The sequence below is a fragment of the Ceratotherium simum genome, chromosome 1, assembly GCF_057802395.1.
Source record: "Ceratotherium simum simum isolate JZ-2026a chromosome 1, ASM5780239v1, whole genome shotgun sequence".
NCBI classification, from domain to species: Eukaryota; Metazoa; Chordata; class Mammalia; order Perissodactyla; family Rhinocerotidae; genus Ceratotherium; species Ceratotherium simum.
Genome location: NC_141900.1, coordinates 41,375,927 through 41,520,105, shown reverse-complemented (window position 1 = coordinate 41,520,105; position 144,179 = coordinate 41,375,927). Strand labels below are relative to the sequence as shown.

Genomic DNA, 144,179 nt, shown 5'->3' with positions numbered 1-144,179 from the left:
ACTCCCATTTCCCTCTCCCATTGATTATGGCTCCAATGTGGTTATACGTATTTTTGGAAATGTATGTATCTGTGAATAAATATATATACTATATATATCATTTTATACAGAGATATATAAAAATAGATGCGATAGATAGGAATAGATACATATCCCCATTTAGTGTGTGTAACTGAATCTTGCATAAATATAAAATAGAGATTATTCTTTTGTGCTATATAGATTGTTCTCTTTCTTGATCTATATGAATGCTTTGCACCATAGAGGTCATTTTTTCTTACTTATTTTTACTTAGTACTGTTTGTAATACTCATCCATGTGGCCGCACGGTGTACCTCTGGTTTATTACTTCTGACTGATGCAGGGCACTCCTCACTTGCATCGTCCAGAGCACACTAACCTGTTTCCCTGGTGATGGACAACTGCAATGCCTTTAACTCCCTGCTGTCATAGGCAGTGCTGTGATAAATATCCCTGTTCATGTCTCATATACCCAGGAGTGGGATCGGGGGAGGGGTTCAAAGTGTCAATGCGTATTCAATTTCACCAATCTCCAGAAATGCTGTGCCAGTTTAAGGTTCCATCAGCAATGCGTGAAGAGTCTTACTTCTCCACATCCTCACCAACACTCCATATTATCCAATTTTATAACTTTGGTCAATTTGTTGGATATCAAGTGTCACACACACACAGCCATGCACACACTTACAAACATCTCTTTTCTTAGGACAAATGTGAAATTAAAATATTATTAAGAACGACGAAAATACAGTACTTTGGACCTACAAAAGCTTCAAATAGATGGTGTGCCCTGAAAGGCCTTATTTTGACTGGATCAGGAAACTAAAGTCAATAAAGAGCTTTGAGTTGATTAAGCCAACTGAAGCAAGGTGGTGAGGGAATTTAACTATATTTTTGCTTGATTTGATGCAAAAAGTTAATAAATCATGTCAAAACTTTCTGCAGTTTAAAAACCTGCAATGTAATCTTTAATTTTAAGCCTGAAAGAATTATTGAAAGTTAGGGGACATTGTTTATTTTTTTTCTTTATTGCAGGGGAGTGGAATAGCTCATGAAATACATTCCTGTTAACCTTCACATAAGTTTTAAAAGACATCACCAATATATTTTTCCATTTCAGTTTCCCCTCCTACAAAAGACTTATTCATATGTATTGCCCATTTTTAATTAGATTTTCTCTTTTCTTCCCTTGATTTATTGGAGTTTCTTGTACATTCTGGAATAATGTTTATTTCTTGTCAGTTTTAGATGTTGCAAATATCTTCTCCCTCTCATTTCTTAATTATGTCTATGTGACCTCACATAACCGAAATCCAAGTTTCAGCCATATGGTTTGTGTTTTGAGGGCTGGTTTAAACAATCCTTTCTCAATCACATGTCACCAAGATACTCCCCTACATTTTCTTTCATAAGCTTTGTAATCTTACCTTTCATGTTTTAAAATACCTAGGTTTTACCTAGTATATTCTTTTCTATAAAACAATAAAACAATCTGGTGTTTCCAATGCAGTGGGATAATGAAAATCATTTCCTGATTAATATATGAGGCCACCTCTATCATAATATCAAGATTGCCCATGTATAAGGATTGTCTCTGGGCTATATATTCTATCCCCTTGATCTATTTTTCTAATCTCATGTTAACTCCAAACTCTTTTTATAACTTTTTTTTTGTTATGTTTTAAAATCTGAGAGGGCAAGTCCCTCACCTTTACTCTTCATTTTGAGAATTATCTTAATTATTGATAGAACCTGTGTTCTTCCATGCCATGCTTGTGGGGAAGCTATGTCTTTCTGCTTATAGCCAACCTTCTATACTCTCTTTGTGATGCTGGGGCTGGGATTCTACAAATTCCATTTCCACTTTTCTAAGTGGCTACCTGTTAGGCTCTGTCATTAGGGAACACTAAAGGTTCTGGAGGAGGGCTGGAGGAAGACAAGGGACTTGTTCCTACCGCTCTGCTTTTGGTTCTTGTCAGTGTTCCCCAGCCAAAATTCTTCACCCCAACAGCAGCAGTGGACTCTAGTTTGCAGTGTTTCCTATTGCAAAGGGTTCCTGGACCCAATTCCAATGTGTGTGTGTGCGCGTGCGTGCGTGTGTGTGTGTGTGTGTAGGCTTCCCCACACCAACAAGCAGTTCTCTGACACTAGCAAGGTGTCCAAGAATTCAACTCAATTCTCACACTGTCTGCCTGGAGACAGAATCAGATTCCACAGGTAAAGGGTTCAGTCTCACAAGACCGCCCTCCAATTCACATGACAGTCACAAGCTAGATTGGCTATAAATCAGAGGTTCCCAGGACCCACTCCTTGAGTTCGATTAATTTGCTAGAATGGCTCACAGAACTCCAGAAAACCTGTTCACTCACTGGATTACAGATTTATGACAAAGGATATTGAAGGATACAAATAAACAGCCAGATGAAAAGGTGCATAGGCTGAGGTCCTGAACAAAGGAGCTTCTGTCCTTGCGGAGCTTGGGGCCTCCACAGTGGCACATTCTGGTTCCCCAATGTGGAAGCTCTCAGGAAAAAAAAGCCGACTAGCTGTCATTTTGGGTTTTTATGGAGGCTTCATTACATAATCATGATTGACTAAGTCGTTGGCCATTGGAAATTGATTCAACCTCCAGCCCCTCACCCTTCCCATTACAGTAGGGGAAGAACTAGGATCAAGCAAAACTAAGATAGACATACCAGTTGGTTAAGATCATATTGTAATAATCCAAACAATATAATAAGAACCTGATCCAGAGAGGTGGCAATGGACATGTAAAGAAGATTAATTGAGATTCACAGCTGAGATGAACTTAACCTCAATTTCTACATTCTACATGTTAGCATGATATATTTACATCTATATCAAGTTTTCTTTTCTTATATGGAGATAGTAAATTAAACATGAATCAACTAGTGGAAAAATATCTGATAATAACTGAATTAAAATGTGGGAAGAAGGATTTGACCAAGGCATCTCTGGCTATTGGAATAACACTGTTACCACCAGAGTCCTAGGAAACTGTGAGTCATTGAAACAGAATTGTACTGGGGTGATATATAGCTTCGAAAAAGGAACTGAACAACACACAGCTTTATGGAAAGTGTAACAATTCAGCTCACAGTTGAACCCTGAGGAAAAACTTTTATGATTAATTCTGCCTAGTATTAGGTCTATTCTCCGTAAATAATTTCTCAGTGATTAATTCTTGCCTGGCTTAATTGCTGACGATGGATGACCAGCAGGTGGAATAAAAGTAAATCAAAATCACAAAAGCAAAAGAGATGAACAAAACACATAAAATAGCCTCTGTGAAACATGTGAACACATATGCTACAGTGGTAATCAGTGAGATAGACACAGTCCACCCCAGGAAAACAATGTAATTAAAATAAATTATATTTCTTTCCCGCATCGGAGTCACTATTTTGACCAACCTAGAGATAGTTTTGGAGAATATCTTAGGATGAATAGATATTAGCTAACAATTTTTAAGCCCATTACTCCATTATCACTACTAATCATTAGGAACCTTCCCTTCCTCCATAGAAGTCATACAGCATGATATTTAGAGTGTGGTTGGGGTTTTAACAAAAAGGAACTTAAGGAATTTGAGATTGAGTTCCCACAGTTCCATAACTTAAGGTCTCTGAAATCAGTATTTATTGAGATTCATTAATTCAACAAACATTTGTTGACTTTCTACTATGTACCAAGCATTATGTTAATTGAAGAAATACGAAGACAAGACTGGCTTCCTGCCCTCAAGATCTTTATGAGCTGAGTAGATGGAGATAGAAAAGTATATGTAAATTTTGCAAGGGAGTACATTGGGAGACCAAAAGAGAGAGTGGTGAACTTTAACCATGTATCTAGCCTTGATTCAGGTACAGTAGACGGATATTGGAACATAGACGTTGAAGCTCTTCTCTGTAAAATGGTTTTCCCTTTAGGAAAGGTCAGTACTTTGTTCTAAGTCACAAAGCTACTAGGAAGAGAAGTCAGGACTCAAACTGGACCTGTCCCCATGTCTTAGTCTGTCCAGGCTTCCATAACAAAAATATCATAGACTGGGTGGCTTAAACAACAAACATTTATTTCTCACAGTTCTGAGAACTGGGAAGGCCAAGATCAAGGCATCAAGGCCCTAGCAGATTCAGTGTCTGGTAAGAGCTCACCTACTGGTTCATAGATGGCTGCCTTGTTGTGATATTCTTACATGGCAGAAAGAGAAAAAGAGCTCTCTGGAGTCTGTTTTATAAGGGCACTAATCCCATTCGTGAGGACTCCACCCTCATGATCTAATCATCTCCCAAAGGCCTCACATCCTAATATCATTGCATTAGGAATTAGGATTTCAACACATGAATTTGGATGGGACACAAACATTCAGTCCATAACATCCTGTAAGTAAAGAAAGGGCAGTGTAGTTTGCCCCCAATCTCAAATCAGAGAATTCACACCTAGCTCTCTCCTGGGCTGCTCACCTTAAAACAAAGCTGCTGACTGACAACCCCCCTATGCACACACACACACAGCTTGTCAGACCTAGCTACCCAGTCTTGCTTTCTTAAATATTAATAACCTCAAATCACCAGACATAGAGGAAAAAACAGCTGCATGAGAGAAAAAAATCCAAACTATTTACCTTGCATGTAATAGATAATTATGGAAACAAAAGAGAACTTAAAGAAAAAAGCTCTTAAAAAGGTAGAGAAAATTGAGAAGGTATTTTATCCACAAAGCAAGAACAAGATACTAAGAAAAAGAACTAATTACAAAACAAGGAAGAACTATTAAAAATTAAAATAATTGCTCTAGTAAGGAAAAAAAAATCAATAAGGACTGGAAAATAAAGCTAAGAATATCTCCCAAACACAGATCAAGAGGATAAAGATATACAAAATACGAGATAAAAGAAAAGATACATAGAAGATATAATCAGAAGGTCTACCATTTGACTAATAGAGTGAATGGGGAAAATAGAGTGGAAGAAGTTAATATAAATATATTAATATAATACATAAAAATAATAGAAGAAACTTTACTGGCCAGAAAGGAGGCCCACAGAGTGCAAAATTCAGTAAATAATGATTTTTTAAAAACCTACATGCATCCTCATGAATGTCAGACTGCCAAAATAAAGAGAAGAAAGTAAAAAACTTTTTCAGAGAGAAGAAAGAAATCAACAAAAGAATGAGAATCATATTGTCATTGGTGTCTTAAAAAACAAGGCTTTGTACTATACCAAAAACTTGCCCATCTCTTTTTTTTTCCCCCTAAAGAAGATTGTCCCTGAGCTAACATCTGTGCCAGTCTTCCTCTATTTTGTATGTGGGTTGCTGCCACAGCATGGCCACTGAAGAGTATTGTAGGTCCACGTCCGGGAACCAAACCTGGGCCGCCAAAGGGAATCATGCTGAACCTAACCATTAGGCCACGGGCCAGCCCCTTGCCCATTTCTTTTTGATGAGCAAGAGACAGTGTTATTGTAAAATAAGTAACAATGTGGCCTATTTTATAAGGATAAGAGCAGAGGAGTCTGCTTCCTGATATACTCCCCATGGTTCCTTTGCCCTCCTCAGACTTGCCATTAGCAAACAAAGTATTAGCAGGAGGTCTCATAGGAGTGGGAGGTCAGCATATTTATAAGAACAGCCTCCTACTTTTATACCCAGATGTTCTTTATAGCTTTTGCTATTAATAAGTCCAACCAGACATAATGTAACAAGAAACAGTTATAAGTCTAGACACATCTAACCACAGACATGCTCATGGCATATCAACCAGCCAGCCCTCTGAATGGGAGCTTCTCAAAAATTAGTCTATGTGGCTAAATTCCCATGCCAACTCTCTGAAGCAACAGAGTAATACATTCTGAGGGGATAAAATGACTTTATAGCAATCAAGGATGAGAGTGAATAAAGGCATTTTCAGATAAGTAAGGACTTAGAAAATTTAGCCTTCTGCACTACTTACCTTCACACTATTTGTAGATATGATAATTAAACGTCTTAATTTCTTAAGCCACTGCTATTTGGATTCATACATAACACAGAGTGAATCTAGGGTGGAGAGGGATCGGGAGAGAGACTATTGCTTTTCATCTTTAGCAATCTGTATCATTTAACTTGATACCAAGTATACATTTTATTTTGATTTTTAAAAATTTAAATTAAGATAGAAATCATCATGTGCAACACATTATTTTTAATAGGATTGCTATATCATAGTATCCTATCTTCACAAAAGACTCACTCTGAAGTTCTCACTGTATTTTTCCAAGATTTGTTGTATTCATGCCTTACTAATTTTCTGATAAAAGGTATTTTACCTTTTTAAAGGAATTGCCATCAACTTCTGGGCAGAAAGTAGGCATTGATTAACCAAACCTTTCCCAGGAACTAATTTTTCATTTAGTTCTAGAACTAAAAGTTCAAGACTAAAACAGCCAGTACTGTTGTTTTCCCCCAGTACGTCCTAAATTTGGTCAATTTCAGCCACAAGTATGGTTTGGGGTTGTATCCATATGTTGATGTCTCCCAATCTAAATCTCCATCCCGGAATTCCTAATCATTGATTAGCATCTTCGTTGTGTGTCATACTGAGAATTCATATGCTGAGTTCATTATCAACCCTTTCAAAATTCTTACTATGTTTCCAATTTCACTAAAGGGCACCTTCATCTCCTCAGACCTGTGGGTTAGAGATCTCTAGAGGGTATTATGGTTTGACTTGCTCATCCTCCTTCTACCTTCCTTTTAGTGTGCTTTTTTTTTTTTTTTTTCATGTAACTGCAAAGATTGGAACACTAAAACATTTCTCAGATTCCTTCGCAGCCATGGCTCAGAATACCAATTAGGTTCTGCCAATTGGAGGCACACACCCAAGTTTGGGAGGGCTGCCTTTTTGGCTATATTATTCTTCTGATCAAGGGTATAGAGACATGAGGTTCTGCAGCCATACTTTCATGTCCATTCTCTAGCTTTTTGGATATTGACAAGGAATTGTGGTGGTTGCAGCAGCCAGGCTCTGGGTTCTGGTGCCCAGCCACAGTTGAGGCAGCACTGTTGGCAGGAACTAGTCTATATGGTGGGATGTCTTTCAGCTCAATAATTCTAGTGGTGACCTCTACAGTAGTAAGTCTCCTAGTACATCAGATGTGGGATCTGGGAATTATTTGTAGAGACCTAGTCTACATTCCACTTTTCTGGCTCACCTGTGATTTTCTAAGCACTGATTACACTATTGAATCTCTTTCTGCATAATAAACGAGCACTGTTTCTGCTGTGAACCCCAAAGTCTTGTTCAGTTCCTCCTCTTTCTTCACACTCCAAATCCAAGCAGTAAACAAATCCTGCCAATCCTACTGACAGAATTTCCCTTGTGTCCAGTCACTGTTTTTCCCTTCCATAGTCCAGGCTTATAGGATGTAAAGGAAAGAGCATCAACTTTGGATCCTGAAATCAATTGATGGCGCTACCACCCCCAAGCCATGTTTTGGTACATAAATAATTTAATCTCTCGGAATCTTAAATTCCTTATCTGTAAAAGGAGATCATTATTTAGTTTATAGGATTTTGTGAAAATTAGAGATACGATGTGGTGCTCTGTGAATTATCATCTACCTAGGACTTGGTATTTAGTCTCAATCACACTATTATCATTATTAAACTCCTACCTGGTCTTCCTGTCCTTGGATCTCTTTCAATCTAGTTGTAGATAGAGAAAAGCTTGGAATAACCAAGGAACTAGAAAAGTAGTCCTTGTCCTCGAGGAGCTTTTAGTTTGGAGAAAAAATTTGAAGGTTTCTGGAAAGCAAGATTTAGATTTGAAAATAGAAAAAGCAACTCTAGATTGGTTTGAGGGTTCTAGACTAAGGCAAGCAAACCTTGTAGGTGAAATCAATGAAAGGATTTTTAGTGCTGTCTTGAGTCCTTACTCAGATCATGTATCTCTCTGACCAACCAGTGACTGAATTATTTTTCTTCGGTGGCTGAGATTCAATGACTGACTTCAAAACTCAAGGCTTTTTCACTTCCAGGAAAATGAAGGTGATGTACTTGTCCCTGTTCCTCCCCATCAATACAACTAAAAACCCCGGAAACTATGTATAAAACAAACCTAAGAAGACTCTGAAAGGTAGAGAAAAGGGAGTAGACCACTAGAGAATATGGGACCCAAGAAATGAAATGGTGATGAGTTCCTTGGGTTTTCTTTTTGCCTCTTATATCCTAGACCTGGAGCTGAAGAAGCCAGCAACCCAGAAATGCCAATGGGAACAGACAAAAAATCCCCAACAAAAGTCTGCTCTCTCTAGCCAAAGAACCAACAAAGGAACAGCCATCAAGACAGAAAACTTTTATACAATAACCACCCTATTTCAGCTAAACTCCACAGAAAAAACTGTGGTCCCACCTCCATTCATACCTGCAAAGGCTGAGTGGGGAATAGCTAAAGGAAATTCTCTAAAATGAAAGCCAGAGGAATCTTATAACTTCAGGAAGGAAGAAAGAACATAGTAACATGTATCAATAAAATAGGTTTCCTTCTCCTCTTGAGGTTTCTAAATATGTTTGATGGTGAAAGCAACAAGTATAATACTATCAGATGTGGTTCTAAATGTGTGTAAAGGAAATACTTAGGACAATTACATTAAAATGGGGGAGGGGAAAAGAATTTAAAAGGAGGTAAGTTTTTTATATTTCACTTTAATTGGTGAAACGACGACACCAGTAGACTGTGTCTATATTATTTGTCTACTGACACCAGTATGCGTATAATACGTAAAGCAACCACTAAAAAAGCTATATGAAGAGATACACTCAAAAACAAAAGCAATTCAATGAAAGAGGGATAGCCTTTTCAATACATAGTGCTGGACATCCATAGCAAAAAAAAAAAAAAAGTGCCTTGACCTAAGTCTGACATCTTATACAAAAATTAACCCCAAAATGGATCATGGACTCAAATGTGAAATGTAAAGCTATAAAACTTTAGAAAAAAAACATAAGAGAAAATCTTTGGGATATAGGAATAGGCAAAAATTTCTTAGACTTGACACCAAAAGCACAATCCATAAGAGGAAAAATGTGTTAGACTTCATGTAAGTTAAAACTTTTGATTTGTGAAATACCCTGTGAAGCAATAACAAGGCAAGCTGCAGACTGAGAGAAAACAGTCACAAACCACATATCTGTCCAGGACTGTATAAAGAACTCTCAAACTCAACAGTAAAATAAAACAATCTAGTTAGATAATAAGCAAAAGATATGAACAGACATTTTACTGAAAAGGATATGCAGGTGACAGGTAAGCACATGAAAAGATGTTCACCATTATTAGCCATTAGGGAAATGCAAATTAAAGCCACAATGAGATATCACTACCTAACTATCAGAAAGGCTAAAATGAAGAATAGTGACAACCCCAAATGCTGGTGAAGATGCAGAGAAACTAGAGCATGTATATACTGCTGTTGGGAATGTAAAATGGCATAGGCAGTCTGGAAAACAGTTTGGTAATTTTTTAAAAATTGAACACGCCACTATCATATGATCCAGCAATTGCACTCCTGGGCATTAATCCAAGAGAGATGAAAACTTATGTGCACACAAAAATCTCTATGCAAATGTTTATAGCATCTTTATTTGTAAAAGCCCCAAACTGGAAACTACCCAGATGTTCTTTGGTGGGTGGCTAGTTACACAAACATGGTACATCCATACCATAGAATAATACCCAGCAGTAAAAAAAGGACAAACTATTGATACACCCAACAACCTGGACAAATCTACAGAAAGTTATGCTGAGTGAAAAAGCCAATCCTAACAGGTAATATTTGTATGATTCTATTATATACCATTGTTAAAATGGCAACAGATTAGTGTTTTCCAGGGGTTAACGAGCAAGTAAGCTGAAAGAAAAGTGGAGGAGACTCTATAAGGGCAACATGAGAGATCCTTGTGGTGGAATATGCTGTATCTTGACTGTATCAATGTCAATATTTGGTTGTAACACTGTTCCATAGTTTTGCAAAATGTCACAAGGAGGAAACAAGATGAAGGGTACAGGAGAGCTCTCTTTTATTTTTTGCAAGTACATGTGATTCTATGATTATCTCAAAATAAAAGGTTTAATTAAGGGGCCAGCCCAGTGGCATAGTGGTTAAGTTTGCATGCTCCACTTCAGCAGCCTGGGGTTTGTGGATTTGGATCCTGGGCGTGGACCTACACCACTCATAAAGCCATGCTGTGGCAGTGACCCACATACAAAGTAGAGCAAGATTGGCATAGATGTTAGCTCAGGGCTAATCTTCCTCACCAAAAAAAAAGAGAAAAAAATTTAATTAAAAAAACACAAAACTTGGGGCCAGCCCCATGACCTGGTGGTTAAGTCTGCATGCTCCGCTTTGGTGGCCCAGGTTCACGGGTTCGGATCCTGGGCTTGGTCCTACACCACTCATCAGCCATGCTGTGGTAGCGACCCACACACAAAGTAGAGGAAGATTGGCAGAGATGTTAGCTCAGGGCTAATCTTCCTCAGCAAAAAAAAAAACCTTAAGCCAAGAAAATCACTGACCAGAAATGAAAACTTCCACAGGAATCCTTGCCTTCTTGCAGTAGACCACTTTGTTATTTCAGTAAAATTTTCATGAAAGGATCTCGAAAGTATTCAAACTTCACGAAAGAGTTTGAGTATTTTGGGAACTCTTTCAGGAGATAGCACCACTGCCTTTTAAAGTAAAATAGTAGCCTTCCAGAAGAAGGCTTTCAGCTGTGATGCAAGGACTACAGCACTTCTGGTAAATGGGGTCTTATTGTTTTAAAGTATATATTGATGACACAAATGGTGTCCCTTCTTTCTCGAGGAAGTAGCCCTCATCCTCATCCATTACATTACTCAGACTTTTTTTTCCCTCACTAGTTATTACAGTAAAAAGACCCTCCCAAGGGGACGCCAACATGATGTAGCAATTGCTAATCCTAGATTACATCCAGGAGTCTTTAAATAGTTTATCAATCCCCATATTTATAAAGGTGGTGTCTTCCTCAATTATTCTTTTCCATGGGCTTCTCTCCTCGGGTTATCTTTCTTTTCCAGTCCCATTCACCTTCCAAAAGGCACTAGATTTACAGTGAGGCATTCCCATCTGGCATCCTTGTTGGCAGAAGGAGTAGGCCCTGGGTTATTCATGAGAAAAAGAGTGTAGCCCGGAAACAGTGACTCAGATTCTCTGTCTCGTGGCCCTCTTAGATTTGACATGCCCTCCCTCATGACTCCCTGCCAGGACCCCTTTACTTGCAGAGATGCTTCCATAGTCTCAGCCTCTGTACTTTAGCTCACTACATTTCTCTTGATGCTTTATTGCCTTTTCTCCCCTTGCCCTTTATTTGAACATCATCTCAACACTGCCCTGAAGCTACTCAGAAGCTATGGGTCTCTGTGTGGAAATACAGCTTTAAAGCCATTTGAAGTCTGGAAAAAGTTTCCATAAATTCAGACAGGAATGAAGTTCTTATGAGGTGCCCACTGTAGCATTTCAGATGATGATGAATGTTTCAACTGACTTTTCATTGACAACATGCATGCTAATGGTTCCAGCAGGAAATACCTTTGCCTTGCTCTGTGAATTTAACAAATAGGTGAACTACCAAGTATAAATACAGAAGCAAGGGGCTTAGTCTTGAAAATGAACTTAGCCTTGAAGTGAATAATAATTCTTTTTCTCAGATTGATTTCATTAGCGCTTAATTGGTATCAAAACTATATTTCGTAGGAAATAAACTTCTGAGTTCCCTGCCTACTAGCTGCTGATCCACACTTCTTCCTCCAATATCAAAGCCACCCAACTATTTATATTTTTCCTTTCAGAAGAATGCTGTGGCTATTGTGTTTTCTTTCTAATAATAAAAATATTATCCAGTCTTTGTAATAATTTGGCTGTATGAAGGTATATGACATAAAATTAAGTATACTCTTGACTTCAATTCCTTTCCCTATGTTAAATTAACAATTCCTTTCTCTGTTTATGTAAAAACATATGTGTTTGTGTGTATATATACACATGGGTTTTTATATTTCTATTTTTAATAAAAAATGAATTTAAACTATACACACTGTTCTACAAATTTCTTTTTCACATAATACATACACAGTTTTCCAAGTCAATCTTCACTTCTTTTGACCATATATATCACAGTACCAGATGTCTTGAGCATTCCTTACAAAAGCTGAGAGAAGAACCCTCACATTGCCAGAAGGAGGCAGAATAGGTCTCCAGAGAGTACGATTTGAGGATTAACACTTGCCTGCCAGAAACCCACAGGTTCATGATTCACCTTTTCAGTTATTTATAGTTCTCTGCCTTTGGTGGTGAAGACGAAATACAGAGCCCTGAAGCAGAGCTCTTACCTCCCTGAAAGTAGAGCTGAGGACAGTGAGAGAGGACTGGGCCCTAAAAAGGGGAATAGAACTTAAAACTTCTAAAGTATCATCATAAAAATAGTGGCCCCAGTGTATTAAGCATTTATTATCTCATAAGCACTGTAGTCAGCAATTCACATGACATTCTCACATCAACGCTATGAGAGGGCTACTGTTATTATCTCATTTTTAGGTGAAGGAGATGGAACTTTGAAAGTTAAGTAGTTTGCTCCAGGTTATCTGGCAAGTAATTGGTGACACAAATGTTGTCTACTAGTTAAAAAAAATGTAATAGTTACAGAATAACTTAGAGTACAAGAGAATAAACCCCTCCTCGTCCTACCCATCACAACCTCAGTTCTATACACCAGAGATAACTTCTTTTACTTATTTTTGTTTTTACTTCTTCTGATGGTTACTCCCACAGCAATAAATTGTATACTTAACCCATATTCTTTTGGTTTTACATTTTTTGGCATTGTCTATTGACTCCAAATATTAAAGATAAGAATTTGGGTCACATATTGTTCCCAAAACCTCTCAATGTCCCTCCCAACTTTTGATAGTTATATTATTATTTTCAATTCTTCTTCTAATTAATGATGTTGTTATTGTGTAATTTTTATGATGAAAATTGATTTTTGTCCCCCCTGAGAATACAAATAATCCATGTTTATGGTTTAAAAAAAGAGTTTAAAAAAACCATATTCAAAGTAAAAAAAAAGAGAGAAAAAAATAACCTTAAATCTCACCACCCTAGGACACCAACAATTACTTCAGTGGGGGTGACATCAGTATAAAGGCAGAATAGGAGGTTGCCCACCTGTATTCGCCCTCAGCAATAACTTGGCAGCCATCCACAGACAAAAGTGCTCATGTGGGAGCTTTGACATCCAGGTAGGAGTTTGCAAAACCCCAGTAGAGCCTGAGACAGAAGACGGCCATTTCAGAAGGCAGGCCTGCACCCAAGTGGCAGGCTCACTAATTGGCTACAGAACCAGAAACAGCCCTGTCCCCTTATGAACTTGGCTATAGCCGCATTTGGCCTTGCTCCTGCCACCAGCATCTTCTAAGGTCTCTGGGGGGATCTGTGCCTGCCCTTGCCTTGGGTGACAGGCCTGTCAACCTTGGTCCTGGCTGTGGACCCTGAAGCAAACCTGTGACTCAGTTCCAGCCCCTCAGCTGTGGTCTAAGGCCATTCTTGCCCACACAGGGACCCACCCAGTGACCCAGGGGCCCAGAAGGAACCACACCTGTCCATGCACCTCGTAACAGGTCTGCCATCTGCAAACCCAAGTGTGGATGCTTCATTGTCCCAGCACCAGCCCTACTGATCAAGGTCCCGGAGGCAGTCCCATCTGCCTAGGGACCAGGAAGACCAATGCCCACCTGAGCACCACCTGGTAATAGGCCTACCAACTGGGGATGGACCAAGCAGCAGTCAAGTGACCTGGTTCCAACCTCATTTGACTGTGATCCCAGAGGCAATCCCATCAGCCCGGTGACTCATCAGGAGAAGATTTTTTACCTGCCAAAACCAGTTTGAAAAGTCTTAGATGTTTGCTCCTTCAAATGCATAGACACCAATGCAAGTCTACATGGATCATGAAGAATCAGGCAAACATGATGTCACCAAAGGAAACTAATAAACTCCAGAAATTGACCCCAAAGAAATGGAGATCTATGAATTGGCTGACAAAGACTTCAAAATAATCATCTTAAAGAAGCTCAATGAGATGCAAGAGAACACAGATAGAAAACTAAACAAAATCAGGAAAACAATGCATGAGCACAATGAGCAGTTCAATAAGAAATAGAACCTATAAAAAAAGAACAAAACAGAAATCCTAGAGCTGCAGAATACAGTGATAGAATTGAAAAATTCAATAAAGAGCTTCAATGGCAGACTATATCACGCAGAAGAAAGAATCAGTAAACTCAAAAACAGGTTATTTAAAATTAGCCAGCTAGAGGAACAAAAAGAAAAAAAAAATGGAATGGAGTGAAGAAAGCATATGGAAACTATGGGAATATCAAAAGAACTAATATACACATTATGGGAGTCCCAACAGGAGAAAAGAGAGAGAAAGGGGCAGAAAACTTATTTAAAGAAACAACAGCTGAAAACTTCACAAATCATGGGAAGGATACAGACATCCATATTCATGAAGCTCAAACATCTCCAAGTGAGATAAACCCAAAGAAAATTACCCTAAGACACATTATAATCAAATTGTCAAAAGTCAAAGAATTTTGAAAGCAGAGAGAGAAAAATGACTCATTGGATACCAGGGAACCCCCTTAAGGCTATCAGCAGACTTCTCAGCAGAAACTTTGCAGACCAGGAGGGAGTGGGATGATATGTGCAAATTGCTGGGGGTGGGGGGAACCCACTAACCAAGAATACTATACCCAGTGAATCTGTCCTTCAGAAATGAAGGAGAGATAAAGACATTCCCAGGCAAACAAAAGTTGAGGGAGTTCATCACCACTAGATCTGTCTTATAAGAAATACTAAAGGGAGTTCTTCGAATTGAAATGAAAGGACACTAAGTAACAACATAAAAACATATGAAACTATAAAACTCAGTGGTAAAAATAAATATATAGTCAAATTCAGAGTACTCTAGTACTGTAATGGTGATGCATATTCATTTTTAAGTTTAGTACTAAAGTTAAAACTGTTAAAAACAACAATAGCTACAATAATTTGTTAGTGTATACACAATAGTAAAAGATGTAAGGTATGACATCAATAGCATTAAACGTTGGGGTAGGGGACTAAAAGTGTAAAGTTTTTGTATGCAAAATTAAGTTGTTATCAGCTTAAAATAGACTGTTATATACATTAGAAGTTATACGTGAGACTCAGGGTAACCACAAAGAAAAAACCTCTAGTAGATATACAAAAGATAAAGAGTAAGGATTCAAAGCATACTGCTACAAAATATCAACAAATCACAAAGGAAGACAGCAAGGGAGAAAGAAAGGAACAAAAGAACTAGAAAACAGTCAGAAAATATTTAACAAAATGGCAATAGTAAATCCTTATCTATCAGTAATTACTTTTAATGTATTAAATTCTCCAATCAGAAGACACGGTAGCTGAATATATTAAAAAACAAGACCCAGCTTGTTTAATGACACACATAAGCAGAAAGTGGAATAAAAGTGGGTAAAAGATATTCCATGCAAATGGTAACCAAAAGAGAACAGGGGTAGCTATACTTAGACAAAATAGACTTTCAGTCAAAATTAGTCACAAAAGACAAAGAAACTTACCACACAATAATAAAGAGGTCAATTCATCAAGAAGATATAATAATTGTGAATATATATGCACCCAACATTGGTACACCTAAGTATATAAAGCAAATATTAACAGAACTAAAAGGAGAAATAGACAATATAGTAATAGCAGGGGACTTCAGCACCCCACTTTCAGCAATGGATAGATCATCCAATCAGGAAATCAATAAGGAAACAGCAGACTTGAATAACAGTACAGACCAAATGAACCTAACAGACATACACAGAACATTCCATCCAATAGCAGCAGAATACATTTTCTTCACAAGTGTACAAAGAACATTCTCCAGTATAGATCGTATGTTCTGCCACAAAATAAGTCTTAACAAATTTAAGAAGATGGAAATCATACCAAGTATCTTTTCTGACCACAATGATATAAAACTGGAAATCAATAACAAGTAAAAATTCATAAATATGTGGAAATTAAACAACACATTCCTGAACAACTAATGGGTCAAAGAATAAAGTAAAAGGAAAATCAAAAAATATCTTGAGACAAACAAAAATAGAAACACAACATACCCAAAACTTAAGAGATGCAGCAAAAGCAGGTCTAAGAGGGAAGTTTATAGCAATAAATCTCTATATTAAGAAAAAAGAAGGATCTCAAATAAACAACCTAACTTTACACCTCAAGGACCTGGAAAAAGAAGAACAAACTAAGCCCAAGGTTAGCTAAAGGAAGAAATTCAGCAATAAATGAAATAGAAACTAGAAAGACAATAGAAAACATCAGTGACACTAAGAGTTGGTTTTTTGAAAAAAACAAAATTGACAAAACTTTAGCTACACTAACCAAGAAAAAAAGAATACTGAAACAAAATCAGAAATGAAAGAAAAGACATTACCAACACAGAATACAAAGACAATACCACAGAAATATGAAGGGTCATAAGAGACTACTATGAACAATTACATGTCAACATATTGGACAATCTAGAAGAAATGGATAAATTCCTGGAAACATACAACCTACTAACAGTAAATCTCGAAGAAATAGAAAATCCGAACCGACCAATAACGGGTAAGGAGATTGAATCAGTAATCAAAAACCTCCCAACAAAGAAAAGTCCAGGGCCAGATGGCTTCCTGGGTGAATTCTCTTAAAGCTTTAAAGAAGAATTAATACCAATTCCTCTTAAACTCTTCAAAAGCATTGAAGAGAAGGGAACACTTTTAAACTCACTGTAGAAGGCCAGCATTACTCTCATACCAAAGCTAGATAAGGACACTTCAAGAAAATTACAGGTTAATATCCCTGTAATTTGGTATGTTCTTTCATGAACATAGATGCAAAAATCCTCATCAAAATACTAGCAAACTGAATTCAACAGCACGTTAAAGGTACTGTACGTATACACAATGGAATACCACTCAGCCATAAGAAACTATGAAATCCAGCCATTTGTGACAACATAGATGGACATTGAGGGTATTATGCTAAGCGAAATAAGTCAGAGAGAGAAGGTCAAATACCGTATGATCTCACTCATAAGTAGAAGATGAAAACAACAAAGAAACACATAGAGACAGAGATTGGATTGGTGGTTACCAGAGGGGAAGGGGGGAGGGGGGAGGGCAGAAGGGATGATTAGGCACATGTGTGTGGTGATGGGTTGTAATTAGTATTTGGGTGGTGAACATGATGTAATTAATGATGTACACCTGAAATTTATACAATGTTATAAACCAATGTTACTGCAATAAAAAATAAATAAATATTTAAAAAAAGAAGAAAAAAGTGTTGTACAAAATGATCAAGTGGGATTTATCCCTGGGATGCAAAAATGGTTCAACATATGCAATCAATAAACATTATACACCACATTAACAAAGTGAAAGATAAAAATCATATGCTATCTCAATAGATGCAGAAAAAGCATTTGATGAAATAGCTGCTATTAATAATGAAATATTTTCCATTTCTAGCTCCGGCTGATGTTACCATAGAGAAGAGTTATGGATTTTTATACATTCACCTTATATTCAGTCACCTTAGTAAACATACTCTGAATTTTATAGTTCTTTGGTAGAATTTCTAGAATTTCACAGAGATATAATTTTATGATTAGCAAAAGAGATCATTTAGCTCTTCTTTTTCAAAAGTTATACCAGTAATTTCATCTTCTCATCTTATTGTATTCTCTATAACCTCTAGTGAAATGATAATTATAACGGTGATAATGTTTTCTTATTTTTGTGAGAATCTTGAGTCTTATTAAGTGATGTGTTTGGCATCTGCTGATATAATCGTATAATTTTCTTCTTTATTCATGTTGACAGATGTTCTGATTTTAGACCATAGTTGCATTGCTAGAATAAAATCCTACTTGGTAGTATTGATTATAATTTTGTTATAGTACTAGATTTAACTTGCTAATATTTTTATGAAGAATTTTTATACTTAGGAATAAGATTGGTCTACAATTTCATTGCTCTTCTGAACTATTTTCATCAGCTTTTGCTATTTTTTTTTTTTAATTTTTTGTTTATTGCAGTAACATTGGTTTATAACATTGTAAAAATTTCAGGTGTACATCATTGTACTTCTATTTCTGCACAGATTACATCATGTTCACCACCAAAATACTAATTACAACCCATCACCACACACATGTACCCAATTATCCCTTTCACCCTCCTCCCTCCCCCCTTCCCCTCTGGTAACCACCAATCCAATCTCTGTCCCTATGTGTTTGTTTATTGTTGTTATTATCTACTACTTAATGAAGGAAATCATACGGTATTTGACCTTCTCCCTCTGACTTATTTCACTTTGCATCATGCCCTCAATGTCCATCCATGTTGTCACAAATGGCTGGATTTCATCGTTTCTTATGGCTGAGTAGTATTCCATTGTGTATATATACCACAGCTTCTTTATCCATTCGTCCCTTGATGGGCACTTAGGTTGCTTCCAAGTCTTGGCTATCGTGAATAAGGCTGCAATGAACACAGGGGTGCATGTACCTTTGCAAATTGGTGTTTTCAAGTTCTTTGGATAAATACCCAACAGTGGAATAGCTGGATCATATGGTAGTTCTATCCTTGATTTTTTGAGGAATCTCCATACTGTTTTCCATAGTGGCTGCACCAGTTTGCACTCCCACCAGCAGTGTATGAGAGCTCCCTTCTCTCCACAACCTCTCCAACACATGTTGTTTCCTGTCTTGTTAATTATAGCCATTCTGACGGGCGTGAGGTGATATCTCATTGTAGTTTTGATTTGCATTTCCCTGATAGTTAGTGATTTTGAACATCTTTTCATGTGTCTGTTGGCCATCTGTATATCTTCTTTGGAGAAATGTCTGTTCAGGTCTTTTGCCCATTTTTTAATTGGGTTGGTAGTTTTCTTGTTGTTGAGATGCATGAGTTTTTTATATATTTTGGAGATTAAGCCCTTATCAGATGTATGGTTTGCAAATATCTTCTCCCAATTGTTAGGTTGTCTTTTCGTTTTGTTGATGGTTTCCTTTGCTGTGCAGAAGCTTTTTAGTTTGATGTAGTCCCATTTGTTTATTTTTTCTATTGTTTCTCTTGCCCGGTCAGATGTGGTGTTTGAAAAGATGTTGCTAAGACTGATGTCGAAGAGCGTACTGCCTATGTTTTCTTCTAGAACTTTCACAGTTTCAGGTCTTACATTCAAGTCTTTAATCCATTTGGAGTTAATTTTTGTGTATGGTGTAAGGTAAGAGTTTACTTTCATCTTTTTGCATATGGCTATCCAGTTTTCCCAACACCATTTGTTGAAGAGACTTTCTTTTCCCCATTGTATGTTCTTGGCTCCTTTGTCAAAGATTAGCTGTCCATAGATGTGTGGGTTTATTTCTGGGCTTTCAATTCTATTCCATTGATCTGTGTGTCTGTTTTTGTGCCAGTACCATGCTGTTTTGGTTACTATAGCTTTGTAGTATATTTTGAAATCAGGGAGTGTGATACCTCCAGCTTTGTTCTTTTTTCTCAGGATTCCTTTAGCTATTCAGGGTCTTTTGTTGTTCCATATAAATTTTAGGATTCTTTGTTCTATTTCTGTGAAAAATGTTGTTGGAACTTTGATAGGGATTGCATTGAATCTATAGATGGCTTTAGGAAGTATGGACATCTTAACTATGTTAATTCTTCCAATCCAAGAGCACGGAATATCTTTCCATTTCTTTGTGTCTTCTTCAATTTCTTTCAGAAATGTTTTATAGTTTTCGGTGTACAGATCTTTCACCTCTTTGGTTAAGTTTATTCCTAGGTATTTTATTCTTTTTGTTGCAATTGTAAATGGGATGGTATTCTTAATTTCTCTTTCTGCTACTTAGTTGTTAGTGTACAGAAATGCAACTGATTTCTGTATGTTGATTTTGTATCCTGCAACTTTACCATATTCGTTTATTACTTCTAAAAGTTTTCTGGTGGATTCTTTAGGGTTTTCTATATATAAAATCATGTCATCTGCAAATAGTGACAGTTTCACTTCTTCCTTTCCAATTTGGATCCCTTTTATTTCTTTCTCTTGCCTGATTGCTCTGGCTAGGACTTCCAATACTATGTTAAATAGGAGTGGTGACAGTGGGCATCCTTGTCTGGTTCCTGTTCTTAGAGGGATAGCTTTCAGTTTTTCACCATTGAGGATGATATTAGCTGTGGGTTTCTCATATATGGTCTTTATTATGTTGAGGTACTTTCCTTCTATACCCATTTTATTCAGAGTTTTTATCATAAATGGATGCTGGATCTTGTCAAATGCTTTCTCTGCATCTATTGAGATGATCATGTGATTTTTGTTCTTCATTTTATTAATGTGGTGTATTACGTTGATTGATTTGCGAATGTTAAACCATCCCTGCATACCTGGAATAAATCCCACTTGATCATGGTGTATAATCTTTTTAACGTATTGTTGTATGCGATTTGCTAGTATTTTGTTGAGGATTTTCGCATCGATGTTCATCAGTGATATTGGCCTGTAATTTTCTTTTTTGTGTTGTCCTTGTCTGGTTTTGGTGTCAGGGTAATGTCAGCTTCGTAGAATGAGTTAGGAGCTTCCCCCTCCTCAATTTTGGGAAGAGTTTGAGAAGGATAGGTATTAAGTCTTCTTTGAATGTTTGGTAGAATTCACCAGGGAAGCCGTCTGGTCCTGGACTTTTATTTTTGGGGAGGTTTTTGATTACTGATTCGATCTCCTTACTGGTGATTGGTCTATTCAAATTCTCTACTTCTTCTTGATCCAGTTTTGGAAGGTTGTATGATTCTAAGAATTTATCCATTTCTTCCAGATTGTCGAATTGGTTGGCATATAGTTTTTCATAGTATTCTCTTATAATCTTTTGTATTTCTGAGGTGTCTGTTGTAACCTCTCCTCTTTCATTTCTGATTTTACTTATTTGTGCCTTCTCTCTTTTTTTCTTGGTGAGTCTAGCTAAAGGTTTGTCTATTTTGTTGATCTTTTCAAAGAACCAGCTCTTGGTTTTATTAATTTTTTCTATTGTTTTTTTGGTCTCTATTTCATTTATTTCTGCTCTGATTTTTATTATTTCCCTTCTTCTACTGATTTTGGGCTTTGTTTGTTCTTCTTTTTCCAGTTCCTTTAGGTTCATTGTTAGATTGTTTATTTGAGATTTTTCTTGTTTGTTGAGATAGGCCTGTATTGCTATAAACTTCCCTCTTAGAACCGCTTTTGCTGTATCCCATAAATTCTGGCATGTCGTATTTTCATTTTCATGTGTCTCCAGGTATTTTTGATTTCTTCTTTGATTTCTTCATTAACCCAGTCGTTGTTCAGTAGCATTTTGTTTAATCTCCATGTATTTGTGGCTTTTCTGATTTTCTTCCTATAGTTGATTTCTAGTTTCATACCTTTGTGGTCAGAAAAGATGCTTGGTATTATTTCAATCTTCTTAAATTTATGGAGACTTGTTTTGTGGCCTAATATGTGATCAATCCTGGAGAACGTTCCATGTGCATTTGAAAAGAACGTGTATTCTTCAGTTTTTGGATGGAATGCTCTGTATATATCTACTAGGTCCATCTGTTCTAGTGTGTCGTTTAAGGCCAATGTTTCCTTATTGATCTTCTGTTTGGATGATCTATCCGTTGGTGTAAGTGGAGTGTTAAAGTCCCCTACTATTATTGTGTTACTGTCTATTTCTGTTTTTATGTCTGTTAATAATTGCTTTATATATTTAGGTGCACCTACATTGGGTGCGTAGATATTTACAAGTGTTATATCTTCTTGTTGGATTGTTCCCTTGATCATTATGTAATGCCCTTCTTTGTCTCGTTTTACAGTTTTTGTTTTAAAGTCTATTTTGTCTGATATGAGTACTGCTACCCCAGCTTTCTTTTCATTGCCATTTGCGTGGAGTATCTTTTTCCATCCCTTCACTTTCAGTTTGTGAGTGTCTTTAGGTCTGAAGTGTGTCTCTTGTATGCAGCATATATATGGGTCTTGTTTTTTTATCCAGTCAGCCACCCTATGCCTTTTAATTGGAGCATTTAGTCCATTGATGTTTAAAGTAGCTATTGATAAGTATGTACTTACTGCCATTTTTTAACTTTTTTTTTTTCTCAGTGTTTTAGTAGTCCTTCTCTGTTCCTTACTTCTTCTATACAGAATTGATGGTCACTTTAGTTTGACCTCTGTCTGAAAGCTGTACTCTTTAACTACCCTCCTCCCTCCTTTTATGTTTTTGATATCATATCCAACCTCTTTTTTGTGCATTTGTATCCATTACGTTCTGATCGTGGAAATAGATAATTTTTCCTATTTGTGGTCTTCTCTTTTCCCCTTAAATCAGTCCCTTTAACATTTCTTGTAACACTGGTTTCTTGGTGACAAACTCCTTTAATTTTTGCTTATCTGGGAAAATTTTGATCTCTCCTTCCATTTTGAACGATAACCTTGCCGGGTAGAGTATTCTTGGCTGTAAGTTTTTTCCTTTTAGCACTTTAAATATATCATGCCATTCTCTTCTAGCCTGTAAGGTTTCTGCTGAGAAGTCAGCTGATAGCCTTATGGGGTTTCCTTTGTATGTAACTTGACATTCTCTTGTGGCTTTTAGGATTCTCTCTTTATCTTTAATTCTGGACATTTTGATTATGATGTGTCTTGGTGTGGGCCTCTTTGGGTTTATCTTGTTTGGGGCTCTCTGTGCCTCCTGTACCTGGATGTCTGTTTCCTTCCTTAGGTTAGGGAAGTTTTCATCTATTATTTCTTGAAATAGATTCTCTGCCCCCTTGTCTCACTCTTCTCCTTCCGGGACACCTATAACACGGATGTTAGCGCGCTTGATGTTGTCCCAGAGGTCCCTTAGACTGTCCTCAGTCTTTTTAATTCTTTTCTCTTTTACCTGTTCACTTTGGGTAATTTCTTCTAGTCTTTCTTCCAGCTCACATATCCGTTCTTCTGTATCCTCTACTCTGCTTCTGAGTCCCTCTAATGAGTTTTTCATTTCCAGTATTGTATTCTTCATTTCTGATTGGTTCTTTTTTATATCTTCCATTTCTTTGTTGACATTCTCACTGAGTCCATCTATTCTTCTCCCCAGATCAGTGAGCATCCTTAACACTCTTAGTTTGAACTCTCTGTCGGGTAGGTTGCTCATTTCTGTTTCACTAAGTTCCTTTTCTGGGGTTTTGTCCTGTTCCCTTACTTGGAATGTATTCTTTTGCCTCTTCATTTTGCCTCTTTCCCTGTGCTTGTGTCTACTTATTAGGTAGGTCAGCTACGTCTCCTGCTCTTGGATAGGTGACCTTATGTAAGTGATGGCTTAGGAGGCTTCCAGTGTGCTTCCCTCAGTTCTCAATGTTCCAGGGGTGACCCCTATGTGGGCTACGTGTATCCTTCTGCTGTGGCCTGTTTGCTCTCCCTGTAGGCGCCCAGGGAGGCTGAGTTATGCTCCTGGCCAGCTGTTGTAATGCTCAGCTGCTTGTAGTTGTTGTGGGCCCTTCAGTCTCTTTATCAGCTGTGGGGAGCCCCAGCACAGTTGGCTGCAAGTTCTAATACCACATTTGTGTTGCAGTATTTCTTTTAAGTGAGTAGCGCCCCGTGGCAGGTTGTTAGGCTCAGGGCCTTACAATTGCTGTAAACCTCTAGCCTATTAGGTCTCTTGTCAGCTCTCTGAGGATTGCAGCTGGGTGGGGCTGGCCTCAGGCACAGGAGCACCCAATTGTTTCAGGTTTTGGAAGGTGGAGCAAACCTCCTATGTGGGTCTTTGAGAAGTACAAGTCTTCTGTGGCTGAGAAGCCCTGCCGCCCACAGGTCCACACACACAGTCAACACAGTCCTGCCCCGTGTGAGCGGCTCTGACCTCCCCAAGTGGACCCAGTCTCTCCACGGCGGGAGCCCCACACACTCTGCCACCGCCCCACACTCTCCACCCGCTCCTTGTGCACACCCTGCCCCGCTCAAGTCAGCTCAGTTGCCAGGCTGCAGAGAATCCAGTCACCAATCTATGCAGACCCACACGTTGCCTGAGGGCTTGTTGTTGGGTGGGGCTAGTCTCTAGGGTGGGCTGCCTGCCCTGGCTGAGCTGGATTAAATCGGTGCTCTAGCGGGTGGGGCAGACCCTGGGCTAGCAGGTCTCAGGGAGAACTCCAATGGCGTCTGTGTCAGCACGCTCACACCAGGCCACAACAATGGCCCCCGCCAATGTCCCAGTCCCTGGAGAGGTCTCACCCCTCACCGAGATGCACTCAGGGCCTATTAGGTGAGTCTCTTGTCACCGAAGCACTGTGCACCTTTCTTTCTGGTGATTTTAGGATGCTTTCTGGAACGGGTGAGTTTGTGCACGGGCCCTTTAAGAGCCAGTTTTAGTTTCTTTGTGAACCGGGTTTTCTGGGGGTACTCCCCAATGCTTTAGTAGCAGGCAAAGTCAGATATTATGCTGCTGGTCTCAATTGTGCTGGGTCCACAAAATGCCCACAGCGGGGGCGCTCCCCGGCTCAGGGCCCCGCGCCTCCAGGGAGGCTGCGTACCTGTGAGCTGCTCCCGGCGGCCGTGAAGCTGGTGGCTTGTGAAGGCGGTGTTTTTCCTCTCCAGAAGGGAGTCTCTGCCTCTTCTACCCCAGTTAGGATTGTCCGTTGTTGCAGGAGTTCCTCTTATCCAGTTTTCAGTTCTGTCTCAGGGGTAATTTTTCCACGAGTAGTTGTAAATTGGCTGTGTCCACGGGAGGAGGTGAGTTCAGAGTCTGCCTACGCCGCCATCTTGACTCCGCCCCTCAGCTTTTGCTATTAAACTTAAATGCAGACCTCATGAAATAAATCGAGGAGATTTTCATGCTTTGTCTGGAATGGTTTAAATCATGTTGGAATTGGCTGTTCGTGAAATTGGTGGTTCTGGTACCTTTCACAATGAGAAAAATCTTTGCTCTCTTTTCAATTTCTTTTATTATGATCGATCCATTTAAATTTTTAACTTATTCTCAGAATAGTTATACTAATTTATGCTTTTTATAATTTATACTAATTTACTAGTAGTATATTTATACTAGTTATACTAATTTATACTTTTTAGTAAATCATCCTTTTCATCTACGTTTTCAAATTTGTTGCCAGAGAGTTTCAGGTAGTGCAATGTTATAATTATTTTAATCTGATTCATTTCTGTGCTTATTTCCTTATTTTCATATTCATAACTTTGTATAATTTTGTCTTTCTGTGTAATTTTTTTCCCTATCAGGCTCTTGAAAATATCTATTTTATTTTTTTAAAAAACAGTTTTTATGTTTATTTTCCATTCTACTTTTTGTTCTATTTTTTGAACTTCAGCTTTTATTTCTAGTTACCATCTTTTGACATTCTTAGAATTATTTTATTGTTATTTTTTATTTTATTAACATGGATACAAAATTCCCTTATTTTGATATTTTGGTAATTTACCTTTAATACTAAAGGCATTTAAAGCTACAAATTTTTCTCTGAACTGCATTAGTCGAGCCCCATTGGTTTGGGTATGAGGTGTTCTTTTTTCCCTCCCTTTATAAATATTTTGTAATTTCAGTTTCAATGTCCTCTTTGATTCAAGGATTGTTTAGAGGATTTTTCTTTAATTTTACACACTTAAGTTTTTGTTGTTCACCCTTTCTTAATTTCTAATTTCATCAGATAAAGATCAGAGTATATAACCTGCAGAAATCTCAATTGAATGAAAAAAATCGTTAAGGTTTTCTTTGTGGTCAAATGCAAAATTTATTGTTGTCTAGTAGATCTGTCTTATTCTGAAAAAAATACTTTAAAATCTCTCACTATTATTGTGCTTTCATCAACGCATCCTTGCATATCCAATAGTGGTTGCTTTATACACTTCATTGCTTTGTCATTTGGTGAATACGATTCATCATTGTTAAATCATTTTCATAAACTGTACTTGTTGCGGTGCCACAATGTCTCACTTTTTCTGATATTAATATAACTGCTTTTGTGTGGGGTCCCCATTGTTAAGTTTGAGGCCCCCAAATGCCATAGTGAAAAAGGCTGTCCTATGGCATATCAACAGACAAACTATAAGACTTTTCATCTTCCCAGATGATTCATTCAATTTCTTTACAGTAAGCCTATCAGATTTTTGGCCTGGGGATATATTTTGCTCTCATCTATACTTCAGGAGGTTGGGCATAGGGTTGTATAGGAAGATATCTTTATTGGTAAATTGCTCTCTTGTCAAACTCACTTTTCACTCCCAATTCTCTGCTATACCTGCTGAACCTGAACAAGAATCAAGCTGAGGTTCTGAAAGGCAGAGAGGAAGGGGGAGGAAGAGGAGGAAGATCAGTCTGAGGGCATTTATTTGCTTAGGAAAGTTCAAGATCTGTTGTACTTTAGTATTCTCGGAGGCACAAGATTGGCAGAAGACAAATGGTGGACAAGGGAAGATATGGCTGAAGAGCCAGGAAAATATACTTTCTCTCCATTGGTCCCTCATAAGAAGACTTCTCTGGAAATTACCAGTTGTCCTAACTCTTTTTCTGTTTCCTGACAACATAAGGTTCCTAGGGCAATATTTAGGCAATTAACAATGAGACATAAAGGTATATTGGTTTCTATCAGGTTGTAACCGTAGAAAGATAGGTTCTTCTTATGGTTCCATTATTGGCTATGGGTTCCTGATCAGAAATAGGATCTAGTAGCTAAAGGCATGAGTTTGGACATAGACTTCTTTAACTCAAATCCAGTTTCCATCATTTAGCAATTGTATAATTTTGGGCAAGTTATTTAACCTCTATAAACTCCAATCCTCAATTTACAGAGAAAGGCTATAATCATTCCTATCTCAGAGTTTTTGTGAGGAGTAAATGATATAATGTGTTTAATACAGCACCTGCCACCCAGGAACTTCTTAATAAGTATTAGCTGTTGTTGCTTCTGTTATTAATATTGCTACCTAACATCAACATGCTCCTGTTTTCTCATCTCAAAATGCAGCGGGTAGGAGTTAATTTAATTGCTATCTCCTTGGAAATGTGCACATGTAAATTTTCTCTGTCAGCCTTCCTGCCTTGGGTTTATTTAAATCTATTTTAATTGTTGAGAACGTAGAGTTCTTGTTGTCTGACCTGGTATTAGTTTCATCTACATTACCAGCACCCTGCAGTGCCCGATGCTTAGCACTTGCTAATTAACCCACCTAACACCGAGAACACCACTCCTGGAGTTCTGCTTTCGTGGCAGCAATCATCTGCTACACCTTTGAGTGAAGGGCTTAGATTAAGCTTCTGATTCCTGAGGCAGAGGGAGGTACTGGGGGAGCCAATCTTTTGTTTTCCCTAAAACAAAACGAGAATTAAAAATGAACTCTCAACTTATACACATCCCAAACAAGCACATTGGAAAGTTGACAGCCTTCCCTAAGGAGGTAGAAAATCAAATTTAATTATTGACAAGAGAGGAACATGAAATATTTTAAATACTAATAGTGAGCACTTAACTGAAGTTTGTGAAGGGAGAAAAGAACAAGATTCAAATAAGCATAAGAAAAGTTATAGCAAAACTTACAGGGGTAGGAACTTTGCAATATACTAATGCTATTTGTATTAACATGTCATCTACTTTTAAAAAAATGTTCATGTGCTTGTTGACAATACAAATTTGCAGACTGATCCAAAAAAGTGTGCACAACTAATCAGAATTTATTGGAGGGGGCAATAGTCATCAGTTTTGTCTATACTTTGCAGTGTCCAGGGTAAATGCTTCCATCACATAGTAAGATCAGCCGCTTGTAGGAGTCCATGTGATGAAATGGAAAGACGATAGGCTTTGATGTCAGGGCTGGTTCTGAAATATGACTCTATGACTTATTATCTTGGTGACTTTTTGCACATTTATACTTCTTTTCTATAAAATATCCCCAGTTATTTCATCTATAAAATATCATAGCCACTTTAAAATACTGGTGCAACAATTGGAAATAATGCTTGTAAATGACCTAGAATATATAAGATACTTAAGTGGTAGCTACGACAACCGAAGAGTAGCTTCATGTCAGTACTGCTATGAGGCACATTTAAACTTTTACTTAGATTTGTATGTTGTAAGGAATTTAACCTCGCCCAAAGAGGTCCGGAGAATGTCCTGCCTAATAAAAGTGTCTTTATTTACCTGGGGCTGCAGGCCACAAAGATAGTCTAACAATGTGATTTAGGGTGGGAGTTTTAGGTCACACAGCTCCTGAGGAGCTGGAGACTGAGGTCAGCCATGTGGACAGCCAACCAGGTCTACGTGACCAATGAAACCTCTGGACACCAAGGCTCGGGTGAGCTTCCCTGGTTGGCGATACTCTGTGTATGTTGTCACACATTGTTGCCAGGAAAGTTAACACCATCCAAAACTCCAGGAGAGGCAACCGGAAGCTCTATGTTTTGAACTTTCCAGGATTATGCTCCATGCGTCAATTCCCTTGGCTGATTTTAGTTTGTATTCTTTTGCTGTAATAAACTGTAGCTGAGTATATAACAGATTTCAGTGAGTTCTATGGGTCCTTCTAGCGAATTATCAAAACTGAAGGTGGTCTTGGGGACCTTCAAACTTGCAACTGGTGTAAGAAGTAAGGGTGATTTTGTGGAATGTTCCCTAACTTGACAAATTGCTTTGCAACTTCTCTGTAAATCTAAAATTATTCCAAATAAAAAGTTTACTTGAAAACAAAATAAAGCAGACAAAAAAAAAAACAAAAAACAGAATCCATGAGAATCTGCTCTGGCTAGATAAGGCAGAAAGGAGGGCTTTAATATAGGATATTAGGTGAAGGATTCTTAAGGCATGGGAACAAAGCCTCAAATCAGACCATCCAATTTCACTAACACCAGGAACTTGACTTCACTGCAACCACTGGTAGCTCTATCACTCGGGCTGCTTCTGCCTCAGAAACTCAACCTTGCAAACCCTAGAAAATCATCACCACTGCTGCTCCTGTCACCTATACCAGCAAAAAATGGAAGCCCCTTTTATAGCTTCCCAATCAAATATACCTTAGCTGCAAAGGAAGCTTGAAAATTGAGTTCTGACATCCCCTTTAGGACTTATTTTGTAGGAAAAGGGAAGATATAACCAAGTGGATGATAGAAAAAATATGCCAGAGAGAAAAAAGAGATTGCAGCTCTAACTTATTCATTCATGATTAGAAAGATACTATTAACACCATAGAGAGGCAGAATTGGCAAGTATAGCAATAAAAGCTATCATTAGTTTAGCATCTGTTATGTGCCAAGTGCTGTATATACACCATCTCGAACCATCCTAACAGCCCTGTATGGCAAGTATTGTTATCCTCATGGTATATGACAAAACTGGTGTCAGAGAAGTTAAACATGGCCAATATCACACAGCAGATCTGACTGACTCCTTATCCTCTCCACGCTGCTGCTTTCAGAATGCCACCAAACAGAGCACCTGAAATCAGGTAAACATTTCTCCATGAATAATATACTAAAATATAGTTAAACTACTTATATTCAGTTTGCCTTGAAGGATGGTTTTCATTCTGAAATCCCAGTCAATGCTGTGTGTTCCAGGCATTGCTGTGGTAGAAATGTCGAAGCCCAGGTAAACGCTAGTGAAGAAGAGGTCAAGAAAGGTGTCCACTCAGAGATGGTCACAGAGTGGGGAATGAAAGACAGTTGACTTTAGATGTGGAGAATCAAGAGGTTCTATCTGGCTTAGTGTTCTGTCGGGAACACTATGGAGGTTCATCTTCCTGAGGATGGGAAGATTGGATCAGGCTGTCAACCCGCTGTGTAGCTCCACATCTGGTGGGGCCTGCCAGAGGCCCTGATGATGACATGCAATAAAAAGAATGCTGCCCATTTTTTAAACTCCAACAAGTTTATTATTAGAACATTGTATACTCTTTACCCTGTGAATTGCCATTAGGTTTTGTCCCAAAGACTTAAAAGACGTACCTCTATGTTTTAGCTGAAATATTATTCTGGGAAGGTTATGAGTTCCCAATAGAAAATTCACATAAGGGAGAATATGAAGGTGGCAGGGTAATTCCTTTGTCTAGTTTGCTACATTTAAATTTCTCTTTCTAATCATTCTTGAAGATTTCAATGATGTGGACTTGTTTTTGCATAATACGTGTGGTATAAATGGCTTAATACCCGTGAACAATGCTTTCTTTAGTATCAAAATGAAAGCAGATGAGAGTGATATATTTAACATGCCAATTGGATCATGTGACTCGTCTGCTTAAATCCCTCCAATGGCTTTTCTTTGCTTTTAGAATAAAATCCAAACTCTTTACCACAATGGAAAAAAAAATATTTGCTTGCCTTTGTTATTTCTTTTGGCTTTGGCTTATAAGCTTGAATGAATTTACCTACCTACTCTGAGGCAATGTAGCTTACTACAAAGATCCAGAAACTACAGTTCAATTTAGTTAAAAAATATTCATTAAGTATCTATCAATGTGTCAAGTTAATGGTAGTTGATGGGGATATAAATTTATGTAAATCATGGACAATCATGCAGTCTGGTGGGGGAGACGTATATAAATCAATAGTTACAGAACAATGAGATACATGCAAAAAAAAGTACATTCAAGATGGAGTAGGGAATAACTGTTGGGAGGTAGACAGCCAGAGAAGACTGCACAGAAGATAAGATGACTGAATTGGGCTTTAAAGGGTGAAGTAAATAAAAAACAGTGTAGGAAGAAGCAGCAGCATGTTAAAAGGCCTGGGAGCATGAAACAACACTATAAGGATTTTGTCATGTTGGGTCATAAAGCACACAAGGGACAGGACATAGAGGGGGAAGACAAAGCTGGGGAAAGATCACGAGGGACTTGAACGTCATGCTAGGGGTTTGGTTGCTAGTCTTCAAGCCAATGATTTTTGATAACTTTTGATTCTACAATAGACATCTGAATGAAAACCAACATGGCAGCATATCAGGTGTAAAAAATATATGATGATAGGCAATATTGTATGTGTAAATATGTATATAAATGAATATTTATATTCTAATAATAATAATATGAAGTACTATAATTATTCAAAACCGTAATTATAAATTAATTTACGTTTTAAAGTGATGAGTCTTGAGCCTATATATAGCCAACTGGTTGGCCCCTATCCCCTCAGGCCATTCAGGAAGTCATCTCAGACAGTTCCCTCATACACCAACATCTGTTTTTGTCTCTCTAACTGAGGGCTTTTTCTGGTTGCAAAAGTATATTCTTCAGCCTGCGCAAGGGACAGACCAAAATGTGCCGCGGAGTGCCCAGAGGCGCCCCTCAAGCAATGAAAGAAGGGTGTTCATGAGAAAATACTCCTGCTTCCTCCACCCTCAGAGAGACAATTCTCAGATTTTTTCTATACTTTCTTCAGAAGTCCCCAGCAGTTGCCCATAGCTATAACCCCTCATCAATGCACCCCTTAGCAGCTGTTTCCTTCCCCATCTCACTTCAGCTCTTACCACGCTTCTTCCAATCACCTCCCAAATAAATTCTTGTCTCGGGGTCTAGGATGTTAATCTATTTTTTGTATTTTAGAAATATTAGGAGGGAAAAACTATAAGTCTCATGTTCAAGAGAAGTAAATATTTCCCTTTTTCAAACATTATAAGATTATAGAAGATTATGAGAGAAGAATCTTGTCTTATAAGAAGAATTTTAGAATCTTCTTCTATTATTAGAATAATCCCAATTTGCACAGATTTGGACAGAAAACCATAATATAGTTATCAGAGTTATCCATCTGCACGTGGGTGGCTCTTTGGGTGGAACTGTTTACTGTTCTCACTCCCAAGACAAGGGTCCTGCAGTTCCACAAAACATGTGATCTTTCTTTTGTCCTGGCTTGATGTCAGCGTCACAGCAAGCTCTACCCCTGTCTACACTGGATTACATGACTGTCTCGGCTCCACCTTCTCTCTGATCATCACATAGTCTCAATTGGAGCAAAACCAGATTTTACACATTGGTCAAAGCATTACACTTTGATCTATGAAGGACTGGTGGTCACAAGAGTACAATCACATACCAGCTATAAGCCACAGGGGAGTCCTTGAATGGTTTTAAGCAAGGGAATGACATCTGACTTTTATTTTACAAAGATCACTCTGGAAGCCAGAGTGGAACATGAAATGAAGGAGGGTGAGAATCAGGATAATAAGTGAGGAGGCCATTTGCTATGAACCAGGTTAGAAATGATTAAGCCCTGAATCCAGGGTATGAAGCTGGAGACCAGGTGATAGACTAGAGCAAAACCGTGGGACAGCATTCTCTGAGCAGCAGCAGCAAATACAAATGCCTCTGGGTACCACAGACATTTGGTTACATCAAGTTTTTGTTTTGTGTTTGAGACTGAGGTCTACAAAAGAAAATTAACTACGCTATACGATATACAGGATGTCCCTGGGGACTTCTCTTCCCTTTTCTCATTCTATCTTCTTCTTCCCTTCGCATCACTTTTCTCTCTTATCCTTGCACTGTTCACTTTTTCACTCCCTCAGACCTCCTGGTTGATCTTTGTTACTTGCTTTCTTTGTAGAATCAGGAACTTAAAGCCAGATAAGTCTGGAGGTAAAATAATGTCATGGTGAATGTCACCACTGCACAGTTATCTGGCTCTGCCTCACAGTGTTCTACCAAAATTCTAGAACGCCTGCCTCGTCTAATTCCTCCCAAATGGTTCTGGGACCTGAAGACGGCATCTCATGTGTGTTATGTCAAGGGCTCTTTGTACCCACTGGCACAGCCATTTTCTTCCTGTGCTGTCCCAGCTTAGCAGGGTGTTGTTTCCTACCATTTCTGGGACCCCCGTGGCAGAGTCTGCAAGATGTCCCCACCATTGCTCCTAGCCAGGGCAAAGCTGCCAATGACCGAATGTGAAAGGTGCTGATGTCTGCTCAGAGGATGTCATCTGCCATTGACACCGACCCCCACGCTGCTAACATCTTAGGCTTTCAACATCTCAACATCCTGTTCAATATATTACCACGCTGTCCTCAAGAATTAATTAACCTGCTTTTCTCTTGTTATTTAATAAAGTTATTAGGATGCAAGCTACCAACAGTTAGGTAAATTATCAAATTTTCGTTAACGTGAAATAAGAGTGAATATTTGTGATTCTAATATCTGGATCAGACCTGTGTAAAGAGTAAATGGTATTTCATTATATTGACAATTATAAAGACATCTGTTTAATTAATTTTAATTCATTAACAAACGTTAGAAAGAGAGCTCTAGGTGAGCGGTGCTTTTTTTTATTTCTTTTCTTTTCTTTTTTTTTTTTTTGGTGAGGAAGATCAGCCCTGAGCTAACATCCATGCCAATCCTCCTCTTTTTGCTGAGGAAGACTGGCCCTGAGCTAACATCTAGTGCCAATCCTCCTCCTTTTTTTCCCCTTTTTCTCCCCAAAGCCCCAGTAGATAGTTGTATGTCATAGTTGCACATCCTTCTAGTTGCTGTATGTGGGACGCCGCCTCAGTATAGCTGGACAAGTGGTGCGTCGATGTGTGCCCGGGATCCAAACCCAGGCCGCCAGTAGCAGTGTGCGCGCACTGTAACCGCTAAGCCATGGGGCCGGCCCTGAGTGGTGCTTTTATACCACTTGAAAGATTAACATGTTTCCTGCAATGGTTCTCTCACTTCATTTCTCTAATGTTCAATTTCCAGCTGCTATTTATTAAAGCTGCCTGTGGTCTTAATTCTAAATCAGAATTCTGTAAAAAGATGGCATGGAAGGCATGGACCAAGCCCTCTGTGTGATTTCCCATAAGATCCTTACTATCTATTATGGGTTGAATTGTGTCCCCCAAAAAGCTATGTTGAAGTCCTAACTCCTGGTATCTCAGAATGCGACCTTATTTAGGAACAGGGTTGTTGCAGATGTAATTAGTTAAGATGAGGTTATACTGGAGTAGGGTGGGCCTTCAATCCAATATGACTGGTGTCTTTTTTTTTTTTTTTTTTTTTTTGTGAGAAAGATCAGCCCTGAGCTAACATCCGTGCCAATCCTACTCTTTTTGCTGAGGAAGACCGGCCCTGAGCTAACATCTAGTGCCAATCCTCCTCCTTTTTTTTTTCCCCCTTTTTCTCCCCAAAGCCCCAGCAGGTAGTTGTATGTCATAGTTGCACATCCTTCTAGTTGCTGCATGTGGAACGCCACCTCAGCATGGCCGGACAAGCGGTGCATCGGTGTGTGCCCAGGATCTGAACCCGGGCCACCAGTAGTGGAGGGTGCACACTTAACTGCTAAGCCACGGGGCCGGCCCCTAACTGGTGTCTTTATAAGAATAGGGAAATTTGGATACAGACACAGAGGGAAGATGGCCATGTGACAACTGAAGCACAAATTGGAGTTTTGCTGTCACAACCTAAGGAACACCTGGGCGACCAGAAGGAAGAGGCAAGAATGGATTCTCTCTTTGAGGTTTTGGAAAGAGCGTGGCCCTACTGAAACCTTGATTTCAGACTTCCTAGCCTGCAGAACTGAGACAGAATAAATTTCTGTTCTTTTAAGCCACCCAGTTTGTGGCACTTCATTACAGCAGCCCTAGCAAACTAATACATCACCCAAGAAATAGCTCTACTACTAACTCACTTAGTCAACAGCCACTAGTTAGGTGTCCACTACTGTCTCTCTGTGCTGAGTGCTAGGAATACAGAGATGAATGGCATGATCCCCACTTTCCAGGAACTTGCAATCCCAGGGGAGCAGGGTTGGGGGAGGCAGACATATCAACAACCAACACTAACTAGAGGGATCCATGGTATAAGACAGAGCTAAGTACCGAACACAATGAGAGCAACACATGAACTGCACCTAAGGTAACTGAAGGAGGCTTCACAGAGAAGGTGGCTTTTAGGCTGAATCTAAGGAACAAGTAGGAATTCTGTAGAAATTGAAGGAACAAGAACTTCTGAGACAGAAGGAATAGTATTAATAAATGATCTGATCACAATATTTTACTGGCATGGCCAGTTGAATCATCATCCATGTTCAAATCCACAGGAGTGACCTCCTATCCATTAAAACAAACCGTATAGACTCTGACTTCTGATATTACAGTGAGTTACCCTAAGGTGTCCATTTGTTTGATTGCTCAGAATGAAGGAAGTAAAAATTGTATTAAAAATTAAAAAGTTACTACCTTAGAGACAGGCACCTCCACGCCCTAAGGATTCCTGGTATAGGGGGGAACGTTTATCGATCCTGACTGACTCTATTCATGAAAGACCCACCCTAAACTGTTCGGGGAAGAATTGAGAACAAGAGAGTGCTCCAGAGGGATAAGTTTGGGAGGGTCGGGGTGGAGGGGGTCCAGATGGGGACGCGTGTGTGTAACCTGATAATCGCTTCGCGCCATAGCAATTCGCGCCATAAAATGTAACTGTTTAAATGTTTTAAATTAGCCAATCATGTAAGACCGCGCCAACCTTTTCCCGCTTTGTGCTTCCAAACCCTATATAAGAATTTGCCCTTTAAGGTCCGGGGTCGACTCCTCTGTCTCCTGCGAGAGATACGTGTCGACCCGGAGCTCCGCTTAATAAACCTCTTGCGTTTGCATCAAGCTCGGTCTTCTGTGTCTGTGGGTCCGCGCCTTCCCGAGACTGGAGTTGGGGTTTCCTTTTTGGGATCCTACATTTGGGGGCTCGTCCGGGATCTGCGCGGTCACCCCAGACTCAAGACCCTTGGAGGTAAGCCTGAGTGACTGGGTGTGTGAGTGTGTGCGGCGCCGCGAAGCATTGTTTTGGTTTCCGTATCTGGGCAGCCGCCGCTTCGGGCCGTGAGGACCGAGCGGCTGCAGTGGCAGACGTGCTGGGAACTGCAGGCTGCAACCCTGGGGGACGCCCCAAGGGACAAGGGGAGTCAGGAAAGCCTGACCACCCCCCCTTCAGGTGGAAAAAGAAACGGCACTCTTTTTCCCAGGGAGGACACGAAAACCCCTCCCGTCTGAAGCCGCCTTCAGTTGGCTTGTAGAGACGCCAACCGGGCAAGGTTGTTTATGTTTTGGTGTGTATTTGGTGTTCGTTGTTCTGTTTTTGTTCATCACGTGGACCTCATTTGACGGGATGGGATCCTACAGCTGGAGGACCTGCCTTCTCCCTGGACTACTGCAGATGGTGAGATACGGGAACGCCTGACAAAAGCCGGCAAAAAGGTAAGACTTCTTACCACGTCAGCCTCCCGGAATCTCTATCTGCGGAGTCCAGCGGAAGGAAATGGTGAGAATTTTTTCTCTTTCTAAATTTAGATTGGCAGGAGAAAATATTTGGGAAACTAGTTTCTTGGGCTTTTAGTGACTCTTGGTTTAAATTTGGAAGAGTACTCTTGGTTTTTGATCTTGATCCCTTTTCCTCCCAAAGGTAGTCTCTGTTTTTCTCTTTTGTCTGTGTCTTTTGTCATAAAAGGGAAATACCATAGGGTAGGATTTGAGCATAGGCCCTATTAGCCTGTTGTCCGGGCCGGCCCCACAGACTGGTGAGTTTGCGGGTCTCACCAGACCGGTGTCTACAAACTTTGCTGTGGGTTATTATGCACATGAAGTGAAGGTCATTGCCGAGGGCATCTTGGAAGCCAAAAAGGCCGCAAATTTAAGTGGGCGCGGGTCGAGCAGTTAAGAGCCATTAGGGCGCTCGCCACTTTCAGAAGACTCCCGTGACAGGATAAGTTGGGTCACGGAACGGGGTAGATGACACAGGTCCCCCGCCAACTGCAAGAAAATGTCCGTGCAACGACGAGGTACTCTGTAAAGCACACAGTCCCCGACCCCGCGGCACCTCCCCCCCAGGTATTATTCTGGCTCCAAGAGACCTAAGGCGTGGCTAAAGCTGTCATTGTGCACAGAAAAAAAAAAAAAAAAAAACCGGATGAGGTTTTTCCTTCTGTCTTGTTCTGTGTCCTGAGAAAACTTGGCTTTGTGACCAGTGAGAATATTCTCCTTGGTCTCCACCATACGGAAGGTGCATTTACCGGGGTGCACCTTGGTGGCCAGTCGAGTACACTGGGGTTCCGAACTGTCTCTGTCTGGCTGTGCCAAGCTCTCAGGGGAGTCTGAATATCTTTGGGAGTGAATTCTGTGGATCATGGGGGCTACATCATCTGTGCCCTCACCAGGGACGCCTCTTGCGTCCATGGGAAAGATTTATTCTAAGCGTGGAAAGTTACCTCCGGGTCTTTCCTTAAAAAGGCTTATTGGTTTGAGTCACTATTGGAATAAATATACAAGTGAAGATCCTACTCGTCAATGGCCAGACGACGGATCCTTTAAATTGGAAAAACTGCTAAATTGAAAAAAAAAAAAAAAATGTTTTGAGAGCTCTCACATAATTGCTTAATTGGTACCTAAGAATTAAGGCTAAAAAAAGGAAGGAAAAAATTTGACTAGTCTTAAGACCTTGACTCAGGTTACAATTGAATTGAGAACATGTAAAAGTGTAAGTGTTGATAAGATTATAAAGGTTGGAATGTTTGAGCTAATTTTATATAAAGAGGTTACATCAACCTTGCCTGAGTATGTTTTAAAATGTCTGACTGGGAATGCTCCCCTGGTCCAAAATTATAAGACCAAGACCTATTGATAAAAATCTTAATGATAACTATGTTTAAAGGTATAAGAAGTGATGAAAACTGCATGAAATTTTGTAGGAAAAAATTGATGTTATTTCTATTACAGAACTGGTTAACAAAAATAGTAATTTAAATGATGGCTAATTTTATCTAAAGTCTTATGAAGTCTTGTAGGCAATCTAAATAATTATTGGGAATAAGTAACTAAATAGTTGTGAAAAAGATGAACGTTGGATGAACTTTACACAATAATTATGTGTTATGGTGGTTACAGCTTCCAAACTCTTTCTGGTAACTTAAAACTTTAGAGTTTTGCTAAATTTTATGATAAAAATTCTCTGAGTATCATCATTTCCAAATAAGATAAGATATTAGACATTGATTGCTAAATGTACATTTGTCTACTTTTGGCTTTTCATTACAGGAAAACTAAAAGGTGTTTTAGGTCTATTGGTAAACATGTGTTTTATTAAAAGATTGTACTATAAAGTAACATATTTCTAGACGTTATGAAGTGTTCATAAATTTTCCAATCCACAAAATGCTAATGTAAAAAAGTTTATAACTGCTTACTTAGTTTTTACTTAGAAGTCAAAGTCTATAAGGGTTAAAATTTCTAATTAATATATGTGATTGAAGCTACTAAAAAATTAAGAAAAATATGTCTGTGTACAAGGAAAGTAAGATGTATAAAGAAGGAACAAAGAATGGAAATGTTTTGTTTGGTCGATTAAGAAAGATAAATTTGTCCTCAAGTACTAGAAGGGAAAAGAAAGACATGGGACAAATTCTGAATGTAAAAAGAAAGTTATAAGTTTGTGAAAGAGGAATTCTGGAAAAAGAGTTTTTACATGGTCAAGTTGGCTAAGATTAAAATAAATTTAATTAAGTAAATGAGTTTTAATATCAAAAGTAAGCTGGTACAAAATTATAATTTGGTCTTATTTCTCTTAAAAGGATAATTTTCTTAAACTTGATAAAGAGGTTACAAAAGATTTTTCTTTACCTTTGAGTAAGTCTACCTAAAAGACAAAAAAATCTATGTTTTGTTAAAATAATTTCCTGTGTTCAAAAGACTGAGGTCTCTCTATTAAGGCTTTTTGGACTGTTAATGCTATGTTTGCTTTGACTGTTTATATTTTTGACAAGCTCCCCCAAAATTCATATCTTAAAGTCTTTTTTTACTTTTTTCTTTGAGAATTTTCAAAGGGCCCTGGAACTTCTCAAAGAAATTTGCTCTCTTCCTATAAGGGGAAAGATACTAAACTTATTAGGCTGATTCAGTATGTTAAATTACATGGAAAGGATTGTCAGACAAGTGATGATAAGTCTGCTTAGGTGCTATTATGTGGGTAAATGTTATTGATACAACATTACTGAAATGCTGATCTGTCCTGATTATCAGTCATAATTCTGGTTATTATTATTTTAAAGTGTTGTATGTCACAAAATTAACCAAATTTCTCTGTCAATTGCCATTTTGAGGTCTTGTTCTTTACAGACTTATTTCTTTGCTCTAATGCTTTTGCAAAATGTTTCAACTTCAGAAAAATTCATAGAAAGGACTCTGACATTTACACTGAAGTACAGGCTTCTGATAAACTTTCTGATCATAAAACTGAACTTGATAAGAAATTACAGAAATCTGTTGGAGAGACTGATAACTTCATGAAGCTGCTAACAAAAAGATTGGGATCAAGAATGGATTACACAGGACTGAATGAACTGATTATAATTTTTATGATTTTTCATTTGAAGTATTGCTGAATTTTTAATGTATTGTTTTTTCAGATTTAAGGAAAACTTTTTCTCTTTTCTCCTGAGCTAGCTATGACTTATAGCAATTTGGTAAATAATACTTTTGTAAGTAAAATTGAAATATTTATCTTTTTCTCTCTATCTGATCCCTCGAATTTGGAAACTCTTAGTGAGTATTGTTGTTTTCATGGCAATATAGTTATTTGCATAAGTTCAATAAGAATCTGTTCTCCTTGTAACAGGACACAATTGGAAACACTGGTTATATTACCAAGGTTATGACTGGAACATCATATTTGCGATATAACCATACAGCTTTTGAGGAATGAAGATTGGACTTTATGGAATAAAGCCACGTGGAAATATTGGCCTGGTACCTTGTGTTCCAAGCAGCACTTACCAGGATAAGTAAAGAATGTCACTTATCTGGCAGGTACAAGGAACCTTGAAATATTTTGGGGAAACCTCGGAATAGAGGAATTCACCCAAATTTATAGGTATTGCAGGCAAAGTCTGGTGACAAAATCCTTGGCTTGGCTTTCCTGGCCTCGAGAGGCCTTTAAAGTTCAATGTGAGATTCCTTATAAAAAGTTCCAGCAAAGCAGATTTAAAAGAGCCTATGTGATCAATTGCTATTCTTGCTGTACTTATGTTAATAATTGGGCCAACTCTATTAGAACTAGACTTATTTCGCAAACTAGTTAGTTTTAATTTTGCTATCTTAATAAAAATGAGGGTGATTTTAGAGAAAAAAAATTATATTTCAGTAAAAACTATAGTATACATTTGCAGATATTAGATCCTAGTTTTGTTAATTGTCTTTTGAGGTTTTTATTTTATATCTGTTGACTAGACTGGATCCTGATTTCTTCCAGTCTCCTGAAAAATCTGGCTACAGATCTCCAAACTAACGTTTTTGATTTTTTCCATCATTTTCATTTGAAATCACTGAGAACTGAACCTGCCCTTTTTCCTGAAGCCTTACAAACTGAAGCTGATGGACTTGATACCATAATATAGGCGTAACCTTGAGAGCCCACCTGCATCACCACCTTCCAAAAGGAACTCAATTGAACTGATCTATCATCAGGACTATGAAATGTGTTCAGTGAGATGAAACAATCTACCAACTCAGCTTCTGGACTATGAAACTTCTTTAAGTTTCAAAAGGACTGTGAAACTTTTAGTTTCAAAGGCGGGACTGTGGGAGATCAAGATTTGGCCACCCTGAAATATATCTCTTTACCTTGATTGTTTTCTCTGAAGGACATTTGACCTCCCGCAGTACCTACTGGGCAAAGATGGCACAGACTGTTTAACTTAGTACGGGGAGCTTACTACACCTTAAATGGCTCCAACCCTGAAATGACTGAAGCATGCTGGCTATGCCTAGCGGTCAGCCCCCCCTTATTATGAAGGAATTGCCACCATGGGGGTCTATAATAACACCACGGACCACACGACTTGTCTTTGGGGCAAAGAAGGGCGGATAACCCTAACGGATGTATCGGGGACCGGTTCAGGACTATGCTTAGGAAAAATTCCCCCGGGCTACCAGGCTCTATATAATAAGACTGAAGTCAGCCTTCCGACCACTCCTGGTTATTTTTTGATACCAGGGCCCAATAGGTGATGGGCTTGCTCCACAGGCCTGACCCCCTGCATCTCAACTGGCGTATTCAATTCGTCACAAGATTTTTGCGTGCTTGTGCAGTTGGTGCCTAGAATTTATTATCATACTGCCAATAGTTTCGAGGATGAATTTGACCAGAGATCCAGATTATGGAAAAGAGAACCAGTATCCCTCACCCTGGCTGTACTCCTGGGACTGGGAGTTGCCGGGCATAGGGCCTGGCACTCCGGCCTTAGTCACAGGAGAAAGGGGATTAACTGCCTTGAGCAATGCTATAGATGAAGACCTCAGGACTTTAGAACAGTCCATCTCTAAATTAGAGGAGTCCCTCACCTCCCTGTCTGAAGTAGTGCTCCAGAATAGAAGAGGATTAGACCTGCTGTTTTTAAGAGAGGGAGGACTTTGTGCGGACCTTAAAGAAGACTGCTGTTTCTATGCAGATCACACAGGGGTAATCCGAGATTCAATGCAAAGATTAAAGAAAAGATTAGACATGAGGCAGCAAAGCAGGGAGGCGCAACAAAGCTGGTTTGAATCCTGGTTCACTAAGTCCCCCTGGATGACGACCTTACTATCCTCCCTAGCAGGACCCTTGCTGATTCTTTGTCTACTTTTAGTTTTCGGACCGTGTGTTTTCAATAGAATTACTGCTTTCATAAGAAAAAGGGTCAATGCAGTGCATGCTATGATGCTCCAACGCCATTACCAAGCTCTCCCACGCAATGAGCCACTGATAGTAGACACCGAAAACTAAGTTCTAAGATTAGAACTAGGGACAAAAGAAGAAGTGGGGAATGAAGGAAGTAAAAATTGTATTAAAAATTAAAAAGTTACTACCTTAGAGACAGGCACCTCCACGCCCTAAGGATTCCTGGTATAGGGGGAAGGTTTATCGATCCTGACTGACTCTATTCATGAAAGACCCACCCTAAACTGTTCGGGGAAGAATTGAGAACAAGAGAGTGCTCCAGAGGGATAAGTTTGGGAGGGTCGGGGTGGAGGGGGTCCAGATGGGGACGCGTGTGTGTAACCTGATAATCGCTTCGCGCCATAGCAATTCGCGCCATAAAATGTAACTGTTTAAATGTTTTAAATTAGCCAATCATGTAAGACCGCGCCAACCTTTTCCCGCTTTGTGCTTCCAAACCCTATATAAGAATTTGCCCTTTAAGGTCCGGGGTCGACTCCTCTGTCTCCTGCGAGAGATACGTGTGGACCCGGAGCTCCGCTTAATAAACCTCTTGCGTTTGCATCAAGCTCGGTCTTCTGTGTCTGTGGGTCCGCGCCTTCCCGAGACTGGAGTTGGGGTTTCCTTTTTGGGATCCTACAAGAACAGATCACTCTGTTGTCAAATGCAGTAATCTGTAAAACACTTTTAAAAACACTTTTAAAATGTAGGTTTTACTATTATTCAGCTACAGTGAGGGCAACAGATCAGGAGATGATTGCCATTAAATACATGGTTTGTTACATTTCCCAAGAGGAGGAGACACACCACGCCACGGGGACCACATGGGGAAGCACCAGGGTTGGTCAGAAGGTAGAGGGAGCAGGAGGAAAACATGGACAAGGACCTTTAGTGTGGTTTCTGTGGGAAGGAAGAGATGAGGCAAGGCAAGCAGGCTTAGGATTGGCCAGTTTGAATAATTTTAGCAAGCACTGGGGTGTAGGGGCTGTCCCCAGTTGTCTGGTACCTGGCCCTGGGGTGACTCGAGCAGATGGACAGTGGTGTAGAGCGTGAGAGCCGGGTAGAGATAAGGGTGTGTGTGGGCTCTGAGTTGGTTGGTTTGCCTGTGAAAGGCGTGCTCCTGGGTTTGTTGAGTTTACTGTCTGTAGTAATTGGCTAGCCCTGGGAGGGGCAGTCTCTCCAGGGTCAGCAAGGCCTCAAGACGTTGAAGCATCAGAAATACAGAACATAAAAAGGCGTGTTTAACACAAGCACCTTTCTTATAATTAAGTCCAGTGTAGATTAGGTGCAATTCTACTCCTAAACTGTCCACTTCAAAGAAATTATTTTAGCATTAAATGTCTTCTAGAAATCATAGGATCCAAAACAGGCTCCAGTGCCACGTAACAGGTTCTAACACTGAGACACATTGGCACTTTTTGCTGCTAGTAGGACTGGAAGAGGACCCTTGTATTTCTTTCTGTGTAAGAGGAAAGTCAGATTGAGTAGCTGACTAACAAGGAATCATTTGGACTAAATGAGAGCTAAATGAGTTGCTTTCTGTGGTGTTGATCTGGAGTAGGTTGATTCTTTTGGTTTTTATACAGAGCTCCTAGACAACAATGCCAATTATTTCCACAAATAGAAGGGAACAATCCAGCTATCTGAAGAGTGACTTTAGCATGCTTAATCCCTTAAGGGAGAAGAGCTGTCTGCATTTTTCCTTTATGCCCCTCCCTCCTTCTTTCTTTCCTTCCTTTCTTAGAAAAAAAGTATCTTGGAAGTTAAAAAGGCAAAACTCTAACATAAATTCAAATTCTTCCTAGATGTTTGCTACCAGTGATGCTGTTAGATGTTGTTAGGTCAATCCTTAACCTTTATTGACTGCTTTTTATTTGCCCAGCACCGTGCTATATGCTTTATAAGTATGAGCTCATTCATCCCCCTAATAACCCTTGAGGTAGGTGTTCTCAATCCCCTTGTGTTGAAAATAAGAAAACTGAGGCTTAAAGATGTTAGGTAACTTGCCACGGGGGCAGAATTAAAAAAAGGAGTTTGACAGATAGGACTCAATAGCAAGTCCATCTCATATCATAACCCGTGTTTCTGACTCCTACACTAGTGCTTCTTCAACTCCACATGCATGGAAACCACCCCAGGGTCTTGTTACAACGCCAGTTCTTATTCAGGACGTTTCTGCTTCTGTAGGGACCTGTGAGTGTGCGTTTCTAACTAGCTTCAGGTGATGCTGGTCAGCCGCCCACCTTGTGAGTAGCAAGGCGAGGCTATTTCCTGGCCATGTGATCGATTCTTTCAGGAAGCAAGAATCCTACTTTTCTGAATGCTGCAAGTCAAAATAAATGGTGAAATTACCTTTACAATTTAAAATTTCCAGATAGTTTCTATTCTCACGTAAATTAAAAAAAAAAAAAAGCTTAGTGAATTTCAAAGCTTTTCTAGCAGCAAAACTCCTTTTTTAAAATCAATATACTTAACATTTTAGAACAGTTTTCAGTTTACAGAAACATTCCACAGAAAGTACAGAGAGTTCCCATATATACCCTCTCCCCACACACATAGTTTTCGCTATTATTAATATCTTGCATTAGTGTGGGACGTTGGTTACAATTGATGAGCCAATATTGACACCTTATTATTAACTGAAGTCCATAGTTTATATTAGAGTTCACTCTTTGTGTTGTGCTTTCTGTGGATTTTGACACTGCCCCCTTCAGACAGGACCCCATAGTCCTCACTACATCCTTCTGTCTCCCCAACATCTGTCATGTAGCATCATGTGTGCTCTGTTATTTTTCTTATGAAAGAAAGACATTTTTGGGTACTGGTGTTGTAAAAAAATGAGAAAATGAATGATAGACCAGAAAAAGCTTCGTGTTTCCAGAAAAGTGGATGAGCACAATGACTTAGCTTCACATGCATTTGTTGACTGCCCACTTCCAATTATTTTTTAAGTTTGAGATGCCTGATAAAGAACTTTCTCCTGCTGCTTAGTCCCTTACGCCTCCAGCCAGGTAGGATGGCCACCACACGGGACACTTCAGGATTGCAGGAAACCCAGCATTTTCCACGGGCACCCAATCCTGCCTCCTCCTCTTGCCCCCTTTCAGCTGCCGCTCCCTCCCTGCCAAAAATAGTAACAGAGTGTCAGCTTCCTCCCCACAGTCTACCCTGCTGCCAGTCTCCTAGGGACTATTTTGGGTTTCTTTAGTATAAAATACAGGATACTCAGTTAAATTTGAACTGAGTATGTTTATTGGGACTGATGAAAAACACTACATAGAAAGAGAATTTTTTTTGTTTGAAATTCAAATTTAACTGAGTGTCCTGTTTTTGTTTGTTGTTGTGTTATGCGTTTTGTTTGTTTTTTACTAGGTGTGGTAACCCTACCTCTGAGACATCTCCTCACCTGCTCAAATATCACCCCAGAGACTGAGTGTTTCATCTTTTACGGGGACCTGCTCCTTGTTCCTTCCCAAATGAACCCACTCTCTTGAGTTAATGTCTCTATTTTCACTCTAACTCTGTAGTTGACAAATGAAATGTCCTGTCACTTTTTTTCTAACATAATAGTAATAATAGACCTCTCTACTAATTTTCACCTCTTTCTGTCTTTCCCCTGTCACCAAGGCTAATATCAGGACAATCCTTAAACAGAGATAAACTGGCAAAGAAATGTTCTTCCTATGAATCCTTCCTCCACATCATCATCTTCCCAGGCACAACCTCACATTTTTAGGCTGCACTTTGAAGTCTTTCCCCAATTTTATTGATTTTGCCACTTTTATTTGCTGCTACTCATCCCAACCACTCTTTTTATTTGATCCAATCTTGAAACACCCCCTTGCAGTCCTTCCTTTAATTAGGGACAAGACACTATGCAATTATAAACTTGCCTTCTTTTACGTACTAGAATCTTTTTTGTGATAACAACAGTTTTAGAGCCAGAACCATAAAATATGAAATATTTGCTCAGCCCCAGACTTGATGAAGCCATCACAATTGGATCTCTGAGCACTCTCTGAGTGTAAAAGGAATAGATCGGTGGAGCTCAAGAAGGTTAGGCGATTTGTTTTTATGTCACAGAGGTTGACAAATGAAGCGACTCATCTTGTAATTATTTTCCCCAGAGGTTGCTAAGGTTTCAAACAGGTCTTCTGAGCCTCAGCTGCTCTGGCCTCCTCTCACTCTCTCGGTTCCCCAGCCAATAAAGGCTCTCAGACCTTTTCTGGTAAAAATGTGTGCTGGTCTCTTCCATCAGAGCATTGCTATAAAACTAAGAGGAAAAAGCCAGAAAACTGGAGGTCATCTTGAGAACTAAATCCAAGACCTATAACCTAGATTATTAGTTTCAAAGCTGAGAGGGTTGGGATTCAGGGTGGAACATGAAGAACTGTGAAAGCAAAACGTGGAACACAAAATTCTCAGTGCACAAGGTTTATTAATCGTGTGTCCGTCTCCTCAACAGAACTGGTTTTCAACTGCACAGGAAATCAGTCCACTTGTCATTAACATTTGTATAATAAGCGATATGTACTGTCAGATTAATTGTCCACTGTCTTTGCTACACTTGACTACTTTCCAAAATCAAACTCACTCTCAAAGGCAGAAGATGCACTGTCCTGAGAAATAGTCAAAAGATTTTGCCAAATTGTGTTTATGTTTTTAATCTCTTCTTAGTTATCGCTGTAATCTGCACTAAATGACACAAATAGGTTTTGATCCATTAAAGTTGTGAAAATATGCTTACCCAACTTGAGGTTTTTTGGTGACTATTGCAGTGAGGTGAATATCACTTGTCACTGAGAGGATTTTTATTTCTAAATGAATTTAATCACAGCATCTCTCTCAGTTCTGCTTCTGTAATCATTATGGCCTTTCAACGTCTGTCTGAAGTTTGTATCATTCAAAGAGGTAATGAAATGAATAGAGCTTTACCGTTCCTATGGCAGGGACTTCAGAAACAAATTTGTGAGGAAAGCTAAGCCGGATAGAAAGATCCCAAGGTAGTAAATAAATGGTTAGGTGGCGACATCATTGATGTTCAAGCATTGACTTTTTCTTTTGTTTTCGTTTGTGTACTGCAGTTCCTTTAGGGATTTTGACTTGGGAGGGAAGGATCTGACACGTCTCTTTACCAGGCCTTACGTCCTATTGAGGCAGTTTTGCCTTTTGCCTCAAAATTTGATGAATGCCACCTAATACAATATTGTTTTTATGTAGTGCTATTTTATTTATAAAAATTATTTTTTCAGAAATAAATGTATCCAAAAGAATTACAAATACTCTTAGAGATTTTAAGCTTGTAAAGTTGAATATTAGGAATGTGAATTAAAGTCAACTGACTTTCGTACAAGCTCCATTAGCATAAGAGCAGGAAAAATACTTCACAAATCTGAAAAGAGCAAAACAATCCATAAGAGCTGAGGTTCTGACATGGGATGGATTTTTAATTTAAAGGCATCAGTTATGCACAGCCTCTCTATTTATGTGTCCTCCGTGGTACGAAGCTCAGTGAATTTGGAATAGATTTGCCCCAATTTATGGCATTATATGATGCTACAGCTAGACTAATTACTAAAGCAATACAGTCCAGATCTCTCTGTGGCCGATGAGAAAGCTGAAAACCCAAGTGAGTATGTGATTTGTCCAAAGTCATAACTTAGGGCAGATGGTTTTAGAGGCCCATTGCCAGACTCCGAGGCTGGTGATTGTTAGCCTTTCAGCAGTTAGACAGTGTGGTAATACTGAGTTCTGGTCTACACAGCATCTGTTCCCACCTTCTTGTTTGGCTTCCTAGACCATAGATGCTGGAATGGCTAAAACTGCATTTCCCAGATACCCTTACAGCCCAGATTCTACACATGACCTGGTGACAGGAAACGATTAACTGTTGGACTGTAAATCTTACTCCAGCCTCAGAAATGCTTGAGCACAATTTAATCGTTAGCTAACTTTTTGAAATATCTATTGTGGTTAAATGAGGGATCCAAAACTGTTCCTGAGTAAGCGGTAACTACTTGTCATATAACCTGTAATTTATGGACCGTAGCTGCAATAAAGAGCTCGGCGCATGACCTTTGGGGAGTTAGGTGATTAGCAAACTGTTTAAGCTCAGGGATCCTAAATGCTGTGGCTTCCCTATGCTGACATGATCCACATTCACTTTTTATTTCTTGTGACCAAAACATGCCCTTTGCACATGATTGGTGACGTCAGCAGCTGCATCCAACTCCTCTGTGATGCTGTTGCTCTGGATGTTCTCTCTTCTAGATCCTTTCTTAAAGCTAAGTAAACATTGTTCTGGATAAGCCTATCGTGCCTTGAAAGTTTGAATGACAATCCAAGTCAGAAACCCTCTCTGATAACCTTGCACCGAAGTTCTGCCGAGCAGATCCACCTGCGTGTGACTTGGAAATAGAAGTGAGCACCAGGTGATGTGGCCCCATGCAAAGCCATCAAAGCTTCTAGTAGGCATAACGGCAGAAGTATCCAGTTTTTCTGGAGCAACTCCAATGTCTTTCTACTGTCCAGACACTAGCATCACAGGTGTGAGCAGCAAGCTATGGCAGCAGGGAGTCTTCCATTATAAATAACTCAACATATGGAATTGCGTGTGGTTCCCCTCACTATTAATAATCCACATTCAGAATTTTTGCATCCTCTCCTCACAACTTTGAGCTTTGCCAGTTTAGAAGGGAGAACTGTTTTCATCAGGGGACACAATGATGGTTCTATTGAATTAGCAACTGTGACTACAACCTGCCCATTTTGGGCTCCACATGCTACTGATCCAACAGGCAAAGATGAGCTTCATCTATTGGCTGAGATGATTGATCCTTATTACTAAAAGGAAGTTGATTTGCTGATATAATTGGGGCAGGGAGGACTATGTTTGAAATCCGTAGATTTCTCTGTGAAAAAAAGGCAGGTCCACTGAAGATTCAGACCCTTCAGGAATGTAGGTTTGGAATATCCCACCAGATAAAAAAATCTTGACCCGCTGAAATTATGGCTGAGAGCAAAAGAAATAAGGGATGGGTTGTGGAAGAAGGAAGCTGTAAATAAAAACTATGGCTCTGTGACTAGTTATAGAAACAATGACTAAGTGGCTATATATATCTTCGTCTTTGCTTGTTATATGAATGTATGTCTGTTTGTATATTTGTAAATACAAATTTATTTTTCTCTCACATCCTTCCCCTTATTACTTTATACAAGTTTTATTGGCAGTTAAGTTTACAATTTAATCTTTAGGTGACCAAATATTCAGATGGAACTATAACTGAATTTGGGGAGTAACTATTATAGCTCATACCTAAATAGTGTGACTGCTAATGAAGGTGGATACATTTATTGTCGGGACTTTGGGTTCCTCATTTTGAGAAAAGGATGAGAACATCTTTATTTGTACAAAGGATAGTTGCATTTCTGGGTGAAAACAGAGAATTGTTTTGTCGTTGTTTGGAAGACAAATAGGCATAGATGGGATGCATATGTGTGCTGAGTAGCCAAAGGGATGGATTTTCCCAGTTATTAAGTTATTGCCTCTTAGCTTCAAACACAGCCTTCTATACATTGTTTTGTGAGGCTGGGGCTGGGAATCTACAAATCACTCTGGAACAAAGCTTTGCCAGAAGGCTTTGTTAGGCTCTGCCAATAGGGGTGCTAGAGGGAAACTACCAGACAGGAGGGAGAAGAAGAGGCTTGCTCCTTCCTGTTACTATTTGCTTCTTATTTGTTCTCTATTCCTATCGGTGTCACCCCAGCCTCACTTCTTCACTCTTGTTCTCCAACAATTGCAAACTAGCCTTGTCATGCTCCTTCTCAGAGACACCAGTGCCAACTGTCCACTGCCCTCTCCTAGAGGTCTGAGCTTCAGCTGCTCAGTGCACCACCTCTAAGCTTTTAAAGTTTAATAATTTCAACATTTTCCCTTATTCCTCCAGCCCTAGAATTATAGCTGCTTCCTGCAATTTCTACTTCTGCAATATCTCAGCGTTCTCTTTTTGCTTTATCAGTTCTTCAGTAACTAGTTAACGATTCTTGATATTAAATTCTTCCAGTAAAAATGACTGGTGTGTTTCTGTCCCCCGACTGGCTCCTAACTGATGCAAAAGAAAAGCACAGGCTGGATCATAAAGCATCTTACGATACCGTTAAGTGGTTTGGACTTACCCTCAATGAGATGTCACTGAAAGGTTTTTAAAGCAAGAAAGTGACATAATCAGATTTGGATTTGAGAAAAATTACCCTGGCTGGACTCTGGAGCATAGGTTGGAGGGGTCGATACTAGAGGCAGTTAGGAAGGTATTGCAGATGGTATGGAGATGGTTGCTTGAACTGAAGAAGTGAAAGTGTTGATAGAAAAAACTGAATGAATGTAAGAAGTATTAAATAGTTAGAATCAACAGGACTGGGTGATGGATTGGATGAAGGTGGGGAAGGAGGGAAAGGAATTTATTTCACATGGAGGTGAGAAAGAAGGGTGATAGTCTCCGGTAATGACAGCTGCGTGATTCAATTCATGAAAAAAAAGCCCAAACACTGAAGGGTAATCAGGTTTAGGGCAATTGAATGAGCTCCATTTTGAACTGTGGTCTTTGGCTCTTAGAACATCTAGAGGTGGTTGGATTCAGAGATATGGAGCTCAAGAGAAAGAGATTTGACCTGGAGATAGAAATTTGGGAATCATCAAACGATTGTACAGAGAGCAAAAGACTTTGATGGAGTTCCCCGGGAGAGAATGGAGTGAGAAGAGTTCTAAGGCCAAAATCCTAAGAACAAAATGTGAGGGTGTTTGGTGTGGTTCTTACAGTAAAGGTGTATTTCTCGCTATTCCTGAATTTGAAAGGTATTATCAGTTGTGTTCAGATTTAGAGCCTATTTGTGTGACCTCAGGAAATTTGCTACACAGTCTCCTCCTTACGGGAGAGTTGCTATCATCTAGTGTTCCTGCCACGCCTGCAGTGTCACCCTGCATAGGGGCTCCAGTGGGCACTGCCCTATTTGTTGGCATGACTACTAGGTGACCAATATTGGGCGCTCATCTAGGAGGAGTTGAGGCAGAGGTGCCTGAAGGAATGTTGAGAAGCCTGTCAGCAACCTGAGACCCTCTGAGAGGGTAAGACCACTGGAAAGCAATGTCTAAAGAGCCACTTGATGAGGACATGACCAATAGGTGCTGACCCAACAGAGAACCAGTCTGTCACCTTTACCACTTCAATTACATTTTCCTTTAGGAAGAAGTATAATGGTGCAGTGGTTAAAGACACAGGAGCTGGGCACACTAAAACAGTGGATCCCAGCTCTTGCACTTATCAGCTATTTGACCTCTAGCAAGTTATTTCATTCCTCTGAGCTTCAGATTATTCATCTATAAAGTAGAGAAAGGAATAGCAACTCAAATCATAGGGAAGTTGAGGTTTAAATGAGAGAATCCATATCAATCCCAGTGCTTGGAATATAATAAGCATTCTATGTTAGCTATAATGTGCTAGATATCAGTTAATTTCCTCTCCTCTCCAAAGTCATCTTGCATTATCAGCTCTATGATGATGGAGATTTAAGGATTTCTCCTTTGCAGTGAGCACAGTATTAAGCTTTGTCAATGGAGGGTTATCGTAGGAGGAGGGATTTCTCTCCCTGATTCTAGTGTGCTGCCATTTTTGCTTCTTGCTCCTGCTACATGGCTGTCAGTGACACATGTGTTGGGATATCCAGTGGTAGTCTGCCCCAGCTGCACGCCCAGGATGTATAGTCTCTTGTCAAGCTTGTAGCCTGGCCTGGACTGGTGATCACTTCACATGGCCCTCCTGAAATGGACACTGAGCATCTCAGACCTCCTGGCACTCTGCCCACAAGTAGGCTTCCAATGCCCTGACTCACTCTGTGTGCCTTCCACCAGCCTCAGCCTGCCTGCACTCCCTAAATTGTTTCCCAAGGCCGTCCAGACATACACACTGCACAACCCAGGCTATGCACTGCCCTACCGATGAGCAGGATCCCAATACCCCAGCTTCCTCTGCAAGCCTGCCTGCCAGCCTCAGCATACCCATTGGAGAGTAGTTTCCTGCTTCCCCAGCAAAGATGGACTAGCTCTAGCCTGGGCAACACAGCAAACCTCTCTACTCCCGTGGGCTGCAACCACACCTTCTCCAGTGAGCTCTGAATTCCAGCCATGGGAAGGGCCCCTCATTCCAAGTTTATCCTTCCTTGGGGACTCTCCTTCAGCCCTAGCATATCCTTTAGAGTTTTCTATACATCTTTAGAGTTACTTTCCTATTATATTTAATACTTTTTATATTAAACTTTCCATATTCAAATTAATGGTGGTTTCTGTCTTCAGAATGGACCCTGGCTGATATACTATTTTTAGATAATATTATTTTATTCAACAAATATCTATTGAGTTTTTGCCATGTGGCTGAGTAGTGATAAAACATCAGTGGACAAGACAAAATTCCTGCCCTGATGGAATTTGCATTCTTTATGAGAAGACAGATTGAGGCAACAGAGTTAAATGATGTGAGCTGTCTCTTTGGCTTTAGAAGGCAGGAGGGGCCCCTTACATGTTTCATAAAGCTAAGCCTTGAGATAAAACTCACATCTCCCTACTTTAGAAAAGTTGGTTTAAAATATCAACTAATTCAAATCCAGTTCATTCAAATGTTTTTACCATAATCTTTTTATTTAATCATATTTTAAAACCAAATTGCTTTTGAGTGTGCTTGTCTTACAAGTTCATTATGATATACATTTTAAATTTAAACTTTTACTATTGTCGTCTCTCGGTGTTTGGTTCTCTTCTCAGTAATCTAATGTGAGTGGCAGTATTCACTAGCTATGTCGTTAGAATGCAGATAGTTATTCTTTTAAAGTTGCTTAGCAACAATTATTCAACATTCAGCTTTTATTAGCTTTTGCACAGAGATGTTTTGAAACCCTGAAAAGGGTGTACTATTTCAGCTATCTAGCATTAAAATACTATTTCTTTGCTAGCATAGCACAAGTTAATCTTACAAATTGTCCAAAAATAATACATTTATTAACGCCCATAAGAACTGCCTATTGAGCCCAGCATTTCTGCATGTTTCTCTCAGACTTAGAGATATCCAGAACAACACTAGTTGGAATAAATGAATTTGTGTTTCAAATTCACTAATCTTGTAAGTCAAGATGCTTTTCTTGATCAAATAAATTCTGAAAATGAAAGGATGAAAAATGTGGTTAGACAAGATAAACTTAACAGCTTCTTCAAATTCAATAATTTTGTATGAATCTAATTGACATTACAAAGGTCCTCTACTCTTTCCTCTATCAGGTCTCTTACCAAAAGAATAAATTAGAGACCAAACAGAAAATGCAAACAACCCTCAAGTGTTATTCCCTGAAAAACCAAGTTTATTTGAAACATATCAATGTGAAATGGTGCCAAGGGCTAGAAAGTAGAGAGCTTTATAAGAAATAAATAAAAGTGACAAGTACAAACACAAAAGTAACCGTTATTTTTATTTTCCCTCTCAAACAGGTGTGTTCTTACATATTGAACAAGTTCCTGAAATGTTATGAATAAGTCAAAATTGTGGAGAGTTGGATGATGCTAAAAGAAAACCTGTGCTTGATCCTTAATTGAAATAAAATATTTTCCTACTTTATTGAATCTTCAGGGTGGGCACTCAGTAATTTGTATTTTTAAAAATCCAACATCATGATAGTGAAATGCTCTTCTTTAATAAGGCTCAATATGCCATGCGGAGGGAGGTCAAGAATAATGATAAACATTCATACAAACACCACCCAGTCAAAATAGAAAACATTGCCACCCAGGACCCCAGAAGATCCCATGTGTCCATTCCCAATCACAACCTCCTTCACTCCCCTGGAGGTAACCAACCTCCTGATCTCTGTGACTGTTAGTTCCTTGCTTTTCTTTATAGTTTTACCACTAATATCTGCATTCTTTACAATATTGTTTCATTTTGCCTGTTTTTGAACTTTGTACAAATGGATTTATATTACATTTATTTGTATTTGATTTCTTTCTTTCAATCAGTATTACAGTTATGAGAAGCTGTAGTTCATTCAGTTTCATTGTTATGTGACTATACAATAATTTTTTATCCATTCTACTGTTAAGGGACATTATGATTGTTTGTGGTTTGGGGCTGCTAAAATAATTCTTATGTGAACATTCTTGTACGGTATCCTAATCCTCCACAAGTGCACAAGAAAAAATTATCTAGTAATTTTGTGAGTTGTAAAGTAATATTAATAACAACAACAATAGCAATAACAATCGAGCAAATACTTTATAGTATTTATTATGTTCCAGGTACTGCTCTGAGCATTTCACATAGATTAACTCATTTAATTCTCAGAAAATCCTATGAGGGCAAAAATTTGTTCTTGGGTTGGGGGGAGGGTAGGAGAGACAAAATCTTACTCTTTTTATGTATCAAGTCACATGCTCAAAATCACAGAACTAGAAAGATAGGATTCAAATCCATGGAGTTGGCAGCAGAGTCTGTACTCAACTACTACATCATAGCACAATAGTGTTTATAGAGTGTAAACGTCTCCCAATTTGTTAGAGGATGTCAAACTGCTTTCCAAAGAGGTTATACTAACTTATACTCCGGCTAGCAGGATAAGAGTTTCCATTACGTCCTATCTTTGTCAACACCTGTTATTGTCAACTTCTTTATATTAGTCAATCTGGAAGTAATCACATTCTGATTTACATTTGCATTTCTCTACTACAAAGGAGGCAAAGGATTTTTTCTTTTTTGTATGTTTACTGACCATGTGGATTTCCTTATTTATGAATTTCTTGCTCAAATTTTTTCCCCATTTTCTATTAGATTTTTACACCTTTCTCATTGATAAATAGGAGTTCTTTAGCTGTTCTGTATACTATTTCTTTGGCCATTATATGTGGTGCAACTATCTTTTCGTACTCTGAGGCTGGCATTTGTACTCTTTACTACTTTTGATGAAAAAAGTAGTGTTAATGTATTCAGCTTTATTCATGTTTTTCCTTTACAGTTACAGCTGCTTGTGTCTTATTTAAAATATCCTCTCCTACCATAATATTAAGATATTTTCTATATTATATTCTTATAGTGTAATTTTGCCTTTAACATTTCAATCTTTAAGAAACCTACAACTAATTCTAGGCACCAAAATTTTTCTCCACAAAAATACTCAATTGGCCCAGAACCATTTATTGAAAAGCAGTCCTTATGTCACTGCAGAGCTGTACCACCGTCACCATAAACCAAGCCTCTGTATAATAAAATGCTACACTATCTTAAGAACTATGGTTACATTTTGCTATCTGGCAGGCAGGGTAAGTCCTACTACATCATTCTTCTTAGAGAGTGCCTTGGCTATTCTTGGTCCTTTACACTTCCATACAAATTTTAAAATATCCTTGTCAATTAAAAAAAAAACATTTGGAATTTTGATGAATATTGCATTGAAACTATAAACCGTTTGGGGATAATTAAGATATTTACAATATTAAATCTTCCAATCTTTGAGCACAGAGTACCACTTTAGTTAAGTCTTCTTCAGTGTCTTTAAGTAACACTTCACAATTTTCTCCAGGGTTTTGAACACCTTTTGTGAGATTGCTTTCTAAGTATTAATATTTGCTCATATTTTAATGATACTTTTATGAGTTTTCATGTTGTTTGTTACTGCTATATAGAAATGCAACTGATTTTTGATAGCAATTTTTGCATCTATAACAAACTTATTAAATTCTCTAATTCATTCTAATAGTTTGTAGATTCTTTTAGACTATCATCTGAGACTAATAGTTCTGACTTGAAAAGCAGAGATGACAGACATCCTTGTCTTTTTCCCAATCGCAAAGAGAAAGCTTTCAAGGATGCATCATTATGTTTGCTGCAGAAGTTTGGTAGAAACCCTTTAATTAGATCGATGAAGTGTCCTTTATACCTAGTTTGTTAACAGCGTTTTTATCACGAATGGATGTTGAATGTTTAGCAAATGCTTTCTCTGCATCTAATGAGGTGATCACGATTAAATCTCCTTTAATTTGATTACGTGGTGGATCATAGTAATTGATTTTCTAGTGTAAAAACAGCTTTTGATTCCTGGCATAAACCTGACCAGGTCATGGTGAATCATCCTTTGCCGTATTCGTCTTACTAATACTTAGTTTAGGACTTTGCATCTATGTTCCTAAGTGAAATTGGCCTATAATTTTCCTTTCTCATATCATCGTTTGGTATCAGGTATTTGCTGGTCTCATAAACTGAGTAAGGGAGTATCTCTTTTTTCTATTTCTGGAAAGATTTGTCTAAGTTCAGAATTATTTATTTCTTGAATATTTGGCAGTACTCACCAAGGAAATTGTTTAGGCCTGGATTTTTTTTTTCTAGGAATATTGATTCAATTTAATTTAATGGCTATTAGAACCATTCTTTTGTCTATTTTGGTAAGCTATATATTGCTAAAAATGTGTCCATTTCTTCTGCATGTAACAAATTTATTGCGTGTAAGTTGTTTACAATATCATATCTATTTAATGTCACAATAGAAATAGTTATGTCCTCTTTTTCACTCCTGATATTTATGTGTGCCACTCTTTTTTCTTAATTAACTTTGCCAGAGGTTTGTCACTGTTAAGTCTTTTTCAAAGAATAAACTTTTGATTTTTTTTTATTACTTTCTGCTCTAATCTTTATTTCCTTCTAATTTTTTTGAGATTACTTTGTACTGTTTTTCTAACTTAAGATAGCTACTTCTCATTAATATTCAGCCTTTCTTGCTGCTAGACATATTTAAGGTTATCAATTTCCTCTGACTCCCATTTTAGTTGCAACCCATAAGTTTTAAGTATTTCACTAGTGTTCAGTTCCACTTATATTCTAAGATTCATTAGGATTTCTTGATTGATTCATGAGTTATTTGTGACTGTGTTAACTTCCTAAAATATGGGCTGCTGAATCACTTACTTCCCAGGTAAATACCAATTTAAAATTACCCTCTTAGTGAATTGAAACTTTCTTTATATGAGGCTACTTTTTTTATCTCTAGCAATGTTTCTGCCTTAACAATTTTTTCAGACATTAATATATCTACATCAGCTTACTTTTGGTTGGTATACCTTTTACCATCATTTTACTTTCAAATTTTCTGTGTTTTATGCTTTAGGTGTGGTCTCTTACAACAGTTTATAATTGTCATTTTTCAGCTGGTTTAACAATCTGCCTTTAACTGGATAACTTAGTCCATTTACATTTGATGTATCTACTGACATATTTGGGTTATATCTATTATCTCATTTTTTTTCTATTTATACTTCCCCTTCTATGTTTCTTTTTCTCTTTACTTTCCTTATTTTTTAATGATTATTTTTTTCCTATTTCATTTTTCCCCCCTATTAGCTTGGAAGTTACATATTTATTTCTATATAACATCCATTTTAGTGGTTGCTATATAGAAATGAGTTATATGGTAGAAATCACATCTATACTTTAGTTAATCAGTATGTTTATTCTCTTCTCAGACCATCCACAGAGAGCACTTAACTCCAATCACTACCCTACCAACTTGTGTATCATTTTTCTCGTGTATTTTAAATCCCTCATTTTTTAACCTCATGAAACATCATTATTGTTCCATATGGTAAACGTTCCTTTGGATTACTCCATATTTACAACATCTTGGTCTTTTATTGCTTCTTTCATCACTTTCCTACTACATAAAGCACATCCTTTAGAATTTCCTTTAGTAAGACCTGCAGGTGGCAACCTTGCTCGTGTTTTGTTGTCTGAAACTGTCTTTATTTCACCATCATTCTTGAAATATACTTGCTGAGTGTAGAATTTTAAGTTGAAAGTTATTTTTCTCTCACATATTAGAGATAGTCATTCAACTGGTTTCTGGCTTCCATTATTGCTGTTGAGAAATCACCTAAAGAAAAATCTAGCTGATGTTGTTTTGAAGGTTATCTGTGACTTTTGTTTTGGCTGTTTTTACAAGTTTTTGTCTTTAGCATTCTCCTGTTTCACCATGATTTATTTAAGTGAGGATTTCATAATTATCCTGCTTGGCATAAAACTGTGGATTGGTATTTTTCATTGATTTGAAAAATTCTCAGCAATTCTCTCTTTAAATATTGCTTCTGCCCAATTATCTATTTGAAATTATTAGCTATACATTAGACTCTTGTGCTTTTTCCTCCACTCTTTCATATTTTCAAGCTCCTTTTCTATGTTACATTCTGGGTAATTTCTTCTGTCCTATTTTGCAGTCATTAATTCTCTTTTCAGGCCCATCTAATCTTCTGTTAAGCCTCCCCATTGGTTTATTTATATTTTAGTTATTCTATTTTCCATTTCTAGAATTTCTATTTGGTTCTCTTTCAAATATGCTAGGTCAATTTTTATATGCCTTGTTTCCTGCTGATATTTTCAAATTTGACTTGTATTTTTTAAACATATAAACGTAGATGTTTCATATTATACACGTGCTAATTCCAAAGTTGTTTTCTGATGGCATTTGGGTTTAATTAATGGTGCCAGTCTTCCTTGTGGAGTTTATTTAAACTTGAGGCATTCACTTCCTAGGAAAATTATCTGTGACTCAAGCATCCTCCAAAGATTTATTTACATCTGCCAGGCACTCATTCTGGGGCCACTAAATTCATAGATTAAGTTTTGCTTGCTTTAGCGCCCAGATTACTTGAATTTGGCATGGCCTGCAGTCTTGCACAATTACTGGAGCACATTTTGCTTCTGGCTCACTCTTACCCTGAGCGTGCAGTCCTTAGGGAGAGGCTGGCTTTCTCCACCTCAGGTGAGTTCTGTGCTTTGTCTTCTGCCACTCTGTTCCAAAGGACCACCAAGGCAAAGCTGAAATTCAACCTCAGGGCAAAAGAGGCTTCAGCAGTTTCACTCAGATATTGGCCTTATAACTATTTAATTTCTTAGGATATTGCCAACTCCTAGATGCTTCTCAAAAATGTTTTTTATTTTACCCAAAAGTTTTAGTTTTTAGGAGAACTGCTCAGATTAACATAGTCTGCCACATTACCGAAAAGGAAATCTAACATCTTTGTGAAAATGTTGTATATTTTGTAGCATCCTTTTCTCGCTTATCAATGTCAGGAAAATTCCCATGTTATTAAACACTCTTTGTAAACCTAAATTTGTTTAATTATACAAGTTATCACAACTCAATTAACCTTTCCGATGTTTGGGGAATTTTCGTTGTTCTTAAATTTTCAGTCTCTTAAAAACCAATTCTAATAACATGTTTATATGAAAAACTTTGTCCACATTTCTGAATTTTTTCCCTTAGTATAGAATCCTAGAAATAGAATTAATGAGTCGAAAAGGTATAATAATTTTTAAAGTTCTTTATACACATTGCCAATTTATTTCCATAAGCTGCTTCAGATTCTCCTCAACCACCACCACCAGTGGTAAGATGCTAATTGTGCCATCTGTCACTACCATTGAGTATAATGCAAATACCTCCCCCACTCCAAATTTCACGCAGGAAAATGGTATGATCAGATTTGCAAACATCAGTAAGGTGATGTTCGCAGCCACATGGAGAATAATACATTAAGGAGCATGCTGAAGACAAGGAAGCCACGTATAGGTTACTACAGAAAAAAAATCCTGAGTCTAAAATATCAGACTGATAAGTGGAAAAACAGGAATGATTTTGAGAGAGTAAAGCAGTAGAGTGTATCAGCTTTAACTGTACAACAAACCACCACAAAACACAGTGATTTAAAAGCACTACCATTTATTTGGCTTATGATTGGCAATTTGGGCTGAGATCAGCTGGGCAGTTCTTCTGGTCTCGGCTGGCCTCATTCATGTATCTGTGGTTGGCTGAGAGCTGGCTGGTCTAGGATGGCTTCCGCTAGGGTGGTTCACCTCTGCTCCGCATGCTCTCTCATCCTCTGGTAGTCCAGCCCGAGCTTGTTCACATAGTAGCTGGGGAGGTTTCCAATAGTGCAGGTGGAAGTGTACAAGCACAGACGCTAACTGTGCATAATGTCATACCCACATTCTTTTGAGCAAATCAAGACACAAGGCCGGTTCAGTTTGAAGAATTGAAAAACAGATGGAATTCTTGAGGGGGGAGCTGCAAAGTCACATTGCAAAGGGCATGGGTACCAGTAGCAGTAAAGAACTATGGCCATTTTGCAGTCCACCACATGGAGTTGTCAGAATTGCTGAATAATGAGAAGGAGGCCTCTAGGGAAATGGGGAAATCCAGGGTGAATTAAAGAATTCTGAACTGGTGAACCTGGCATATGTTACTATCATTCATTCACTGAGCAGGGAAGAAAAGTAAGTCTGATTTTAAATATGAGTTGGAAATGCCAAACAGAATTTCAAACACACATCTGAAGATCAGAAATGAGATTGAGGTGTTAGAGATTTAAGAGGATAGCTAATATCTGAAGCAATGGATGTGTAAAGTAAAGAGTCCTAAAGATGAAATCCCAGAGAACATCATTACTTAAAAAAAAGAGAAAATTTATAACCTAAAGGAGAGTTAGGCAGTATACAAACCAAGCAGGAGTGGTTTAAAAGCAGTAGGGACCAGTTAATACTATCAAGCCTCACAGGATAACTTATCAGTCTTACACTGATTAACATCCTATCGATTTTGGCAAGTGAGTGGTTACCTTGGTGAAAGCAGATGAGGAGGCAAAAGGAGAGGATGATATGGAGGGCACTGCTAAATGCCTAGCTGAAGTGAAGGACCACAGAAACTAGGGCAGATTGGGATGGAAATGAAGGCAGTCAAGGAATGCCAGTGAACAAAACGAGTGGTCAAAAGACTAATGAGTTCACAGTTAAAGACCACTCCCTGACACTATTTCAGCAGTTCCCAAACTTTCTCAGCTTACACACCATTAGTGACTCTGTATTTGCACAGCATACCCACAGCAAAAACAAATAAAAAAACCCAGTTCCATTTATTACCTAGTCCAAACAACTTAGTATTTGTCCTAACAACTTATCACCTATTAGACACTACACAGCTTCTCAAACTTTGTAATCGCATTGGACATTTTCTGTTACTAATTTTTGTGTGATGATGTTTGCTTTTATCACAGCAATTGCTAAAAGCTGAGCTTTACAAAGATATGGCATCCAAAAGAATGCTGCAATACCACAGTAAAACTGTGAAATACCTCAAACTAGTAATTTGTGTGGTGTCCGATAAACATGGCTGTTATTTCCTGAAAAATTTAAAATATCCTCTAGCACACCTGTGAGTCCTCTGTGGTGCCCTGGGGCATCTCAGTTCCAATTTGGGAACCACAGCTCTATCCCCTATCCTTGCTTTATTTTTCTCCATAGTACTTATTGCCCTACATATTTTATTTATGTATTTTATTTCCATCCTTTAGAATGTGAGTGCCATAGGGATAGACATTTTGTCTTTGATAACTGTTATATCCCCAGTCTCTAGAATGATGCCTGGCATATGAAGGTTCTCAATAGGCATTTGTTGAATGAATGACTAGTTGCAGTGGGAATAAGCAACTGCTCACATTAATATATGAGACAGTGAGAAAAACATGGAATGTTGCAATTCATAATTTCAGGCAGAGGAGTTCTGAATAAAGTGGGTTTAAGTGTAACCATGACCACAGGTGGCTGAATAAGTGAAAGTTAATAATGAACCATCAAAGAGCCGTTAGGCTACTAGGTAAGTCAACCACATGAATTAGTGGTGACTAAGTGACTAAGGTCACCAACATGATGGCAAGACTTGAGATGGAGAGGTATGAGCCAGGTGCCAAGAACAAAAATAGGGAAGTATAACCAAAAAGAAAACTACGAATGAAAAAGAATTCTTAAGTTACAGTGGCACAGTGATGGATTGAAAGGAACAGTAAGGAGTTTTATGTTATAGCAAGTTGTAAATGGATCCACAACTCCCACTTCACAAGATGCAGAGAAGCAGTGTCCTTACAGATGTTAGATTTCTATTTGCCAAGAAGCTGAAAGAGATAGTACTGTAAAGAGTCTGGGGATGTAATGTATTTGTTTATGATGAAACAGGGTTCCTGAATGCACAGCTAGATTTTAAACTTCTTGAGGACAAGAGCTTTATCTTATTCATTGTGGTATTCCTGGAGCCTGTTATAATGTAGAGACTAGATTATTGATTGACTGACTGCCTATCTTTCAGTGAGAAAAGACTAACTGATCAATTTACAGATTGACTCAAAGAGGGATGGAAGAAAGGACTGAGGGGCCTGGCAGCCATATACAATGAAAAAGCACGAGACAGCAAAATGGAGTCAAGACAAATCAATTTTTAAAGAGCTGACATAAATGCAATTGCATCTGAAAAATGATCACCTCAGGATCTAGAGCAAACATACGTAACTAAAGATACAAGTCTTTTTAGTGTATAATTTTTAAAATTCATAAACATTTTAGGATGTGAATGGGATTACCATTTAAATTTTTTCAGTTTATAAATCAACTTAATTAAGTGTAAGAAAAATTTATGAAGGTGTTTTTAACTCCCCAACCTTTAGGCAATAAATGAGATTCTCAAGGTAACTACAAATTATTTAATTTAAGGGGTAATCTGTTTTGTTAACAAATACTGTATTATACATTGTATAATCTACTACACAAATGGTAGTATAATACTGAATCTTAAAGCTTCTTTTTATCCTTTCATCGTAAATAAACAATGACTAGGGGAGAAAGGACATTTAAGAGAATAATCATATATGTATTTTTAAAGTAGAAATAATAAAACTTTCAAGATGACAATGTATTTAAATAATAACCTTGTTGGAATTCCATATCTATCATTATCATGACATACTTATCTGATGAACCTAAAGCTATGAGGCTAATGCTTGAACAATAATAGCATTAAAAACAAATATATAAAAATTTTTTTGGCAAAAGTCCACAATTTTGTCCATTTTAGAGCCATTCTTTTAGTCCAAAAATCAAATTCCATCCAGCAAGTACTGTTACTTCAATAACATAAAGTTTCACCCACTAGTGATCCTGATCTATATATTGCAGACAGCATTCATGACATCACCAAATAAAAGAATATTTCATTAATACGAGGCATTCTCAAAGCCTAAAAGCTGAAGAAATAAATTTTTTTTTTTTTTTAGGAATCTTTTTTTTTTTTTTTTTGTGAGGAAGATCAGCCCTGAGCTAACATCCATGCCAACCCTCTTCTTTTTGCTGAGGAAGACTGGCCCTGAGCTAACATCTATTGCCAATCCTCCTCCTTTTTTCCCCTTTTTCTCCTCAAAGCCCCAGTAGATAGTTGTATGTCATAGTTGCACATCCTGCTAGCTGCTGCATGTGGGACCCCACCTCAGCATGGCCGGAGAAGCAGTGCATGGGTGCGCGCCCAGGATCCGAACCCGGGCTGCCAGTAGCAGAGCGTGCACATTTGACCACTGAGCCACGTGGCCAGCCCCAGAAATAAATTTTTAAAAACAATAATAGTTAAATTAAGGGGTTCAGAACTGAAAATGCTTTGTTAAGCTTTATTGTATAGACTAAAGTTTTGGTTTCCTAGACTCAGTGACACTAAATTGCCTATTGGGTTTAGTGGCTTCTTGCATCAGCTCCTGCAACTGTCCAATTTGTTCATCACGAAAGTCATTAAGTTTTTCTTCTGGTAGGGCTGTTCCAAAACATGCTTTTTCAGTTGAATTTTGCCTGTTTTCATCAGCTTGCTGCCACAGCACTGCTGCATACACCTAGTAAAAAGAGAAAGAAAAATGAAGCTCATAGATAAAATAAGATCTATATTCACTCATTTAATGTTGGAGGACTTGAAGAATTAGATAAATCTAATTCTAAGTCACCTCCTCGTCTCCATCACTGAGTCTTCTGCATTTGGCGAAGAAGACACAAACAAATCTTATTTTGAGCACTTTAAGACTTTTAGCAAAGTTCTTAACCTGGAAATCTAGGGGGTTTGAGGGGAGTGGTCCATAGATGGACTTCAGGAGCATGCATAAACCACCCAAAAATCATGGAAAAATGTATAACACAAGCATGCACATAGTTCTTGGGCCATAGCTTTCATCAGATTTTTAAAGGGAGAGCCATGGGTCTTATAAGCTTAAAAGCAGGTCTCAAAATTCATTAAGTTCATTCCCATCTTCAATTAAAAAACTAATTTAAATGACACTAGACAGAAAGAAACTTTTCAAACCTTTAAGCCTTCAATATTTAACAACCATCTTTGTCAGGAAAAAATTCTACATTGTTTTATGCTGTAATTTTTCTCTCATTCGGTCAGCATCTTCAGCCTAATATTCCAACTACCTTTGTCTTGCACAAGTGACACTTTTTTGAAGCAGATTCTCACTCTAAAATCAACCTTTTAATCAGGCAGAAAGCACCAGTGTATTTCAGTACATGAAGTTAAAAGATGAATTAGTTAACTCTGGATAATGCTGCTACTCTGTCTGGTTTAAGCTAATTAAATTGCTTATAATTGCTGGATTGCAGCATCAAAGGAACTTTAATTTTAACTCCAGATATTCCAAACCTTTACTTGTATTGGAAATATTTTCTACATGTTTTACAGAAATCCATTTCATATAATAACCAAAAAAAAAAAAAAAAAAAATTGCACACACCCTAAACTTTATCAATCCCATTTCTAAGTATATGCCCCAGTGCAGGGTTTCTCAATTTTGGCACTATTAACAAATGAGATAATTTGGATAACACTTTGTAGTGGGGTGGGTGGGAGTCTGTTCTTGCACTGTAGAATGTTTAGCAGCATCTCTGGTCTCCACCCACTAGATGCCAGCAGCATCCCTCTCAGTCTTGATAAGCAAAAACATCTCCAAACATTGCCAAACATTCCCCGGCAGGCAAAATCGCCCCAGGTTGAAAACTATTGCCCTAAAGAAACTTTCAGTCAAGTGAACAAGTAGCATGCACAAGAATGTTCATTGTGGCATTGCCTGTTAAAGCAAAAAAATTAGAAACAATCTAATTGTACTTCAATAGGAGAAAGGACAAATACACTGAGATTTATTCAGATATTTCTTTATAAGCCATACAGTAAATGAACTAAATATCTATGTATAAACATGGATGAATCTCTAAAACAAATAGAATCCAAAAAGGAGGTTTAAAAAAAGTTATTCATTTGTTGAAATGGAAAAACTGATACTTAAATTCATATGGAAATGTGAGAGACCCTGAATAGCCAAAACAATCTTGAAAAAGAATAAAGTTGGAGCATTCACAGTTCCTAATTTCAAAACTACAGCTTTAACTACAAAGCTACAGCAAGTAATCAAAACAGTGTGGTATAGCAGCTTTAGGACAGACATATAGACCAATGAAATAGAATTGAGATTCCAGAAATAAACCTTTACATATATGGCCAACTGATTTTTGACAAAGATGTCAAATCCACTCAATGGGAGAAAGAATAGTCTCTTTAGCACATATTGCTGGTAAAACTGGATTTCCACATGCAAAAGATGAAGTTGGATTCCTACCTCCCACCACATACAAAAATTAACACTAAATGGATGAAAGACCTAAACATAAGAGCTAAAACCATAGAACTCCTAGAAGAAAACGGGTAAATCTTCATGACCTTGGATTTGGCAATGGATTCTTAGATATGACACCAAAAGCATGAGCAACAAAAGAACAAACAGATAAATCTGACTTCACCAAAATTAAAAACTTTTTGCATCAGAGGACACTATTAAGAAAGTGAAAAGACAAACTACAGAATGGGTAAAAATATTTGCAAACTATATACCTGATAAGAGTTTAATACCCAGAATGTATAAAAAAATCTTACGACTCAACAAAAAGACCAACAACCCAATTTAAAAATGGGAAAAAGACTTGAGCAGACATTTCTCCTAAGAAGATATACAAATGGTCAACAAGCACATGAAAAGATACTCAACATCTTTAGTCATTAGGGAAATGCAAATCAAAACCACAATGAGATCCACTTCATATCCACTAGGATGGCTATAATAGTAATAAGGAAAATAAGTGTTGGAGAGAATTTGAAGAAACTGGAATGCTTGTACATTGCTGGTGGGAATAGAAAATGGTATAGCCTCTGTGGAAAACAGTTTGGCAGTTCCTCAAAAAGTTAAAGAATTACCATATGATCCAGCAATGCCATTCAAAGGTATAAACCCAAAATAAATGGATACTTGTACGCCCATGTTCATAACAGCATTATTCACAACAGCTAATAGGTGGAAACAATCCAAGTGTCCATCAACAGATGAATGGATAAACAAAATGTGGTCTAGACATACAATGGAATATTATTCACACTTAAAAAGGAATGAAGTTCTGATACATTCTATAACATGAATGAACTATGAAAATATTATGCTAAGTGAAATAAGTCAGACACAAAAGAACAAATATTTCTAGGATTCCACTTACATGAAATATGTAGAACAGGCAAATTTATAGAGACAGAAAGTAGAACAGGGGTTACCAAGGGCTAGGGGTTGGAGGAACAGGGATTTATTGCTTAATGGGGACATACTTTCTGTTTAGTTAAGAAAAAGTTTGGGGTACAGATAGTGAGAATTGATCCACAACATTGTAAATGCAATTGATGTCCCTGAATTGTACACTTAAAAGCGTTAAAATGGCAAATTTTATGTTATATATTTTTTACCACATTAAAAAAAGTTATGCAAGGAGTTCTGCTTCTATTAATGGTGGAGTAGCTCCTGCAGATAACCTTATAAACTCTGTATAAAATATAATCAAACAACAATCCCAAGGCACTGGAGAGCAATCAAAGGCAGAGAGAAAGTAGAAAGGAGTTGATTCTTTGGAGAACGGTAGACAACACTGGGTTAGATGTCCATTTTTATGGCTTTTTGTCTGAGGGAAGATCTCAGTTGGTACTGAGGGGTGATGGAGGAATCAGAGGACAACGTGGGATAACAACAGCAGTTGGAAACTGAGAAGGGGAAATCTCAGAAAAAAAGAGCTACAGAAAGGGAATCCCAAATTTCGCAAATAAACCCTACCAAAATCTCTAGCTAACCCCTTAACTTGGCATGCTGAGGACTCAAGCAGCCCAGCTAAGGTAGAAAGAATTGAATAGATATTTCAGCTGCTTCTTGTCAAAGAGGACAGAGTTTGGAATCTGAGTTCTGCCAAGTTAACTGCTTGATAAAACAAAAACAATACACGTTGGAAGAACATAGTGGAATAATGTCTCTACAATATATGTCATTCACAGTATCCAGGAAAAAAATCCAAAATTACCAGAAATGTGTGGAAACAGAAAAATGTGACCATAATCAAGAGAAAAGGCAATGTCTGAAATGATTCAGACATTCAAGTTAGCAGAGGAGGATTTTAAAGCAGCTATTATGAATATGTTCAAGTATGTAAAAGAAAATAAGGTCATAATAATGCCTAGATGAGAAATCTCAGCAGGGAATAAGGAACTGTAAAAACCAAATGAAAGCTCTAGAACTCTAAAATGCAGTATCTGGAATTTAAAAAACCTCACTGAATGGGCTTAATAGCATATTGGAGTTGACATAAGAAAGAGTCAATGAATTTGAAAATATATCAGTAGAAATTACCCAATCTGAAAAACTACTTTAAAAAATGAACTTGGGGCTGGCCCGGGGGCGCAAGCGGTTAAGTGCGCGTGCTCCACTTCAGCGGCCTGGGGTTCGCAGGTTCAGATCCCGGGCCCGCACCAACGCACCACTTGGTAAGCCATGCTGTGGCAGCGTCCCATATAAAGTAGAGGAAGATAGGCATGGATGTTAGCTCAGGGCCAGTCTTCCTCAAGAAAAAAGGAGAGGATTGGCATCGGACGTTAGCTCAGGGCTAGTCCTCCTCACACATAAAAAAAAAAAAAAATGAACTTAAGATCAACAATCTGTAGGACAATGTTAAAACATCTACCATAGGTTTAAATGGAATCTCATAAGAAGAAAAGGAGGCAGAAAAAAATATTTGAAAAATAAATATCTGAAAAATAAGTGTACAGGTTCAAAAAGTTTAGCAAGCACCAAGCAAGATAAATACAGAATGAGACCACCCCTAGGCATATCACTGTCAAATTGTTGAAAAGGATCAATAAAGTGAAAATCTTAAATTTGTAAACAGTATGACCATTTGTAAAAATTTTAAAAATAGAAAATAATATATATTATTTACAGATATATACATATGTGAAAAATATATACAAGCAAACATGGAAACACCAGTGTCAGAATACTGATTACCTCTGAGGACAAGGAAGAGGGAAAAACTAGAGTAAAGTTTTAGCTGTACTTTTAATATTTTACTTACTTTTTAAAAGATTGATCTAAAGCAAATACTGTAAAATATCAATATTTGTTAAATCTGGTGATGGATATATAAGTTTCTTTTATATTATTTTCTTCTTTCCTATATATTGAAAATTTTCATGATTTTACATTTATAAATTTAAATATGTATAATTTCAGAATATTTCATTGGGGCATAGTTTTTAAATAATTAAGGTAACAATCTAATTCTTATCTTAAACATTTATGTTTCTTGAGGAAACTAGAAATACATTTCACACAGAAGTGTGAGGAAGAAGTTCCAGTTCAAGATGGCAACATAGGAGGCTCCTGAACTCCCCTCTTCAGGACACACAGAACCTACAGCTACCTACGGAACAATTTCCTCTGAAAAAATCCAGAAACTAGCTAAGCAACTCCTACGTATTTGGTGAATGGGAAAAAATCCACATCGATACAGGTAAGAGAGGCTGAAACAATCTCGCCATAAACCCCAACCCAACGTGGTGACATACAACCAGGAGGGAACTCAGAACTCCCAGCTTCTCCCTGAGGAACAAAGGGTTTGGAACCCACATCTGGTGCCACAACTTTTAAGACTTCCACCTGAGAAACAGGGCCCCAAAACATCTAGCTCTGAAAGCTAATGGGGCTTGCATCCATGAGACCCACAAGGGTAGAGTGAACTAAGAAACAGGTAATAATGGGATGCCACAGATTCATGTGGATATCCCCCCAGGGCTCAGCACAGAGAGAGCAGACTGAAACACCCAGTCATTCCAGGAAAGAAGCCTATTTGCAGATCTTAAAAGCTGCAGCCTGAGAGGCAGGCCTCTAATTTAACACACATCTAGGGGCCGACTGCAATCCTCTCCAGAGATCGGGGAGGCGGGCGGGCACCATGTTGGCCCTCTCCCATTTCCTCACTATAGGTCGCCAGTGCCTCCATGAAAGGAGCTTGTGCATATGTCTGGTGCCCTGACTTTTGTGGCTTCTGCTGAGAGGACACATCCCTTGACAACCTTTTCATCAATGTCTTATAATTTTCTGTGTATAGGTCTTTCACCTCCTTGGTTGAATTTATTCCTAAGTATTTTATTCTTTGTGATGTAATTGTAAATGGGACTGCCTTCTTAATTTCTCTTTCTGATACTTCATTATTAGTATACATAAATGCAACTGATTTTTGTATATTTTGTATTCTGCAGCTTTACTGAATTCATTTATTAGTACTAACCATTTTTTGACGGAGTCATTAGGGTTTTCTATATTTAATATCACGTCATCTGCAAATAGAGACAGTTTTACTTCTTTCTTTCTTATTTTGATGCCTTTTAGTTCTTCTTGCCTGATTGCTTTGGCTAGGACTTCCAGTAGTAAGTGGTAAAAGTGGGCATCCTGGTTTTGTTTCTGTTTTTAGAGGAAAAGCTTTCAGCGTTGCACCACTGAAAACGATGTTAACTATGCGCTTGTCATATATGGCTCTTATGTTGAGGTATGTTCCCTCTGTACCCTGTTTGTGGAGAGTTTTTATCATGAACGGATGTTGAGTTTTGTCAAATGCTTTTTCTGTATCCACTGAGATGATCACATGATTTTTACCCGTCATTTTGTTAATGTGCTGTATCACATTTGACTGACTTGCAGATGTTAAACCATCCCTGGATGGTTCCCACTTGATCACGGTGTATGGTCCTTTTAATATATTGTTGAATTGAGCTTGCTAATATTTTGTTGAGGATTTTTGCATCTATGTATATCAGGGGTATTGGCCTGTAATTTTATTTTCTTGCAGTGTCCTTGTCTGGTTTTGGTATCAGAGTAACAATGCTGGCCTCATAAAATGAGTTTGAAAAACTTTGAGAAGGGTTAGTATTAATTCTTCTTTAAATGTTTGGTTGAATTTACCAGTGAAGCCATTTGGTCCTGGATTTTTGTTTGTTGGGAGGTTTTTTACTACTGATTCAATCTCCTTACCAGTAATTGATCAGTTTAGATTTCCTATTCCTGATTCAGTCTTTGTGGGTTGTATGTTTCTAGGAATTTATCCATTTCTTCTAGATTGTCCAGTTGTTGACGTATGATTGTTCATAGTAATCTCATGATCCTTTGTATTTCTGTGGTATCAGTTGTAATGTCTCCTCTTTCATGTCTAATTTTGAGGCTTCTCTTTTTTTCTTGGTGAGTCTAGCAAAAGGTCTATCTATTTTATTTATCTTTTCAAAAAACCAGCTCTTGTTTCCCTGAACTTTTCTATTATCTTTTTAGTCTCTATTTCATTTATTTTCAACTCTGATCGTTGTCATTTCCTTTTTTCTACTAACTTTGGGCTTAGTTTTTTTTTCTTTTTCTAGTTCCTTCAGGTATCAAGTTAGATTTTTTAATTTGAGATGTTTCTTGTTTTTTTAATGTAGTCATCTATTGCTATAACTGTTTTTGCCGCATCCCATAAGTTTTGGTGTGTTGTATTTTCATTTGTCTCAAGACATTTTTTGATTTCTTCTTTGACCATTGGTTGTTCAGTTGCATGTTGTTTAATCTCCACATATTTATGAATTTTCCAGTTTTATTCTTGGAATTGATTTCTAGTTTCATACCATTGTTGTCAGAAAAGACACTTGATGTGATTTCAGTCTTCTTAAATTTATTAAGACTTGTTTTGTGGTCTAACATATTATCTATCTTGGAGAATGTTCCATGTGTGCTTGAGAAGAATATGCATTCTGCTGCTTTGGGATGCAATGTTCTGTAAATGGCTGTTAAACTACTACTTAACTACATCTGTTATACCAGAGGGAAGGAGGAGACTGAGAATAGAAAAATACACCACATGAGCTACAGCACCCTTTGGTTTCAAGCTTTCATCATGCTAGCCTCTAAGACTAAAGCTATCAGAATTTAAGTTAGAAGACTCCTATGATTGATCTCTTGAACCAAAATGAATGCACAGTGCTTCCTCAGGTTAAGTTAAGTAGCTGCTTCAGGTAGCAGAAAGCCATCAAAGGAAGAGGCTTTGCACATGGTGAGAGCAGATGTAGCAGGTTGAATGGGGTCCCCCAAAGATATCAGATCCTAACCCCTGGAACCTGTGAGTGATACCTTACATGGTAAGTGGTTTGCAGATGTATTTAAGTTAAGGATCTTGAGATGAGGAGATTATCCTGGTGGGCTCTAAATACCACCACAAATATTCATACAGGAGAGAGGTGGAGAGAAATGACACACATCAGAGGGGAAGGTGATGTGAAGATGGAGACAGAGTTTGGAGTGACGTGGCCGTAAGTCAGGGAATGCCAGCATCCACCAGAAGCTGGAAGCAGCAAGGCTCGGATTCTCCCCTAGAGCCTCCAACACCTTGATTAAGACATCTGGCCTCCAGAACTGTGAAAGAATAAACTTCTGTTGTTTTAAGCCACCAAGTTGCGCTAATTTTGTTACAGCAGCCCCAGGAAACTAATACAGCAGTAAACTATAGAAATACAGTTATAGGAAAGTCTTCTAACAGAAAAAAACTAACCTTCATGCTATGGTAACAACTTAAACTGTTACCAAAAGGCAAATTAAATGTGGCTTGCTAATTCTGTTTCTCACTAGAGTTTTTGAAAAGGCAGAGGACCAATAGTACCAGTTTATCAGTGACAGAACAATGAGAAATATTTTGAGACACCAGTTCTGCCATCACTGTACTTTCTAAATCTCTACCTATGTATTAAACTTGTTTATGGTCTGAATCCATCCAACACCACTAAATTACTGGTAACAAAGTGGATAGAATCTGTTAGAACGTGACTTTAACATAGGCAAAAGATAAAAATATGTCAGGTTAATATCTCTAAAGAAAAGTATTAGCAAACTGACTTATTCCTCAGATTTTTTTTTTAAAGAATAAAAATGAACTGTAATAGATTTATTTTTTGCCAGTTTTGGGAATTAATAAAACTAAAGGAATAACATAAGAAGAATGTGCTTCCTGATGGAAGTACTTAACACCTATACTGAAAATCAACCTGCACCTAATAAGCCCCTACATCGAATCCAATTTACAGAATGTGTTAAAAATCACTATGAGAATGCAATCGGCAAAATCCAGACTATGAAAAGTTACAAAAACAAATAATCCCAGTCTTAGAGCTAATAAACGAAAAATAGCAACTTTATAGTGGAGAAACACAGAAGACACCACCTTAACCAAATGATCAAGGTTAACCTCACCAGTAATAAGTGATACTGACAGCGTGTATCCCTGGATAATTACGCACTGAGAAGGATATATCACCTCTGTAATATTCTTCCCAATAATGTACAACCTCAATCTAATCATAGGAAAACATCAGACAAACCTCAACTAAGGGACAGTCTACAAAATAACTGACCAGTAGCCTTCAAAAGTTTTAAAGTCATGAAAGATAAGGAAAGACTAAGGAACCATCACAGATTAGAGGAAACTAAGGCCACATGACAACCAAATACAAAGAGGAATATTGGACTAGGCCCTAGAACAGAAAAAGAACATCAGTGTAGAAACTGGTGAAACTGAATATTAAGTAGTTAATAATATTGCACTGATGTTAATTTCTTAGTTCTGATCATTGTACTTTAATTATGTAAGATGTTAATGTGTAGGAAAGCTGTACTATTTTCGCAACTCTCCTGTAAGTCTAAAATTAACTCAAAATAAAAAGCTAAAAAAATAAAGGAAAAATTTCAAAAAGAGAGATTTAACAGACATATCAACCAATTATAAAGTATCAATTTATTTGGATTCTTATTCAAACAAAAATACTGTTAACAAAAAGAGACAATCAGGGAATTTTAAAAAGTGATTGGATATCTGACTATTAAAAATTACAGCTAATTTTGGAGGTATAAGAATGGTATTATAGTCAGGATTTGTAAGCAATCTCTTTTAGAGATAAATATTAAAATGTTTGTGAATAAAATTGTATGCTTGTGATTTAGTTTAAGATAATCTGGGGATGAGGGGAGAACTAAGTGGGGGTACAGATGAAAGAAGATTGGCCATGAGTTGACAAATACTGAAGCTGAAGCCACGTGATGGGTACACGGTGGTTCATTATATTCTCTCTACATTTGCGTATGTTTGAAAGTTTTTCCATTACCTAAAAAAATATATAGTGTGTATATATGTGTGTGTGTATATATATATATATATACATATATATATACACACACACACACAAACATAACACGTAACTTAAAGGTAATAAAATTAAAAGCAAATTTAAATAAACAGAATTAACTACGTATAAATACCAACTAAAATTATTTCAATCACTTCTAAATTTCAACTCGGGGTTTGAAATTTATATCTACAAAGACTCCCAGGCACTGAAAAGCTACCTTTGGCCCAATCTAACCACAAGCCTGTAACTCTAGAGAATCCTCTCATATTGCTTTAACTTCTCAAACCGAAAACTGTAGTTCTCAATTCTTTTTGTTTTGATGAGTGAGGGATATTAAGTGTCTTCAATGCTAAATTTAAATTAACTTTTGTGAATCAGCAAAGAAAAAAGCAAACTGTTTTATTCACATTCAAACATTTTCTGTTCTCTGCCATCTCATCTTCTAAAATATCCTTCAAATATTTTTTCTTGTGGATTCATCGGGGTTCAAAGAAGAAAAGTAATTAGCTTTGAGGGTATCTTTTCTCAATCCTGAGACCTTTATTTTCAATAAGCTTATAATGATTACTTGTGTAACAAAGTTTTATCCCTTTTACTTCTTGCTGTTAATTAATCTTGTTTGATCCCCATTCTCTCCTGCTGCCAACTAACCATTTCTTTAAGTTTCTCCTTCCTCTCTAGTAAGTGTTCATTAGAGAACATAGTAAGTTTCTTAAGTGAAAAAAGCCTACATTTACCAGCAGCTTTTCTTCTTTTTGTTTCTGGAAGTATTTCTTAAATACCTTAGCATTATTATAATTTTTTAAGCCATACACATTTTTAAAATCTAAGTAAAACATACCAAAATCATTTTTAAATAGGTTTCACAATTTATGCACCAAAAGAATAAGATTTCAAATTGATACCTGAGCACATGCTTGTGAATCCTGACTAAATTCACTTCCCGTACCATTAAATTACTTTTTGTATTTATAATGTGAATCACTGGATTGGTGCTATCTGCCCGCCCCATGGGCTAGCATCAAAGTGGAATAAAATTACTTATACAGCTGGCATACAGAAATTGAGACTGATTGATTCTTATGTACAAATTTGGGCCACATTTTTTTTTCTTTTTGGTGAGGAAGATGCACCCTGAGCTAACATCTGTTGCCAATCTTCCTATTTTTGCTTGAGGAAGATGGTCCCTGAGCTAACATCTGTGCCAATCGTCCTCTACTGTGTATGAGGGATGCCGCCACCACATGGCTTGATGAGCAGTGCGTAGGTCCATGCCTGGGATCCAAACCTGTGAACCTTGGGCCACCGAAGTGGAGCACACGAACTTAACCACTACATCACCAGGCCGGGCCCTGGGCCACAATTTTTTAAGATGCCAATAAGGAACAGAGTTGGCAAGAAGAGAAGAGAATGGGATTTGCACATGGGATGATGGTGGAGTCACAGAAAGCCAAAAATCAAGAAAATAAATCTGTGGATTTCAGAGAGTTGGGACTCTAAGTGTGAGTAATGGAATATCAGGGCAAAAAAGCTACCGGACCCACTCATATCTTAAAGAAATACCTAGATGTATATAGAAAGAGATATAAGGGTTGGTCAAATTAACCATGGTTCACCTATACTATAGAACAGTATGCAACAGTTAAAAAGAATAAAGTCAAACATGTACTGACATAAAGAGCTCCTCAAAACAAGTAAAAAAAAAGCAACTTACAGATTATTATGTAAATACAATGCCATCTGTATAATTTTTAACTATGTACAAATTTATATTTGTAATAGAATGTTTACAAATTTATATATGTAAATGGAGAAGCTGAAAGAATGCTCAAAAAAGTTTGGGGGGCAATCTTTCACATTTTCTTCTAAATATCTCACCTCTGCACTGTTTTGATCTTTTATAATAAATATTATTTAAATAATTAATATTTAAGTAATTAAATGGGAGGGAAAGAAACAAAGCAGGAGAGAAGCTTACAGAAGAAATTTTGGAATGGAGGAAGTTATAGCTCTAGTTTTTCATTATTTGTCCTAATAGCAGAGACCAAATCAATTCGCCTATTGTAACTAATTAATTTGGCTGTAAAGATTAACAAGAAAATTCAAATTCTCATTATTTTGTTTAATCACATATCTACTATTTGCCCTTCTTGGTTCTTTAAAATAAAATTGCAACTAAATAGCCCAAAAGTTCAGTCAGAAATATATTTGAGTCTGTAAGAAATCATGATATATGAAAATCCAAACTGTCAAACTCTGTAAGTAAAAGGATAATTAACTGCTTCACAAAAGGATATTCATATTTAGAAAAGCATTTATCATAGGTCCCCTTTAACAATGAAACCAAATGGTTTAAGAAGACTATCTTTCTTTTGAACTACATAAATCCTATTAATTCCCTTACCAGATAGGCATATATGGTGCTGCCATGCCCACAATTTCCTGAAAAACTAAAATGACAGTAATTTTTCAGAGTTTTGGCAAATTAAATTATTTGTACTCCTTCAATGTAAACTCCCAAAGAGAAGGACAACTACTAGCTCTAGAAGGAAAAAGTTACCTTTCTCCCCAAATTATTCAATTATTTTAAGATTTTATTTAGCAACATGGAACCAACAAACTTAAGTTTGGAGCATTTAGTCAAGCTTTCCCTAGAGAACTGATTAAAAATGCCATGCCTCCTTGAGGAACAAAAACAACAGGAACACCCCCTCCATAAGAAACCTGAAAGTTACCTGAATTACAATAACTAAATTCAAAGACACCTTGGGGATTTGAAGCACAGCTGCCCAAGTCATTAATACAGAATATTTTATACTACAGAAAACAGGAATCTATGTTGACAATGATAATAAATGTGATTTCTTGACTCTTTTTGATCAGGTTTTAATATTTCAAGTCATTGATGATAGATTATTCATTTTTATAGCACAAAAAATATAAAATAACCACCTACGTTATTTCTTAGCCCCCAAACACTTATAATACAACACATTGATTCACAGAATACAAACAAACAAGAACTGAAAGTAGCACTAGTGTCACCAATAAGTGTATATTTCTCAGGTGGCCATGAAGCTGGGCCTCTCTGGAATCAAGCTTCCCAGGTTCCTCTGCCCAGTGCAGTAAACCAGACTCAGGACTCACCTGTGACTCCAGGGATGAGCCAAAAAGGTGTTAGTTGCTACTTATAGCAGTGCAAAAAAAAGAGACTAAAAACAAGAACATGGAAGGTTCTTGGGTCAGGAAGTAGTAAGGAAATGTAGAGAAGATCTGGTTCACAAATGCTCTTTACACTTGTTTACTATGAATTCTCTATGTCCTTGACAGTAGACACACACAAATCAAACATATCATAATGGCAGAAATGAGAAGTCAGTGCAAATAAATAAGCACTTTCCTATTTATGAAATTCATCCAAAAGTTCCTAGAAGTTTAATAATAATAGCATCGTACTTAAGGTAAATACTATTATGTAAGTAATTTTACTTAAAGGCAACTCTTCACTACCTAAAAATATACTCAAAAAAGTAATTTTAAAAATACATTTTCCTGATCATTTCAAAAACTACAGAGGTAAATGGATTATATGTACATTTTATGCTTTATATAGCAACTTTATTCTTTTGTGATATAATCTGTCTCAAATTTTACAATACTTCATTACATTATAGATATAGAATTAAATCTATAATACTATGATCCACTAACACAAGATATTGAAAAATGACAAAAACTGTTACCAAGCGTTCTAATTAACTGGACATCCTTATTAGACCTACCAAATGTATACAGCACAGGATTGCTGTGAGAATTAAATGATAAACAGTTAATATTTTTAAAAGCTATTTGTACCCAGGCTATAAAATACTATAGAATTCTCTTGGTGGTTATGTGTCTTTGTGAGTACTCTTGCATATAATACTCTTCTCATGGCTGGCGGCTTCTGATCTCTCAGGTCACAGCTTATTCGTCTCTTCCTTAGAAAGGCCTTCCTGACTCACCTATAGAGCCCTGTTACTCTCTCTCAGTACCCTAATTTTCCTGCTTGGCACTTATCTAATCTGATGTTATTTTATTTCCCCCCCTAGAATGAAAAGTCCATGAAAAATGGGGACACATCAGACTTTTTCACTACTGAATTCCCTTCATCTAGCATGGTGCCTGGATCAAAGAAAGTGGTAATTATCATCTTAATGATGAATAAATGAATGTTGTCCAAACATCTCCCAGAAACCACTCTTGCAGGGTATTATAGGCACAAAGTCAAATGCCTAATCGATTTTTTTAAAGGATTCATAATTTAAGATTTTTGATATTGTCACTCTATGGAAACATCCATATGCCTCCCAATATCCTATTTCTTACTGATGACATTTTCAAAGGTTATCTTCTGTGCTCCATAGTTCTCAAACTTTTTGTTCTCAGAACTCCTTTATACTCTTAAAAAGCAAAGAAAGAAAGAGTTTTGGTTTATGTGAATTATGTCTATCAATATTCATCATATTAGAAATTGAAAGATATTTATTAACTCATTAAAAATAATATATGTATTACCCATGACCTCATAAACTTGATAATTAAACTCATAAAGTAACAGCACATTTTTATGAAAAATAACTTTGCTTTCAAAAACAAAAAACCTTTTAGAAGAGTGGCACTGTTTACCAGTTATGCAAATCTAATGTCTGGCTTACTAAAAAGACAGCTGGATTCTCATATCTGCTGTGACATGTAATTTTGGCTGAAGTATATGAAGAAAATCTAGCCTCATGTTGATATAATAGTTGGAAAACAGAGTACTTGAATGCTTTTTCTGATAACTGTGGATATTACTCCTTGATACTACAACAAAACTGGCAAGTGGCAGTTTCTGAAAGGTTAGTTGTAATGTACCATATCAGTGAGCTTTTCCTACTCTATTATATTAAAATGCATTGCTCTAGTTCACCCTTTGAATGAATTTTTTTATCTATACATAATTCTGTAATATCATGCATTGGTCATTTGGAAAATACTGGTTCACTGGGTTATGCCAATCTGCCCAATGCTGACATTTTATTATACAATATAAAAAAATTACATTTGTTAATATCATCACTGATAAGATGAGGAAAATCTTTAAGTGTTGGGAACTGTCAAGCTTATGGTGGTGGATACAAGTTTTCCAAAGTCCTAATTTTTGCTTGGAAGCTCAAATTTTATCTTGGGCAATAAATGTCAGTTATTTTCCATGAAGTGACAGGCTCACTCCACTCACTTTTGAGAAAATGTCTGCAAACACCCAAGTCCAAATAACGATTATTTGTCAGTTGTTCTTTTGGGTAAAAATGGTATATAATTTAAAAAGTGACCAATTTAACTTGCAACTCAAATAGCTGCACAAGTGCTTTTACTCAAGACAATCATATTTTGGTATGAAACCAAAGCGCTTCATTGAGTACTTTCCATTTTTTCACACAGAATATTAAAAAGATATGTACTCAAAGGTCAAGATTTAATAAAATTAATAATGTTTACCATTTCATTAAGGATATTCTTAAACAAAATTGGCCTAAAAAACCCTGCAAGTGCAAGGCAGTGGTGAATACACTACTACCTGTGCCACGGCCTCAATCTGTGCCCAGGCACCGGCACTTGTACCCATCATTGGTTTTCACCATCAGTTGCACTTTTAGAGCACAGCCTTTCACAAAGTATCTATCACAAACTTCTAATCCTACTACATGCTCTTCCTTAGAAAAAAGAATTCTCTGCTTAGGTGTATTTGGAAAGTGCAGCAAACTATATTCCAGCTTAGAGATTAACTCTATTCATGAGTATAACAAGGTTTGAAAAGTACCAAAGTTAAAAAACAAAGGAAAAGAAAAACTATAAAACTTTAACACAGTGTTCTAAAAGCATGTCTATAGAACCTCTTTTTTTTTTTTTTTTTAAAGATTTTATTTATTTATTTTTTCCCCCAAAGCCACAGCAGATAGTTGCATGTCATAGCTGCACATCCCTCCAGTTGCTGCATGTGGGACGCGGCCCCAGCATGGCCGGAGAAGCGGTGCGTCGGTGCACACCTGGGATCCGAACCCGGGCCGCCAGCAGCGGAGCGTGTGCACTTAACCGCTAAGCCACCGGGCCGGCCCTATAGAACCTCTTTAATGAAGAGATTAAAAAGATCTCAAAGCACACACCTGAGAAAACATTACTATAACCAGAAAACTTCATCTTTAAAATGAAGATTCCAACTTGCCTCATAGAAGAGCCACTCTTCTTTCTGACTTTGCATTTTTCTTTCTTTAAATGCTTACTCTAGTTGTCAATTATCTAACTGCTATAAAGATTTAACAAAAAATAAATTTATAAAAACAAGTCAAATAAAGTCTTTTTGATTTCTCTTCGGGAGAAAACACATGTCAAAATGTGAAAAGAGATGTATGGCCAAATGAGTAAGACATGAAACAAATGAGCTGAAACTACTAGAAAAGAAGCAAAATAATTTGCATATAATATAGTTAACAGTCAATCAAGGAAACTGGAAAAGATTGACTAAAAACACTAGAAGTAATAAGGGTGCTCAGTAAAATGAATTAGTACCAAAATTAATAGCACCACACACACCACAAAATCAAAGACAACTTACATAGAGAGATACCCATGTCAATTCTCCCCAAACTGATTCATAGATTCAATGCAATCCCAACCAAAATTCCAGCAGAGTTTTTGTAGAAACTGATGTGTTGATTTTAAAATACAGATGGAAAGTCAAAGGAACCAGAATAGTCAATACAGTTTTGAGAAAGAACAAGTCTTCTTTGAGAAAGAAGACTTAATATCACCTGATTTCAAGACTTACTATAAAGCTACAATAATCCAGACAGTTTGGTATTGGCAAGAAGAGACACACAGAATAATAGAACAGAATAGAGAACCTAGAAATTGCCCCCATAGCCAAATGATTTTTCACAAAGGTGCAAAAGCAATTTGCACCTCTTCAACAAAATGTGCTAGAATAACTGGACATTCATACGCAAAAAAGTGAAACTCAACCCATACTCATACCATATATAAAAATTAACTCAAAATGGATCATATACCCAAATGTTAAACATAAAATTATAAAACTTCTAGAAAGAATCATAGGGAAACGTTTCTGTGACCTTGGGGTATGCAAAAATTTCTTATATACAACACTAAAAACAATCCATATAAGAAAAAATTGATAAACTGGATTTAATCAAAATTTCAAGTGTTTGCTTTTCTAAAGACACTACTAGAAAAATGAAAAGGCAAGCCACAGACTGGGTGAATATATCTGCAAAACATGTATCTGAGAAAGGACTCGTACCTAGGATCTATAAAGAATTCTTACAACTCAATAATAAAGAGACAGCTCAATAAACAAGGCGGGGAGGGCAAAAGATATGAACAGATACTTCACCAAAAATATGAGGATTGCAATAAGCACACCAAAACATGCTCAACATCATTAGTTATTAAGGAAATAAAATTAAAACCACAGCTATAACTACACACCCACTAGAATGGCTAAAATTAAAAGGACTAATACATACTAGGACTAACCATACTAAGTGTTGGCAAGGATGTAGAGCAACTAGAACTCTCCAACACTGCTGGTAGCAATGTAAAATGGTACAACCACTTTGGAAACAGTTGGATATTTTCTTAAAATGTAAAAGAAATGACCCAGCTATTTCAATCTTAGATATTTACCCAAGAGAAATGAAAACACACGTCCACACAAAGAGCTGTATACATATGCTCAGAGCAGCTATGTTTCTATTAACCAAAACTGGAAACAACCCAAATTGTTCAAGAGGTGAATGGATAAACAAATTCTGGTATGGCCACACAATGTAATACTACTCTGCTATTACTCAGTTATAACACTGATGAATCCCCAAAATAATACTGCTGAGTTAAAGAAGCCAGATAAAAACACATACTTACTGTATGATACCATTTACATAAAATACTAGAAAATATAAATTGATCTACAGTGACAAATAAAATCATTGTAGGCCTGGGCCCAAGGGGGAAGGGCGAGTACAATAAAGAGAATAGAATACAGTGAGGCACAAGGCAACTTTCTGGAGTGATGGATATTTTGCTCCCTTGATAGTGGTGATGGTTTCATGGGTATACACCTAGGTCAAAATTCACCCAATTGTACACTTTAGTAGATTCATTGTACATCAATGATACCACATGAAAGCTGTTAAGTTTAAAAAAAAAAAAAACTAGCAAACCCGTCCTTACCTACTCCCTACTCACAACCACATGCCACTGGAGGGAGAAGGGACCAGGAAATTAGCAAGGAAATAAAATTAACTTTAAGAGCTAAAGATGGCAAGGATATGGTGAGATAAGAATGCATATACACAACTGATCTAATAATTCATAGGGAACAGAAACAGCTTACATAGCTGATACACTGATACCATTATGACAAAACTCAAAAAGCTTTTTTAAAAATTCTCTTTCTTCACCAAATATTTTACCATTAAAATTTTCAAGCATCAAAAACAACTAGTTTCAGTTTAATAATTAATAAAAGAGGGAAAAAAAGCAAACTTATAGAAAGATAATAATGTACAGAGTTCAACATTATACTTTGATTTTTCTTTTTAAACTGATACATTTTTCCCCCCAGTTATCTCATTTATACAAGGGGGGGAAAATCACAAAACATACAAGAACTAAACTGAGACACTTTTATAGTTAGTTTTTTTTTCGTTTTTCACTCTACAGACATGTTTGGTAAATAAAAAGCTGTATAAACTCTATACATTTTTCTAAAACTAAATTTTTTTAATTTACCAATAGAGGATTTTTTTTTACTATCTCTTCATCTATAACACATGATAATTCTATATTTTAAAAAAACGAAGAAAAAATAAACAATTATAAAACTAACTTAAGAACATGATGCATTCAAGTTATACTTTGATGTAATCTTTTTAGAAAACCTTCAAGGTTTTATCGAGAAAATAAAATGAGCAGTATGTTTTCTAACTAATTACTAATTTATATTCTGGCTTGAATCAAAAAAATCCATAACAACCTACATAATTCTCAGACACTCTCCAAAGCAGTCTATTAAAAGATCAAGCTACTATATCAAATTAAATAATATATTTTAAAAATCACATATGAAATTGACAGTAATTTTACATTTCAACTTGGGGTCATGTACCATGATCCAAAGTAGGCTATTATTACATTAAATACTAGTTTGTTTCTGAAACACAAATTTTAACAGAAAATTAAAATATACTATGTCTTAAAAGTTACATGCTGCATTTAAATATTATTCTAATGCACCAAATGAGAGAGTGTAGCATTATCACTATCACAGTGATATTACATGAGTTACCCAGAAACTACATACCTATAACCAAACCAAAAAATAAAATAAAAAACAAAAATAAACTCAATCACACTAAAGGAGACTATATGATTAAGCATATAAAAAATGAACTTAGGATATTTATTCATAGATTTAAAGAGAAGTAACAGGAAGAGGGGGAAAAAAGTAGTTTATAGAGCAACTCAATAAAAAAAGTAAAAGGCATCAGGAAAACACAAAGTATAAAGCCATCCTCAATACTCTCCTTTTTAACTGCCTTGGCATGAAAAAAAGCATTGAATGTCGTAAAATGTTATCAAGCATTTTTCGTGAGAGAGTACCTAGAACAGTCAAATGAGTATTCTGATCCCTTAAGCATGACCTTATAGTGGAGAAATGTACATCACTATAAAAGCTTAATCATGAAAGCCCTTATACATCGCTCTGTGTATGCTCAACAAGTAACTTTCAGACATGCATTTGGTTCTTCAAATTGCATGGATGGTGACTATTATTTTTGCTATTCTGCAAGTTCTTTCATCATCTGGCCCCTACTTAGGTCACTGGCCTCATTACAAACTACCTATAGTTCCCAATATAGTCCATGCTTGTTCATGCATCAACAACAGGGATATATTCCCTCTATTTGGAATATCGTTATTCACTGCATGGTGAAACCAAGGATGAAGATGTTAAAAAATCTTCCCTGGGCCCAGAGGAAAAAAAAACAAACTTTGAGATAAGCTTTGTTAACTGCAGTTGTGCATACTCAGCATAATCCACTGTTGTTCAAAACTACCCAGGTCTTTCTGTCCCTCCTTAAAATACGAGTGAGCTGTCTTTCCCAGGAAGTCAAGGTCCAGACATCAAGATTCAGTCTTACAAGGCCAAACACAGGCTGAAGATAAAAACTAACCAGAAAAGTGCAGTCAGTCAGAGGAAAAGAAATTCAGTCTTCAAGGCCAAATGCAGGCTGGTGGGAAGGCGCCAACCAGTAAGACCATGCGTTCCCTCTCCCCTACCTAAAACCCCAGAGAAAACCCCTACCTTTTTCCCTTTGAGGAGGTGGATCTGAGTCTTAACTCCCATCTCCTCATCTGGCTGTCTTTTGATAATAAACCTCTTTCCTTGCCACAAGCCTGGCATTCCAGTTATTGGCCCTCCTGCACAGCAGGTAATGGAATCTATGTTTGTGTTTAGTAACAATGCCATAAGACTTCAAGACTCAGCTCAAATGTCACTTTCTTTGCCATGACACCTATACTCCCACCCTGAGTTTGCCTCTAGTGCTTCCCTGGCACTCTGTATACACATTTTTTTTTTTTTCTGGTGAGGAAGATCAGCCATCAGCTAACATCTGATGCCAATCCTCCTCTTTTTTCTGAGGAAGACTGGCCCTGAGCTAACATCCGTGCCCATCTTCCTCTACTTTATATGGGACATCGCCACAGCATGGCTCAACAAGCAGTGCGTCAGTGCGCACCCAGGATCCGACCCGGCGAACCCTGGGCCGCCGCAGTGGAGCACGCGCATTTAACTGCTTGCGCCACCAGGCTGGCCCCTGTATACACATTTTTTATAGCACACATCTTACAGGTTATTTATGTTATTGTTATTTATGTTAGACTTCAAAGGCAAAAGAGCATGCCTAGATACTCACAAGCCTTCAGAGTCTAGCATTACCAAGTTTCAATGTATGTTCATTGCAGAGGAAAAGAGAGGGGAGGGAATAAAATGTGTAATATACAATGTGCTGGCTAACCAAAACCCAGGTTTCTCAGTTCACCTGACAAATTTGTTTCACAAGGGAAATTGCCAATTTAGCATTGCAGTCTGTATATTACCTCTTACATTTCACAAAAACATATAGAACTTGACAAATTTAATGGATGAGCTTACAAATCTAAATATCAATAGAATTCAGACCCTGATTCATCCCAACAAAATGAGGATATTCAATGACGATTAAAATAGATGTGATTATTTGAGGGTAGTTTTTATTTCTCCTTTATACTGTTTTACAAAATCTCCCCAAGATCGTTTTAACTTTTTAATCAAAATAAAGTTAGTAAAAAGGCAGCAAAGTGTCTTTAATCCCATATTTGAAAGTCAAGTTAATTTTCAAATAAAATACTTTAAAAAAACATACTAATGAAATACTAAATGGTAACCAAGATGACAAGCAAGAAAATAAAGAAAAACAGGAAAATTTCTTCCAGATATCCTAATTTGAAGTCAAGAAATTTATTTGGCCAGTATATAAATACAAGTGTAATCTGGTCTCTTAAAAATTCAACCTAAAAGCAGTTCTAAGGATGCCCATGCCTTCCTCTTTTCCTTCTCCTGTATACATGTAAAACCCACATCACTAAAAATAACAGTCTCTGTAGTAAATAATTTATCACATCAGTTTCCTTTAGCTTTTATTTTATATTTAAAGGATAAAATGCAGCTTTTTAAAATATGCGTAAACTTTCTCAAATGATGATAAATCTAGAGCCTGCTTAATAAAAACCACTGTTTTCAGAGAATGATTCTCATGGAGACACCATCTCTTTGCTTTTCAGCCAGCTACCATTTAATCCTTTAAAAAGCAAGTTACTCCATCACAGATCAAAGAACTTAAAGCTATTGTTTTCCATTAGTGTTTCCACATAGCCACGATACGTCATTTTAAACTATGTTCCCCATATATTTATTTTGCCATCTTTCCTGTAGCTTAAGTTCACTATATAATTGTTTATATGATAATATATTGCTTCAGTATGTAGCAAATTATGAGAAATTATGTTAGTCTGTCCTCCCTCCATCCCCAAACTGGTAGACTGGCTTCACCCCAAATCTTCACCCCTAGTCATTCACTGTGAACAACTCAAACAATTCATCAAATGACTAGTGGCATAGCTGTATGAAAGAACCATGAAATCAACACACCTTTAGTTTAGTTTGGAGATCATTATTACCTTGCCACCACACATTCAGAAACAATGACATTAATACTGTCATATTCTCATGTTAGAAGCCACATAGTGTCCTATTTCCCACTGGGTCAAATTTAAATTCTATCAACCAACTCCAGGTAACCAGTCCAAAATTATTTTCAACTTACATTTAATAGGTATTACCTTTTCCCACAGTAATATATACATTTTCAATTCTACTCGGGCATTTATCACAGTTTTATTAATTCTTTATTTATACATCTCTCACAGCCACAAGACCTAAAGCTCCTACTTAGCAGGGAAGGTGTTCTATTCACATAATAGACAATGAACAATCACTGGATAAAGTAAGCAAATATATACCAAATCCTTTCTCATTAGATAGATCCATCTCTGTATCTGCTTTATCCTGCCTCTAAACTTCTACTCCAGCTATTCTCTCCACCTGAAGCGCACTACTTTTTCTTGTTTATCAATCTAAAACCATACAGGGAAGATAGGGAGACCAGCATTGAAACTGCAGCTATAAAAGCCCTTTATATTTTGAGATCCACATTTTTAAAAAAGAACAATACTAGACAGCAAATTGGGTAAGGTTGGTATCAATGACATTTTACACATATTAAATCAAAATAACTTATTCGATTTTACTTAATTGCATATTAGAAATTTTTGCACTTTCCTTTTCTGTACTTAACTAAATGCTTACAATTTTATTTTGCTTTGTTACAGGTAATATGCATATACTAAAAAGGCATTTTATGTGTGTGTGAGATCAGCTGAGCATCTGATCAGGTGACTTCAGACTTAACAATTAAAAGTGATTGCCTCTGGGAAGCAAAAATGCAGGAATGAGGAGGGATGGGATAGGGCAATGATGTTTTTTATTATAAATGTTTTGGTACTACTTGACTTTTGAAACTGTAATCTCAAAACTTTGAAAAAAATAAAAAGAATGTTTGGTGATTATGTCTTTCTGGTAGGTAGTATAGGTGTTCCTGAACTAGATCCAATTTTTCCATAACGCTATTCCCTAACTGCTTCTTAGATTTCCAATCTGCCTTCATTTCCTAAAGTGAAGTCTTTCTTCTGATTTTCCTGTCAGCCTTATCTTTGTCTTAAGTCTCTAAGACAGAAAAGAGTCAGCATCAGCATCACCTGGGAGCTTGTTAAATATGCAAATTCTCAGGTCTCATCCCAGATCTACAGAATCAGAAACTTCAAGTGGGATCCAGCAATCTGTGTTATAAGCAGCCCTCCAGATGATTCTTATGTACCCCCTAAGTTTGAGAACCACTACTACAATGGTTCAACATTCTCTTTTCCTGACTCCGTCACAACGGCACCATCCTGTCAATTTCCATACAAATCCGTATATAAGTATACAGCCCCTGCAGAAGATCAGTTCTGTTTAATGTAATTACCTGGGGAGAAGGGGCCAATTATCATAAACACTGCTCTTTCTTCTGCCCTCTAATGTGCAGGAACTGGTAGGTGTTCAATAAAAAATTTGAAATGTTTTAAGTGTTTAATGATAAGTAATAGTATGGAAAGGATGCCTTGGAGAACTTTTCACCAAATAAAAGTATTTTTCTTAACTGTAAGTTAGAACAAAGACAACTACTACAACACTAAAAAACTGGGGGTACTTACAATATTACACACTTTTGACCGCTTTGACTTATTCTCTCTTAATTCTTAAAATCAAATAAAACCACAGAATGTGTTCTGTAGCACGTGTCCATAAATACTAATAAACCAAAACAAAGCTTCAAAGGATTATTTTTAAATTAAATTTTAAACAACTTTATAATAGCCCAGGAAGACAGCTTAAGATTTAATAAAGGATTCACATAAAAATACTAGTATTTTTTATTGTCACATCGTAATGTGTGTTAAATACTCTACACCAGTAAATATTTGGAAAAATCAATTCCCACTCTAAAGACAAAAAGCTAACATGGACCCTGGAGAAATATAGTTAAATGGAGCTAAAGAAATATAGTTAAATGGAGCTTAACTTAGTACCAAAGTAAATTTCAATAGCAGTAACACAATTTGTAGGTAGTTTTAGTTTCCAAAAAATTATCAGTAAAAATAAAGATCAGAGTCTTACTTAGCAACACTTTTTGTAATTTCATTCTACTTTGGTATATCTTAAATTTCAAAAACTTTTAAACAAACACAAAAATATTAACATATTCAGATGGTATAAAGGGGCTTGGAGTAGAGTTACTCTCAATAAAATCTTTACTCATTGTTAAAAATGGAAATTTAATGTAATCAATATGATCTTAGGATGAAAATAATAGATTTATAATTCATTATTAACTTAAGAAAAATATTCTACAATATACGGTTTTTTATATATAATATGTAGCATAGTAAAGTTTCTGGGAAATTCATGGACATAAACATGTTAGCCTAGATTCACTAGAAACAAAGAAGTGCATATTATGTTACATATAGTAAATAATTTCACCATTTTAAGTAAAAATTCTAGACTTTAATAAAAATAAAGAAAAACTGGACACATTTCTATGATGGCCAATCCCTAAAAAGACTCAAAATGAAAACTAAGAAAATATAATTTCTGATCATTGATAATGCATCTGCCTACATAGTAGGTCTCAAGCCTAACTGTAAGCTCTGGCTTATTTCTCATAAATGTTATACCATACTGTAGTAAAATCAGCTTAAGAAAAAGAATTCTCTTTTACAAAACAAATTTGCTATTTCATATACAGTCTTATCCATTCTTTTTAAATAAAATAACTTCTCAAGCAGAATTAGGAACCTATCTTTAAAAGGCTCTTAAATATAATTTAACTATAAAATCTCAATAAAGTGTAAAAATTATTAATTTCCATAATAAATGATTCTCAATTATCATAATAATGAAGAGACATACAGGTCACACATGGTTAATTTTGATGTACACTCCACTGAGCTGAACCAGCCCCTAGGATCTTTTTCCAAAGGCAGTCTGACCTGCTAGACTACAGTTTTAAACATGTTAGATCAGAACCACTGCAGCTACTAAAAATCTTAGTCACTACAGGTTCCAAGAAGAGTGAGACAGTAACTGAGTAGGCTGGACCTGTGTCCCATGCTGCCTACTGAGTAAAGGGGAACTCTACCAGCATGCTTTGTCACCTTTCTCATTTCCCCATTTTGTAAGGTCACCTTAAGATATTAAGAAAATGCAGCGAAGTAGAGATGCTGCACTCCATGGGGTTCATGCTCCTGTATCCCTTAACAAGTTTCCCCATTTCACTGAGTTAGGCCCTGGCCTTATAATGAGACCAGCTTCCAAGGCATGTACATAATTTCCAGTGTGTATAGATAATATAAGTTTTTATACTAATCCTCATACAATAATAGAACAAGAATATTTTAAAGAATACATACTCATAAAATTGACTATTCAACTCTAAATAGAATTTCCTTAAAATTTCTATACTTCATTAGTAGATATACAAATTGTTAACATTATCCAAACTAATATGCTAGAAGAAATGCTTTTGGTGTTTCTACTTTCAATAACACAGTCTATAGTATACTGTCCTCCTTTTCCAATTAAAAAAAAGATGTTTTACTTTGGTAAAATACACTTAGGGAGCAATTAAAACTTTCATGATCATATCCTTTCTTTTCCAGTCTAATTATGGATTGATTGTTAAAAAACAACTTATAAGTCACTAGAGAGAAATTATTTTGAAATTCCCAAGAGGTTATGATTCAGTCTATATTATATTTATGAACCACACTTTTGAAATTTAATGGGATTTTTTGGCAGTTCCAAATAATTAAAGCCTCTGGTATTCAACCGTGGAAATTGGCAAAGTATATTGGAATTTTTGATAAATTTCATCTCATAGCCTTTTCATAAATGCCTGCAGGCCTGTAATAAACAGTGTTAAATATGAGAAAAGTAAAGACTGGAAGAGAAAGGAGAATGAGAAGAAATGAAGAATAGGATAAGATCGATTTGATTACTTGAAGGCAGGCAAAACTGTCGAAAGTTAAGTGTTTGTTACATTGGTTGTTCAAGTTGATTCAGCAGAGATTAAAAAGCTCTGGTATTAATAGTAATTAGAAGTAAACTACTTGAGTTTGGAGAGAGGGAAGGAATTGTCAAAGTGAAAGAAAGGTACCAGAAAATAAAGAAGATATTGAGTATTCAGGTCTTTCTTATTTCTTTTTGTACAAATCAGTGATTCTCCGATAAAAACTAAGCACAGAAACACTGCTGTTGTAATCACTCCTTCTTCCAGTCCCAACCAATAGCAGCTAACTGTGGGAGTCCCACAAACTATACAGTAATTATTTTTTTTAAGAGATGACAGGGGCCAGTGCAGTGGTGCAAGCGGTTAAGTGCGCGTGCTCCACTGCAGCGGCCCAGGGTTTGCCGGTTCAGATCCCCGGCACGCACCAACTCACCGCTTGTCAGGCCATGCTGTGGCGGCGTCCCATATAAAGTGGAAGAAGATGGGCATGGATGTTAGCCCAGGGCCAGTCTTCCTCAGCAAAAAGAGGAGGATTGGCAGATGTTAGCTCAGGGCTGATCTTCCTCACCAGAAAAAAAAAAAAGAGAGATGACAAAGAAACTGGCACAAGTAGAAATTAACGTGTTTATACCAAATTCCAAAAATAATTTTCCCATTTGAAAAAGTTCTACTGCACGAATTTCAGATGTTTCCTTTTACACAACAACTGTAGACTGTTCTCCCAACCTAAGACCTCAGAGGCCCTTTGCTATTTTTTCTACAGATTTACTTCTAAGTTCCAGAGGTTCAACATTACCAAATCCAAAGCCTAACCTCACACCCTGACACTTCTGCCTTTCACTACAGTCCCATATTTATAACTGCCTACCGTGCATCCCCATTTGGGGACTTTCCCATCAGTAGCCAAAGGATAATATGTCCGTGTCATTATTATCTCGTTTCCCAATGTTCTCAGGACAGAACCATTCTCAAACATTAAAAATTGTAGAACCAGATGTCAGCAAAAATGGCAGAGTAGGGAACTCCAATGGTCCATCCCTCCACAAAAGCAACAAATACACTGGTAAACACTGTCAAAACCAACTTTTTCAGTACTCTGGCAACGAATGGAAAGCTTGCAGCAACCAGGTAAACATTTAGTCAAGACAAAATAGCTGAATCTCAGTCAGAGAGCTTGGTGGTTATCTGAACTCACTCTGGTCCTGTCCCATGCTCTCCAGATGGGCAGTGATCTTGAAGACAACAGCTCCCATTCCCAGTACAAGTACCTAGTATCAGAGAGAATAGAACAGACCTTACTCTCAAAGAGTTGGGATTGTTTGTCGTGACCTTTTGCTTCTCCCTGGAGAAGCAGCTCAAAGCGCTTGCCTTTATCTCCTTGGATGGAACTCTCCCAGTGCTGGAGGACCATCCGGGGACATTTGTCAAAAACATGTAAGGCAAATGTACTAGTTACCGATGCCTGGGGCAAGGGATAACAGTTGAGGCAAACAACAGACTAACTTGAAAAAAAAGGCTGATGACTGAGATGCTTTGGGGAGCAAGGGTTTTGAAAAGCACCCACATACTTCTGGGAATTTAAAAGGTCACACACATGGCCATATGTCTAAAATGTTGAAGGAGTTTAGATTCCAGTGTCACTGCTTAGAGGAGATCCCTCATGGAGAGCTGCCTGAACAGGAACATCTACACACACTTTTCAAGAGCAAGACATAAATTTTTATATTAAGCCACGGAGACTTTGGGATTGTTACAGAAGTTGGCGTTAATTATGTGAATAATACAGACCTAGAATCTAAGGACCTAGAAGATAGGCATGTTATTTTGCTGTAAAATAAAGAACTTGTTTAAAGAAAAATAAATAACTTCTTTATATTATGTTCTGTTCAATTAGGCTCTCAGCAAATATATTTTGTTTATATTGTTGAGTCACTAACAAAAATATTAAAAAAAAGAGAGACACAAAAATAGGCTGTTTACATGTGTATATAGATATATTTTCAATAAGTTATTTAGAGCAGTACATGTTGGCCACCCCCCACCAAATCTTAAAATTCATAATGCAAATCATTAAGTAAACGGAATTACATATACTCAAATTTGACTTTGCTAGAATACATCTATCTTATAAGGTAAGTTTCACTTGAGTCAAAGAGTTTTAGCATTAACATCCAGGAGCAGTAACTGTGAAAATAACTATGGACTAGTTTCAAGCTGAAAATGAAGTGTAACGTAGTCAATACAAATCTATTCAAATTGTATTCAAATCCATGCAATTATTCTTCTGAATGATAATAATTCAGATGAGGAATATATGACAAGAGAATAGCTCTGAATAATAAAAAGAGAATCATTTGAAACAATGAGAAAGCAAAGTAACAAATGGAAAAAGATGCAACTGTTAATAGTTTACCTGGAATGACTAAACCCTAACCCTGTATTCACCTTGAATATATATTTTTAAACGAAAATATTAACAGTAGTTTCACAAAATGCTCTAAAACATACACAGAAAAAAAATGAATTCAGGAAACAGCATCTCAAAAAATGTCAAATAGACATAAAATATTAACTTCCTTTTGAGCATATTGCCATATGCCATACTTAAAGGTATCATGAACTTCTTCTTATAGTAGCATCAAAATGCCAGTCACCAAATTTTGCAATTTACCAATTTATTTAGAGATTTAGCATTTAGTATTATTTAATGTACATTCAATTTTCTGATTATTATATAGTCCTAAAGGCTGAAATAAGTAAATGTTTAACATAGAAATATTACATGATATACACATAATATATATATAATATTGTATAAAGTAAAACAGAACATATTATAGCCTAAATGCATAAGGTACACATTTTCCTTAACAAGATTATAACCACTCAACTACCTCAACAAAAAAATGCATCAACTATTACATTTGTGAAGTGTAATAACATATGGTAGCATAGATTGTCTCGGTATTGTTTTATACAGAATCTACTGACTTGAATCTCTTAACAATAAGAATCTGTCAAAAATGCCTGGATATACATGCCTCACTTTATAACGAACAATTTTGAAAAAACTGCATGAATCAAATTTTTATAAGTCGAATTATATTAAATGAACTACAGAATGGAAGAGTTTATTCCTAAAACCTCTGTTAATGTTTAAAAACCCCTTTGGAAATAAAATATAATCAGTCCTAATTAATCGAAGTTTAGGTTCACATCCTGTATATTGGGTTTCCTTAAAATGATCCTAGTCTATACTATTTTCTAATTATTTTTTTCTAGCATTACAGCACATGTATCTTCCAATTTCAAAGAATTACTCATAAATACAGGGAAACTAGGAAGGTTCTTTAGAACATGAAAAGAACAGAGATTTAAAAAAAAAAAAAAAGGCAAAAGAATGAAAGCATTCAAATTCTATATTCCTAGAGAATATCAATGTCAGCCTCCTGTAAGTACTCTCCTGTTAACCCACCCCCCAAAACAAAATTTTTAAAACAGGTAATCGAGCAACGGCTGGGATTTCTAGGATTCTCAGGTTCTAACTGGAATGCAGGAACCAGTATACACCCAGTCCATGTTACCAGGAAATAGAAGGGAACTGTTGTAACAAGGCTACCATGCACAAAGGAATAATAACTTGAGGAAGTCTGGAGAATATAGAAAAGAATCAGTTTAGGGAGGCAGTAAAATGAGCTTTGAAATTCTTTCAGTTCTCTAGACCATCAGTCTCTAGAGCCAGATGTGAGTACCTCAGGGATACAGGGATTACAGCAAGGCAATCCACTGGGATAAGGGAAGAAAATATCCGATTTTCTATTTCAGTTTTTTATTTTGAAAAAAAGGGAAATTTCATTTTATTGATATTTAAATCACAGGTTGTCACTGGCATCCTCATAACTGTGTAATATAGTCCAAGTCAAGTAGAATTCAGGCAATAAATAATATGAGGTTAATTCTCCAGTTTCCTCATGCCACCAAACTGACAGAGATCTCTCCCTATATCCCCTGCAGCTACTTCTGGTGTACGGTATTTGGATGTGCTACAGTTTGATAGGCCAGTTAAATGGATTTACAATTTATATTATCTAGTTTAAATAAACTAACTCTTATGAAATGGACAGGTGGCTTTAAAGGATGCCTATAAAGAAATCTTCTGGTTGAAGACAATATTAATAAGGCAAGCACAAGCAAAGAAGATAATATAGAACGGACACTTTTCCAACTACTAATCCAAGTTCATCAGCCACATAAATGAGGTAAAAACAATGGCAATAATGTACCCTTGATATGATGTGAGAGAATGGCATTTACTTCTGTGGTCTTTCTCCCTAAAACCCACAACCATAGTTTATTCATGAGGAAAACATCAGACATTCTACAAAATACCTGACTTGTACTCCTCAAAACATCAAAAACAGGAAAAGTCTGAGAAACTGTCACAGTCTAGAGGAGGCTAAGAAGACAGGACAACTAAACGTAATGTTGTCTCCTGGATGGGATCCTTTTCCTGAACAGAAAAAGGTCATTAGGTAAAAACTAAGCAAATATGAAGAAAGAATGAACTTTAGTTAGTAATAGTGTATCAATAATATTGCTTCATTAGTTGTGACAAATGTACCATACTTAAAAAAAAATGGCAATATAATCAGGTCTAAAAAAACTCAGCCCAAATTCTTCAAAAGCATCCAGACTACCTGAAATATAAATTTACACCCACTGTTGTTAACGATGAATGCTCCATCCTAAGTGTATACTATACTTCAGATATTAGCTAATGATAAGACATATTCAGAATTTATAAAATAATAAATATATATACACATGAGTAGGACATGCTCCAAAAGCTTGGAGACTGCAATTCTAGAAAATGATTAAGTAAGTTAACTAGACGTGATACTACTGTTCATACATCACCAATTATTAATTGAGTACACACTAAATGTCAAGTGCTAGAGATACAAGAATAATCACACAATTTCTGATTCTGACTCAAAGCAGAGTATAATTTAGTGATGAAGCAGACAAGTAAAAAGGTAATTAGCACACAATGTAATAATGAAGAGGAGTGAGTGCATAATTGCCATAAATAGAAATGAACACAGAGTTCAATCGGAGGACTTTGGCTGAGAAATGAGATATGGGGCAGAGACATACAACAAGGTGCCATCTAAGCTGAGTCTAAAAGGATAAGAAGTTGGTCAAACTAAATAGGAGGGTATTCCAGAAACAGGGACCAGTATGTACAGTAGTCTAGAGCTACACTGTCCAACAGTATAGCTACAAACCAACGTGACTACTGAGTACTTGAAATATGATTACTGAGAACCTGAATTCTTAATTTTATTTAAATTTAAATTTAAAAATTGAAGCAGTTCAGCATGGTAAAGATGTCAATTCTCCCCAAGTTGATCTCCCCAAGTTTAACAAAATTCCTATCAAAATCCCAGAAATGTTTTTTGCAGACATAGACAAGCTTACCCTAAAATGTATATGGAAAAAGAAAGGCCCTAGAATAGCCAAAGCAATTCTGAAAAAGAAGAATAAAGTGGGAGGAATCACTCTTCCTGATGTTAGCGCTTACTATGTAGCTACGGCAAACAAGACAGTATGGTGGAGCCACAGACACACAGACCAATGGACCAGAAGAGGACTCAGAAACAGACCCACACAAACAAGCCTAACTGATTTTTTAGTAAGGTGCAAGAGCAAGTCAATGGAAGAGAAACAGCCTTTTCAACAAACGGTGCTGAAGGAACCGAACATCCACAGGCCAAAAAAATGAACCTCGAGCTAAACCTCACACCATACGCAAAAGTTAATTCAAAATGGATCATTGGCTTAAAAGTTAAATACAACACTATAAAACTTTCAGAAAAAAACACAGGAGCAAATCTTCAGGACCTAGGAGTAGGTGAAGAGTTCTTAGACTCGACACCAAAAACACGATCCATAAAAAATAACAAATTGGACTTTATCAAAATTTAAAACTTTTGCTCTGAAAAAGACCCTGTTAAGAGGATGAAAAACAAACTACAGAGGAGAAACACATGCAAACCACATATCTGACAAAAGACTAGTATCTAGAATATATAAAGAATTCTCAAAACTCAAGAGAAAAAAAATACAATTAGAAAATGGGCAAAAGGCATAAACAGACATTTCACCAAAGACAACATACAGGTGGCAAATAAGCACATGAAAAGATGTTCACTATCATTAGTCATTAGGAAAATGCAAAATTAAAATACGAGATATGTACACACCTATTAAAATGGCTAAAATAAAAAAGTGACAATAAATGCTTGTGAGGATGTAGAGAAACTGGTCAATCACACATTATAGGTAGGTGCATAAAATGGTACAGTCACTCTGGAATATAGTTTGGCAATCCTTTCAGTGGACTTACCATACGCCCCAGCAATTGTACTCTTGGGGATTTGTCCCAGAAAAATTAAGACATTTTCATATAGGAGCTTATATACAAATATTCATAACAGTTTTATTCATAATAGCTAAAAACTGCAAACTACCTAAATGTCCTTCAATAGACGATGGTTTAACAACAGTTAAACCAACTGTAGTACATCTTTACCGTGAACTACTACTCAGCAATAAAAAAGAACAAATTGTTAATACACAAAGCAATTTGGAGGAACCTCAAGGGAATTATGCTAAGTGAAAAAGCAAATCTCAAAAGTTACATACTGTATGATTCCATTTTATAACACTCCTGAATAACAAAATTATAGAGATGAAGAACAGATTAGTGGCTGCCAGGGGTTAGGGACGGAGGAGGGATGGGGTGACTGTGGCTACAAAGGGGTGGGACAAGAGAGACGTGTGGTGATGGTACAGATCTGCATCTTCATTGTGGTGGCGCTTACACAAGCTACCCATATAAAATTGCATAGATATCTACACACACACAAGTGCATTTATAACTAGTGAAATATGAATAAGCTCCCCGGATTGCAAACAATTACTTGGTTTTGATATTATACTATAGTTATACAAGACGTTAACATTGGTCAAAGATGGGTTAAGACCCCCCTGTACATTTCTTTGCAATTTCCTAATGAATCTGTAATGAATTCAAAGTAAAGTTTAAAAAAAAAAAAAAAAACTCAACCAGCATAAAATATTTTCCCAGTAAAACAAATTTTATTGTTTTGATAGGCAACGTTTCACTTCAATAGTTGCACTGTGTAAGATATTGTTGTATTATACTAGGGGAAGGAGAATGCAAGCATTACTTCTAGTGTTCTACACAAGCATATTACCAATCTAGTTAGTGTCAATGGATTGATTCAGCTCAAGTGAAGTTTTTCTAGGCACCAATGTAATGCGTATGAGAATATGTTATGCAAGACAGCATAACGTACACTGATACCTATTAATTGATAATTAAATCAAAACACTTATTTTTAAAATTACAATTAAATTTGTTAAGCTTAAAAATATAGTATGGACAACTTTTTAAATTTAAAAGAAAGGCATATTATCGATGCAGAATTGAATAGATGCAAAAGCTAGTACTATGACCAAAACATTAAAAAAAAAGGATTGGAAGAAGGTACTACAAATTTCATGATGAATAGCAGTTCCAATTTACTAGAGCAAAGCAAAATAAGAAGGCTGTTTGTGCTGATTATTAATTTTGTGCTGATTACTAACTTCGTGCTGATTATTAATTTATAGTTGCTCAGCTCCAAATTCACCCAAAGCCTGCTCTGTAAAATGGACCTGGGCCCTTTAAATATTTTTCTTTTGCCACCTGGCACAATGTTAAGCTTTGTCAGTAGAGGGCACAGGAGAGAGACCACAGGAGGAAAGGGTTTGGCCTCCTCACTCTGGTGTGCTCAAGTGTGCACAGCTTTCTCTAGCACTCGCTCCTCTAGCACTCACAGCTCCCGCAGTGGCCCGTGGTCAGCAACAACTAGCAACCAACAGCTTCACTACTCACCCCCTCAGAAGTCTCCAGTGAAACACCTCCCTGTAAACAGCTTTCCTCAGCACCTTTGGGTGCTAATTTCTGGCAAGTTCCACCATCACAGCACCACAGCAACTTCTCTGCCGTCCAGTGAACTATGACTGGGCCCTCTCCAACAAGGTCTGGATCTCAAGTGGAGGAACATGTCTTTGTGAGCTCCATCTCAGCCCTGAGGGTAGTGGTTGCTCCTTTTATCTGTTATTTCTACTCTGGCGAGTTTTCTTCACTTCTTCCTAGCCAATCTCTTGTTATTCCAATTTCCTGTTACAGTTACTCTAGGGGAGGAAGAATATTCCTCTACATTCTAGGTTCTTCTGGCTGGTCTAAGAATTAAATTGACATGAGACGGAATAACAGGAGAAAAATCAAACAAATTTAATAACATGTATACACAGAAGACACCCAGAAAAACTGAGTAACTGCCCAAAATGGCCAAAGCCACCACCTTGAATACCATCTTCAGCTAAAGACAAAGAAGGATGTTGGGGGTGGTGGTTTGGACTTCAAAGGGGAGGAAGGCAATTTACGTGGAGATGGAAAAGCAAATGTTTGGTAAACAAGTGTCTGCCATACCTTGCAGAGACAATGGAATATGGAGGGGACTTTGATCAAATGGGCCTTGCTGTCTATCATGTTCCTCCCTGTCTACCACACCTAGTTCATATTATACTATAGTTATCTATGGTGATAGCTCCTTCCTGGAAGAGGCCTTCTATCTTAAATTCGTTTAGGCATTTGGGGGAAGGTCAAAGTTTCTTTCTTAGTCTCTTGTTCTTAAAAATAATCAAGCCAAAGAGACACACTTTGGGGTGGCAAACTCTGATCCCTCACATTACTAATTCTTTATATTAAACTTTCGTACTCAAATTACTGTGTGGTTTCCCTCCTGATTGGTCCCAGTCACATAAAAAGTATTTCAAAGATAATAAAGTAGACAATATTAAGAGACATTTTTAGCAAACAGTGACTTTGATAACAAGTTTCCTCTCAAAAGTAAAAAAAAAAAAAAAAACCTGATAAAATTGGTTACCAAAAATCAGAATTACATGTTCAATAAAAAAATTTTATAAGAAATGATGAAATCCAGCCATTTGTGACAACATGGATGGACATTGAGGGCATTATGCAAAGTGAAATAAGTCAGAGGGAGAAGGTCAAATACTGTATGATCTCACTCATTAAGTAGTAGATAACAACAACAAACAAACAAACACATAGAGACAGAGATTGGATTGGTGGTTACCAGAGGGGAAGAGGGGAGGGGGGAGGGGGGAGGGGGGAGGGAGGAGGGCGAAAGGGATAATTAGGCACATGTGTGTGATGATCGATTGTAATTAGGATTTGGGTGCTGAACATGAGAACATGATGTAATCTATGCAGAAATAGAAGTATAATGATGCACACCTGAAATTTATACAATGTTATAAACCAATGTTACTGCAATAAACAAACAAAAAAATTTTAAACAACTTTTTTTTTTTGAGGAAGATTGGCCCTGAGCTAACATCTGTTGCCAATCTTCCTCCTTTTTTCCTTTTTTCTCCCCAAAGCTCCAGTAGATACTTGTATGTCATAGTTGTACATCTTTCTAGTTACTCTACATGGGATGCCACCTCAGCATAGCTCCATGAGCAGTGCATATGTCCGCACCCAGCATCCGAACCAGGGAACCCCAGGCCGCCAAAGTAGAGTGCATGAACCCAACCGCTAGGCCACCAGGCCAGCCCCTTTAAACAACCTTTAACAGGATCTGAGCTTGTAAGTTTGGCCAGCTATGAAACAGCTTAGATTCTTGCACAAAAAAAGAAAACCATTTTCAGATGGAGAGATGGTAAACGATATTATTATTTCAGTTACGGAAATTTTGTTAGAAAAGTATCAGGGAAAAAATAAAAAAGATATTTTACAAAAAGTGAAAGATTTTAAATGAAGTCACCCAACAGTTGCCTATAAAATACAACACCTTTCTAACAATATCATATTTTTCAACATATCACTCTGAACTTCCATTTTCAAGCCTTAATTTTCTTTAAATGATGTATACTCCTGACACTCAACAAATACAAATGCCTTGTATCATACCTGTAGTGTTCTCAGCTCTTCTACAGCCTAGTTTCTTGAGGCCCCAAATCACACATTAAACAAAGCCATGAACCTAATGAGTACATAATACATACTTGTTAAAGAATACATCATCAATTTTATTTAAATCTGTTTTTGTGTATGTGTGTTTTTTAATATATGGCAGCTAAAACCATAACGGTACACTGGTATAAAGGGGCAGACAGGATGACAAGATGACAGGAAACTCCCTTCCACTAATCTCCCTATAAATACATACATACATACTCACCTCTTTGAAAACGAGCATTGACACAAATCATCATTATTAGAGACTGACCATCTGAAAAGACACTATGTAGAAAAGGAAAAAACGAGCTATGAGGCATTGAAACAATATTGACATGTTAAAGTATCTTTCTTTAAATACAAGTGGAACACTTCAAGAATTATGCAAATTTAAAGTATACTGAACTGCAGAAAGCTGTTGGAGGAATATAACAAGATAGAAGCTAGTAAGATTATCACAAGAAACTAAATTAAAGAGTATTATAATTTAGTACCCCTAAGGTGGTAGAAAACCTAAAACATATAAGTCTGTGTACCCTAAGCAAACAGTAGGCTGAAGATATGTCTTCCCACCGTGCCTGTACTTTCTTCCCCTTGCACTTCTAAAGTGATTTTAAAGTTTCAACTGACCAGTTACCAAAAAAAAAAAACCTATTTAGATGCGAACAAAGTTAACTGGCCATCCTCAAAACAAGACAGCTATATGAATTCTTAACCAAAAACTTCTATTGTTCAAGGTGTAAAGTTAACCTTATTTGCATGATCCAATCTATTACTGTGATTATTATGGAAGAATGCCAGCCTCAGAAACACAAAACGCCTTCAAGAAAAGCAAAGGGTAATGAAAAAATTATTCATGACACTTGTTAAACCAGTAAGGCAGACTTTATCCAGGACTACTGCAATGAGGCTTTACAGTAGAAGAGAAAGATTAGGCTTAATTCTGAGTACAAGAAAAAGTGGAAATTTATAGCCAAGGAGTTGGGGGGAGGGTGTCAATGGATAGAACTACTAAGAGGGTAGGGTAATTCTTTGCTAAACTGACCTAATAGGATTCTTGCTAAAGGCGGGCCAGGGTGATGGGATATCGAGGGTGGAGGATTCTGGCTAAACCAACTTGACAGGATTCTTGCTAAAACTGGACTCTTGGAAGACATGCCCAAGGATGGGACCTAGTCTGGCTCAAGGGAGCTTCACGAAAGTTTGGTCAAGGAGAGAATCTTTGTCAAAGGCCAAATTGAACTTCCTTGGACACGCTTTTAAAAACTGAAGGGAAGAGGGGCAGAGGGAGATGATTTTCTGGAGTTCTTTTAGATGTAAGGCTGGCCTAGCCCACTGCCACCAAGAAAAATTACAGACTATACAGATATAATCTCCCATGAGTCTGTACCCTGGCACAGACCTGAACTTTGAGATTAGCTACGGATATAAATTGAGCATCCTAGGGTACAAGGTCCTTCAGGAAGACAGTTGTGCCCTTAAGCTCAGTGGAACATTTTTGCTGGTATTTCTTAGGAGTGCTCTATTGGCAGCCCTAACTTTTCACTTTATAAGGCCAATAATTCTCTTAGGTTTAGATTTATTCCTATAAGATCCAAATGTCTTGCCAGGTCTAATTTGTTCATGTAATACTTTCTATCAAATGGGCCTGAAGCAGATGTTCTTTTCATTTGAAAGATGGAGAAATAAAGGAACAATAAACTATGAAACATGACAAAGGTGATACAACAAATCAGTGCATAGAGTTAAGAACTAAAAAATCTTGACTATATTCAATATTTTATTCATAAAACTATAGTACACCACTTCCCTACCAAAACTACTGTTTCCCTACCAAAACTATTAAAGTGGGTAAAAGTATAACAACCATATCCCGGTTGGTATAGGATTGTCCTGGTTTATGACTACTGTTTAAACATTTCATCCAGTTTAAAATCTGTCCCGAATTTTTTCACTTTTTACCAAAGTATTAACAGTTGCATTAAGAGAGTTGGGATGGTATTGGCATACCTCTATTTTATACTTCCGGCTTCAGCCATAGCCTACTCTACTAGTGAGAGAGATGCAACAAAGACAAGCTCTCAATTTAATAAGTGGTAAGATCTGGAAGATGACTATTAATAACCCATGTCTCTTTCCCAACCCTTTCCTAATGCAGTGTAACTAACACATTCCTTTCAGGGACAGCATGCAGGCCCTGACTGATAAAGCAAGTGCACTCAGACACAGAGGCTCCAGATATATAACTCCTTCTGGTCTAGAGCAGAACACTCAAATAGGCATTTGACTCTATTTCCCTTACCAGCTACTTAATCTACCAGGCAGTTGTGCTCTGGTCTGTGCTTCAGCCAAAGAGAGAGAGCTGCCATTCAGCAGGCTCAGTAGGAAAAATGGGAAATTATAGGTTAGGTACATGTGAAATATGTAAGGGAAGTAGAGTACAGAGAGTAAACACAGTATACAGAAAGTGTGATCCTACTAGAGTGCTTTTGTCATTTACTATATGGTACAAATCTACAATTATTTATTGTTTGGTAATGCTTTTTTATTTTGCAATAAACTCTTTTGGCACGAGTAAGCTAAAAAAAAGACTCATCTTGAATGAAAAATTAAGCAAAGAATTTTCACTTCTCAAAAAAATTTGAAAATAAAACATGCAACATGGACATTATTGCAGTATCACTAACCACATAAAAGTCAGGAGACACAAATTCACTGATTAAGCATCAGCATCTACTTTAAAAGTTATTTTGAATTATTTTAAGAAGTCTGTACATGGAGACAACTTAACATATACAGCTATAGACAGTATGTTATACATTATACCGACAAACATTTTTTTCAATTAGATCAAATCACTAATCATCTAAATTAATTTTACTCATTTTTACTCCAGATTATCTTATGCACATATAAAAAGCAATAGTTGTTAAACTGTCGCAAAAGAACAACTCTGAGAAAAGGTAAATGATGTTCACTTTACATCAGTGATACTAGATGCTTCAAATAGAAAACCAGTTAAATTAAATTCAATAATAGCTTGATTTCTTAATCCAATTCATGGAATCAACGTAAAGCCATTAGAAAGTCACTACCTTTTTAAGGTGACACATCTGACATTATTGTTAAGTGCTACTGTAAATTCTGTTAAAAACAAAGTTCAGCATTAAAGATAAAATTATTTTTCTAAAGTAATACAAATATAAATTTTGGTGGAGCAGAGTGCCGAGGTAAGAAACAAAGTTATTACAAAATTTAGAAACTCTTAGAGAAGGAATGTATTTGGTATTGTTTGTGGTGTGTACATAATTTATAACCGTGCCCAAACTGTGATATCCTACTAATCAAAACAGAATCTGTTGTCAAAATTGACACTTTTTTAAAAATCTGTAGTTTGCACAGTAAGAGTAATCTACAAAATTTTTGTAACAAGGATGATTGTGAATACAACACTTCAGCATGGCTGAATGAACTTTCTCTCTTTGTGCTGCCTATCACCTACAGATTTTAGAAATACTGAAGCTTTTAAAAAACTAATTTGTAAATCAACTTAAGTGTCCTACAACATTATTAAATTTTTTGTAAACGAAGTCCTTAGTTTTGGTTGCATTTTGTTTACATCGGTAGGAATTCTTAATCAAAATATGAGACAGATAAAGAGGCAAAAAGGTTAAGCTTTTAACTCTTAACAAATGGCATTTTTTGAAAACAAAGCTTGTAAACAGAAAGACTGAAATTTACTGCTATTAAAAAAAGAAACAAACAATAAATTAAATTTTAAGAACAGAGATGGTATCTAAGATTTAATTTTGAAATTCCATCATTGCATATCTATCTCAACAATCTTTTGTTGAGAACAACTGGGAACAATCTTTAGAAGGAGCTCCTATTTATAACTGGATGTATTTATATTCATACCAAAATGGATGAAAATTGAAAAGGAGCATCTGAATTTGGCAAAACATTCAAAAATCATAAATACAATTTATCTGACGAATTTTGTCTTATAAAAATATTTGTCAAAAGTTACTCTAAATGGAAACAAAAAGATAGTACTTTTTAAAATATTTGGGCTTAAAGATTTATACATTTCAATACAAAAAATATTGATTTGAGAATATCCTCCACTAAGCAGATTTTGCCCTAAGCTCCTTTGATATCTCAACACCTATAGAAAGATGGTTTTCTCAATTAAAGAAGTCAACAATTCAAATCTATTAATCATAAAATGTAACTCTGAAAAAGCTTGAAGGAAATTTAAGAAAAATTCTTAAATAATTATATCTTATTGCAAAAACTATATTCTTCAGAAAAAAAGAGACACAGTATTACAATCAGCAACAGCTAAAAAGAAAGTATATTAATATATCCCGAGAAATTATCCGTTTATGTTCTTTTTGTTATGTTCACATAATCACCATAAAGGTTTTTTTTGCCTTAAAATAAACAGATACATGTAATTTTTATATTTTGAAAACTTATTTTTCAGAACAATTTTCATAAAGAACTATATTATAGTTCTAGCAATAAACAAATTTAGAAGTCAATAACTATACATTTAGATATATATGTCTATGCATGTTGTATAACTTAACTTTAGTGCTTCTTTACTCCCCAGTGTCCCAGTTTTGACAACAAATTATACAATCAAACTAATAACAGATAAGATAAAATATCTGCATGTTGAAAAAGGCCAGAATGTTACTAGCTAAAAGTAAAAAATGTCATATGATTCTCCCTCCCCTTTTTTAACTAGATAATCTACTATCTAGTGTTCAAAAAAAAAAGAAAAAGAAAAATACTTTGGCCTATTTAAGTTTTCACAAAATTTCCAAATCTTTATTTTGATCTTCAGGTCATCATTCACATAATTCATACTTTCACAACTAATCTACTATACCTATGTAAAAGTTGCATACTCTTTAAAATTTTATGAAAAGCATATTGTTTTAATAAGAACCACAAATATTAACTGAAACACAATGTACCCAGTACCTATCCGCCTTGCAAGATTGTGAACTCTAGAAAACAAAGATTATATCTGGTCAATTCTTTTTACCACTATGAATTATCAGTGTCCAGGGCAGTATATGAAACATGGTAAGCGTTTAATAAATATTTACAGAATGAATGAATTTCTTAAGTTAAGACAGGGATAATTTCAGAGAAGACCTGAGAGTGATAGAGACAGGAGGCAAGAAACAAACAGTAAAGAGAGCTTGAGAGAGCCATTCAAAACTTCAGGCAAGTTAACACAAAAGAAAGTATGTTGAATCAATTCCTTAATTTCTAAAATAAAGTAGAATAAAAGCCCACATATTGGGTTTCATACATTTATCTATAAATAGTAAACTCTGCACTCAACTTCCCCTAAACTAAGAAAAAATGCATTTACCAAGAGAAAACACTAATCAAGAGGACCCAGAAAACCTTCAAAAATGAATTAAAATTCTATATAAGAAATAGAAAAAAAATTTATTCCATTTTAAAATTAGTGAAACATTTAAAATATTTAAAGTGACAACAAAGTATCATATCAGACAATACAAACATGAAAATTACTAGTTGAAATAAGAAAGACGAATACTATTTCAGATATAATCGAATTATAAAGTTTTCTGAATTTCACTCAGTCTTTCCAGATATAAGGATCTTCTGCCATCATGTGGAAATTTTTGAAATTACACTTACACAAAAAATTCCTCTGACTATTCATTTCCCAACATTAGAAAGGATGAATCCAGTTGTAAACAAGGTAAATATTCTTAGAAGAATTAGAAAATGATCATGCACAGTTGCTCCTAGCTTCTCTCTTCTTCCTGAAAGAAGATGGTGTTCATTGCAGCTTAAGGAAACTGCATGGCACTCACCTTTTTTGTTTCCAAGACTCCTAGCAGTTACAGCTATCCTAGGTCTCTTCCAGTGCATGATCTTAAATTCCTTAACTACTCTTTCCTTATCTCTCTCCCACTTTAGGCACTTAAAATACTATATTAAATGGAAAAAGAAACAGGAATAGTAAGCTACTTTAAACTGTCCTGAATAATTAGTAACCACAGATGCCTGATATAAGTTTTATAAAGAACAAAAGCTTAATTAATGGCTGCATAGCACAAAAAATAAAAACTGAACCAGCTATTCATACATTCATATGCCTAGTGACTTGACAGTGTATCTAGATAAAAACATGAATTAAAGTGCTTGGGGTAAGCCTAGTACCTATGAAATATAACACTGAATTCTCATATATTTATGAAATACAATTTAAGAATTCCCAGTATCAGGGTAAAAACCTTTGCTTAAACTATTAATCTTTATAAAGACTACAATTCACATATTTAATTGGTTAACTTTTTATCCAGCTGTGCACATTAGCATGTTTGGCCTTCATCCAAAAAATATTCACACATTTTTCTCTGGGGAAACAAAAAAGATTTACTGAGCATCCATTATAAGCAAAATACCACCCTAGGAGCTTTAAAGTACACAAAGATAGGTAAAATATAGTTTTTGTCCTCAAGGAACTTACCATCTACTAATATCAAAAAGGATGTACACAAATAACTATAATACAATGTAAAAAGAACTAAATACCAACATAAAAATACAAAAATAATGTTTTAGGAAATTAGAAGACATAGAGTTTGGCTTTTTACTGGAAGAGTTAATCAAGAAAGAGTTGATAGCAAAGGACTGGTGCTGTCTCAAAAGACATTTTAGGATTTGGCATATAGAAAAAAACAGGAAAACATTTAGGCCAAATGAATAGTGAAAGCCAAAACAACATAAGGTCACATTCAGAGAACACTCAGTTGAATATGACTAGAACATAGGATACATGACAGAGAATATTGAGATATAAGATAGGAAAATATATTCGAGCCAGATTTTGCACAGTTTTGCACTCCAAGTTGAAGAGAGGTCAACGGGAAAACAGTGATGGTTTTTGACAAGGACAATAATATGATCAAAGCTGTGTTTTATAAACTGACAGTTAAAAGAGACTAAAGGCAAGATTATTTATGAAATTACTACAAACATCCAGAGGTAATGACAATGAGAAAGGAGACAATAGGTCAGAGTTCTGATATGGTAAAAGGAAACAGAGATAACAGGATTTGGCAAGTAATTGGATATGGAAGAAGAGAGAAGGAAGAATTAAGAATAACGAAATTACAATTTTGCTTTCAGCACACTCAAAGCTCTTTCCTGGAAATCTTGCCTCCTTCCTATCAATCTCCTTCCTACCTCACACCAGAGCTAAAACAGCTAACATTTATTGAGAACTTACTATGTGCAAGGCAACTACTGTGAGTATATTATCTTTTTTAATCCTTAACCTTAGAGGTAAGTACTATTGGTATTCCCATTTTACTGATGAAGAAACCGAGGCTTGGAGTGGTTAATCAAATTACTCAAGGTCACAGAGTAAGCGGCTGGATGTTAACCAATATCAGATAATCATTAAAGGATTGGCTGATAATAGTTTAAAATGGAGTCTCTCATAGGGGTAATTATATTTAAAAAAAAAAAAAAAACAACTCAATGATAAAAAGATCTTCAACACTCAACCGAATGGAGCCATATGAAGGAACGGCAAGTGACAGGGCAGATACACTGGGTAGAGAACTGCCTAATCGTAAATTCAATGGCTAAGGGAAAGAGAAGTTTTCCTCCTTTACTCATATTACTCATCATCTTCCCCACTGCCAAAAGATCAACATTCTCAACTACTATTTTTAAGGTACAATGAGTCTCATTCTACCTTATACAGACTTGTAGCAGACTTATAAACTCTTCAGAGACACTAACCATGTATTAATCTCTGTATCCCCTGAAACATAGTCGGCACTGAATAAATGAGTGAACAAATAAACTCAGTTGGGCTGCTTCTTTCTAGTCCTCCCTGGCATAGAGACCAACATCCTCACACAGCTCAAGGCCTACATTTGGAACAATTTCTCCATGTCCCACCTTGAACTTGTTGCTGAACCCTCTGCTCCTGATTCTTTGCTTCCTTTCCAGTTTTTGACCTTAGTAATGTCATCTGACACTCAACTTGTTAAGGCCATCAACAAACAAATGGTTGGTTGGCCCTATTTACATTAGAAGACATATTTCTCCCAGATCACAGGACATTTCCAAAGGTTCCCTAACCCGCTGACTTCTTCCTCGGTTATTGAGGAAAGGCTTTACTTTCCATGGGATCTAACAGTACCCATGTTAAATCATGAGAGGATTCTCCTTTGCCTGACTATCCAGTAGGTTGAGCAGAGGATCTGAGAGATGGGGCCAAGATCCCAACGCTCTTAGCTTTAATTTGTATATACTTTCCCAGAGAAACAATGTAACAAATAGTAATTAGGCTCCCAGACAGCCCTGCAGAAAAACTCTATTTAACCACAGTGCAGTTAAAATATTACACAATGGCAATTACATTTTATTTTATTTCTTCATTATAAATCTACCATATTTAGGCTATATTATGGACTAAATAGTTTTTTATGGTTAATTCAGGTTAACAATATTTCAGTATCCAAACTAAAAGGTGGATGAATTATCATTAGCATCTTCCAAGTATTAAGCAGAGCAATAAACTGCTTGATATCATTAGACTACAGTAAGTAGAAAGCAAACATAATTAAAAGCAACACATACATCTACTTCTATAACTACAGACTAAGATAAAGCAAAAATTTTAAATAAAAATAAACCATTAAGATTTGGGATTCCAGTAATGATTTTAAGAAAGAAAGAATAAAAACTACTAAATAACTTTTTTAAACTTCGTATAACTTCACACTAGCGCTGTTACTAAGAAAATATAGTTTAAAAATATACTGTAATTAATATATGAATTCTTGCTACCCCCTTAATTTAGGGTGTAGAGCATATTTTGATAGCATTTAACTGAAAAGAATAGAACTAAAATAATCTGGTATGTCTCACTTATAAAAATTGCCAAATCTGAATTTGTTCTTCACATCAAACACAAATTAAATTTTCTTCTTTTTAGACACATGCATCGACATTTGTAGACAAACCCTATTTAAAACAAATTTGATGTATGCAAATGCAGGTTTACACAAAGAAATTATGTGCTGATTATTCACTTTACAAAAGGATTCACAAAAGAATTCCTTTAAATAGTAGGTTTGCCAGTATACTTAAAATATAGTTAAATTTCAAAAAAAATCAACTTATAAACAACTTTTCAGAAATATACTCATAGTATAAAGGCAGTTACAAAATATCAAGCCTCTAAAACTTCTAGTATTATAATCTTTGTCCCAATAGCTTGACAAATCTAACAGATAAAATTGGTGAAACTAATAAATTAAATAGCTGAAAATGGCATAGAAATACATATTTTAAATAGTTCTTAACTATATACTTTTATAACTATTCTAATAATATGAAACTACCAAATTCTTCTTTAGAATTATACGCAGAGACTAAACAATAGAGTCAGTATGGCTAAAGGTGACCTGAGAAACCAGAGCATAGAGTCGGCTTTGACCTCTTTGTGCAGGTAAGCCAGTACAAAAGAAGAAAAACCCAGAGATCCTCATCAGCATTGCAGTTTTTGTTCTTCCTTTGTGGTTTTCTAAGAAGTGCTCTGAGATGTAGAAGACAATGTCTAGGAAAAGAAAATCCAAATTTGATGATCCAGTAATGGAGCATTTTGGACCAACTAAGGGAAGAAGGAAGGATGCTAATGCCCCCGAATGGCCACTACTGGCTGACTTCCTGTTCTGTTCAGAATTCCACCCTGAGATCAAATCCACAAACCCTGGCATCTCCAGTGAAGACCAAATAGACGTGGAGTGATCTGACAGCAAAAAAGCAGCCTTACAATAGCAAGGTAGTGAGGCTGAAGGAGAAACAGGAAAAGGATTTAGCCAACTCAGGAAAATCTGATGGAGCAAAGAAAACAGATTATTGCCTGAAAAAACAGGAAGAGGAGGAAGGTGGGGAGGATGACAGATAGAAGGAAGAGAAGGAGGAGGTATCTAAGGAAGAGAGGAGGATGGAGAAACAAAACTGAATATCTATCTCCACATGAATTCCAGAGTAGGGAAAACACCATAATATGACTCTATGCAGTGTATCTGCCCTCATTAGATTTAATTACAAAATTAGAATATTATCATATTGCAGTTTCTAAAAGTACCCTAGAAATTTTAAGTGATTTACATGAAGTAACCAAGGGTGTTATGAGCACCCTGAAACTATATCAAAGTTGTACATATTTCCAAACATTTTAAAATAAGTTTTTCTCACTCTGTGCATCTTCCTCTTAGCCCTGTAGAGGCATTTAAAGATGTGTATGGCATTTTTTAAGCGGTGTTACCTATGCTTATTGGCTACAAATCCTGAGTTATCAATTGTACATATCTACAGCTTATAAAATGAATAAGTAACATAGACAAACTACTGAGGCCCGTGCTGGGAAGTGTGAGGTGGTGAACAAGATGCCTTTTGGAGGGGCCATAGTTTAGGGTATGTGCTGTGAAGCTGCACGCTGATGTTGTTGTAGTTGTTTTTGTATATCTGTATATGTGTATTTGCCAAGCCATCTGCCACCATCCTTAATTTGGAAGGGGGGAGGGGGTTCCCATGAGAAGTATATGGATTTTTTTAATTCAATGAGATAGTTTTTAAACAAACTGTAGACTTCATCTTCAGCAAAGAGTCACTGCATCAAAGTCCAGAAACCTTTGCTACTTAAACATACAATATGCAACATTCTGGTATTTTTTTGTATGTTTATAATGAATTTTTTTGAAAAAAATAAACCACTTATATATATATAACCACATACATATTTAAAATATATTCAAATAAATAATAAATATTCTAGTGTTTGAGAGCTTAGATATCAAAAATGCAATTTATTTAGAAACGTTTCAAGTTCTAGTGATTTAGGAGTACAGAAGAGCAAAACCTTGCAAATAAGATAAATATGATCCTCCCTTGGGAATTAAGCTAACTAAATCAACACACAATGGGAAGTATTGAATTCTCTCAAGGCCGTAAGACAAATTAGGTAGCTTAATCTAATAAACACAATAATAATACTTTGACAGACAGAAGGTGCTTAAAATAAAAATAAAGTATTAAGAGGGGCAAACTTGTTGATATGTGTTCAGCACTGTCCAGGGAAAAAAAAACAGTGAAGCACTAGGACCCCCGATGTTTTCTACTGTAAATGAAACAGATGTTTTCTACTGTAGACACAGTGAGGCCTGATGAAAAATCTCTCCTGCCTACCCACACCCCATTATTTTAATTCCATGTTTACTAGGCAAACTTCTAAACACGAATTCACTCTCCCAGAAAGCTTAATAGAGGTCCACAATCCCTTACTTGCAATTCTGAAGTCAAAGAAGTTTCCAAAAACAAAAGCTCTTTCAGAACTTATCTGGCAGCAAATTCTGACCAAAAGGGACATGAAGCCTTTCTTTACTCCACTAAATATGAACAAATGTTTTACTGAAGAAACATTAATGTATTTGACTACAGGGTACCACCCCAGATCTGAGACTGGGGTGTTTCTTAAAATTCAAACTCCTTATTACCTTTCTAAAATCTAAAAAATTCTGAATTCTGAGACAAATCTGAAAGAAGGTTCCCTGGATCTAAATGTAAATATTCTGACTCCTGGAAAAGGAGCCCCCTTAACCAGCCTCTTAACCAGCACCCCCAACCCTCCCCCCCCAACCCACAGAAATGAGTAAATCAGCATTCTGGTCTATACCACAATATTACATAAATTCAGTTAGTGTGAGTCCGATGACATTATTTGATTGTCTCTGGGTATACTGGTAAAATCCAACTCCAGACCTACAAGATCAATCAACCAGGACTTATAATCACAATCCTGGGTGGCACACACCTACCTTGAATCTCTTTCCTAAGCCTACTGGTTTCCAAGCCACTAAGTGAGCCTGTTTACCAGTCTTCCATCCTCTCTGACTGACCTGCTAGAAGACAAACCAGCAGTTAACCAATCTTCTCTCCCAGTCTGACCTCACTGTCAGCCTTCATGTAATCCTTCTACAATACTTAAAAAAAGAAAAGGTGAAAATTAAAATACAATAGATTTTTAACGGTTATTAAGCAGCAACTTAATTTTGATCAAATTAAGTTATTGGAGAATCAATGAGTATATAAGAGAATCGACGAGTATTTAAGTATGATCTCTAAGAAATTAAACATGAGAAGATTCTTCATGTTACTTAAAAAGACTTAATACTATACCAGATAGATGGCCCTAATGATTTTCTTCTGATCTCAGTGCAGAGCCCCAAAGATTCTAAATATGTCTTCTAGCGGTTGCAAAAAGAGTAACTAAAAAAAAACAAGAGTAACTAGATAAAGTTTAATTTTGAGTCTACATTTTTTTTTCAGCAATGCTTTATAGTTGTCAGTGTACAGGTTTGTACATCCTTTGTCTGAATTACCCCTTAGTATTTCATATTTTTGATGATAAATGGTATTTTTAAATTTCAATTGCCAAGTTTTCATTGCTAGTATATAAAAACACAGTTAATTTTTGTATATTGATCACATATCATACAACCTTGCTAACCTGACTTATTAACTCTAGTAGATTTTTTTGTAGATTCCATCAGACTTTCTACATAGACAATCATATAATCTGTGAATAAAGACAGTTTTCTTTCTTTCTTTCCAATCTGGATGCCTTTTATTTCTTCTTGTCTTATTTCAGTTGCCACTTACTATGCTGACCAGAAGTCTTCACATTTAGATTTTTTTATTTCATTTACAAAACTCAGTAAGAAATCATATAAAATATATGACTGATATTACTTACTAAACATGAAGAAGTCTAAGTTTAAACTACAAAATTTAAAGGGCAAACTTAGGAAATATATTTATAAAGTGCTGGTTTTTGACTCATTGAATGTGTTTGCCTCCAGGGTTTTCTGACACAAGACTTAAGATAACAAAAATATTGAATACATCCAACTGCATTTTTAAAAGTAACATTTATTGGCTTTCTTATAATCACTAAAGTAGCATATGATCTTTGCAGAGAATCTGTAAATTGTGAGGTACAAGGAAGGGAAATTACAATTATCCTTAATCATATCGTCCAAAGATAAACACTGTTTATGTTTAATTGTATCATGAGCAGTTTTCCACGTCATTAATTCTTCTGAAACACCACTTCTAACAGCTGCATACTAACTCATCCATCATCTGGCTATGTTATAATTTCATTCTTCTCTATCATTGGACATCTACCCTGCTTTAAATTTTTTACTATTACCATATACATGCAGCACAGCAATTGACATCTTTGTATATAAATCACAGACTGACCTCTTACTAGAGTCCCTTTGCTCCATTCTTTTATTAAAGCTGTTAGTGTTTTCCCTATCCAAGCTAAATAAGGTCTTTTTATTTTATTTTATTAATCATTTTATTTATTTTTTTAAAGAGTTTATTTATTTATTTATTTTCCCCCCAAAGCCCCACTAGATAGTTGTATGTTGTAGTTCCACATCCTCCTAGCTGCTCTATGTGGGACGCGGCCTCAGTATGGCCGGAGAAGTGGTGCGTCAGTGCGCTCCCGGGATCCGAACCCGGGCCGCCAGCAGCAGAGCGCGCGCACTTAACCGCTAAGCCACGGGGCCAGCCCAGGTCTTTTTATATTAATGCTATCAGTCATATATCATATTAATCCCAAATATATTCCATTTGCCTTTTTAACTATTTTTTAATTTGGGAGTTACTAATTTTATGTTAATTGTATCCGTATTACAAATACAAATAAAATGTACTGTATTTTTATTACCCAGTCTATTACTATAGTAATGTATAACCCTAAAACTAACAGAAAAGAGTAAAGAGAAAAATCAGTGTTGCCAATGAAAAGTGTAAAGCAGGTTAAGCCATTTGATATAGTTTTAACTCATTTCCTAATATTATCATATATTAGAGGTAAAAGAGAACTTTATGGTCCATCCTTAATTTCAAGGGTAAAATATTATTTCCTCTACTGAGAGAACTGAGGGCCAAAGAAACCTTCCAAAAATTACATAGGAAACATATATATGTCTGACTAGTACAATAGTTTAACAGTTATATTGCAGCAACTTATATTCTCATTTCATTACTGAAAAAATCGTTGAGAGAGCAATGTGTGGCAATTAGCATCTTGGGCTAATAAACATAAAAATAAATCATTACTTAAACAATACTTAAATATTTGTTTGCTATGCTAAAAGTATAGAAGACAAAAAACATGATTAAGAAGCTTCCCTTTGCCTTAGGAAAAATACAAAAAATGGAGGAAGAATCAAATAAAAAATAAATTGTAGTATGCAAACAAGCAAAATTCAAAGAAAAAAAATCTATAACCATTTTACATTGCAAAAGTTGAATAGTTTTGTTGGAAACACTCATTTCCAAAATCTTAACTTGACTTTCACGAGGTTAGAGCACAAGATTTTTGTCCTGTCTAGCTGTGTGAGACCAAACAAGTCATTTTACTTCTATAGGTTTTGGTTTCCTCATCTTTAAAATGAAAGAACTGAGGATTTCCAGTTCAAGATGGCAGACTGGAGAAATCACAGAAGCTTATTTCTTATTTCCACTCCTTTCCAAAACCCCATTCAACTGAAAGTAAAGAAATTTTTAAAAGGAGTAATCCATAATGACTAAGAGAACACAAACGGAGCCACTAGCAGCCAAGAGAGTTCAACAAATTTCTCAAGATGGAAAGCAGGTAGAGGAACATAACTAATAAAACAGTGTAGCTAGAGGAAGCCTCAGCTGAGAATACAAAACAGAGAATACAGCTGAAGATAAAGCCAAACTGCCAGAACCAGTGGAACACAAACACCAGGCAGGTAAGGAAATCAGGAGTGAGAAGCAAATCCAAGGGAGATACACTGCAACTCTGAAACCCTAGCAATAATGTTCCAATCAACAAGCCTACCTGTATGCAGAGTTCTCAGTTTCTTATTGCTTTACTTGTAAAATATGGACAGAAAACCAAAATTCACAAGATATCTGAAACATGAAAGAGACCAAAATAAAATGAAAAATGTTCCGAGAAGAAGAAATAAATTAGGGAATAGAAAAGAATATATTGCTCTTTATTATAAGCCCTTCTACACTAATTTTTCAATGATGTGCATACATTATATCAATCTTTTTAAAAAGTTTAAATGCATTGACTAAAAAAATAAGTTTACTGAAGTAATCTGAAGCTCCCTTTCAGTCAATTCTAACGCTCCCTATGTAAAATTTCAGACATTTGTTCTTATTAAGCAACCTCATAGAACAGCAAGTAAAACCAGTAAAATTAATAATATGCACATACATATAATCCTTTATCTTCTTAAATTCTGTGCAAAAACTTACTTCAAATTTTTAAGACTGTGTGTTATTTATAAACGCACATACACACACCCCTACAGACACGTACAGATGTTTTAGAACCACAACCACTAGCGTATTAATATTATCGTGCCATCACCATTTTAAATCCATAAATTCAAATAAATTTTAAATCATTTAAATAAAAGGAACATACCTCTATGTTCCAATAACATAGTATAAAGTCAAAAATATATACAATATTAATCAAATTATAATTTTTTTAAAACACCTTTAGTTACTTTATAACATAAGCATTGTTGTAACACATCTCATGGCACTAATAAAAGTTAAATATTTCTAAATAAAAACAGTATCTTAAAACCTTCACTAAAAATCCAAATGCTTCAGAAATGGAGAGAAAAAAGAAACATTTTATGTTCCAAATAAACACTGTTTCATATCCTCTCCTTTATCCCTTTTTCAACCATTAGTTAAGGACCACAACATGGCTAAAAGTTTTTAAAAGGAAAAGGTTAATGTAGAAAACATACATGTGTGCCACAACACCATTCAATCATTCAATAAAGCATCACAAAAACACCACATTGAGTAACATGCAGAATAAACAGTACAACGGAGAGGTTCCCAAATGACTCCCTCATAGTTGATAGATGTACCCCCCACACATACAATCCAACCACTGAACAGAGAGGTAATTCATTCCTCTTCTCCTGCAAGCTAAAATACAAACTACAAATCAAGATGTTCAAAAGCAACCAAATGAGGTCCCCAAATTAGGTAAGAGAGGCGTACAATTATAAAAACTGCAAAATAGCCATCCAACCCTAATTATACTAAGTTAAGGAAACTCTAAATATAGGTGACATGCAACTTAATCATATATTTTTTATCTGATGATCCACTTTAAAGTCATAAATAAGAAAAAGATATCCCATGTGAGTTACAAATGGATGGTTACATGAACTCTGAAGCACTTCCTCCTCTCTAAAACAAATACAACAAAAAAGCAAATGTTATACTATGATATCCAGACTATCATACAAATCTAAAGAATTAAACATAATCAAGAAGGAATGTTCCTTTGCAGAAGTAGCTAGGAACAACTAAATACAGAAGAAGAAAAGAACAGAACAGTTCCAGCACTACATTACTACCTTCACTCTCTAAACTCCTAAATGTTAGTGGTCTATCTTTGACCACCTTCCTCTATGATATACCCAACCTGAGCACTTTCATCCACACCTTTGGACCATCAACGACAGATAATGAATTCCAAATCTCTATCTCCAGCCACAACCTGCCTCTTGAGTATCAGACCAATTACATCTCAGAACATCTCCACTTGACTGTCCCACTAGAATTTTTAACACAAAATGTAACCATACGGAACTCATTCCCCACCCGCTCCTCCTATATACCTATTCTGGTTATCGGTATCAAGTTCCAAAACCTGGGAGTAATGCATTCTATTTCTTCTCCCGTCACTAATCCTATATCAGTCACCAATCAAGTCCCATTCTACCTGAAAAAGAATAACATATAAATTTATACTCTCCATTCTCAATACCTCTGTCTTGGCGCAGGCACATATATATTTGGGATTACTATATCTCTCCTAACAGTTCTCCCTATCTTCAATCTGGCTCATTCTTCATTCTTTCATATTGCCGCTAAAGTGATCTTTCTTGAATATAATTTGAATCATTTCCAACACTGCTTAAAATCTTCCAATGATTCAAAATAAAAATCTAAAATCCTTAGCAGAATATCCTTTATCTCTTCATCTCTTTCTAATGTCCCATAGAAGACACTAAATGCCAAACACATCACTGCAGATCCTGGAAAAAGTCATACTCTTTCTTACCTCAATACCTTTGCATATGTTATTCCCTCTTTCTAGAAAGTCTTTTTCTTGACATGGTGACACTGACTTGCTCAAGACTCAGCTCAGACATTATATGTGGCCTTCAACTTCCTCCATTCCCTCCTTGCCCCCATAACATTTAAAAGACACCCTTTCATATTTTAATTGTCTATGATACTCTACTAAACGTTGGACACTGTGCAAGTAAAATATATTATTCATCTTTGTGTCCCACAATGCCTAGCACTTTGCCTGGCAATAATAAGTGATCAATAACTACTTACAGAATGTTTAAGCCTTTTTGCTTTTTCCAGAAACAGAACTTCCACTATAAACCTTCCCCAACAGACAGAGAGCAAAGCAGTTACTTAAGAAAAACAGAAACAAGGCAAGAAAGGAACAGACATAAACAAATGGGGCAGAAAAGGGAAACTCTTCACAGAGGCTCCTGAGAGCTGTTTTTACTTTTTGTCTCATATTCGATCACAAACATGTTTTACTTGTTATTTAATCTTCAACGGTTATTCTGATTTCCCAGAAAATAAGTGGTAAGAAGTTCTTTTCTCCACAACTGGGTAGGTACAGAGAGAAAAATGGAAAGCATTACCTAAATCAGCTATTCTTAAAAACTGAGCATAGTTAGAACTTTAAAAATGCCATAGTGAGTAAGACCCTCGATCTACCCAGCCCCAATTCCACTTCTCATAGTTGCCTCCGAAAAGACCTGGGAGTAAGATTACGATGGATATTTTACCAATCAGTTATCGAACATTCTCCCTAACAGATTCCCAACATCTCTTCCTAAACTTATGTTTTTTTCCTTATGGTAAGGAATTATACAAATTCACTATTTACTCTGTAAATATGCATTTACATTTTTATCCTTAAGATAAAATAAAATACTTTCCTCCTGCCTTCCCCCAAATAGTCCTTGAACAGAAATTTCCCCAGCTGAATTCCTTCTAATATTTGCCACAGTTTTCCATGATCACAAATGAAGGGAACAGAGAACTCTCCTCCTGATACTCGGGCCTTTAACATTCCTAATCCTTCCCCTTTCTTTTCTCCAGTGGTACCCACACCCAATTTTGCCCTTTAAAGTAAAACAAATTCAGAATCCATTCAAGTTCATAAGTAATTTTAGAAGTGTGTGAGAGAATCCCAGAGACCAAATCCCATACAGTACAGTAAGTCCACAATTGTGTTACTCTCAGTTAGCTTAATATAAACATCAGCATCAAGCTAGTAATACTCATATAACATGTGTCAAGCTTGTAATCATCATTAACCAAAAAAACAAGAAATCCATGTGTTAAAGATGACATGAGTGCCATCATATTAAAATAGAGCCAGTGGAGGAAGATGGGCAGGGATGTTCGCCCAGGGCCAGTTTTCCTCAGCAAAAAGAGGAGGATTGGCAGATGTTAGCTCATGGCTGATCTTCCTCACAATAAAAATAAATAAATAAATAAAAATAAAAATAAATAAATAAATAAAATAGAGCCAGAGCAGCCATTTCAGAGGGATTGCCTTACACGTCTTGTTTTCTTTATCTTTCAAACTGCGTCTTGTTTTCTTTATTTTTCAAACTGGACCAAACTGCCAACATTCCAATAAGTCAGTAAAGACAAGAATATCCTGTTTGTAAGGACTGATAAAACTGGACTTTGCTGATGATCGAATCGCTAACCAATCAATGAAGTACAAGTCTGGCCTTTTGCCTGATGACCAAATCTCAAGCCAATCTATGAAGTACAAACCTGGCCTCGCCTCATCGAGCACCAATGAACTCTTCTTTAACACAACTCACCTCATCCTCCCTGTTTCCCATAAAAACCCTAAGCCCCTCTCCTGTAACCAGAGCACATTTTGGGTTTATGCCTAAATCTGTGTCTCCTGAATTGCAATTCTAATTGCCTAAATAAATATCTGCTGTTCAAACTGTACTGATTTTTCCTTGATCAACACATGCCCCATAACTAGTTGTATCAAGTATAACACAATCATAAATTATGTCACATAGGGGGGAAAAAAAGACTTAGAAGGCTGAAGTATATTACTCTCCAGGATCACTGCCCTAGCCAAGTTTTTCTCCCCTCCAAGTTTTTCTCCCCTCCAAGTTTTTCTCTAGCCCTCATCTTGGAAAAGAGAAACTAGCTCTCTTGATAGAATCCACCCCACCCCTTCCAACTCCCAGGCTTAAATTGAGCTGCTTTGCAACTGTGAGAATTATTATTTTATCCAAATAATTAAATCACTAGGTTTAAACTTACCTTTACCCAGCTGCCAACTCATTAACTACAGGGCCCTAGTGGTACCAGCTCAACACAAGGTTGACATAAGGGAAGCCATATTGTAGAAAGGAAACCATCCTGTAACTTTGAATGACCTCTGATTAACCCAGCTGGATACATGCCCTCCAGGAGATATACACGCTCTGTAGATTTTATGGCCCCTGCTTGTGTATGTACCTCCCAGCTGTGATAAGACAATAACTTCGTTCGAGTTCCCTAAGAATGTGATGACCCCCAAACAGAGATTCTATGCTGATATCCATGACAACTGAAAGATCTGATGTAACACCACAGGGTCAACATTCCTAACCCCCTCCCCTAGAACCCATTGGCCTATATACTGCTTCAAGATTCTGTGCCCTGCTTAAGATGGTTCTTTAGGACACTAGTCCTCTATCCTCTGATTTGCTAGCTTATCGCTTAATAAATGCCCTTTCTCTGCCACCATCTTGCCTCTTGACGACTGGCTTTTATCTTGCAGCGAGCAGATCATGCCCTTTGCACAGTAACACTACCCTCATGGAATACATTTTTCTACATTCCAAAAAATGCTAGATCAATAACGGGGAAGAAAGGACAACACTTCCCTACAGAAATACTCCAATTAATAAATTCAGAAGGAATGAGGGAAATAGAAAATCACCTAAATTAGAACACAATGACAAGATCCATCAATGAATGCTAAAATTAGTCGGAAAAGTTTAAGGAGAAAGAGGACACTTGTATAGCCTCAGAGTATCTCCCCCCAAATACGCATTAATTTCAAAAGGGAAAATAGTAACTTTACAGTGGAGGAACCTGGCAGATATCACCTTAGCCAAGTGATCACAGTTAACATCACCAGTAATAACAAGTCATGTTGATATCATGTGCCTTCTGATAAGATGTGTTGAGAAGAGCACATCACCCTTGTGGTGTCCTTACCAATAATGCAGAACATCAATCTAATCACGAGAAGACACAGACAGATCCAAATTGAGAGATATTTTACAAAATAACTGACCAATACTTTTTTAAAAACTGTCAAGGACACGAAAGATAAAAGATTGAGGAACTGTCATAGACTAGAGGAAATTAAGGAGACAGGATGACTAAATACAACATGGGATCCTGGATTGGATCGTGGAACAGAATAACATTAGTGAAAATACTGGCAAAATGTGATTATAGCCTGTAGTTAACAGTACTGTAGCAATATTAATTCTGTAGTTTTGATAATTACACCATGGTTATATAAAATGTTAGCATAAGGGGAAGCTGGGTGTAGGACGTATGGGAACTCTGTACTGTCTCTGTAACTCTTCTGTAAGTATAAAATTATTTCCAGAGTTAAAAAAAAAAAAAAGGCTGAATTCCTGACACCAAGCCTCCTAGGTCAACCAACATATTTTTTATTTACCCAGGTTTTTTAAATGTCACTCTCTCTCCTCCAGCCTATTATCAATTTATTCTGAGTTCTGACTCTTTCCCTAAAAAGCTCCCAAGTTTTTATACTTTAGGATCTCTCATTGTGCCCTTATTTCTCCCCAACACAGAACTAGACTTTCCTTCCCGTCCTGCCACAAACTGACCTGGCTTAAAAGATACCCCTTAACAAACAACTTAATATCTAATAGTTTCATTGCAATGAACAATTTACAAAGTGCTTTTAAATATATACAAACACTAATTTAGAGGTGCATATTATAAATACTGTTGTTATTTTATAGATAAGAAAATAAGACTAGGAAAAATTAAATGATCTGACATTTAATAAATGCCAAACCTGAATTTGAATCCAGTTCTTCTGGCTCTAAGACCAAATTACCATATTAAAAGAAAGCAGTCTGCATTTAAAAAGATCCAACTTCCCTGGCTCCAGGCAGGCTACATCTACCTAATACACATGATTTTTAGGAAAGTTCTAAATTTCACCAGTCCTAAATGTCCCTCCTGCAAGTTTCAATGATTCTACAATCAAGAATTCTGGGATTCAGTGAAAAAGCTCTACGTTCACCCTAACCATAACCTTTATGATTTTTTTAAAAACAGACTTCAGTCATCTCTTCAGCCACCAACTTTTTAGGCTGAAAAATCGCTTACCTCTGTTCTTATACCAACACTGCTGCACGCTTTCAAATACCTGAGATGTTGCTCTAAGCTTCAATTCCATTCATTTCTTGTTATTTGCAACTAAGAACTAGAGGCACTCCTGCAAGGCCCCCTATCTCACGAAATACTCTAAACATCTTTCCTTTCACTCAAAAAAAAAGTCAAAGGGCTAATCTCTAATGCATATGACCGCCTAAGATTTAGTGCAACGACGCACAGCAATGTAACCAAGTAAGGTGACTCGAGACTCCGAAGAAACCATCTTTCACGTGACTGAACTCTAATCCTCCCCACCCCCACCCAGTCTTATCTGATTTCTCTATCAGTCCACTGAGAACATTATCAAGACCCAACAAAGAGCACTGACGTTTTTTAAAAATATATATAGTAATTATGGAAATAAGTCTGAAAACTAAGTAATGAGAAAACCATTAAGGTATTAACAGGCGTCTGCTACGTGCCAGGCAGTGGAGACGTCACAAAGCTGCTGAGACGGTAAGCTGTTCGAGCAGTGGACGGCGGTCTGCTCAATGCTGTCACCTCCCATGCTCACCCCTCCAGCGCCCGGCACGCGCACGAGCTCAAAAAGTTGAACTGAATTGGAGACGCCGATGTAACGGAATCTGCTCCAGCGAGGAAACCGTGGGAGAAACAGACGGGCTTGGGATGTGACTTTGGGAAGTAGTGTTTGAACAGCTTTGCCCTGTTTAATTCAAACGGAACAGGCTGCCGCTGCGTTTGCTCCTGCGCGGGGCCCGGGAAACCGGCCGGGACAGGCGGCCTTTCGCAGGGACACACCCGGCCACCTCTGAAGACCCCAAGGGTCTGGGGCGAGGAACAGGGGGCAGTCACTTGCCTCCCATTCCTGCAAGAAACGCTGGGCCTCGTCAGAACCAACGGTCTTGTGTCTCCTAAACTCGTCCTTCACGTACTGGTCGCCGAGCGCTTTGAGGTCCGGGGGCAGAGCCCGGTGCAGCAGCAGGATGCGCCGGTACAAGGCCCGGACCCGCGAGACGTGCCGGGCAGGCATAGCGCCGCGCGCGGACCGCACAGGGCGCCTGCGCAAAGGGACGGCGCGTGCCCGCCCCCTCAGAAGCCGGGGATTAGTGAACCGGAACACAAGCGGAAGACGGCCCGCCACCTTTATCCGGTTTGGTCCTCTCTAAAATCAGGACCTTCCGGAAACCCGAGCTGCAGTGGCGGGCAGGAAACGGGCCGGTCCTTGTCTGGGAGGGGCGTGGCTTTCGTGGAGTCGCGCCTGCGCAGCGACTGCTCAAGGGGTGTGTCAGGGACAGAGAGGATGCCAACGAAAAATCTGGTGTGGGCCAGTTGTCACCCCTCAGTCACAGCGTGTCATCTTTTTCATTCACCTTCCCCCCTTCCCTCCTGACAAAGGCCCGAGAAAGCCTTAGTCAAAATCGGGCTCCTCCAGGAAGCCTTCCATGATTAGCTCAGCCCACTTCAGGCGTCTTACAGTGTCCTGCGTTCTGTGAGAGGGATCAGAGTGGGATTAATCTCTCCATTCAGGAGCCCACCAACCCAAGCAAGTACTTTGCACAGTGCTGTGCTACTAATATGCACCCTGAAGGCGTGGCCTCTTTCCTGTAAGTCTAGTGAGCCTTGAGCCGGCAAGTTTCATTAACTCAAATCAGGTTGGCTACAGAACAATCATTGGGAAGCATTTTAAAGGTATTGTTTCCAGGGCCACGATTCTGGCGATTCTGATTAAATAGTCTGAGATGGAAACGGTAGAATCAGGACGTTTACAAACCGCGTTTTGCAAAGGCGATACTGAAAGTGTGACTGGTGTTGGGGCCCCGGGCAGGCCACCCCAAAATATCCCATAATAGTAGATTGATTATTTTGAATTAGAGTTACTTGAGAAGCAAAAAAGAGCATTCTAACCCTCCTGCCTGTGTTCCTCCTGAAATCAGGAAGTAAATCTCCCATGTGAAAGGGAAAGGCACTCTCTCTGAATCCTTACCACCAGAGCTAGGGATTCAGGGTGGGGAAGCCTGCGTACACAAACCTGGCTAATTTACTGTCTCAAGCCTAAATTCTGCTTAAATCCCTCACTAATTGTGTACTTCAAATCTAAGTTTCTTTGTCCTGTCATTCCTCACAAATTTATTGTTTCTTTGTGTAAAAGATACATATACTGCCTGCTTTGTTCACTCTCCCGGCATGATTTTTCTATGATCTCCAAGTAGATGTTAAACTGGGTTTTCCTTCTGTTAACCTGGCCTTGTGTCAATGCTATTATTAGTCCAGCCATCAGAACACAAGAAGGGTAGAAAGGGGATCTTCCCCTCCAGGACACCTGCTTCCAAAACTGGTGGCAACTTGGCCTTGTTCTTTCTCTCCCATCACACCTTTCGTCCTTCAGCAAATGCTGATGCTTCCACCAACAAAATATATGCAGAATTTGACCACTTCTCACCATGCCCTCCACCACAATCGTCTCTCTTTACTGCACATTGTGGTAGCATCTGATGTTCCTGCCTCTGGCCAGTCATGATCCACCTAAACTGAAAAGCAAATCATGCACTCCTCTGCTCCACAAAGTCCTCCGGTGGTTCTCATCAGTCAAACCCAAAGTCTCTCCAACTGCTTCGCTCTCTAAACTTTCTCCTACTGCTCTCTCCCTAGTTGGCCAGTTCCAGCCACGCTGGCCTTCCAGCTCCTAGTTCATCTTAGAACAGGCCAGGCACACTCCCAACTGAGGGCCTTGACACTTGCTGTTCCCTCTGCTTGCAATGCTCTGCCACATACATCTTTTTGACTAACACCTTTATTTCACCGGGCTCATGACTTCGGGTCCCCTTCTGATGAGAGCCTCCCTAGGGACCATATTTGAAATTGCAACATCACCACGGCAAGAGCTCCCTAAGACCCCTCTGCTGTGTTTCTCTCTATAACACTTAGATATTTTACTTATTTGCTTCTTGTCTGCCCCCCACACACATACCCCCTAGAATACAGATTCCCTGAGGGCATGGATTTTGTGATTTTAAGGGTGTCAAGTGGCTCATATGACCTGCCGGTAATGAAGGAGCAAGAGGGTGGGAATTGACGTGATTCCCTCACAGACGCCAGACTTTCCTTTGTGCAAAGACTTGTTGAAAGACAAAGAAGACACACACTCGCTACCAAGGGCAGGGACTTAGTTATTTTAGTGTCCTTGTCAGGGCCCACCACAGCGCCTTATAAATAGTAAGCACCCTAATACTTATTACCTTGAATGGACTTTTTCCTTTTGCTTAAATTTAGGAAAAATATTTATTTAAAAGAACACAGAACGTTTTTTAAAAATGGATTTAATTTGGTATGATGACAAACCACATTAATGGCAAGGATTGAATGGCAGCGTGGTTATTTTACTTTTAGGAAATTTTTTCTAACCATATTTCATCTGTTAATATGCCTGTAAATTAGAAATTAACTTCTTGTTCCAGCTTACTTTTTTTCTGGTTTCCTTTGGGGTTAAAGTACATGTATAATAAATACTTCTTTCAGAGCCAAAGCTCTTATAAAAATGTGGAAAAAACATTCTGCCAATGAATTAATAAAAAATACCAATAAAAGAATTAATTCAGCCTCAAGGGAGCAAAAACGGTCCACAGAGCGTTGAGCAATTTCAGTGCTCAGAAATGGCAAATGATGGATGAGAGAGGAGCCAAGACATAGTGGTGTGGTTAGGCCTTGAGCAGAGGGATCAAGCAATAACAGAATAATGATAGATGACCTTTATTTTTTTACAATGGGCTGGACAGTGAGTTATGTTTTGAGAACAAAACTTTCTCTGTTTCCTTGACTTTCCAGTTCAGGCTGACCAGTGTTCTTCTTGTGGTTAAAATAGCCATGAATTGAAAATAAGGTCTGAGTTGTATTCTGGGCCACTAATCCAGATCAGTACACTTCATGCAGGCCTTTCCTTTATCCTTCCCCTGTGTGTTTCTTTTTCCTGCGTGTTATTCAGCAAGTCACTCAACCACTCTGGTCTGTGCCTGGATTTTCTTACATGTCAAATGAGCTGCATTAGGTAATTCTCCAGTACCTTCCAACACTACTAATCTAATCATGATTTCTCCTAGATTCCATCCAAAATTTTTTGTAAAAGTAGAATTAGATACATATGCACTGTGAAATAATTGCTTTGAAAAGATATTTGTTTAAGAAGAAAGGGGAAACTCCTCAAAACTTTATGTGGAACACATCACCTAAGGCTTTTAGGGCACATAAACTGTAACAACCATAATACCCCCATACTCAGAGGGAAGATCAATGCAGCAATTGCACTATTCAATGCAGTGCTTGTACTGACCGATTCCCACACAAATAGAGATGGAAGAGGCTGCTAGAGAAGCTTCTCGACAAGCAGATAGAGAACTTTGAGGTTAAAAGACATAGATAGAAACCAGTGAATAAGAAAAAATAAACTGAAAGAAGGAGAAAGGAAACCCCTATGTGGAGCATACTGAATTGTTGCTTTGTATTATGCCTTAGTCTTTACATTAATATGTTGAAAATAAGTCTTACTTCCAAATAATGTTAAAGCTTTTTCTTCTACAGAAAGGACTGAGTGAGAAAGGATTGGTGAATGGGAGAGGCTGGTGGTGATAGATTTGGAAACTGCTTTATGTCATTATATATGGAAACAACACTCCCGCAGGCTTGGATTCGGTTGCACAAGTGGCTCAGTTTTGAACTTATAGTTACTAAATTCCAAATTCTAAATCATTGAGAATAATGAAAAGTAGAAGCCTGGGACAAGATACATCTTTGATCCAAACAATCTTCATATGCTTAGAGGCCTGGAGAGATGAACAAGCCTGATATAACCATGGTAACTACCGATAGTCCCCCAAACAACAGAAAATGGTCTCTTATTTTCCACCTTACCTTGGAGTCCCAAATAGGAACATCGCTATGTGGAGGTGAACATGTAAGGAGGAAGGACTTCTTTAAACATTTTTACTTGGCATCCGAATATTTCTAATTATTGAAATGCAATGGTAAGGTAGCAGGTAGTCTTGAAAGCCAAAATTTCAAGCTTAAACAAAACAGTTCAAGGAATGAGAGAAACAAATAAATTTACAGAAAGTGCATTCTTTGAAAGTCTTTGGAAAACATATTAGTCTTTATTTAGTATATTCCTGAATTTCTGAAACTTGTTACATAAGAAATATCAAAGAGGGATTAAATGTGTTTGTACCTGGAGAGAAAGATCCAACCATAAGGGATGTTTTAAATGTTTACAATTGTTGATAAATGAGGATGGAAAATCAGCTAAAGCCCAGATAAATTGTCATGTTTAATAGTTTAAAATACTAATGATATTAATTTTTTTCTAAGGAGAAAAAACCTAATCATTGCCACAGAAGCTGAAAAACATTTGACAAATTCAACATCCATTCCTGATTTAACCACAAGAATAAAAAAATAGAAATCAACGGATTCCACAACACAAAAGCTAGCGTCTTTGTTAACGGAAAAACGTCTAACAAAGTAGGTAAGCGTTTGCATAAAAAGGGAATGGAAAAAGAATGTATATAATATTTCCTTCATTGTGCAAAAGAGATAAACCAAAACCTGATTTAAGAAAAAAAAGTTACCTACGAGGTGAATGAGGGTGGGGGCAAGGCAGAGAGGACAGGAATGGAAGTGAAATGTTTCTGAGTTTACGTTTTTATATAGCTTCAACTTTTGAACAGTGAAAATGTCTTACATAGAAAAAAATTAAAATTGTAAAAAGCTAACACTAATGTAGAAAACAAACCTTAAGAACTATTTCTGAATACTGCTTTGGCCATATGCTGTAAATTTTGTTCTAAATAGTTCATCATTTACATTTATTTCCATTTTTCCCAAAAGTTATTTAGTTAATATAAAAATAGGTTTTTGGCTCTCTTTCACGACTGCTGTCTAATTTTATTGCATTGTAACCAATGAATAAGTCTTGTAATTTATCAACTTATAGGGGAAGAGGAATTTCTTCAAATTTCCTTTGAGGCCTACTACACAATTTTTTTTGAGGTTCTAAGTATGCTTAAAAGAATATGTTTTTCTATTTTGCATGTACAAAATATATATGTAAAGTATATTTTATATCAAGTTTAATTATATTATTCAAATTCTCTATTTTTTATTTTTTATGTTTTGCCCACTTGATCTCTCAGTTTCAGAAAGTAGAGCACTGGAGTTGCCCAATATGACCATGGATTTGTCAGTTTCTCTATTAGGTTATATCCGATTTTGCTTTGTATGTTTTGAAAGTTACGTTATGTTTGGCTAAAAGTTAGTTTGAAAGTTAGATATGTTACATATTATGATTTATGATTGTTATTTCTTCGTGTAACTTTTAGCAACATGAAACAGTGCTGCTAGTCTCTTTCAGTATTTTTGTTTTAAATTCTATTTTGTCTGATATTGATATAGTTACAATTGCTTTCCTTTTGTTAGCATTTGCTTGAGGTTCCTTTTTATTGTCAACCATCACACGTCATTTCGTTTTGTTTCCACTTCATCATCTATGGCTGGATTTTCCTTTTATTATCCAGTCTCTCAGTAGATGAGTTTAGCCTATTCATATTGATTGTGTTTAATGGTCTGCTTGGACTAATCCCTGCTGTCGTATTTTGTTTTCTACTTACTGCAATTTCCAGATTTTTTCTACTGTATTGCCTTTTATTGAACTACTAATTGGAAAGTTTTACATTCTCTTTCTTTTCTTCTCGTTATAACTCTTGTATTTTTAACATGTATTCATAATGTTACATTGTTCAAACAATATTTAAAGTTAATCATACCTATATTCTCTTACAAATAAGACAAGAACGTTGGCATGATTCTATTTCTCTCCCTGCCTACCCTCTGCAAGGTCACGTGTTGATGTCAGTTGGAAATTGTAGGTCCTGGGTATTGCTTAAAAGTACTCTTTCTTAATACTCAATACATATTTATATTTAACATTAATTTTTATTAATTTTTTGCCTCACCACTACTTTTGTATCCCATTTCTTCTTCCTCAGTTCGTTTTAGGATCTGTGAATAGGCTTTTGGTTGTTTGGGTTTATTTGGTTTGGTTTGGTTCTGATCCATTTCAAACTGAGAGCACGTGACTTTCTCCAGGTCTGTGACATCTATTCTATCATTTCTTTAAAATTTGCCTTCCTTCTCTTATCTCCTTCTGGAATTTATACTGGATGGATGCTGAAACTTTAGATCAGTCACTAATGTCTCTACTTTCCATATTTGTATCCCTTGGTACTTTGTTCTGGAAGAATTCCTTGACTTTATAGATGTGTTCACCTGCCATTCAGCCCATCTGTTGAGTTTTTTTGTCTCGTTCACTATTCTTAGTTAGTGATGCACTATCCTCTCTTCTCTTTTTGAATATTCTTATCCAAAAGTCCTTGTCTACTTATTCTAAAGCCCTGTTCTACTTGTCTCTTATCTATTTCCTGAAGCATAAGTCCTTCAGTTTGTTGAGTTCATTATCTTTCCTGGTATCGGCTCTCCTCAAATGTGGATGATTCTGAGTACTTACCTTTGTAGTCAGATGCCCTATTAGTGTGCCTATTCTCTCTGCCTTATTCAAGGGAAAGGAAGACATGCTACTGAGGATTGTATGCCCATTTATTTTCAATAAGAGTAGGGCAGTGGAAAGGATGTGCCACCAGGCTATCATGCCCATTTGGGTATTTTAGCAGGTAGTCTTCCACTTGTGGAAATTCCTTTCCCCTTAGGCCCTTGTCAGCCACCTACAGGCACTCCCATTCCTCTCTGATCCAAGCTCGTATACTCACTGCCCCCACCTGCAGCAGACAACTGGCTGCCCCTGCTGTAGCACCCTAACTCATCACCCTGTTAGCTGCAGGGCCCTCCCTGCTCTATGTATCTCCTCCAGGTGTGGTCTACTCTTGCAATCACTCTCATCGTTTGCTAGCAATACTCCTCTACTCATCTTTTGGGCTGAATTTTCTTTTTCAAGGAAATCCCATCTACTCTCCCTTTCTCAGGAATTTCTCACAGTTTCTGGACCATCAATAATTCCCCTTATTTTTCCAAGCCAGTTACAGCTTTTTAAAATATCTTTTATCACATTTCTAAGGTTTAGCAGGATTGGGGAGACTACAGTGTGTTTCCAGTCTATTATCATAACATTTGAAGTACAAAGTGTTATCTACAATCATAAAAAAACAGAATCAAATCTAAATGTCCAACATCAGGGAACTGGTTAAGTAAATTATGATATAGCCATACAACGGAATGTTTAATATGCTTTTAAATATGATGTCCTTGGGGCCAGCCCAGTGGTGTAGTGGTTAAGCTCAGCGTGCTCCGCTTTGGCAGCCTGGGTTTGCGGCTTCGGATCCCGGGCGCGGACCTACGCTACTTATCAGCCATGCTGTGGTGGTGTCGCACACACAAAATGGAGGAAGATGGGCACAGATGTTAGCCCAGGGCCAGTCTTCCTCAAGCAAAAAGGGGAAGATTGGCAACAGGTGTTAGCCCAGGGCCAAACATCCTCATCAATAAAAAATGATGTCCATGATGATATTCAGTGTGAGAAAGTGCATCTTAATTATTGTTAAGCAGCAAAAGCAGGATACAGATAGATAAATAGATCAACAGAAGGTTTAGTAATTTTTTAAAAAGTAGAATAAAACCCAGAAACAAATACACTAAAATATTAACAGTGGTATTGTTTCTTGTAGGATTATGGGTGTACTTACCAATTTTGAACAAGTTGTATCTCTTTTATATACAAAAAGATATTTTACATCACTATTTTAAAAGCTATTGAAAACAGAGAATTGATATTATTTTCAAATTTCCATAAAGTCTTTACAAAAACTGGATCATAGCATAATGAAAAACTTCAGTGAATTTTTTAAAAAGTGGGAATTTTACAGACCTTATTCTCTGACCACCACACATGAAAGTAGAAAGTCACAATAAAAGTTTAACATTAAAAATGTACAACCAGTTGGAAGTTTTAAAACATTCTATTACATCAATATTAGAACAAAGGAGAGGAAAGTAACAATAGAGTATTTAGAAAATATTAAAAAGAGACGCTATAGACTAGGAACAACATACATTTCATTTTAAATTGTGGGATACATATACTCAGGTGCTCCTCTAAGAAGACATTACAGATGAGTAGAATTTAAGCTGGGCCTTGAATGATGGATACAATATGGACAGGATAAGTAAAGACTGAGGGCTTTTCAAAAGAGAGAAACAACATGAGAAGCAATGTTGAACTTGTGTCATTACAACAGCGAAGAAACCAAGCTGATTAGAATTATGAACAAGCTACTCTAGGCAGTAGTAGAAAATAGTCTTTTAAAAAATAAAATGTTTGTGTGGAGCTAAAAAGAATCTTATTCATATATATTTTTTAATGTCTGATTTTACAGATGGTAAAACCGGGGCCAGAGAAGTTAAGTGACTTCCCAAGTTGAAAGGGTTTAGAATATGCAGAGCCTTAAAAGGCTTATAACACAGTTCCCCATTTATAAGGTAAGAAAAGAGGAGTTACTGCAAGTTTTGAGCCAGGAGGACATGGTGAGAGCAGTGCTTTAAAAAGAACAGTCCGGCAGCCATGTGCCAAATAGACCCTGTTTTAAAAACTGGTTAGTAAATATCCAGTACTTTAATACTAAAGAGTTCCTACAACAGTGGGGATAAAGATTTTCATATAGCTAACAGTATTTTAAACTATAAAAGTAAAAATTGTCTCTGAGGAAGAGAATGTAAGAATGAAAAGAGAAATGATGTAACTCTGGGTTACATCCCCATTTACTAAGCAGGAGGTGATTAATAACTTAAGGGCTGTCTGAAGAGCTCACTCCAGAATCGTCCCACTTCCCACATGCCACATCGGCAATACCACAGTGTTTCTCTGAGGAAATGGTTTAAGCTTTCCAAATAGCTAATGAACATTCCGAACACAGTTCACTTATACAAAGTTGGCACTCATAATAAAGAGCCACAAAATCTCTATTATCTGTATCTTCTTCCTTTCTACTCTCCTCCAACCCAAGCCTTCCACCAGTACTCTTGATTATATCCCAACTCTTCTGAGAGGTGGCTTCATAATTCTCCCTCATTCTTTCTCTCACCAGCATCTTCAATTATTCTCCTTATGAGATTATTCCATTCAGCTCATAAACATTCACAAAAATACTTCACATTAAAAGAAAAATAATCACTCCATGTTTTTTGCCTCCTCCTCAAACTACCATCCTATCACTCTGCTTCCTTCATTGGAAAACTTGAAAAAAAATAATATATTTCTTTATCTCCATTTCCATTCCCCACTTAATCCCTTTTAATCTATTATTGGCCCCCCGACGCCTCAAAAATCACTTTCTTCAAAGTCACTAGTCACTTGCTTCTGTTCACACATCTACTCTCTCCTGACCTTCTAGAAATCTTTCCATCTTTTGGGTTCCATACATTTGTACTGGCTGAGTGATCCCCCCTCTAGGGCCCCATTGCCTCTGTGTCCTTAGCTAGCTGTGTCCTCTTCTCACCCCTAAATGTAAACGTACCCAAAGGCTCAGTCCAAACATCAACTCTGTCAGTACCGTTGGCCTGTCCAGCTGTCCCCAGCCATTGGTGATGCTCTGCTGCCCCCACCTGGCCAAGCCCATTCTAACCACTTCAGAGTCCCTCACAGGACTCTTACCTGGAAAAGTGCCAGGACATCTTACCAAATCTTTCACACCCCTGACCTCTCTGTAGTTTCAGCCTTCCTCTCTATCTAACCACTGGATGAAGTCAAATTGGATGTTCTGTCATCCCTTCAGAGTGTATGTCCCAAATTAAACTTATCATTTTTCTCCAAAGACCTTTCTCTCTCCACCATTCTTCAATTTACCTCGACTCAAGACTTGGGAGGCATCTGTACCATCTTTCACTCTCTTCTTATATCTTGTTATTGAGGAATCTTTGTTGAGACTTCTTTTGTAAATCAGTCACTTTTTTTCCATGTCAATGACCCTCCTGCCTACCTTACAACAGTCCTCTAATTGGATTCCCTTTCTTCAAAGACTTCCAAAGCTTTCCCATTGTTTTCAAGGTAAAGTCTGTGCCCCCAGGATATAAAATTGGATTAAAAAATCACATTGCAACCAAAGGCAAGACTTGCAGCTGAGCCACTTTTAATGCACTTTTTCATTATATGTGAATAAAAGTATATTTTCATTATAAATACAATTGTATATTATACAATTTTCTTAACATTGAAGGAAAAAATTCTAAATGATAAATTCAAACAAAGATTTCAACTTCATAATGTCATTATACTTTTAACCCGCAGAAAGCAAAAGTAAGTAAATATATAAACATATGCAAAAAATAATTGTCTGACAAGGGAAGTCATTCCTCTCCTCCCCCCTAAATTAGATAAATTCACAATATGTGTTCTTCATGCTCACAAATTTAAGGTGACTAAATCATATTCATATTCAGCTAGGTTGCAGCTCTGCCATTTAACTATGTGACCTTGGACTAGTTGTTTAAGCTCTCTGGGTCTCAGTTTCCTCCTCTTAAAATGTGAATAATATTATGTACTTCAAAAGCTTCTTGTGTGTTTTAATCATTTAATATGAAAAAAGGATTTAGACTAGTTAGTCTATAGCACATAGGAAGTGCTGATTAGTGGTAACAATGATGACGGTGATGTAAATTAACAGCCAGTAGAAACTGCACTTCTTATTTTGAAAAGTTTTTTTTAACTTTTTATATTTTAGAATATAATATTGATCTTAGATGTATGAAACTTAAATTAACTGAAATGATGCAATACAATTACACTGTGACTACTTAAATTCTTAAACCAGAGTTTGTACCTGAGTGCCTAGTATACACAAGTATGATAGCTTTCCTTTGAGCAACAAGAACAGTTGTTCTTGAAGTGAAAATGTCTTATAAATCTGGACTGAGTTTACTGATTCAAGATAAATCCTGCAGTATCTGATAGACTCTCAGCGGGAATGATGGGGCAGAACATTTTAGTCTTAGACTTGTGTTGTGAAATCACTTGAATTGCTATTACACATGCTGGCTGAGAATGACTTTGACAAATTAAGTTTAGTCTCTGTCGACCATTCTACAGCCATGATGATGTGGAAAGAGGATCATTTATGTTCGGAATGAAGAGTGGGGCCTGGATAATTCTAGAAATTACATTACTCTGAATAAGTAACTTCTTAAAAATTATTTTCAAGGTGGAATTAAGAGTGCTTAAACAAAGAAGCATTTGTTCTTTCATAAAATAAGACTGGCAATGAATAGTACAGCATTTCTTTAAAAATATAACAGCAAATATCACACAGATCCTAGAATTAGGCTCAAGTTTTAGAACAAATCATAAGTTTATTTTAATTACTTTATTTAATTGAACCCCAATGGCCTTTTAGATAGTACAATAATGTTCTTAAACAGATGAGATTATTTAAAAACAGATATATAATGAAATTATAGCCTTCTCAAGAATGTCAAAACATATGCAGCCAGTAAATAAATATACATTTCAAAGTTAGGTCTAATAGGATCTATATGAACAAAATTTAAAAAAAAAAAAAAGAAGAACATAAGTCTAGTCTTCCTTTATGGATATAGATGGAATTATAGGCTTTCTCAAGAACAGTGGCAGAATAAACATTCTATAGAGAATGCACTTCGCCATCTATATGTGTATGATATTAAAGAAAATAAAGTACCCAATTTAAATATTTTCATAAATGTAAAATAAATCAGTCTTTAAAGTATCTAGTTATAGTTCAGAACCGTTATAAATTAAATTCAGAGATAATTAGAGGGGAGGCTTAACAAACGTATGCAGTGATTCTTCATTTTTATTCTGCCTAGCAGGCTCCTAATAAGTCCATAAAAGGTCACTCAAGATGCCTAAGGAAGACTCTAACCTGAGCACACAGAACGTTTTCCATAGTCCTCCTATTGGAGAACCTATAGAATGGCTCAAGAAGATGGGCCTGAGGGAAAAATGATTTGTCCAGAAGGCAAATTTATCCTAAATTGGTGCTTCTCAAACTGTAATGTGCTCACTAATCATCTTGGTATCTTATTAAAATGCAGATTCTGATTCAGTTGGTCTGGGGAGGGCCCTGAGATTCTGCATTTCTAACACGTTCTCAGGTGATGTTGATGCTGCTGGACCACAGACCACACTTTAAGAAGCGAGGTCCTAAAACATAAACCGTATCATAAGCTAACAGAAAATGTCATTTTACTTCCCCAAACTTCATCTTCTTGTTCAGATATGTATAAAGTGGATATTTTGGGTGACATAAACATTTTAAATTTCTCCAAATTGAGGTCTACTTTAAAATATTCTCACTGCTCATGCAAAGAAGTGGTATGAGAAGTAAAAAGAAAAGAGAATTACTCTTTTTTTAAAATAAAAGTATCCTTTGAAAGGATAACATAAATCATCGAGAGCAGAGAAAAGCAAAACTAAGCCTCAAGTACAATGATCTTTGAGTTAAAGAGCCAAGACAGGAGAGAAAGGAGACTGCAAAGGTGAAGTGACTCAGTCCAGCCAGGGAAGTCCTGTCTTCAGGTCTGGGGCCTGCCTAGCCTCAGTAGATAGCGTCTGTATAGGGCATGGGGGGCATTAAATCTTAAGTACTTAAGGCTAAAAGTATTCATGAAGGCCTACAGTTGCCTAATCAAATTGCTTTTATGCCTTTGGATCAGCGTTACATTACCCCACAGGGAATTTAAACACAACATAAACATGTATTTAAATGAACTTAGAAGAAAGCTTGTTGTCTCGTCTCCTGTTTTAATTAGATATGTCTTATACAAAAAACATATAAATGCAGACTCTGTGGTTTCCCTGGCAAGGCTACACACTAAGTAAATCCACTATAGTATTATTTTGTTTGCTTTTTTCCCTTAATTAAGTTTTTAAAGTTTCCTTAGCTCTCTGTGTGGCTGCTTCAGCTTACGCAGCTGGGTTTGTGGTGAAGGAATGGGAGAGCACATACCAGGTCCCCTTACCCCTCCCGGGCGCCTAATAGTACCTCCTGTGCAGCCAGATGGGAAAGCAGAAGAAAAAGGAGGGGGAAACATCCCAACTGCACAACAAATGCCCTTCATAGAAACCCCCTCTTATCCTACTTAACAAACGCCCATTATTTTCCTAGCATGTTGATAGAGTGGGGAATACTCAAAACTCTCAGCTTCAAATACGTGGACAGCCTTCCAGGGCTTATGGAAAACAAGGATAGTGTCCAATTATATAATGCCAATATATTAAAATATTTTGCTGGCCCAAGTGTTATCTTCACCACAGATCTCCGGACTGGAGGCTCCTCTAGAAGCCAGTTTCAGAGGCTGCAATCATACCTTAGCCAAATAACCAATATGGGGGGCGATCAATATACAGGACCCTAACTTCTCTCTTCCTTTTGTTAAAGCTTCAGGGAAGAAGGCAGGCTTTGACTCATGGGCACAAGCTGCTGAATGGCTATTTAAATTAGAAAGCTGAAAGCCCTCAAAACCTTGTAATTTTTTGACTGCCTTTCTTTGTTCCGGATTTTGTTTTGTTTTAGTTTAATATGAATTAGACCTTAATTGAATGCTGCTAAATTTGAGAGCAAAAAGGAGCATGTGCATAATATGAAGTGTGTGTGTTGTTATAGCAGGCTCCAAACGTGTGATGAAGCTCGTGGTGACTTACATAAGATACAGGTATATATCTGCATATCTTTTTTATGTCTCAGGACTATAGCAGAGAAGAAAACTGAGTAAATTCATGTAGTATTCTCTAATTTATGCTTCTGTTCTCCAGGTTATGTACTTGGTTTAAATAAATTAAAATTTATATATGAACAAAGATATACATAGAAAAAAAGATGGGAAGAAATACACCTAAATGTTAAAAGTGATTATCTCTGAAAAGTGAAATTCGAGGTGACTTTTCATTTTTTTCTTTATATTTTTCTTTTCCCCTCCCCCCAAAATTTCTGAGCCTTTTAAAACAAAAACAAACAAAAAAGACTATACTACAAGCAGAAGCATAATTAATAATTTTTCTTGTTGATATTTGTTCCACAGCTATTTTACATAGATTACTTACTTCAATCATTCAACACAACTTATTAAGAATCTCCTATGTACCAGGCACCATGCCATTGAGAATGCACTAATATACATACATGGCATGTTTTTATCAAACAAATATCTAGCCAAATATTTTTCATTGACCTATGGAGGATGCTAGTGTCGATGCAAATAACCCATAGTAAATCTATAAATCAAAATTGGAGTGAGTTTATTATGAGCCAGGTTTGAGGACTATAGCCTGAGGCCTTCCTTCCCCAAGGAAGGAAGGGCACCAAAGAAATGAGGTGTACAGAGTGGTTATATACTGTCTTGGAACAAAGAGCATACATCACATTTGACAGGAATATCTCTTTTACTGCTGTCACGAGATGCTTAGCTGGCACAGCAGGTCAGTGGTCAGCAGGTCAGTGGTCACAAGGTGAGCACAGCAGGTCAGTCTTTAATCCTTAGTTTCCAGAAAGAGATGCTTATCCTTAAAGAAATGCCAATATGGGGGGAAGCTACATCCCTGTCTTCAAGGGCATCATTGTTGTCTTTGGGACATAGTAAATGTTTAAAGCAGATGTACAATGCATGCTCAGCAGGCCATGTCAGGCCCTTTTGGAAAACCAAGGTCAGGCCGAATTAGTTTTACACCAAATGGCTTCCTCATATACTCCACTACATCCTATTGCTTTTCACTTATTTATCACTAGAAATGCAAGCTCCACATTACCCCTGATCCTCTACTTTAATTTCTCCTTATTCTCCACCTTTCCTTAATGTCACCAAGAGTAGAATTACTCTGACCAAGCAAGCTTTTTATCATTTTGTTTTGATCTTCAGTGAAAATATGTAATGTCACCTGATGTTACAGATGTAACTGCCTTCAGCAGTGAAAACACAAATGTATAGGCCTCTTGTCCATCTTTTTGTGGCTTTGTGCCAAGACCCAGTAATGGTGCAGCAGCCCCCACACTCCTCTGAGGCAGAGGCAGGCCTGATAAGGCATCAGTGAACCCCTGTTCCTCTCTCATTTGAAGACACTCATATTTAGGAAGCCCCAAAGAAAGCTGTGTGAGACCAGGCTCATCAAACAGAATAAACAAAAACTGATCAAACACTCAAAGACCAAAGTCTGTAAAAGATGCTTAGCTAGTTAAATATAGATCTTCAAAATGGAACTATTGTGTATGCCCCAGGTTCCAGAAGAAACCACTGTGATTAGCAACTTCCAGCTAACATTTAAATTCTAATGTAGCTAAGTGGTGTTCCTTCCTTGTCTAGGTGTAGTGTGTTATTTAAAAACATCTGCTGCCAAGCCCACCCTGTTGCTTTTCACAATGGACAGCACATTAAAAAGATTTCTTGACTGGGCATTCAAGATCCTTCATGCACTGATCTCAGCACTTGTTCCTCACATTCTATTTCTGCACAACCTTTCACTCTAGTCAATCGGCATAACTGGCTAGTCCTAGAACATGCCTCACACTTTCCCATTTTTGTCTCTTAATCACAAAAGCCCTGCTTTCTTTTCTCCATTTTATCCATCCATCCATTTCCTTCTTCAGGAAACTCCCTAAGAGGACTTTAACCCCCAGAATGCCCTCCATCCTTGGACTCTATTGTGCTTTTCTCTAGAACTCATCAGGCCATGACTGGGTGAAAGAGGGTAGCTGGTTTGGATTGGGTGGGGCTGTCAGTCCCCAATCCACACACTCTTAGAGCATCTTCTCTCTCCAGCTCCTTACCATTCAGTACTGTTGTTTTGGCTTTGCTTGTCTTTTGCCTGCATAAGGCAGCCTATCTAATAGAGAGCTTAGATGGATCTTCAATGGGCCATAGGGGTCTTTTGTGTTATAGAGCACATAATGAGTAATCAAAGAAACGGTAAATTATTATTTTATGATCTCATTATCTTTAACTTTTCAAGATTGAGTCTATCCAAATAGACTTTGTGCTCTTTGGAGGCAAGGATCATCTCATACTCCTTTTATCTCTCAGAGCTCCCAAGGCAATGCTTTGCATACGTTAGGTGCTCAAAAGATATGTGTTTCTTGATTTCTTATTCAACACTATCAGTGACCAAGTGGCCCCATAGAAATACCAAAAAAGTGAAAAATCTGCCTTGTAAATCTGAAGCTGATCAGCTATCTGGCTCCATTCCTTTTGGACCCTCAGCCAGACTCCTTTTATAGTCTAGGTGTTCTCCAATGATACTCAAACTAGATATGGTTGCAGTGGCTCAGATGAGAAAAGTGTGAGTGAAAAGAGCATAATGTCTTTGGTGCAATTATCCCTTCTAACAGCATTTCTATGTAGACTCTGTAACTCCATGATAATTTTGTGGCAGAGACTGTTTATTGTCCCCTGATACTATCCTCACTTCTCCCTTTTAGAAAGAGAAATCTCACATTTCAACTGAACACATGGCTCCCAAGCTGACATCATATTGTCCAGCCTTCCTTGTATCTAGGCAGAGGCATGACTAAATTCCAGCCAGTGGGCTGTGAACAAAAATGATGTGTGCAAGTTCTGAGTCAAATCCTTTAAAAAGGAATTTACTTGAATTCCTTTCTATCTTGTCTCTCTCTCTTGCCCTTGTCCAGGCTCAAATGCATAGCATAAAGCTTGTGAGCCAATTTTGAAGATGACAATGCCCTCAAGGATGGTATAACAACAAGGTAGAAGAAACCCTGAGTCCCTGAATTACTTCCTGAAACAGAATAACCTAAATACTCTAAATTGCCAATTAATTCTGGACTGATATATAAGGGGAATATAAAATTCTATCTCATTTGAACCACTATTTTCAAATCTCTTTGTGAGAGTAACTTAGCCTATACTGTAATTAATACGGATGTTTTCCAGATAGATAGGACTTGTTAAGATCAACCTCTGTCCCTTGATTATACCACATATTATACTTTTCAGAAGCTATGCACAGGATCTGCCTTCTGTCTGGATTTATTTCAATATATCAAGCTACTTAAGGATGTCATAACAATATAGACATGGTGCATCACCTTCACCAACTGTTGCCTTATCTGAGTTACAGAGTGTGGTTTCTCTAAGATAAGTACCACCAAATTTTGGCCTTTTATCATTTTGTCTTTCCTTTGACAACCACAGACGTAAATGTCACTTTTTACTACATAATGCATACATTTGATGTTTTTCACCAATGTCCCCATAGTCCAAGGCACTGATTTTACATGAGAGGTCAACCCCGTATGACCTATTCTCCAGGAACACATTATATCTAAAAACTGGGGTCCAAGAAGGAGCATTCCAATCAAAGAAGCCAGAAGCTGCATACCTCCTAACTCTCAATCCTAGATACAGCTTCCACCTAGTCTGCTAAAACACTTCTGCTGGAGCCCTGAGACGCCGTGTTAAGATGTCCTACCCCGAGGCTGGCATGCTGTGAGGAAGCCCAAACTAAGCCTACACAGAGAGTCCACAGGGAGAGGCCTCCAAGACTATATAAAGAGAGAGATGGCTGGCCAGCTTCCACATGTTCTAGCCATCTACCATTCCAGCTCCAACCACTTTCTGACTACAATCCGATGAGAAACTCTGAGCCAGAACCACCCAGCTGAGCCCTTCGTGAATTGGCATCCCATAAAAACCATGAAATGGTATAAAATACATTGTTATTTTAAGCCACTAAGTTTTGGAGTAGTTGTACAGCATAGATAACTAGAACAGTCACCAAAAATACAGAGCCCACTATTGCATTTTGCTGGGGCCATGAGGGAAAAGGTGTTATTTCTGACCAGAAGCCTTGCTGCCTGAGAATTTTAGCATACAGACCACAGAATTTGGAGTCAAGAGTCTTAGTCTTGACCCTTTGCTCCAACTTGCTTATAAAGTATGACTTTAAGCAATTCACTTAAGTTTTTCAGATTCCACATCTACAAAGAGCGTAAGTGACTCTTAGGAAGGCTGTGAGGGTCAACAGGAGACAGTAGGAACAATCCTCCCAAGGAAAGTGTTCAATAAATGTCACCTGTGGCTTGATTTCCTCATGCCTGCTCATCTTCCTGAAGGTCTTTTAAGAAGCTGAAGCTGCATGAAATGGATAATAATTTGATAAGTAGACTTTCCTCTAGTGCAACTCCAAAAAACTCAACAGACTCAATTGACTCCAATTAAATGTCAGTTACCCTTTGACCTGTTAAATTACAGATGACAGGTGCTAGCCCTTCCATGATTTGCAGAGAAGAATGCTGCTTCCCATCCTAAATCTCTATTCTGTAACTCCACAGGGGCGGGCTCCATTGTTTTTCAATAGGAGAAACAGAAGAAAAAGTCTTCTCTCCAATAGCCCCTTTTTATGAGCTTTGCTCTCTGTGAGATCTCAGGGAACATATGTGGTCAGGATCATTTCTTCCAGCACCACAGCTCTTTTCAAAATTCCTCCTTTGGCAGCCAGCAAGTCTCTTATAATCCCTCTGGAAATAGCTTTTCCCTGAGAATAATCATCCTGGCAAGGAGGCAGGGAAGAATACATAACTGTGTCCCAGGAAAGCCTTGTCTGAGGCCATCATTTAATGCCAATCCTAGCACCGTATGGCGACTACTGAAGGAAAATATTGCTTTGGTATAGAAATCAGGCTCTGTGGCTGCTCAGCATGGGTGGCCTGACAACCAGGTGGGAAGCAACTGCAGAGACAGTTCTTAACCTAGGTTACTTCTTTAAAGGTTTTTTTTTTTTTTATAATTTTTTATCTGTTTATTTTTCCCCCAAAGCCCCAGTAGATAGTTGTATGTCATAGCTGCACATCCTTCTAGTTGCTGTATGTGGGACGCGGCCTCAGCATGGCCAGAGAGGCGGTGCATCGGTGCGCGCCCGGGATCCGAACCCGGGCCGTCAGTAGCGGAGCGCACGCACTTAACCGCTAAGCCACCGGGCTGGCCCTAGGTTACTTCTAATGTTCAATGGTTAAAGGAAAATAATGAAAATTAATTATTTTGCTGTATATTCAGATATTTATCCTGCCTCTAACCAGTCAGAAGCAGAACCTAAAATAGCTGCTACCCTAATATCTAAAAGACATATTTCTGAAAAAATATGTCTATACTTTTACATATAGAAAATATGAATTGTTCAATCATTGTAATTTTTGAGTGAAAATCTTGAAGAAACCATTTATTAATAATAACCTTATTTATTAATAATAAGGCCAGCCAAGCTCAATATTTTTGAAAAAAGAAAGATGGGCAAAGATCATTGACATTGCACTAATTAGGATTCTGGAAATCTAACTAGTTATGTTGAATTCAGTGAAATTGATTTTGATTGTATCAAGATAACTGATAACATCCCATAGAAAGATATAAATTTAGAAGAATAGGTTGTATTTCATAGGTTATGTTTTGAGTGATATTTTTCTCATCTTCCTATCCATTTCCATAACCCCATTTTTGCCATAGAAGGAACACAAAGAAATTTTGTTTCTGGCTTCAATTTTTAAAAATCAATTGTGAAGCAAAACTCAATTATAAAGGCTACCGTGCCTCTTAATTTAAAGACTGTTAAAAATGCTAATTGTTGGATATATGAAAAGATATATATTTTTGAAAAGATTAATAGACTCAAACTATTAGCAATTTTTAAATCAACCTTTTTTCTCCTATTCTAATTTTTAAGTGTTTCAAGCCTTTTAATGGAAGCTTTCAGGGCTGTATCCTGAGTCATTTAATTTCTGTTAACAGATCTGTCCTGGCTTCTTATTGGCATTTATTCCTGTGCCACCCACGTAGAACTCCAAATGTGGATCCAAGGACTGCTGAGCTGTGAACACTCTATTTGTGTAATTCTGCCAGTGACCACCCTTAAACCTCAGAAGAATCAAAGGAAAGCAAAGATATGCTGAACTGTTAAAAAAAAAAAAACACAACCTGGAGGATACTTACAAAAATGTGAGTTCTTCCATATTGCACCCTGTCAAATAGAGATCCTAAGGGTCAGGACCACCAATGTACACTTTTTGGCTGTTAGGGCTTCTGGGCGTGATTTGTGGCAACGTGGTATATGCATATGTACCAGACTGCCCAGTGCTCCACACAGAAATTAGGACTAACCACAGCTGAAAGAGGAAACCCTCGTTTGGTGCAAAGAATAGGTGAATTGTGAGCCCTGGGTCAAAATACCTTCTTTTACCTTCCTCCATCCTTAAATAGGATTTGTGTATATGTGCGCGTGTGGGCTTTGTAGCTTAAATCAGAATAAAAAGACATGAGACAGAGGGCTTTCCCACTCAGCAACCATGGATTAGGCAAAAATTAAACAAAAAGAATCTATAGTAGTTATTTGAACCTTAACTACCGACTTTCTTGCCAACATCACTGACACTAAAAGCTTTGTTTCGTTTTGGTTTCAATTTGTAATTTCAATTTTATTCTGTGCTCTGAATTAAAGTGAGGGTAACATCAGTTAATTATAAGTTAATTTTGGCATAATCTGGAATAAATCAGATGATTGTTTAGTTCACATAAATATATTGTAATCATAAATTGGGATTGTAGACTTCGAAGGGAGCTTTGAAATTATTTCCCATTTAAACCTCTCATTTTAAAGATGAAAAAAAAAGGAGGAGATCCGGTGTGATTAAGTGACCTCCTCAAGGTCATCCAGCTAATTAAAAGCTGAGTGAGAACTAGATTTCTTGTCTCCATTTTCCACATCTGGTGTTTGTTTTGTCTATTACACCTCAACTTTCGATTAGTCATAATAAGAGGTAACACTGACCTGGATTAAACAGCAAATAAACCTGGTGTCCCCTTTCCTCATTCCTGGGCTCCCTGAAAATGGGATTGTTTTGTGGTTTATCTTTATATCCTCTGCTGTATCTAACACAGTGTAGGTTTTCAGTAAAAAGGTGTTAAGTTAAATGCACTGAATAATTGGAGGAAATCAACCGATCTATTTTTTGAGGAGCAGCAGGTTAATGTTAATATCAGCATTATGGACGGTGAAGGAAGGCTGCCAGCCAGGTGGAGAATGATGGGGGAAACTGGTCGGCAACTTACATTTTCCATTTCTCTACCACAAAGAATAAACTACATGGAGGCTATAGAGACTCAACAGGAAAATACAAACAGCACTATTATTTGTATTATGTGAGTAAGCCATTCCTTTTTCTCAGTATCCTTCTCAAATTGCTAACGAATCATATTCTAACATGTATAACTTTCACAATTTGCTGTTATTTCTCAGATATATATTGTCATCTCCCCATTGTGTGTAGTACAACTAGCTCTGAGCTTATGAGAATTCAAAACAGGTTGCTAATTAAAATTTTAGCAGAAGGAGTACCAGGTATTAAAAAAGCATTTGAACTGAGACTTTGGAGGCGTGGTTTCTAGTCCCAGACCTGTCAGTAATAAGCCGTAAAACTTGAGATCAATAGTACAAACTTAGTGGTGACTCCCCAACTTCCTTCCAGCTTTAAAATCATATGATTCAATAGCCCTTCTTGACAAATTCACAAATGTTTATTAAACAGTGCCTAGAACTAGGCATGTGTTTATTGTTCTAAAGAAGGTAACTACCTTATTTGGAGGGAGCAAACTTAACACACCATGTTATTGCCATCATAAATAGAAGACTCAAGGGGCTGGCCTGTAGGCATAATGGTTAGGTTCGCGTGCTCCACTTCGGCGGCCTGGGGTTCTCAGGTTTGGATCCCGGCACAGATCTATG

General features: G+C 37.1%; 1 protein-coding gene across 2 annotated transcripts; it reads right to left on the bottom strand.

Moving 5' to 3' along the window:
- Positions 1–62,420: 62,420 nt before the first annotated feature.
- Positions 62,421–122,475, bottom strand: SDHAF3 (succinate dehydrogenase complex assembly factor 3). 2 transcript variants are annotated; one of them, XM_087423237.1, is made up of 3 exons: positions 122,235–122,475; positions 90,821–90,893; positions 63,532–63,605 (listed from the first exon to the last, which is right to left on the bottom strand). In XM_087423237.1, the coding sequence occupies exons 1-3, from the start codon at positions 122,406–122,408 to the stop codon at positions 63,574–63,576; spliced, it is 279 nt and encodes a 92-aa protein (XP_087279363.1). In that variant the 5' UTR covers positions 122,409–122,475; the 3' UTR covers positions 63,532–63,573. The 2 variants fall into 2 exon arrangements, with proteins under 2 accessions (XP_004431433.1, XP_087279363.1); XM_004431376.3 differs by lacking the exon at positions 90,821–90,893 and having other exon boundaries at positions 62,421–63,605; positions 122,235–122,447.
- Positions 122,476–144,179: the final 21,704 nt, after the last annotated feature.

What these genes read in the sequence shown, in the direction of transcription:
- SDHAF3 (XM_004431376.3), bottom strand. Translation starts at nt 122,408, where the DNA reads ATGCCTGCCCGGCACGTCTCGCGGGTCCGGGCCTTGTACCGGCGCATC. An exon ending in GTTTCTTGCAGGAATGGGAG is followed by an intron (nt 63,606 to 122,234) that starts GCAAGTGACTGC and finishes TCTTTTTACTAG; the next exon opens with GTGTATGCAGCAGTGCTGTG.